The 144179-nt window shown below is 44.5% G+C and overlaps 4 protein-coding genes across 6 annotated transcripts; 1 reads left to right on the forward strand and 3 right to left on the reverse strand.

The window, feature by feature from the left end:
* Positions 1-17033: 17033 nt before the first annotated feature.
* On the reverse strand, positions 17034-88735 carry FNDC1 (fibronectin type III domain containing 1). Its single transcript, XM_042796086.1, has 20 exons — positions 88625-88735; positions 62118-62327; positions 60303-60401; positions 58420-58534; positions 56993-57180; positions 56225-56332; positions 52703-52891; positions 49530-51899; positions 47598-47713; positions 45723-45834; positions 44390-44770; positions 39639-39704; positions 37522-37683; positions 35318-35548; positions 33785-33893; positions 25273-25352; positions 23853-23882; positions 21442-21603; positions 20269-20391; positions 17034-18795 (listed from the first exon to the last, which is right to left on the reverse strand). The coding sequence occupies exons 1-20, from the start codon at positions 88713-88715 to the stop codon at positions 18680-18682; spliced, it is 5058 nt and encodes a 1685-aa protein (XP_042652020.1). The 5' UTR covers positions 88716-88735; the 3' UTR covers positions 17034-18679.
* A 4305-nt stretch (positions 88736-93040) lies between these two features.
* Positions 93041-117128, forward strand: LOC122153750 (protein NYNRIN-like). The gene is made up of 5 exons (XM_042796124.1): positions 93041-93051; positions 93975-93979; positions 107406-107412; positions 114422-116739; positions 117095-117128. The coding sequence occupies exons 4-5, from the start codon at positions 115478-115480 to the stop codon at positions 117126-117128; spliced, it is 1296 nt and encodes a 431-aa protein (XP_042652058.1). The 5' UTR covers positions 93041-93051; positions 93975-93979; positions 107406-107412; positions 114422-115477.
* A 2021-nt stretch (positions 117129-119149) lies between these two features.
* On the reverse strand, positions 119150-119900 carry SF3B5 (splicing factor 3b subunit 5). The gene has a single exon (XM_033011708.2). The coding sequence runs from the start codon at positions 119768-119770 to the stop codon at positions 119510-119512; it is 261 nt and encodes an 86-aa protein (XP_032867599.2). The 5' UTR covers positions 119771-119900; the 3' UTR covers positions 119150-119509.
* An 875-nt stretch (positions 119901-120775) lies between these two features.
* On the reverse strand, positions 120776-125607 carry LOC116965925. Of its 3 annotated transcripts, XM_033011697.2 has the most exons (3): positions 125321-125607; positions 124556-124644; positions 120776-123178 (listed from the first exon to the last, which is right to left on the reverse strand). In XM_033011697.2, the coding sequence occupies exon 3, from the start codon at positions 123060-123062 to the stop codon at positions 121338-121340; it is 1725 nt and encodes a 574-aa protein (XP_032867588.2). In that variant the 5' UTR covers positions 123063-123178; positions 124556-124644; positions 125321-125607; the 3' UTR covers positions 120776-121337. The 3 variants fall into 3 exon arrangements, with proteins under 3 accessions (XP_032867588.2, XP_032867589.2, XP_042652091.1); XM_033011698.2 differs by lacking the exon at positions 124556-124644; XM_042796157.1 differs by having other exon boundaries at positions 124556-125607.
* Positions 125608-144179: the final 18572 nt, after the last annotated feature.

The raw sequence follows: 144179 nt of genomic DNA on the forward strand, positions 1-144179 counted from the left end.
AGGCCATGGCTTCATCTGCACCATCAAGCAGTCCAGCACAGATGGGGCAGATCTGTGGAGTGGATCAGTGCTGGCAACCCACCTCACACTACTCAGTGTCCTGAGGTTTTCTTCAGCCCAGCTCCAGCCTGGACTGGGTGCCCATGAGGAGGTGGCACATGCTACAAGCACTCCCAGGGACCACTCTCACCCTGGTTTCACCTGAGAGGAGCCCAGTTTGAGCTCCATGAGGTCAATCTGCGGTACAAATCCTTGCAGGTTGTGCATGGGGAAAACAGATACTTCAGAAGCACGCTCCAGCTCCGAGTGCTGGTGTCAGCACAGCCCCAGGTAGCTGTAATGCAGGGACAGCAGAATAGCTCTCTGCCCCATGGGAGCAGACTGAACCATGCTGCCCCTAGCTACAGCAATGCCATTCAGGAAATGCCTGTGTGCCACCAGATGGGAAGTGAGCCTGCAAGGCCAGACACATCTGCTATTTAAAATATTAACTATAGGCAGCTCTGACTATCTTTCCCACAACCTGCATGCTGATGCAACCCATCCAGAGCACCTGGGGGTATAGAAATTAGTGTGTAGGAAGTGGTTAATGAGCAGTTAAACACTAAGCTGGCATTATAAAGGAGAGGGAGAAAGCTCCTTTCCAGTCACCTCTAACTGGTGCTAACAAGCTGGGCTAAAGTGCACCAGCTCAGCTTGCACTCAGGTGCTGACAGCTACCTGTTGGGATCTAACACCTGCCAGGCTGCCTGAGGTTCACCCAACCTGTAAAAACATAAATCACTTAATCTCTGGACTGAACTTGTGTCTTCATTTGAGCCTGGTCAGCAGCTAAATGCCACGCAGTTGCTTACAAACCCCCCACACACTTGGGAATGGGGAGGGAATCTGAGGGGCAAAGGGAGACTCAATGATTGAGATAAAAACAGTTCAATAACAGTAACAGAACAATACACTGACAGTATAAACAGTTAATGTCCAATGCATTTGCTCGCTACCTGCTGACCAAAACTTGCCTGCTCCCGGCCAGGCAATCCCAAACACAAGCACACCACAGCCACACTCCCCAGAAATGAGAGCCCCTCCCAGCCCACTCCTGCCTTTATATAGTGAGCACAGTGTCACGTGACATGGACTATCGGCCAATCGGGGCCCAGCCCTCCAGCTGTGCTCCCCCCGCCCCCGCACACAGGTGAGGGCACTGGGACCTGGGGAGCCCCTGGGGTCTCAGGGGGCTGCAGCTCCTCCCGCTGCCAGACCAACGGGAACAAAGAGGGAAAAAACTGAACCACCTCTGTGATTACTGACCCACCTCTAGCCCTATAAGGCCCGAACCAGGACGGTGACAAATGCAGTTAGCTACTGAGCTGCTCTGCAAGAGCTCAGTGCTGCCCACATACAGCACTGTCAGCTCTTAAGGGCAAATACGCCATCTCTGAGAGCAATTCTTTCAGTGCTTGGTGTTCTGCTTACTCTGTAACTTCTGAAATCGAGGTAGCAGAAGTGTACCAGAGGTATTCTATTTCTTGAGCCCAGCTTTTGCGAACTCGGAAGAAACCTTATGAGAGTAAAATGCTCCAACTCAAGAAAAGAACTGAAAACTCTAAATCTGTTGTTTAAAAAAAATGCTTGACTGATACAACTGTCTGTGGGGTGAGAACTACAATGTCATACTTGGTGATTTTGTGTTAGTTGCAATAATTAAAGAGCACACTCTAAGGCTAAGGGCTAGCTAAACTCTTCTCTCTTTCAAACCTCTCTTCTAAATTAAGTCAGTATCTCCCATGTGCTTGTTGTCTCCTTGTCCAGAAATAGATTCTCATCCATGACAAGAGTTCAAAATACTCATCTTGAATGACCCAAAACCTTTTCCTGGATCCATGAAGACGTAACTCTTGGGCTTAAGTGGGAAATATCTTGAATGCAAACCAAATATTTAATGATCTTACAAATGCCCGTAAGCCAATAAAACTATTGAAGTTGCTCATGCACGTAAGTGTTTGCAGAACCCCAAAAAGGATCTTTTTAGCAATGATCAGCAAAATCCCTAATGGCTAGGGGTCCAGTGCAGAGATTTGCATGTTTGTTATACTTATGTAAACCTTTTGGATTGGCGACACTTGGCTTCAAATACAAGGAGTAAGACAACGGAAAGAGTTGTAGCACTTCTACTATTAGTCAGACCCCCGAAGAGCAGAGAGCATCATAGGGAAGAAAAAACACTGGAAATGAAATTAACCAAAGTTTGCTGAAATGGCAATAAAAGCTTCTTGCAGATGGAAAGAATATGATACATTACCAGAAACGCCTAACCTTTCCAGGTCCATTCCAGTCAACTTTTCAGCGGATTTGTAACTTGAATCTTCTTTTTTTCTGAAATGCAACATGTAGCTACTCCAGGCCCCTGATCACAGTAATGTCACCGTCAGTGTCCTACTGGCTGGTGGCATCTGTCTTGCCAGGCCTCCAGGATGCTGTGGGCAGTTGACCTTAAGCCGATGCGGATGGTTCACAGGCAGTACCATGATCACAGGTGCAAAGTATGTGAAGAAGGAAGCAGATCTAAGCAGGCAACTCAGCTTGATGAAGGAATGAAAACATATTCCTTTGGCTCTCACTGATTTTGTAAAGCCAGCATTTCACCACATCTCTAATTTCCATATCAGTTTCACTTTTTGCAATAGTGGATACAGTTCCAGTATGACCAGGGACTCTGTACAGTCATGCATCTGAAGGCACGACCCGCTCGAAAGGGAGTGTGGGGGCCCCACAGGGCTTTTGAGGAAACCTAGAGGGGTGGTACAGGTCCCTTAAGCCCCAGTAAAGTCATGGCTAGTGTTGTGTGCATTAGTCATATGGGTGTAGAAAAATGGATGAGCAGTTAAAAGATTCAGGCTAAGAGCACTGTGGACTTTGATCTGGTGCTAGGTGGGAGGAGGTGCCTTCCCAGCAAGGTCTTAGTTGTATGACTGGGTTTTGGATTTAGCTGTGTGGATCAGAGAGATAGCAGTTTCCTCAACTTTCATCTCTTTAAGTTTTAATAGTTAGCAGCTTAAAATTTCATTGGGTTTTTTGGTTCAGTGTATTTTAGTTAATTTTTAAATGGGTTTCTGAATCCCTCTGTTGATTTCCTCCTCAGATCATGATGCTAAAATCTAGTTAGTCTGGTTCAAATTCTACCCTCAGGTCCACTGGGATAAAATTAGTGAATAATTTAAGTGTGAGCTAAGTCAGGAGTGTTCTCTCTGCCCTTTCTGTCCAAAGGCAGCAGAGAAGGCCAGCAGTTCCCTGGGCTGCATGATCAGGAGCACAGCCAGAAGATCAAGGGAAGTGACTGCTCCATCTACTCGGCATTCTGTAGACCACATCCAGAATATTGTGTCCATTTTTGGGTCCCCCAACACTAGGAAAACAGGGAAGAAATTTCAGCAGGGGGCCACCAGTATGCTCAGGGCTGAAGCACTTCCCTTGTGAAGAGAGGCTGAGGGATCTGGGCCTGCTCAGCCTGGAGAAGAGATGGTTTTGGTGGGACCTGACAGCAGCCCTTCATACCTGCGTGGAGGGCATCCTCCATCGAGGATGGAGCCAGGTTCTTCACTGTGGTGCACAGGGAGAGGATGAGAGACAATGTGCACAAGTTGAGATAAAGAGGTTCAGACTGGATATAAGGAGAAGCTTTTTCACCCTGAAGACAGTCTGGGAGGCAACCAGGTTACCCAGAGATGCTGTGCAGTTCAAAGCAAATTGAGGATAGAGTGTGTTCCATCAGTGAATTGACAGACTGACGGGCTGACAGACAGGCATATTGCTAAAGACTTGGACACAGGTAGAGTCCTTCACTCCTCATCTGTGCAGTGCCTGTACACTGAGGCAGTGCCCATCTCAGGTACATCAGCAAAAGCTTTATTAGCACTGCTTTTTTTATTACTGTTTTTTTTTTGGGGGGGGGAGTTCATTCTGAATTAGGTTGGATAATTAATTAATGATTATGAAAACCCAGCTGCTTCCACTGTTCCTATAATGAGCTAGGTAAATAAGCAAACACTGTTCAGCTCTGTGTCTACACCAATTTAATGTCTGTGCAACTTCACTTAAGCTTCAGTGGAAGGGGAAGGGAAGGTATCATGAGCCATTTGTGGCTGATCATGTGCCCCTAATTGACATATGGCACATACATACATCAGTGCTTTTGTTGCTGCTTTTGCAGATATTTCTCATCTGACACTTACGTGATACATGCCTTCACTCTCCATGGGAACAAAGTCTTCTGACACAGATCTGAGTGCAGAGTAACACAAACTTTGGGCCAGCAAATAGTCACAGGTAAATAAAATGTTGCATTCTGTTCACAAAAGGTTTTTTTCCCCTCTATTAATTTAATATAATAACATATCAGAAAATACTTTATAGACTAAGCTTTTAAAATTAACCTGATCCATATGATGCTGGGAAGCAGGGATAATATTGATCACTAGGGGAACAATGACAGCAGAGTCTTCTGATCTAATTTCTGAAGAAGGGCGTGGGTGACCAGGTTGGCCAGGGAACAGCTATGGCCTGTGATGCCATTCTTATTGTCCCCAGCCATCTGACTTCCCTCCATGCCCATGTCATTACATTACTGGATATAGTTAAGGGACCTGGCCTGCCGAAGTGCTTGGGCCTATTTGGATCTCATCAAGGAAAATGTTCCTCACTCCTGCTCTGACAGAAACTTCACATTTCAAAAGTTTTCAGATAGCTCAGCATTTCCTTATCAGAAGATGCTGAACTCAAATCATGTCTTTGGTAAACAGTGGATTCACAGTGAGACTGAACAGAGATGTGGGTGCTGGGGCTCTGCCGGTGGTCTCTGTGCTCCATGAAGCTCTGAAGGGCTTGTTCTAGTACCTCAAAGTGCCAAATGGGGTATTTAATGTGTGTCAATGTTTCAGTGCCATTCTAGTTTCTATATTGTTTTTATAAAGTGGAAAATGAGCTACAATTGTAGAAACTGCTTACTTCAAAAAACTTACCTGTGGCTTCCAGGAGGCAAGGGAGACCTGGAACTGGAATAGGATGTCTCAATCTCAAAGGGAAATGATTGGGCTTGAAAAGCATGGGGTTAGAGCTGCCCCATACCAGTCTGTGTTGTACCAGCAGTACAGAGCAGACACAAACTCATCCTGGTCACCCATGGTCTGGCTGCAACATGTAGGTACCCACATCAGAAATGTTCTGGCTCTGTTAGGTCTTCAGGCTTTCCACTCTTAGCCCTTTCTTCCACTTTATATATTTTAAAATAGTCTTTAAAATATGGGTGAAGGAACAGTGCTCTGGCAATGGCATTAGCAGGAGCTGTGTATTTTGGAATGCCTTCTCAGCACAGGCCAAACAGTGAAACCACTGAAACCCCAAACCAAGCTGATGACTTTTCATTTCTTGAGGGATTTCTCTCCCTGTCCCCAACATCCTGGAAATGGCAGGGCTTAGGAATGTAACATTTTTCTTTTAGTTTACGAGTTCCAGGGAATTTTGCAGTGGGTTTCAGAAAAAAATTGCTCTGACACTTCAGTGCTTTGAAAGCCTTATTGATAGGGGGAAGGGTGGAAAGAGCAAATATTGGCATATGAATGATGTGTGGATTACAGAAAGGGTACATATAAATTGGATTAAGTATTTTTTCTTATCTCCAACTCACTGTACTTTTGTCTTCTTTCCAGCTCAACAGAACTTTTAGCCAGCTCAGATGTTTCCTCAGAGAGCCATAAAAGCTCTACAGCCCAGAACAAGCCCCATAAAATAAGTAAAACCTCCCAGTGTGAAGTTCTGCCTCCCTTCTACTCAGCAATTAACTCTTCTTCCTCCCATTTACATACAAGTCATCTTCCCACACAGTGAATGCCAAGTTTTCTCCTACTCTTCTTTCACACCAACCTCAACAGAAGGGGAATGGATTTTTAACAATTCTGTCCTTGGGCTCTGCTGGGTTCTTCTCCAAGTCTCTCCTGGGACAGCTGCAGTCTACTACGGGCCTGTCTCAATTTTACTGGACATCGAAAGACACTCAAATCTCCTCGCTTTCATCCATTTCTCATATGGGAACGTGTCTTATCCATACCTCTATTTTTTCGTCTCTTTTACTACCATCTAGGCAACCAACTTGGAAAGAAACACTCTGGTTCCTGAAAGCAAAGTTCTGGTGAAGGTCTTGGTATTTGGAAGCTCTTTTGCCTTGCACCATAAGCATAAAGAGATAACAGTAAAACAAATCCCCATAGTCTCAGGTAACTCCCACATTTCCCTGTGACACAACCCCAGAACTGTCCCAGCTCGCATCCCTCCTTCTGTTGATGGCAGACCTGCAAAAGGTCTCTCTGAACACCTGCATTAGCCTTCTTAATTCATTTTTTGCCCCTTTTATTTTCTGGAGGATGAGAAATCACTTCTAACCACTGTTTCCTTCTCCTGCAGCTCTAGATTATAATTACTTACTGTCAGAGCCTGTTTGCTCAGAATCTGGAAATACAGTGCAGTTTGTTTTAAAGACCATTTGCAAGAGCAAAATATCAAATGTTGGGAATGGTGCCAACATTTATTATACAGAGTTCCCCCTGTAGCTGCTAGTTCTTATGAAGTATTCATCATACGACATTGCAAAAAGCATGTGGCTGACTGACTGTTTTCAGAAACAGCAGTCTCTTCTATAGCTGGCTTCCAGCCCCACTACAGCTGGCTAGCTTCTGCCAGTTTCACAGGGACAAACTGGATAAGCAAATACATGTGTCTGAATGCAGCCTATTTAAGCTCTGTATAAAAATCTGAAAGCTCTGGAAGACAAGTCTAAGCAAGCAAGACATGTTCAGCCATGGATGCACCATTCCTTGAGATGCTTTCTGGAGTTCAAGAGCGGGTTAAGCTGTCCATGTCAACACAGCATCCGCACAGAAAGGGAGCCAAATGTAAACCTGGCACTGCTCTGTTGGCTTCTCTGTGGTTATTTAAGATATTAAGATTGCCATTTCCTACCTAAGTGGAAGAATTGCAATTCATCTAGGGTTTGACTGTCTCTGTCAAACCACGTCTGCATGTTCTGGCATGTATTATTTCCCATTAGATCTACTCAGATCTTGGAGGAGAACCACTTCCCAGTTCAACATCATAAAACACAAAGCAACATAACAGTAGTCAAATAAACATTTCTTATAAAACAGGGATACACAGTGATAACATGCATGTAAAAAAAGCCGCATTTGCTGTGTGACTAGAACAGACTCCTAGAATCCGTCAGAAATGGGGGGAAATGGCAAACAAGCCCTTACACGGTACTGTTCACTCTTTCTAAAACATTGTTTTCTATAGTCACTTCCAACCTTAAAAGTACCGAGCCTCGCAGGTAAAGCACAACAGAGACATCTCTGCTGACACAACACGTAGGTATATTATCACAGCTGCTCTGCCCTCCTGGCAGCACACAGAGACAGAAAGTGCAGTGTGAGCCCAGGCACAAGCATTTAGTTTCTTGCATCTGTAAACAGTTAGTTCTCCAATTCAAACTCAAGATCACTAAATGTTCTTCTCCTGGGGCTGACAACTGAAGGGAAACCATAACTTGTCCCCAGTCCAGTACTGAGGCCACCAACTACTGCTAATTAATACCATTTTTTTTTTAGAGGAAACCTCAGCTTTCAGAAGGCAGATTTTGCATTTTCAATAAGTGAAAAGGTTTTCTGCTGCAATCTAGGGAAAGAGGTGGGGATTAATCAGCTGGTCTGGAGCCTCCAGCTCCAGCCTGTTTCCTTGTAGCTGTTAGCAGCTGGCTAACCCAAACCATGGGTATCGGAATGATGGAGGAACCTGTGATTCTGGCTGTTAGTTGAGGCCCTGAAAAAGGACTACAGACCCATGTGTGTGAAATGTGTGATCCTGTACAAAAGTGGCTTTTTACAAAGTTTTTCAGGCTCAGTGACAACAACAGAAACAAAAAGTGGTGGAAAAGCCACAAGATGGAAAACAAGGCCCCATGTTGAGGAGCTTTCCCTATAACTGGGCTTCCTAAACAATGCCCAAGTGTTCCAGGAGCAGTGAAACTCAAAGAAACCCATGGCCAGATTTTGACCCATGCTACGAGATCCCCAGGATATATGAGTCCAGCCCTGTGAAACCTCAGGAGTCAGTGAGGATCCCAGAGAGTGCCTTTTATAACTCTGTAATTGCATAATGCATCATTAAGACAAGGAAAATATTTGTCAGGGGATGGCTCCACTGACATTCTTGCAATCTGCTTTCCTGTTATTCCTTGTCAGGGTGAGATCCATGAGGACCAAAGCAGCCTTCATTTGGTGTACTGCTATTGAATGAAATGCCAGGTGTTGACTGTAGGAAGACCTCAGGTTTAGTTACATGCCGAGGACAAATATCATCGTAAAGGGATGAACGAGGGAGACATGGCATGTTTGCATTGGCTGACTATGGTTCAGCCTTCCTTTTTTGCAAAGGAAGCCAACGCCTGGGAATCTCAGAAGTTTGAAGGATCACAAGAAGTGCATCACATTTTGATCCCGCAGCTGAACTGACCCCAAGCTGTCTGGGGTCACTGGCAGTAGCGAGAGACATTGTGCAGCATCTTGAGGGTGCCATGGCAGGTGGATCTGTGAAAGATTTCCAAAAGTTTTCAGAATTTTCTAAGTTCTTTCAACTTTCACATGAGCTAAGTCACCCCCTCCTGCTGTTGACATTTAGCATATCTTTCTCTTGTCTAAGGAGGATATTTTTCCTCCTGCTATGGGGATTCTAAAGCAGGTCCAGTAACCTTGCAAAGTCTGCAGAAGAGCATTGCATTGCTTCAGCATGATAGCAAGCCCATGCCCTCACTCTAGCCTAGGACACAAACTCAGTCATAGGCAAAATGTGTAAGCATCGTAACTCTTCTAATACCTACTTAACCCACTTGTTAGAAACATTAGCATATTACTAAGCCTAAGAATTTGCTATATAGCACCATGTATTGTATATCCACTGTATACTGTATTCAGTGCCATACATTTTTCTCCTCAGATGCAACTTAAACCATCCTTATAAAGCTTTTTGTCTCTGTATCTTATATGATGGCTGTTTAAAGTAATCCTGTTTTCAGTACAGGTTAATCAAATGTGATGTATACAATATTACAATATACTCCAGATATACACAAGAATTTACTAGATATATGAATAGATGGCATTTCAGTTACTCTGAGCAACATGTTTTTTCTTGTTTCTGAATCTTTGGACTTTTAAATAAAAACAGTCCAAGCAGATTTCCTAGCTCACATGATACCAGAATAATTTTCAAAAGAAAATTTCAAAAGGAAGAAACCAAAGCAGACTCTTCTTTGGAACAAAATATCTTAAAACAGATTTCTAGCAGGAAAGCTGAAAATCCAGAAAAATAATATAACCTTAAAATGTAAAATGAGAGCTGCAGCATCAGTAAAGGCAACTGGGAAATGGCAGGTCAATTAGTTATAAGAAGTTCTGACCTAACGTAGACCATTTCTGTGCAAAAAGCAAGTGGGAAAATTGGGATTCACCAGCTTTCTCGCCAGAGGAAGATTCCCAACCACCTAGAAAGTCATGCTGTGTTTGTTGGAAAGATCAGTTTTGAGCCTTTACAGACTGAGGACTAGTAGAGCATCTGGCAGGAGCTGAGGGGCTGCATGTCCATGGGTGTGCTGTGCAGAAGCCCAGGCTGGTGCAGTACAGGAGACAATCTTATCAGTGTGTGGTTTTGAAAGGTAAACACTCAGAGGAGGACAGTACCAAAAAATTAACAGTAGTGGTAATATTAATGCATAGTGCTACTTGAAATTAATGGACGAGTCCTCAGGCTGGTTACTTACTTCTCTGTTAGGCAGGTTACACTGCCTAAAGCCAGTGTTGACAATACTATTCATTTTGTAAGTCTTGTTTCTTCTTATATTCAGGGAGAGGAAATGATAACATATTCACAGCTTGGAACTGTTTTCTCTTGTTTGTTCACCACTGATTAGCAGCATAAACTAAACATGACCTTGGCTGACTTGTATTTAGACACTCTCCTGTTTCAATAGAGAACACAAAAATAGGTAGCGTAACTGCTCTTTGCAACCTCTCATCCGTATGCTCGTGCCTTTAGGCAGATCTGCCTGTATGGATCACCATGTCACACAGTTTTGGGCTCTCACCCTACCCTTCCCCAAGGGATGGGACTCCTAACATCTGCCCAGGGAGGTGTGGCAGGATGAGGGGTGCAGCTCTGCAGATGCCCTCTTGTTGGAGAATGGCTCAGAGACAAGGGTCCTGTGCCTTTAGCCAGTAGATTGTAAGCCTGCATGCCTAAGTTGTGCCTTGTCATGTATTAAGAAAATCTTTGAACAAACGTTAGCGCAGGCTCTGCTCATACAAAAAGAAAAAGGGGGAATTGTTGGAGAATGGCTCAGAGACAAGGGTCCTGAGCCCACCGAGCAATTGTATGATCAGAGCCTGCTCTAGCTGCTGATGCTGAGCCTCACTAGGGTTTGCCTGCAGCTGCTCGCAGCTGCTGATACAGGAGGAATGTCAAGGACGCTTCAGCCCTGTGTACCGTGGTGTGTCAAAAACAGGCTAAGGGGAATTAGGAATAGTGGTCTGAGAAACCTAGTGTTATGATAACGGTGGTCTGAGAAACACTGTGTTACGGTACTGTCGTGTATCGAAAACAAGTAGCATGAGAAACTTAGTGTTATGAGAAGCTTGTGCTGTAAGCTAACTGCAAGTAGGTGGACCGTGCGAATACGACCTTTAGAGCTTAAGCCAATCAGCTAGTGACTAGTAGGCATAATAATTATCATTGTCTGTATAAATATATGTACTCTGGACCAATAAACACACACGTTGATTGATGCTCTATCTCCCACACTGAACCCATCTCGGCGTGTCGTTCGTCCGCGGCTCCGCACCCTCTCCCTTTCTCAGGGCTGTCTCAGCCAAAACGCAGGGAAGCCAGGACACTCCAAGGAGTCATTTGGAGCAGCCCCTTCCCTCCTCTCCACAGCTGATCTGTGAAAACCCACTTTCCAAGGCTGGGCAAAATGATCTTCACCACCCAGTGTGATATTCTGTGTAGTCTGGGAGAAGGAGGTGACTCACTAGTGCGTGAGTCCAGCCCATTATCTTGCCACAAGCAAGAGATGCGATGCCAGCACTCCTGCTTGGTAGGGACACCCATGGGCAGCATAAGGGCCCATACAGAAGTTTTGAAGCCTGCGCCAGGCAACACAGGGGCCAGCATGAAGACAGAGATGCTGGGTGAGCTGGAGGAGTGGAGAAGATTTCATCTCAGATCCTCTCCTGTCTTTTATTGCCTCCATTTCATTCCTACATGATGCTACTGACCGTAGGGAAGGAGGAAATGCTGCTGCTGGGTGTTTGGGGGGGACTTACAGAGTTGTGGTATTAACATCTCATCTTTTTTATTTTTATAAAAATGATGCATTGCAGTAGAGAAAGGGGTGGGCAAAGCAGGTTAAATATCTGCTAGAAGATATTGAGTGGAACAAGACAGATCAGGCCCGTGGGTGCCAGAGAGGAACACCAACTCTGAGTGCTCCACTGTGAAGCAATTTTGAACATACCTTAGACCATATGTTCAGGACAGAGTCAGTGCTTCACTCAGCTCCAAGAAAGACTCTCGAATTACAAAAGGGAGAAGGTCAATGAGGGGAAAAAACTAAGGTTAATGATAGACAATCAGTGAAAGCTTTTGGGGGTTTTATTAGCAGTTTAAATAAACACAGCTCATTTTTAGTGGATGAGGAGGACCTGTAGCTCACAGAACAAAGACCTTCAGAAGGATAGAAAGCAATTATGTGGGCAGAAACACTATTGCAATTACATTCAAGAAGAGTTTGAAAGCCTCTTGGAAATAGTCAGTAATGCTTCTACTGCAAGATAAACTGGTTCTTGCTGCCCACAGTACTCTGGGGAAAATCACAATACCTGCAATTTTAGCAAAAGTGCCTCCTGAGAAAGCACAGCAGGAGCACATTGTGTATTTTCACTTTGTTTCTACTTAAATCCTTCCAAATCTTTAGACATAACAGATAGCAAGTTTTGCCTTGTGAGGGATGGACTCCTTCTTAGAGAATCTCTCTACGATCTGGGAATGGACTTTCTTGCTCCTGAACCAGAACTGCTCTCATTAAAACAAATTTCTCGCTATGTGTGTGCAATGCTGAAAGCACATGCCATCTGCACTCCTGCCACTCAGTCCCTACTGTAGGTGCCTCCTGCAGTGCCTGGCCAAATAGCATCTCCTGCCATCTAGAGGCTTTTTCCATAAACATGAGGGTATCACCAACAATTACGTGTGACCCGAACCCCAGACGCAGCTGTGAGCTTGCACAGGTCACATTTGGAAAGCATGTACAGGACCTACTCACAGCAAGAAGCCAAGGTCAGAAATTCTTCATGGGAGTCTAACATATTACAGTCCTTTCCTCTCTTGCCCTCACAGCCTCCCTTATATCCTCACAAATGGTCACAATTTTACCGGGGAGCCAGCTTGCAACTTCCATTTAGTTAAAAAAAAAAAAAAAAAGGCTTTTTTTTTTTTTTTTTTTTTTTTTTAATTAAGGTGTTTTTTTCCAAAAAGGTGATCCTTCCCCTTTATTCAGTGTTGGTGAGGCCACACCTGGAGTACTCTGTGTTCAGTCCTGGGCTCTCCAGTACAAGAGAGGTATGGACGTAATGGAGAGAGTCCAGTGAAGGGTTATGAATATGATGAAGGGGCTGGAGCATCTCTGATATAAGGAAAGGCTGAGAGAGCTGGGACTTTTCAGCTTGGAGAAGACGAGGCTCAGTGGGATCTTATTCCTGATATGGGGAGTAAAGAAGATGGAGCCAGGGTCTTCTCAATGGTGTCCAGTGACAGGACAGAAGTCAATGGGCACAAACTGAAATACAGAAAACCCCACATAAAAATATTTTTGATTTGTATGTATTTTATAAATTTAATAAATTTTATAAAAATAGTTTTTATTTTGGGATGGTGGTTAAGCATTGGCCCAGGTTTCTGAAACTGTGGAGTTTCCATCCTCAAAGATACTTTAAACGTGAGAGGACACGGTCCTGTGTAACCTGCTGTAGCTGACCCTGCCTTCAGCAGAGGCAATTGGACTAGGCAATCCTCAGAGTCCCTTCCACATCAGCCATTATGTGAGCCTATGATTATTTTTGTTCAATAAATAAATCCACTGTGAAAATTTCCTGGAGCTTGTGCTTTGCTTCTGTGAAATTTTGGTTCTGGTTTTGTCTGGCTGCATGATGCGGTGTTTGATGTTATTCATAGACTTGTACACTTCTTCAGGTTGCAAGGAACCTTTGGAAGTCAAGTCCAATACACTGTTCAAAGCAAGGCCAACATCAAAGCTAGATTGGGTTACTCACAGCCCTCTCCAGGCCAGTTATGAGCACCTTCAGGGATGGAGTTTTCCCCACCTCTCTGGGTTGCTGTTCCTGTGCTTGATCACCCCTATGATAAAAACATTTTCCCAATACTTCCTTGGAATTTCCCATGTTGCAGTTTGTGTCCATTGCCCTTCATCCTTTCACTGTATGCCTCTCAGAAAATTGCGATTCCATCTTCTTTACAATCCCATTAGGCCATTGAAGATATCGATTAGATCCACCACTGCCAGTGAAGCCTTCCTTCCACAAAGCTGAACAAACCCAGCGCTCGGCCTCTCCTTGTACATCCTGTGCAACAGTCCCCTAACCACTGTGGTCACCCTCTCCTTGACCTACTCCAGTTTGCCTTGTACTGGAGGGCCAGTGGCACTCCACGTGCAGGCTCACCTGTGCTGAACAGAGAATTCTATCACTGATCCCACTGGCTGTGTCCTTTCTAACACAGCTCAGTCTGTGGCTGACCTTCATTGCTGCAAGTACGTTATTCCTTGGCGTGTGCCATGTGGATGTTCCACCAGCTCTTCTTCTGCTGGTCAAGTTGTGTTTGGAACTGGGTGACATAACTGGCACTGAGGAGCTACACAACTGGCACTGAAGAGTTATGACAACTGTTAGCACGCAAGGACCTGGCCCCCATGCTGTTGCCTTTGACACTTAACTTCCTGATGTTGACACCATGATTATCACAGTTGGCTACAATTCTGGCATTATTCTGCTCCGAGTGCTTATTCCCACCAGGGCTGTACTTTTCACTGATTGTTGTGGTGCAGCTGGCACAGTGATATGGCACAAGTCCTGTGGGAGTGCTTCCTGCTTTATGGGACACAGAAGCATGAAGGGAAAGGGAGCAGCAGTACAAGGCATGGCTTTGTTTTCAAATGTTACCAGCTAAGGGCCCTCAGGCAGACTGGCAGCTCTCCAGGGGTGGGATTTTTTAGACGTCCATGGATGCCAGCTTCGCCTTGGGAAGCAGAGCTGAACTACTGCTGCAGTGTTGATCTCATTCCCTTCTGCATTTACCTCATTCTCTTCTGCTGGAGGAAGGCAGCTCTTCGCATGAATAACATCCATCTGCCTGGTGAGAAAAAAGGACATGGGTTTTGGGGAGAGAAAACCGTGTAATTTTTTGTAGGGAGGAACCACCAGGAGCATTTTACATTGTTCAGTGGGTTGGGTTACCTCCTGCGAAGGCCTTCAATTATCTTTCCAAGCAACACCCAGTTCCTCCTTCATCACCGAAGAGCTCTTCTGTTTGCATCCCCGGTCCACATGCTGGGATTTGGCTGCCCCTGAAAGCCCTTGGCATTTCTCAGATGCTGGCAATTGTTCCTGCTGCCTTTGAGGCAGAAATCCCAATTCTCTCAAAAATATGGTACAGTGATCAGAGATTAGCATCTGGAACTGACCAGGGCCAGACAATACTTAGAGCAACTTCTTTGCCTGTCTTTTCCTCCCCACCCCTGCCCCCGTTGTGTTTTTCTCCTTTTCTTTTCCAGCTCTGTTCAACTCCCCACCAGGCAGGGCCTTGGCATCCCTCTGCCCTGGAGGAACTTGGACCAGAGGCAATGCAGTCACAAGCTGTGTGGATTTTCTCTCTGTGGAGATCCTCCCTCTCCTCCATCCCATTCCCTCAAGGATTGCTCTGACAAGAAAGCAGGGTTGGTGCAACACCCCTCAGAGCCTCTGAAGGAACATGGCATTCTCCAAGCTGACACCAAGGGTTTGGAGACCAGATGCAGATGTGGCTTTGCCAGCAAGGGGGTGTACATGGGAAGACAGCTGATGGAGGGAGGGACCCGTCCCTCTCCCATTAGCACCGTCTGGAACAATATTATGTCCCCTGGTACTCAGCACAGTCTCAAAGCTGTACAGCTATTCCGATGGAGACAGGGTTTACCTCCAAGTGGGCGTGCTGCTTCTCCTACAGTGGCACAGCAGGGCCAGTGTGTCACAGGGACAGTGGGAAAGCAGGGGAGGGAAAGGGGAGGGTGGCCCATTGGTCAGGGCACGGCCAGGGCCATGGAGAGAGGATCTGGATCAGAGGTGGCTTTCCTGATGGATTTAGTTGCCTCTTTAATCACACCACCTCCTAGATAAACGAAGAGCAAAAATAGTATAATCTCTTCAAGAAACTCCCTCTTATCACAATAATGTGTTACCCTGCGCATGGGATAAAGGATGCAAATGTGTCAATCAGATCACCTCACACAGCACAGAGGACTTACCCAGACCTCAAAGTGAGGGGAACAGGCTGCACACCATTGCGTTTCATGTGTTTCCCTGTTGTGTCCTACTGCTGACTCTGCCCTGGCTGACTTAGCATCAAAGAATTTTTACACTGGAGTGGAACAGTGCGTAGTGCCCTCCACCTCTGCCCCCAACACCCCCCAGATCCTCCCCAGCTGAGGCTGCAAAAAAATGATGGCCTCAGCTCTTCACCCATGATGACATCCCTGAATGGGACTCTCCCACCCTAAGAGTATTTCCAGCAGGGAATAAAGAAACCACATCTCTACAGTTCAACAAATCAAAACCCACCTGTGGTCTCCAAAGGTGAAAATGCAGAAAGAATTGGCTGTGGGGAGGAAATATCCATCTTTATGCAGTAGGCCAAACCATGACTGGTGAAATCAGGCCCTGCTCTTTAGAGTCAGTGGCACAAGTCCCACTCACATATGCTGATCACTAGGCTTTGGACCAAGGGATGACTTTGATTCAATAGAAGAAAAAAATAGTTTTTATTATTGGATGCCTTCTCTAGAATCATAAAAAGTCACTGAATAATTTAGGTTGGAATGGATCTCTGGAGTGCTCACATTCGATCTGTTGTTCACAAGGACTCTGAAGTCTGCAAAGCTGCTCCCTGGACAGTCATCCCAGCCTGTATTACCGCAAGGGGCTATTTCATCCCCCACGTGGGACTTCTCACTTTCCTTTGCTGAACTGCATGAGGTTCCTGACAGCTCATTTCTTCAGCACATAAAAGTCCCTCTGATGAGCAGCTCTGCCCTCCAGCACATCAACCACTCCCGAGCCCCAGCCCCAGCTTGCTGACGGTGCACTCCATCTGTGCACTCCATCCACACACTCCATCCCATTGTCCAGGACATTAGATAGCATTGGTCCCAGTACTGGACCCTAGGGGTGGCGCTTGCAACCAGCTGTCATTTGGACTGCACTATTTTTGATCACAACCCTTTGAGCCTCATGACACAGCTAATTTTAAGACCACCTTAAAGTCCAACTATCCAAGCCATATCCCACCAGTTTGGCTACAAGCACACAGTGGGAAACCATGCCAAGCGCCTTACAAAAGCCAAAGTCAATGACATCCACTTTTCTCCCCTTTTGCACAGAGCCAGTCATCTCAACAAAGAATGTGATCAGGTTGTTCAGCCATGATTTGCCCTTGGTAACTCCACACTAGCTGCTAACCACCTTTGAAAGAGAACAACACACTCACATACTTCCAGCCCCTTAGAAAAAGTTGAAAACTACTCCTCTGCTAAGGAAGACTTTTTGAAAACTAACGGTTTGTTGCTTTGTCAGATTACTTGACACAGATGAGCAGAAAGGATGAAATAGAAATGGAACCATGTATCATAGGTTTATTAGGGAAAAAAGTTATACTTCAAGACCATATATTTGGCACTGTACTGAAGCAAAAGTATGTGAGAACAATTAAAATGTTAAAACCCGAATCACCATGAAAAATAAAATGTTCTTTTAATCACTTTAGTTCCTTTTTTGTCCCCATACAATTTACAATAACTACAGGAAGCAACTGAAAAGGTATTAGACTTATACTACACGTAAGCTCGAATAAGAGTGAGAGATGGACCAGAGACCAGACCCATTCCCCAGGAATGCTGCTGCTCTCCCAGGTTGTCAGAATGGGGGAGTCTTACTAACATGAGCAAAGGCTGTTGAGATGTTACCATGAAACAGTAAGACCATGAAAATTACTAAGTAAACCATTAATGCTAGATTGCCCAGAAGAACTACTAAAATCCTACGTTATTGCAAGTATTTGCTTTCTGGTCTGGATGGAAGAGATTGTGGTAGTATTTTAAAGGAAGTGTATCCCAATTTGTTCCCAGGACGGATCAAAGTCAAATGAGTTTCCTGCTCGTTGACTCTTGTATTGGTAGCTTGGGCTTCTTTTTGGAGGTCAAATAAGTTAAAAGCAGTTTCTAATTTGCAAGTTACTCATCCCGTGCTTCTTCACAGTGAAGTGAAAGATACTGACAAGGAATAAATAACATACCAAGTAAGATGAGAATGGATTGAAGAAAAGTTGCACTAAAACTTTTAAATAGAAAAGGATAGAAAGTTTAACTGATGCTGATAAACTATTGAATGTGTGTTTTTGCTGGACCACACAGTGACACTCTAACATGGGTAGAGGGGTAGATTCCCATTGAATGTCCAGTCCAAAGGCTGCCAAGGAAGTGGGACACAGATCTTTGACCAGTAATTCAAATGTTAGATCAACAGTACTCACAAGAAGAATACAGCTCTTTCCTTGGTTAATATATTGTGCATAGCAATATCTCAAAGAATTAACAGCACCTTTTACATAAAAATTCCAAACATATTTATCTAGTGAACAAGAAAATCTCAGCATCACTAAGCAGTACTTCTGCAGATGTACAGTACTGTATTTATATAGATATAGATATACATATATCTCAGAGTGAATTTACACTGTGACCTGGTGATTAGTCCAACAGTGGGTGAACCCACAGGGTAAGTCTTCAGGAGAATATATTGCCTTTGGTGGGTGGCCAGTTACATGGCACAATTGCATAGGGAAGCCCCAGCGGGCAGCAAAGGGCAGTTTAGCATCCCATTAAGCAAGCACAGCATGCTTAGGTCATTCCTGCAAGATATAAGAAACTTCCAAATTTTCGTGGCTAATACAGTTCTAGTTTTCACAGGCTGCACACATTGCAACCGCCTCTCTGTGCCTTACAGACCCAGAGGAGGAAAGTAGGACACCAAACTTATATTCTGTCCCTGCTTCCAAACAGAAATCAAGCAGCACCACAGATTTAGGCTGGTAAAGGGGGGACTGTGTTTGACTTCATGAGGGTTTCTTGAGCAGCTGGTCTTCACGGGTTTGCCTCATTTCTTTTTTTTTTTTTTTTTTTTTTCCCCGAATAAGTTGCTCACAGTCCTCTGGTAGAAATAATTTGAAAAGCATGGTCTGCCTAAGACAGGAAAGCAGACTGCTACCATTTCCCTGGGATGGGCACACCGCACTCATACCAGCCCACATAGTAGTAGGGTGTTGTGTGTCCAATGCGTCCAAATGATACAGGCTCCTGGCGGTACTGGCGGTAATATCCTGTGGGGAATAAAATGCCCATTTGCATTTCAAAACAAAGACAGTAATTTAACAAAAGTAACAGACACAGTGAGAGTCAATTCCACATCCCAAATGAAAACTTAGAAGCTGTCTGGTAGGGAGTTCTGTCAAAAGGGTATTTGCTAGCCCTGGTATTTGGCCTAGATCTTTCTTGAATGATTTAACACTGGTCCTTTATATTTCTTGTCATTTTGACTGGGTTTACTGTTCAAAATCTCTTGAACTATTGTGTAATGCTGTGGTCTGCCAAAGAGCTTCTGCATTTCACTCAAAAAGGTGGCTACATTTCAGCTGTGTTTATGAAGTTTGTAAATCAGTTTAAATATATGAAGGACTCTGGGGTAAAAAATACCATCAGATTATATTATCTCATAGATCTTAACAGACTATCAACAAACATTGGCCTTTCACTAAACAAAAAGGTATCATTTCATTCAGTAAATATGGAGTTAAGCCCTTTCTCCCCCTCTTTCTTCATCTGCAGAAGGAATATGACTGCTTAAAGCATTAGGAGAGGTGCAGCATTCTTCTCCACATAGCTCGTGCACTGGAACATCTGAAACACTCATGTCTTGTGCCAATGATATAACTTCTGTGCGCTCCCTATCTCTGTCTCCTAGACCTAGTATACACATCTGGATTAAGCATCCCCCTTTTGAACTGAGAAATGTGGTACTTCCCCGTGGTATATAAATATCAGTGACTGTTTCAGTTTCTTCCTGGTAATGCCACCATCAAGAGAGTATCAACAAGTAATTTAACATGGAAACCATTAAAGCCAACTCAATAATTTATATCAATAGACTTATTGAAAATATTGGCTGACTTTCATGATTGGGTTCATTTTGTGAAGCAAGCTGTCACCCTCTCTGCTATGTGAGCTGAGCAGTTTACTTGGACAAACTCCTTCCAGGTGAGAATTTTCACTCAGAAGGAGATATCTACCAGGCCAAAATAAAAGTCTTGCAGACTGACCTTAAGTCACTAGACATATTCCTATGTGTTTTGCATTGAATGAACCAGTCAGACACCATTTGCAAAAGCTGTATTTGCAAAGATGTAGCTGGTCCTTTGTGGCATGTGGAAGAGTTTTTGCACCTAGATTCAGTATGGCAGGTCTTTTAATTAGGAGAGAGGTTTCATAGACCTATACTTTTTTTTTTTTTTTTTTCTGTTTTTGCACTTTGTTCCTCTAAATTATTTGCATTATATATACCTCTCTTTCTTTCTCTCTCTCTCTCTCAGCACCCACAAATCCTTCTGGGACTTTCATAACCTGTTCAGCTAGGCCTGAGTACAGCATCACCTCATCACTTACAGCATCAGGTGAACTCAGAATGCTGCTGGCAGCCGTGGACAAAGATCCCCATCCTGTGCTCCACTCCCTACCCCTGTATCCCATGGACGGGAAGACAGGCACCTGGCCAGCATCCCACTCACCCACTGACATACCTCGGATGGTGGGCAGGGCTTCAACATATGACTGAGGTCCTGTTCTTCCATCCAGGTGTGAATCCACAAACTGGCAGTGGTCCTCACCCCTTCCCCAGCTATCCCCGATGCTGTAGAAAGTGTCTGAAGGGTGATAAAGAGAGATTATCTGATTCAGCATTACTTTTGTTTGGGATGCAATTTATCACCAAGAAAACAGATGTGGGAGAACACAGAAGAAGTATTACAGAGACAAACACAATAATACCAATGAACAAACAGTGGCTGGAAAGAGGGAGAATGCTACCTTCACAGTATGGAAGGAGAAATTATGGACAAGAGAAATGGGTTACAGCTCAGTATGGAATAGTCCTCATTTTGCAAGTCCATGACCACTGTACCACAGGTGACAGGCGGAGGAAATTTCAACTGACCAGTCATTTCAGTATATCATGGGAAAGTAAAAAATGCTGTATATGTCAAAAGGTTCGATTTCAGTCTCGAATGAAAACTAAAAACTGTGGAGTTCTTTTTCTCTAACAGATGGGGTGGGTCCTGCCACCCTGTTTGTTTCTTATTGTGTATTCAAACGCCGCCTTCAAACTATACCAATGCACTGCAAAAAGAACAACACATTAGCATAATCTGAAAAGCCATTGAGGTAATCCCAGTACCCTAAATCAACAGTATGAAAATTTGTCTTCATTATCTCTCAGCAAATACACCTGTGTAAGAGCTACTGTTAACTCTTAGGAGTACTGCTCATCCAGTCCCTGTAATACCAGTCTTCCCTTCACTGTTCCCCACTTCAGTCTGCCCCGGGAGTCTCTAGGGGGGTGTATTGCTCTGTCTGACCACATGCCACCGGGTCTCACCCACCCATGGAGCAAGTGTGGGACTTCCCAGGGAGACACGTGGGGAGCAGCACTGTTTTCACAGTACAAAGCACATTGCCTGCTCAGGATACAAACACACGCAGGCTTTTCAAGGGAAACTTCCTCCTGTCCTCTGTTTAAAGAGCTCTGCTTGAAAGCTAACACCCAAGGCATGAGCGTAACGCAAAAGCAGGGCAGCTCAGCTAGCACAAGGACTCCCAGATAGCTGTCACACAGTTCTTTCACAGATGAGGGGAAGAAAGTGAGAAGATGGAGATGACAACTAATCATATATCAGGAAATTAATCTTGGTGCCTACCTTTCAGGTCATCACTGAGGTAAATCTTGTACCTTAAGGAGTTGCAAAGAACCACTCCTACAAACTTGCGGTACCAAGTTCGTTTCACATACTGCTTGCCACTGCAGTCTGAATAGGTGGGGTCATATTTAAAAGTGAATGGGATCCAGATAGGCTCACCACCTTGGAGAAAAACAAATTCAACATTAAGGACAGACTTCAGCTTTTCAGCCTGAGTTTTGCTAAGGTTAATAACCAATAATATGTTTTACAAGAGATGTTGCAGCTGATTAATGCATGACTTTTCTATATCCATAAATACTATTTCAAGAACAAATATAAAAAAAAAAAAGGAAGGGACCTGATTAAATCCCTTCTAGGCAGTAGACAATAATAGCTGTTAAAATGATTTTTAAAAATGTGATTTCATGTACTGAACCACAGTTTTAAGTAAACAGTCTCACTGTTTTTAGTACATCTTCTCTACTTGGTGATATTCAGGTTTTTTTCTCAACACAGCCTGTTCTTAGGTCTGACAGTGACACTGCCTAAATACAGCCACTTGCATTTTAACAGTAAGTAAAAAACTTGACCCTTTTGCTAAAGAACAGGCGTTAAGAATTCTGCAGTGAATAACAGCCTGTGATGTGAAGTAAAGTCTGTTCTTGCTATTTGGTTGAAAAGAACAAATCAGAAACATACTTCTTCTGTTTTGTTTTCTCACATTACATCAAAACAGGTAAGTTTCCAATAACAGACAAGCGAGTCCTTTCCTGGGGAATTCTGTCCAGAGCACTGCTGCAGAGGAGACTGCTTAATTGTACTGCAAAAGACTAGATATTCCTACTGGCTTACCTAAATGTTTGGTTTATACTAATGAAGACAATATAATTTCTTTTGAAATTTCTGTTGTAGTAATGTATATAGAATTACACAAAAAGCTTTCACTGTGATAACTGGTACTTTTCTCTCTAACTACAGCACAAAGCCCTGCTTTTACTGTGCTATTTTGAGGTGGTTTACAAATGAGATTGGAAGTTTTTTGTTAGTCATTCCTCCCCCCTCTCACTAGGCACATGGACCAAATCCTGCAAACACTTGCATGGGAGAAGCAATCACTGGTCAGCAATCCTCAAAACTCCACCAGTGTGGACACAAATGTAACTGGACTGGTTTTATGCAATTAGTCACACTGTGAAAGGATTGAAGGATTTGGGCCATAGATTTCTCTTCAGAATAAAATAATAAACTCTCTATTTCCTGAATGCAGTTTTATTGGTGTGTGTAGTCTGCTTTTGTACATCACTTTTGCCCGCCTCCAAAAATCCTGAAGGAAAAACTTAGCATGTCCTATAAGAGCTGCACAGGATGTTCAGAAGCTCTTCATTTCCACAGGTTCCCAGAGCTCTGCCACCTCTTTTTCGTCTATCTTATCTCCACTACTGCAGCCACACAAAAATATTTTCTTTGTCCAGTTGAAGCAGAAACTACAAATGCAAAAGCCATTACCTTCCAACACCTCCCTTCCATGAACAGACCCACAAAATAACTGCCAGCAAAAAACCTGAAGGTGACTGTGGACACGGGAAGGCCACTGCTCTCAGAGGCCTCCCACACTGACTGCCAGAGAAATAGTGTTCTCTGCAGTACCTGTGCATCATCAGAGACATCTGAGAGGACATGGGAAAAACAGAATAACCAGCATAATAAAACACAGAAGGAAGGGAGATACTGGACATTATTTTTATGAACGATGTAGTCAAAAAGCCCCAGAACCAACCATTTGAACACCTTAGGAAAGCTGATAGAACGTAATAAACATGAGGTCTTTTTTCCTGCACCTCTTCCAAGAGCATATGGTCCCTGGGGTTACTCTACCAATGTACATGTCAGCAAGGTTGGTCCCAGCACCAGGAAATCAGCTCTTCTGATTAGGGGCTGAACTGGCTTATTGCAAATTTAGAAATGCAAATCAAGCTCAACAGCTTCAGGGCATATCGTTCGGGTCAGTAACAAATTCTTGAACCTTTTAGTATTTATAAGGGCGTGATGATCGGTATAGATGAGCATAATGGCTAGAGGTAGGAAAACCTGACCCTGCTGCTCAGGTTGTGCTCAGGCAACTGAAGGACACAGATACGGAAGCAATATAGTTGTGTGCTCATTACTATCCAGTTAAAGCTGTTGTACCAGGCAAAAGATGGGTCAAAATCAAATGGTTATTCTAATATATCTTTACAAGATTTCTTTTCAAAGACCAGAATAAGGTGTCCCAAGACAGAAAATGTTTTGTGAATTAGCACAATTTACTACCTGTTCCTGCTCCAAACTGTAACTCAAACTGCATGTTAATATGATTCTAACACCTATACTGTAACTGTTTTGCACAGGTTTTAAGCATTTCGTGAAAGAAACAGCAAAATAAAACTTACCAGGTGGTCTGACAATGAGGAGGGGATTGTCTAGAAGAATGAAACAAATAAAAAAGATTAGTATTTTGTTCTGAACCTTGTTTTATAATATGAAACATACGGTATCACTCAAGAAAATGTCAGTTGCTGGGTAACTGCCTTTAGCTCCGTCATGAATGTGGGATTTACATGTCTTGTCAATTTGCAGAGCTAATGAGTGTTTGTTATTCCACTGTTTTTTTCAGTTGATGAAACTTGTCACAGGATTGTATATTTATTCTGATTTAGATTTAGCAACTGCTTTTGTACATGTGTTAGCTGGAAAACCACCTTTGGCCTATGACAAATGAAAGATCAGTCCTGCAAATAAAACTTTAAATTTCGTGGATTTAACTTGTTAAATAAAGCTCAGAAGGAAGCTGATTTTGGATGGGAAAATGAGGCATTTAGTATTCGAGGTGCAGCCTCACCAGTGCCGAGTGCAGGGGCACGATCGCTTCCCTCATCCTGCTGGCCTTGCTATTTCTGATACAAGCCACGATGCTGTTGGCCTTCTTGGACACCTGGTCACACTGTCATATTTGTCCAACGTTAAATATTATGCTTTGATTTATACTTCAGCTTCTGACTCCTTTTAAAAAAATCTGAATATGTTATGCAGGATGATTTACTTATCCTGCATTTTTGTCTTCCTTTTGTGAACACTTACTTCCATGGTTCTTAATGGAGCTTCTGAAGTGAGCATGACAGGGTGAAGTCAAATGAGCAAAGGCAGAGAGTACATAAACCCCATATCATCAAAAGGGCAAAATTTGCAAGAGGCAACAGAGCTTCCGCTCAAGACTGAAAAATTTGTCCTTTATTATTCAGAGGAGTTATTGGCCTCTGGCTCAATGGAAGAAGAAGAAGAAGAAATGGGTAAAAATAGCTCATTTAATGTAGTATTTTTAGAAGGGGGTGTTGCTCTTGAGTGTACTATTAGCCCTGTGAAAGAGCAGCATGCCTTGTCAAAAAAAGAACGGAGAACTTTGCCCATCTGATGGAACAATTGTTTCCTATATTTCTTCCAGAGACAACTGCTTCCAACTGTTCAGCTGTTCACAATTAGGAAGCTAATTTACTAAATGATTGGTCAATCTATCAAAGGCATTAAACTTCCCATTGCTTCTGTATTGTTGAACACTAGTAGTCTTTTGTATTTTAAATTTAACTTCCTGTTCCCCTGAAGATCACTTTAATGTCGCTTGTATTTGCATAGTGGCATTAGGAGTGCGTATTATTTTCCTAGCTTTATTGAAAACAAATAATTAACCTAAAAAAAATAACACAAAACAGCAAGTTCAGGATAATCGCCATTATTACTATGCTGGTTTCAGTCATTGCCCTGTCATACCTATTATTAGGAATTAAGTTTTGAGATTAAAATAAAAGCAAAGCATACCAGATTCTGTGATAAATGAGACTGAAGAGCTAACAGGTCCATAACCAAAGGGATTCTTTGCTTGGACTTTAAAATAATACCTGAAACAAAAAGAAAGGGAAACTAAGATTAAAACATTGATTCCACTGTAATGGCTAAATTATAAATAGTACTAACACGGAGTGAAAATCAAAGCAGAATTCCACTGAGTTCAGGTGTCCTTTGCATTAAACAGAGTTGGATACTGAGCCAGGGTAAGAGCTGGCTGTTACCGATTAATTTCTCCTTTTTGCAGTTGGCCCTGTGCATACTTTTGGATCATTTATTTACATCATCTCACTTCCAAAAACCACACACAGCTACATCCACTTTATCTAAAACAACCAGTAACAATAGACTAAAAGAAAAAGTTGGAAAGAAATTAAATTCTGATCTCAGGAACAGTTTTAAACCAGATTAACTCCTACAAAAGCAGTGGTGTAAACTGCAAACTAAAACTGGATCAGATTTATACGGGATCAGAAGCTAAGCTTTTGACCTTTCTGTAAAAATTCTAGCAGCATTAAGATCACAATACTTAACTAATATGAGAAAGCTTCATATATTGCCTTATTGATTGCCCCAAAGTATTTAAATCATATGCTTAACTCAAAGCACATGACTCTCCACTAGAACTCCGTTCTTTGCTTGATAGAAGCAAAATTATCCTCACCCTTACAGAATAATATGTGTAAGCACATTTTTAGTTCATTTCCAAATACAATGATTTTCAGTGGATGCCTACCCTGACATTTTTTCCCCCAATTAATGTCTTCTTTCCCTTTTATCTTTGTATTCAGTCCAGCAGAAACCAATTATAATGGAAGATTACTGTAAAAATTTCCAGCACAGCATTTTTAAAGTGCCTGAGTTTAGGTTTTCCTCTCTTGCCTGCTTGCTCAATTTCAATCTTGTAAATAAATTAATTAAAAGACTAAAAAAAAAAATACTGTGCCTCTGTAATATCCACATAACAATTGGATCTTTATTTAGCCTCTAATCCAAAAGCAGGCATCTCCAAAAGCTCCATCCATGACCCACTTAACAGCACAAGTGCTTACTTGTGGGGATGGTTACCACTGAGCACTGGATTACCTCCCACTGCAATGTCCCACCTGAGTGGCAGGCCTGATGCTCCTCAGCCAGTGAAAGTGAGCTTCCACCATGAAAAAATCAGACTGCTCTTGGTGGAAAATCCCTCCCCATCCTGCACAGAAACCTGCCAGTGCTTCTCTGCTTGTATAGCCCACACTGGGCTGAGACAGTGTGGTTCATAGCAAAGGTGGTCTGACGTGCCTGGAAGCTATTGCTACCTGGTACAGTTTATGCACCAAACGTGGACACCATCCACATTAAAAACTTCATTCCCCTTTCCTTCCTTCTGTCCACAAGAGAGGACAGAAGCCCTTGCAACACAGGCATGTAACGTGGTTTAATGCCACGTAAGGTGCTCATGCTTTACAGCCTACCAGGCAGCAGGAAAATTCAACACAATCCTATTGCAGGAACTTTGCTGGTTTTAGTCTGCCACTCAATTTCTACCATGTGCACTTTCCTGTACCATCAGATGCATCTGTTCCTCAAGGCAGCCACAGAGCAGGGCCTGGATGTCGCTCCTAAGAGGACCCACTCTGGCCTAAGCACACACTAAGCACGTATGAAACTATTCACAATGATAAACCAGAGGGGACCCAGCTGAACCAGCCCTTTGGTAAAGGTGAGTATCTTTTCTCATTAAAAGGAATTACTTTTTTTTATGCAAAGTGAACTGCTTTGCCTCAAAATCAATCTGATCTCTACAAAAAGGCTGAAAAGATGTGCAAATAACATCCACTTCTTCAGCAGAAGTGTGGCAGGTATGTGAACACTGGGTTTTGCTGTGAAGCGAGCCAGTTATCTCCAGGGTACGTGCCAGGGCGTCATCTTGTTCACTCTGTAAAAATTACAGGCGAGTCCCCTGGGTGAGATCTCTGTGGAAGCTAGAGGAATTGAAATATTCTGGGCTTCATCTGTGGCATGAGTTTTACCTCATACCTGTGCCAGACCTGGAGCATATGCATGGTCAGACCCTCTGCAGGACACGCTCCTGCCCCTGCATGGGGAATCTGTGTTCCACGGCTGACACCAGAAACCGACTCCACTCCTGCTTTCTGCAGCCACTTCTGCCTGTAATTAATGACTACACGATGCTCACAAATGACTCACAGCTTTCCTTCCAAAGACACACATACACTGTGGCAAAACCACACCATGTTAAATAGCAAAATTTAGCAAGGCTGTGCTTTTTGCTCGTTCCTAGCACAATCCTCTTTCTGGCAGAAATATTCTTCTGTGGTTTTAACTATTGACCTTGATTTCTTGACTGCAGCTTCTAAGTATTTAGCATGGCTGAAGAAAGAGGAGAGAGGAGGCAAAAAGCCTCCTGTGTGCTCTTCTACTTCTGACCACCTGAGCAGAGCACGGTAGCCTGAGCACTGCTTCAATGCCCTGAGTTGCCAAAGGCTCTCATGGGACACCTGCATCCATCCACACCTCCTTGACCCACCCGCACCTTCTCCACCCGGATCAAGACAAGGGCTGGTGGCACAAGGCTGATCATGGGGATGAGACACAGGACAGCGATTCCTCACGCTGGCTCCTGAAACACCACAACTCAGCTCCAAGCTGTACTGACTTAGCCCAGTGCTTGGTGTACTTCAGAAGAGCAGAAGAAAAATGTTCTCCAGCCCACATCTTTTCTGGAATGCTGCAAAGCATAGTGAATACAGCTGTATGGATGCCTGACCTCCCACTGCTTCCAAAGAGGTATAATTAGATACCACCTGTGCAACACATTGGCACCTTCTGAGCAACCCTTTCAGTCCACTTAATACGTACATATTAATGCCAGCTTCAAAACATTCCCAGGAGATACATAAGTGCGACAGTCCACATCCAAAATAGGAGAGAGCAGCCCAAGAACCTCATGCACCTATTTAAGTGGGGGAAATCATGCAGTTTTGTATCTAATGTGTAATACAGGAACTGCTTACTTATGCAATCAGGGCAACTGTGCATTCAGGTGTCCTGTTACATAAACAGAAGCCTGTCTGGCACACATCATTGTTCAAGTTGCCTGCCTGTCTGGAAAAAACAGCGATGAAGTTATGAGTACATTTGAGTTTGCTAAATTAGAAAATTAGTTCCTAAGCCTTTATATACACAAGAAGCCTCTAGTTGTGCCAGAAAGAGAGCCAGGTCTCATGACTTGCTGACCTGTGATTTAAACATAGACAGTGCTATGATTGCTGTATTAAGAATGTCAATAAAATAATGTAGTCAGGATATATTTCTTTCTCAGACATGACAAATAAAAAAGAAATTGCCAAAGCCTTTCTAGCTCCAGGCATCTGTCATTTTCATTAGTCAGAATCCTTCAGCTGATGAATTTGCCAGGAAATCTCAAATCGGTATAACTCAACTGTTCTTCATCACATAAATGCATGAACAAAATTTGTAATGTGTGAGTTGATTGTGCTTTGACTACACCTTGCTTAGGCAGAACTTCAATGAATTCTCACCAATAGGCATAAAAGAATCACAATTGCAACAGATGCAGTGCTGTTTCTTGTTCAATACAAACAAGAAAAAAGCTTTTCCTCCTAAGAATAAACCTCCTTTGAGATTTTATATACCACTTCTACCGACACGTCAAGAAAGGATGTAGTAAACTGTAACAGGGCAATGGATATCTAATATTTTTTATTCATTTAGCCTATATGATTAATCATATTGCCATACCTGTCACTTGGGGCACAATGATTTTAGGACTTAATTCAAGGTATCTCCCTTCTGTTGGTATTAAATAGCTGGCACTCACAGACACAAAGTGAGATAATCACTCAGCATGCTCATTAGGGAAGCAGCTTCTTTTTTTTTTTAAAAAAAAAAAAAAAATTAGTAAGCTGTAAAATCCTTTCTCCAGCCTCTCCGAAAGCATGCCTGGATGGACCCCCAGCCCCGCGCCCCGTCCAGGGGCAGGCCGAGGTGGCGGATGCCAGCCAGCCGCGGGGCGTTGCTGGTGTCGGGCCAGGAGCCACAGCACCGCGACTGCACGCCGGCCATGGGGATGGTGGGGTGGCCGGTGGTGGGCCTCCGTCAGCGCTGGGCGAGAGCCGGGGTGGGTGCGCAGAGGGAGCACGCGGAGCACGCCCCTCCTGCCCACGGCGGGGGGAACCGACACGCCTGACCCGGCGGCCGGGAGGGAGAGACACGCGCTGCCCGGGAAGGAAGGGGGGCGAGCTGATGTGACAGCACCCCACAGACCCACCACCCTTCAGGATCAGCGGATGAGGGGGAAAAGAGGCCGGGAGCGGGGTTGGGAAGGACAGGCAGGTTTCCTCCCACGAGCACATGAAGGGGGCAGCAGGGGCCGAAACCCTTCTCCTACAACTGCACCGTCCCTCCAGAAGAAGAACACATAAATCGGCTGCCTGCAGGTTCATAGGCTAGTGCAAAGTGTCTCCCTCCATCAAAAATGGCCTAGCACTACATCCGTCATAAATATTTATGGCAAATATTATAATAAGACAGTACAGCAGAGCTGGAAGAGGAGCTTCCTACACAGCTGGTGTGAGGTAGGTATGTGCCACAGAGGTCTACTGCTTGCACAGGACAAAGGTTTCATTGACATCTTACATCTTTTGAGCTGCTCTGGTGATACACAGCAGCCAGCTATTCTGCTTGTCGGACATACTGTGGCTTTGCTTTAATGGAGATACAGAAAGGAAATAGAAATTTCTGGTGCATCTGAACCCCTAGAGCCAGAAGTTCCAGGCTCTGTTTGCAGTTGTGAGTGCAGAGTAAATATCTGAGAGCCTCCTATGAAATGCTCTGTGCAACATTGGAATTGGTAGCAGGCACTGTGGGATCAAAAACCAAGTGGACAGGGAAGAAGATTTGATGAGATATATGGTGGTAAAGGACAGTGTTTTAAATCATGAGACTATCTAGCCACTCCCATCAGGCACTGACACAGCTTTCCTGCAAAAAGGCAGGAAAAAGCCTAACCATGCTCAAGAAGGAGACTGAAATGTTTATGACAAGGATTATAATGTTTGTGACTACAGGAGACTGGATTTTGTGGCTGAGCAGATGCTGTCCAGCACTTTGCATCTGTCTTCTGTGACAGCTGAGAATTAAAGTTAGGGAAGGGACGTTGTCAAGACTGTTGTTTTAAAGATTAATAAGATTTAAAGTAATTTTAGCCTTTACATTCACATGTCACAAGCAAACAGCTCCTGTGCCCATTGAAGCTGACCGGAGTTTTGCTAATGGAAAAAGTTCCACTTCTCAAATGGAGGTTAGACCAGGACTCAGAAGAAAACTTGTAACATGGGTTAAATGTAGACTTCTGTTCTGTTTGTCAAACCTAAACACCAGTGAGATGTTTCCCAGGATATATTGACAACTTCAAATCTTCTTTGGGGCTGACTCCTGCCAAGATACCAACCTATTTTTGATATGCTGTGCACGATGCAAGATTGCACCACCAACAGCCCCTCATGGGACACCCAGCAGTCAACAGCATCTGCATACAGTAAATCCGACTTAATCAGAGATTTCTCACAGAATGCATTAACAATGCAAACAGAAAATTTTTAGACTAACTTCAGATTTCACACCGTATTTTCTTAGTTAAGCATGGGTTCTTTTCCCAGTGGTTAGGGAGTTATTTTTAAGACAAAAAAAATATGCAATCAGTTCAGTCTGTGGATTTGGAGAATGTGAATGAGATTGGCCAATACACACAATTTCTTGTTGTAAAGAACTCTCCTTCTCCACCACAGACCCCACATGAAGCCTTTATTGCCTCCAAGAGCGTACAACAGAGGTCAATGGGTTATACTGTTCTTCAGTAAGATGCTGGGGAAACAATATGCTTAAAACAAACAGCACTTGATTGAACCTTCCCACTTTGAAACAGAACCTTAATATTTGACATGGGAGTTACTAGGTTCATGGAAGTGCATGAATCTATAACCTTGTTGTTCCTATAAAACTCCATTCAAATACAGCCAAATTGTGACCCTCTGAAACCTGATGTACGTCTCAGCAGATGTTTCAGAGGTCGGCAGCTAAAGGCCCACCAATTCCCCTGCACCGAGCGAGGTCAGGACAGTGGCTTCAGGGCTCCATGGGACCTTTCACTGCAACTGCTCTTTCTGGTGACCTGGAGCCCTTGAGATGTTGGGCACAAGTAGTAGAAAGCTACCACCGGCCTTCAGCACTGTCCTAGGGGCAGCACGAGAGGGAGACTTGACTGAAAGACGGTGAAGAGGTGAGGAGCTGCGGCTGGAAGGTGGAAATGGCGGAGAAGCAAGAGAGAGAGGAGCCCAGCTGGAGGAAGCTGGGGCATACAGGCAATTCCTCTGTGGCCTGTGTGGGGAATGGGGTGAGAGTGGAGTAAAAACTGGTGAAGGGGAAAATGTCTGGGGATGTACAGGAGTCTGGGATGTGGAGGCAGTAACTGGGACTAGCTGCAAGAGGAGAGAGGTTTGGGGAAAGGGTATCCTCAAGTCACAAGAACGTGGACGACAAAGGCAGGAGGGCCTGAACTCACTTCCCTCACTATCTAGGAACAGAGTTTAGGAGATCTCAGACCTCTTCTATCTTATTATAACAGGTAAAACTGGGCCCCATACCACCCTCCATACATACGATGTTTTATAACAAGGGCACTAACAGATGCAGAGCATACAATTGTGGTTTCTACTGTGCAAGCGAAATTGCTTTAACATGCCATGAACCACTCTAAAGGACTTGCACCGAGGACTAGAGTATTAATCTTCAGAATAGGTTGCCTTTTTTTATCTCTTGGATACATAAGAATAAGCCTCATGAAGCATGTTGCTGACAACACTGTAGACAGAACAGGAGAGGGTAAGATGGCCCAGAGTTTTTCCTGTAACATCTTATTTCTGGTTTTTTAACTCCTTGGGTGTCCTGTGTGTGCTTATCCTGCCTCTCCATACACCTTTTGCTTGCTAACTTCCCGTGTCTTTGATGCTGCAGGTGTCCTCTGGTGGACATGTCCCTGGTGGACCTGCCTAAGGAAACGCTGCTTAAGTCACTCCAGTGCTGGCTTCCCAAAGAGATGCCATGTCCTCAGAACTCTGTGGTTGTAGGGAAATCTCCAGGGAGGAGACTGGGGAGCAGCACACCCTTCTTACCACACACTGTGATTTCTTGGTTCTTAGAGTTTCAGGGCAAGCAGGAGCAGCTGCAGGTGTAAGGCATGAGTGAGTCTATGCCAAAGCCAGGGCTGTGAGGAGAAGCACTGTAATGTTGTCAGAAAAAATATGACTGGTCATATTTGAGACCCAAATGCTACACTGCACTGACTTATCATAATTTATTTATTTTATCTTACTTTGTTATTTGATCTATTAAGATTTTAGATGAAGGCCACGCTGAAACAGTTCTGTTTCCTAGGTTGAGGATCTCAACCAACTGCTTTTAACCTGCAGAACCTTCCCTTTGTCTATAAACCATCCTGGAAAGAAACGATACTTCAGGTGACACGGTTTCTCTCTTCTATGTTGTTGCCCTGGCATAAATCCTATGTGCCTGTCCTAGGAGTGGATGCTCTGATCTATAGCTTGTCATCAAGTGAGGCATGCTAGTCTAGCCCACAATCCCAGTGCATCTCCCATGTTACCAAATATGGGAGCAACACCTGCCACCAGTGTCTAAGAGACTGTAGTCATCAGCACATGAAGAACAATCATCTACCCCAGGGCAGCACCAAAAGTATTTCAGACTCAGAATTTGAGGGGAAAGTATGAGAGACACCAAGCATCTGTCAAAAGAGGTAATTTTAATGTAGTCCCTTCGTGGCCACTTACTTCCTACCCAGTTGTCATGCAAAGCATGCACTCTTGTTCTGCCATTTCAGTGAGATTTTTTGCAAGATAAAGACATAACACTCCTGCCAAACTGACTTCTGAGCAACTGCCATGGCCTTGTTATATACCACCAAGCCTCCTCTTCCAGCACAACTCATGTGAACAAACAGCAAAAACAGACCAGAGAGCGGCACCTCTCCCCACAAGCCCTTAGATATCAAAGCTTGGTCACACCAGTATGTGGGAATGGCAACATCTTATCACACCAAGGCTATACCTTACTACACTCTTCCCCCCCAAATTTGATTCAGTTATGCTTAAGACTATAAAATGCATTTTTAAAGTAAGATTCTCTCTGTTACTGATACGTGGTTTTATATACACAAACATATATGCATGTATACACAGTCATGTGCTCCAGGGTTAATATGGTAAAGATAACATGTAAGTAGCTCTGTGGCTTATAAAAGAATTTGCTGTCAAACAGAATGAGTAAAATCTAGATCAGATGTAAACATTTATACTAAGGCCATGAAAAACAATTGACAATTCTCAAAATTTGTTTTACTTCCCTAACAGAACTGAAAAAGAGTGGATCAAATCCCTACCGTGTGTTAGGCTTCAGGTTCTCAATTGGCAAATGAGTAGTCCCTGCAGTTCTGGTTGACCACTTATTCTTTAAAAAGTCATCATAGGATGCACTGTAAACCAGATAGCCTGTAAATGAGAAAGACAAATAGTTGTGAGGATTCTAAAGAAATGTTAAATAAATTATATCCCTAGGTGTCATGGTGGATTTTATGGGTCAAAAGGAGTAGAAGCATCTTTGACTATGAAAGTGATTTGATGCCTAACTCTCCTGGAAAATCTCAGGCTACAAGAATTTCCTGTCATTAGCTAATAAAGATGGAGCATTACATCAGAGGATGGTACCCAGGTGTGAATTCTGATTTAAAACACAGTGAAGGCAAAAAGATGACAGAGGCAACCCATTCACTGTTTTAAGTGATATAGTGACTATGCAGAAACTACTATAGTTAGAAATCACAGGGGGTTCTTTGGGAAAAAGCAAAAAAAAAAAAAAGTTATGAAAACTGCATTTGGTAAGGTACTGGATCAACAGCCCTGAAGAATGAAATGCTGTGGGACAGACACCACATAGCCTGTTCCAGTGTCACCTTCTCCTTCCACACCATTATCGCTACTTTGGCTCTACCACCTCCCACCCCTCTGCCATGGCTGTCAGGCACAGAGCTGGGTGAGACTACTTGAAAACTGGATGCTAGCACCAAAGCAATGGTGTTTTCCAATGCTTACTTCAGATCTTTTGGGTCCACTGATAAACAGGGGTTGATTAATCTCTAAAATATTTTGGTTATTTACTCTAGTGTTTTTCCAGCAACTTTTGAGATTCATTCTTGAAGTCAGTTGGGCTTCTCTCTAGTTATCAAAAGGTCTAAAGACATTAAAGAAGATCTAATTTAATACATTTGTTTAACATATTCCCCAACCCTGAACCTCGCTTATCAGATGGATATTTGAGCAAAATTTCAGTAAAACAAGGTAAGCATAGCCTGGGTGACAGACTCCACTGAAGATAATTGACTCTGATACATTCCTCTCCTACAAAAAAAAACAGATTAGAACACTGCCAAGCCAGAAGACCCTCTACAGGCAGACCACTCGTGTAGCCACGCTCACAGCCAGGCAGGATGCAGACCGGCTCCAGCCATGCTGTCACCTTTGGTCGGAGCGGACGGAAGCCCAGAGTGAAAGATGCTCCAAAGGCAGGCTTGGGAGCTACCTGCAGTTTTGCTGAGGACACTAACTGGGGGCAGAAATGCTCAGTTGAGCAAAGCGCTACCACAGCTAGCATCCAGGCGAGAGGCAGTGCCTTCAGAACCACTGGCACAAAATCAGTGCCAAAATCTTGAGATATATGGACCAACATGGGCTAGTCAGTCTGCCACTGAGGAATGACAGAGTGACCTTTCTCACTCCTCAGAAAGTAGCTCACCTCCCTTAGAAAACTGCAGAGAAGTGACAACTTCATGAACTGTTGGCTCAGTTTAAGGTAAAAATAGTCATTTAAGAAAATCTTCACCACTACCCCATCAAGAGGGCAACCCTCAGGAGAGTACCTGTTACCATGTCTCCTCGAGCAGGCTTGGCCCAGTCCACAATGACAAAGGAGTGACAGCCTTCAACTGCCACAACAGTGATGTTGTGAGGGGCTTTCAAGGGACGCAGATCTTTCTCTCTGAGGTCATTAGGGATGATTTCATCAAGGCTCTCCACTTGGAAGTGCTCCAGGGCCTCTGTCAAGGAGCAGGGGGCTGCTGGATCTTTATTGAGATAGGTCACATAAGGAGCTGGAAGAGACGGGGAAGGGTGGCATTTATTTAGCAGTTTGTAGGTACCATAGAGCAGCACACAGGCTGGCAATTTCCCAAAAAGAAGAGAGTCAAGTTTTGTGATGCATTTTAAAATTCCTCCCCTTCCAGCCCAGAGACTGCTCACTGCTGTCAACAAAGCATGGCTCGCACTCAGTTTGGTTGATGAGCAGGGGGAATGGGATGCCAGTATTCAGGTCTCCCCCCACACCCACAGCTGTAGCCAATTATGCAACGACAGAAGGATTGTCTTTGCCACATGAGGCGGTCTGACTGCAGGACCCTCCACACACTACCTCCAGCTGCTCTGGCAGGTGGGGTTGAAAATGTCACCCAAACTGTCTCCTTTTCCACACATGGGACCAGAACCCTGCCAGGGCCTTAGATCATCTAAGACTTTATGGGTCTAAGTGGCTGGTTCTTACACAAGCATGCAGAAGCTGGAGTGAAACAACAGAGGGAAGAAGAAGTGTAATTCCAAGGTGGAGTCCGGCCAGGTTAAAGTAAGGGATTATTGCTGTGGTCCCCTGGGTAGTAAGGAACCAGGAGTCATGAGTGCCTACCTTCCAGGCATGTGCTCCCAACCTGTAACTTCTATTTTTAAAAGCTTTATATTGACTGGAATTGCACTTCAGATCAGGAAAAGATTAAACCGTCTTTTTATTGCCTTAAAAGTCACTGTAACATTAAAAGTAAGGACTATAAAACTTGCTTTGGAAATGTTTATTCAGTTGCAATAATACAATTCATTGAAATGGTAATATTATTTCCCTAGAGCCTTGAAATGTTCATAAACCAGCATTTCTTGGTTTATCTTATTGGATTTCATGCCCTAAAGGGATTTTTTCCAGATCCTGCAATGAAGTTAATTTTAGCCTCTCCAGCTAAATGAATCAAGAAGCACTGTCAGTGAGAGAGATGAATAGAAACATCATGAAATTGTTTGGACAGGGAAACTGAAGATGCACTGGAAAAAGTATTGGCATATATAAAACCAAATCTTTTAGTCCAGCAGCATAGCTCTACTCTAAGCCATATGAAGTTTGTGGATATTGGAAGGCAAGGCAAGACGTGAGTCAAAGCTGACTCTCCATCCCCTGAACTCCCATCTGAAATGCCAGGGGAGCCAGCAGGTGACCTGACCTCAGTTCAAATGCCAGAGGTTTGTAAAGGGCTGTGGGGGTGTCACTAGTCTGGGGTAGAGGCTGGAATGCAGTGCCCTCTGGTCTGGCCCCCAGCTGCTTCTCTGACAAAGAAGCACAGAACACATACCCACACACTTGAATGGCTCACATACAGGAGCCAGCCTCATGGCTCCTGTCAAAGTATTGGGGGTTCCTTCACCAAGTTCCTTCTACAGAGCAAAGCTACAAACAGCAAAGTCAAATTCATCTCTATTGGTTTTACTTTTTGGAAAGTTCATCTTTAAAATACCATTCATTCCTTGACTTGGAAGCACACCTTTGACAGATATGCTTGTGCATGGTGGGTGAAATCACTGGGGTTGCATGGGTCAGTGGAAAATAATTTGGTCCCCCAAAGGAAGACTCATACCTACATGGAGACTTGCACTGATTGAGCTACTAGCATGAATTTAAAATGATGAAGTTGAGCTGAACTGAGCAGCAGAGTAGACACTCTTCTCTTTTACTGACCTCAGCTAAATCAAACACAATGCAGAATGTAGAGCAGGGCACTTACACTCTAAGAGTAGGAAGACGTTTGCACTGCGTCAACAAAAGAGGGGTGCATCTACACATGGACATGCAAGCATCGAAGCAATGAACAAAGTACAGCTGTTTGGATTTCCCAGGTGGCAGCCCTTACAAGGACCACACGCTAGTCTGTTGGAGGTATGTGCACAATGGTCTCAGCTTAAGGGCTGACCTTGCAAGAACAAGAATCCTTTGCAGCACAAGTAGTAAGCTACATAAACCAAAGGACATCCTTACCAGTGAACCGCTTCTTCCCAGCAATATCATATTCTGACACAGGACCGGTGCCAACAACACTAGTCTCCGGATAGACAACTTCTGATTCTGTCGTTGTAGAAGCAGTGGTGGTAGTGATGGTGGTGGTGGTTGGTGGCAAAGTGCTCTCAAAAAACTCATAGTCTTCAGAGGAAACATAAGATGAAAATATTAGCTTGCTTCATGTTATTTTGGCTTAACTGTGAGAGGGAAATATTTCTGTCACCAGCCACTGCCCCAAGGAGTGCCACACACCCTGCCCTAGCTGCCACACACTTCTAATGGGCCTCTAAGTCAGGGTTGGTCACACCTCAGCCTTGCAAGGGCTTCTACCAAACTGATGGGCAGCGAGTACAAAGCCTTTGCCTTAGAATACTAGCGTTGTTGCTAATTTAGACCTCAGTCACACAGGTAAAAAGGATGACAATGAACAAATGTCTTCATACAGAAATATCCTGAACACACTTCGTCTGCCACCTCCCCTCACAACCCCCAAGAGAAGACAGCACAGTAATTGAATCCCTGTCCACAGCCCTCAGATGCCAAAGGAAGGAGATAAAGGAGTGAAAAAATGTTTTTTTAAGAAAAGTCTGTGTTATTATTCTAAAATTCTAGAGCTGATTCATACTTCTCTTAAACCTTCCTGTAATTTAAGAGGTATGGCATCTTGTACTTACCATTCATGATCCCACTAGGGCCATGAAGGAAGGCAAACTGCCCCCATGGATCTCCTGGTATTCAGTCTTCCTTGATATTCAGTCCTATTAAACCCAGTGCTCTTTGAAAAGCTACTGTGCTATCACATTGACCCACAAAATGAAGGGAAAGAGGCATTTGGCATCTCTGCCGTGTCCTCATACAGGCTGTGGGACTCAGCTTGTGGGGTTTTTTTCTGCTTGAATTGCTAAAGCATTTGTTTTCTGCAGGTGACCTGCACCTAAGGGCAGGCCTGGCAAAACACCTGTGCGCTGAGGATATTCCTCTTTCATGGGGATGTAAGGAACATGGGATGTAGGACTTGTGCAAGTTTTAGTTCATCCTCTCCTCCTCACATTCTAAATAGTGACCTCAGTATGAAGTGATCAGAATAAAAAGCGACAAAGTCTGATATCTTCCTCTCAGCTGCTGCACTCTCTTTTTAAATGCTTTTCAGTTGTTGTTGGTTTGACTTGAGATCCCAGCACTGCATCCACAAAGAAAAAACTTTTTTTATTCTAAAGCCATAAATTCTACTAAAAAGCTTTGAGTTTAACAGGGTTCTGTACACATCTGCTTTGATATGTGGGGATAGGAGCAGGAATCTGAGGATCAAAAGGAGCAGAAAATCAGAAGTCACTGATGGCAGAAAGTGAATGCTAGTTCCAGTAATAGAGAATTTGCCTTTCCTACGAAAGCTTATAATTAAATGCTGGGACTTGAGGCTTCCTCTTCAGCTAAATTCTGTTTATCCTGGATTATAATATCAAAATGTCATGAATATAACTCTGCAAAAATCTTTCCATGTTCTCCTTTTATCTGATTTCAAATCTCTTTGATATAAATTCCACGTGAATTCAAAAGATTAATTATTTTACATGTAGGTGATCTCATTTGGTATGAGCATGTTTTATAGTCTAAATGCACACTACACATCAAAATAAAAAAGACAATAAAAAATATATTCACAGTGCTATAGAGTGCTGAAAACTCATTAAGGTATTTAAAGTTTCCAGGACTCAGATATTATTTGGATTTTCTATTTTAGAAGAGTTCATTGACTTTGACTGGGCTGGAGTTAGAAGTTACACCAGAGAAAGTAAATCTAGGATTGAAGTGGTGACTATATGACCCAGCTCCGAACATAATTTATTTTAACAATAGATTCCTGTTAGATTGCAGGACTGATACAAAGGGACTTTCATGTCCAGAAACTGTTGCCTTTGTACCCTTGCTCTTCACATGTGACACAGGACTCTGGAAAACTTCTCTACCTCACCACTGCCTGCTTAAGTTCCCATTTACCAACCTAACCCCTCAAACCCAATTCCAAAGAAAGAATACAGGAAAAAAACCAACCCCAAACATGCCACTTGCAATAGACTTTTACAGTTAAACAGTACCATCATCATATATCACATATGCCTCTGGAGTTGCTGTCACATCTGAATCCAGTCCTGAGAATGTATCTGTTGAAGGAGAAAGAAAAAAATGCTGTAAGAATTCAGTGGTCTCATCCCTACCCTCCTAGTCAAATACTTCTGGAACAAAGTTTAAAACTAAAATCTTTAGCCAGTTGATTCGCAAAGAAATAAGATAACTGCTTAGTTTCCAAATAACGCAGTGACAGCCTGCTCGGCATATTTAGAGTAACAGATGAGTAGCTAACTGCAGTAGCCAGGAGTTTTGCCGGGAGAAAATGGGTTCAGGGCTGCTACACAAAATTGAGAGTAATGCAGCTTCCAGGAGCTCTGCCCCAGGCCCCAGCAGCCAGGGAGCAAAGGCAGGCTGCCAGCAACCGCATAACACTCAGGTCATGATTTAACAATGCTTTACAGTCTCAGGAGCAGCAAATGTAAGAAATTTATATGCAAAAAAACAACCAAGCAATTAAAATAAACTGAAAACTTCAATATTTTTGTGAGGGAATAAAAATAAAACAACCCACAGAACCATGACATTTACAGACTGGGTCTATGCTGGCAAGTAATGCAGCCCAAAAGTAATGGATTTGTACAGTGAAGTAACTGGTGCTGGATTTTCCAGGGTTTTACTTTGCACTAGCTCTAGTCTGATCCTGTGAACTGAATGCCCATTACAGGCTGGGGCACCTACGTGTCATCTTGAAGGACTGCTTCTGCTTTAGTTTCATCCAACAGGAATTCAGTTTGGGCACACCAAGATTGCTCCATGATGCAAACAAAAGCATAGCAAGAAGAGATGACTGTGAGGTGCACATAAAAACCACTCTCCCAATCCACCCCAAAAACTAATGCAAGTGCACCCACAGACTTCCCAGATGCCTATCTCTACATATTTTCTCAATATCTCTGCCAATCATGTATCCAGCACCAGATACACCAGCCATCAAGTACCTCATCTTGTGAATCTTGGAGGCTTCCCTGCACACTCCGAGTTATGCATCTCTCCACATGTTATTCAGGGAAGCCAAAGAGTACACAGAGCTCAGATTAGCCATGAAAAGCAATGGAAACAAAGCAAAAGCATCGTGTGGGAACCCATGGCAGGTACAATCAGAAGACTTGAATGAAATGCTGGGGCTGAGGAGAGGCCAGTGTGTGAGCAAAGACAAGAGGAAAACAACTTTGACCTCAGGATACTACACAGAAACTGGTCATGTTCCTGTAACACTTGGTATGAAAGCAACAGTGTTATTTTGACTAAGCCAGTAGTACGGATAATGCAAAATTTCAACTGCCAGTGTCAAATAGTTCACAAATATCAACTGAATAATACATTTTCATTTTGCAGGGTTTTTTTTATTTAAAACCAACAATTGCTGTACAAGACTGATTTTTTTCTACTACAGTAAGTTTCTTTTAAATACACAGTAGTGACTTGAATGCCAAAATAAGCTTTGAATACACAGGAAATGGGTTAATTCTTGTCAGGCTTCCATATTGCAAAATCTGATATTTTCTCATGGTAGACTTCTGCAGCTGCTCCTCAAGAGATGATCCACTTGGAATCCACTTGACTTCTGTGAGAGTAGTGAATGACAAAGTAGATCTTTTGCTGAATTCTGCAGATGATCTCACCACAGTTGGCCAGCATCTACCAACATCTATAATGTATGCACTTACCTTCAACTACATCCAAGTAAACAAGAGGCTCAGATATTCAGAAATTTGAAGTCCTTCATGGGCAGATTTCAACTCATTCACATCTATTATCTAGTCAGCCTTTGGCCTATGTACAATCCAGCAAAAACAAATTTTCTATTTTTGTACTTGTTCAGTTTCTTCTACTTCACTGTCTGTGCTTCTTTAGCATTAGCTGTGGCAGGGCAACAACAGGGGTACTTCCCAAAAGACCTCTCCCCTTATAATTTTCTGTATGTACACCAGCTGCAGTTCTCCAGCTTGCTCTATCACCCTTCACTGAAGCTCTTCACTAAACCCTTCCTGTACCTAATGAGGCTAAGTTTTTCTACGACCACTTGCCATTGCCTTTTGGCATCTGTAAGGACAGCATACTGTGCAACCATCACTTGAGTTTATCATGCATAACACGTGGGGAAGACTCCACCATGCTTTTTTCCTTGTGAGTTCATGAAAAAAGTTTAGCTGATTTCACTGACAAATCACACTTGTGTGGCCAAACACTTTCTTGAAAGTTAAAGACTGCTGAACACAGTGAAATGTTGACAATAAATTCTGCTGGGTCAAGCAAAAATCCTGACAGAGCATAAGGAAATTTGCCAGATCTTAAGTAGAATGTTTGGAGGTAGGCTTTGGTGTTTGCAGGCCCTGGCTGTTTGTGAGTAAAGCACTTAGCAACAAATACCAAGCTCTGGCAGAAAAAGTATTTCATTAAATGCTCTAGAGTATTTTCCAGACTCAGATTAAAGGCAAAGACGACATAAAAGTATGATTTGGAAATGGTCAAGGGAAAACTGCATTAAATGTTTTGATAGTTCAAGTAGTTGTTGTTTATCCGTCTTGAAACAGACACTGCACTTGTTAAACAAAACCAGCCATCATTAAATAAATACCACAAAGATGCTTTCTTCTCAAGCAAGTTCCTTTGTGGAGCAGGCAGGTGGTTTTGCTGCATTTGGCAGATGTTGAAGCAAGTCACCAGGATGAAGAAAAAAAAAAAAAAGAGAGAAAATTAAGAAAATCCTAATAATTAGTCTTCAGATAAATTTTCATAATTGCCAGGTAGGAACTAATGTTGATCAAGCTACATAGCAGGTAAGAAGTAGAAATCCAGCACCATCTTGTCCTTTCAGTCTTCCATTGTGATGTATTTGCAGACATACTGTTGAAATGCCAGTTTAGGAGTGACTTAAGGGCCACTGAACACACAGCCTGTGTAAAAAACTAGTTTTCATTCATGCTTCTAACAAAGGATTCAGCAAGCCCATCTGGTAGAAGGCAAAAAACCCAAGCAAAATATTTTTAGATGTTCATAAAATCACATGAAAATTCCCCAGCCCACAACTCTGCTAAAAATAATACTGCAAAGCTTTTTGTTGTTCAGCTTCTGGAGCCTATGCTGAGATTAACCCTACTTTATAAACTCTTCCTGTTCTTATAATATGTATTCTCAAAAGTGGTCCCTCAGGTATCAAATAGCACAGGCCAAAGAGAGAAAACATTAGAGGATATAAGCAACATTTAAGGTAAGCAAAAGGAGCTGGTCAGAGTAGGAGGGATTCTACTGAAAATCACGGTTCCCTTTAGGCAACTTTGAAAATACCAGGGTGACCATATATAACAGTATTTGTAACACTTTTGCAAATACAATTAAATGAAAGCACCAAAGGGAAGCCGCAAAATCTTCAAAGGAATACTTAATGATGATGGTAATTTTTATATACATACGTTTGTTTGTGCAAGCACACTTCTATAAATACACACTGTCAAACATGGGGCTAGATATTAGCTAAATATTAACATATAAATCATTGTAATTCCACCTCTACAAGGCACTAATATCTCTGACTCATTACTTACCCAGGATAGCTGGTAAAGAAAATTTTCAGTCTTCTGCTTCTGAGATCCTTTCCAATGATGTCATCCTTAGACTCACTGTGAGTTGCTGAAGCCACATCTCTCCATATCTCTGCACTCTTCAAAGCTATAGTTCAACTTCCTATGCCATGGTTACATGACCTACTTGTAAATCTACTTTGGCTTCAGAGATACAGGTGGATAGGGAAAGATAAGGGGGTTTCATTACCCATTAAAACTGGCTACAGCAGCTGGCAGATGTCTGACTGCCAAGCTGTTGTTTAGGTTATGACCACGCTGCTACTGCCCATTTGTAGACTGAGTTGGGGATTACCTACTAATGGAAATGATAAGGACTGCCATGGTGCTCCCTGCTCTGCTTTTGAAAAATAAGCAAACTGTGCAACGTTCAGGTGATAAAAGGGTCAAATGTGGTAGGCATAGATTCAGTGCCCGAAAAGTCTAGTGTATTTATATTGGTTTATTTTGGATTTCAGCATGGCACCACATCCTAAGCTTCTATAACCGCAACAGGGAACTAATGGCATGCACTGACACTGTTTCATATTTTCAGATGAAAAAGAAATTAGTGTACAACTCTCTGCCTTATCTCTGAAGAGCCAGGGTTGTCTTTCCCCAGCTTCATCCGTGCTGTGCTACATTCCTGCTAGACAATCTCTATCTCCAAGGGCTGGCAAGAGAATAAGAATTTCATTTTGCAAAAGCTGGTTCCACCATGGCTCAAAAGAGAGACTTTTCAGAATTTACTGTGAGAAATTAACAGAAAATAGATAAAATGTATAGTGCCTTCAGGTCCTCCCCTGGCCTGAACTTGAGTGAGGAATTCCTTATACGCGAGTGCTTTCACCACAAAACTACTGCTTATACTAGTGCTCACGTGCATGAATATATGTGACAAGACTGGATCCAACACAAGGTTAGAATATTGCTGAAATCAACACATTTCCATGAAAAACTTGAGCTTTGGGGAAAGTTGACATTTTCCAATGAAAAACCTTTTAATGCCCAAACTCTTCTTCAGCTGCTCTCATCTCAGCTCTTACCTTATCACACGGACTAAAATCTTCAGAGGCAGATTCTTTCCTGCTTTACATTTGTGTAACTGCACTGTACAAATAGCACAAAGAAGTTCAAACAGCACAAAAGGAGGTTACCTTCTGCATTGCACTCTGGCAGGCCATCGAACCCCAACAGCAAGTTTCCCTCATCATCATACTGTCCATAGGTGCCTGGAGGACAGGTTGGGGGTGGTTTCTCAGTGGGTGGTTCAGTGGTGGTTGGTTCAGGAGTGGTGGTGGTAGTTGTAGCAACAGTTGTTGTAGTGGTTGTAGTAGTAGTTGTGGTAGTTGTTGGGGGTATTGTTGTTGTAGTAGTTGAGGGAGTGGTTGTTTTCTTAATCATTTCAAGACCAATCAGAGGTTTCCCTCCAAGGCTTATTATTGGTTTATCTTGTGCACTCGCTACAGGTTTACTAAATCTGCCATGTCCAAACAAAGGTAATCCATCAGGACTCACCATTGGGGCACCCTTTTCATCTAGGAGAGAAGAACAAAACCAAAAAAATATCACTATTAATCCATTTCAGGCTTACAGCATGGTATTTATCATCAGTAGATACCACAAGAGCACTGAGAATGTGATTACAGCCTCCTGTAACTCAGCTGACAGAGAAGAAGGTTGTTCTCTAGGAAAGAGCAATGGCTAAGGAAACTGGAAAATGGTTCAGAAGAACCTCAGATAAACCACAGTGGTATTCGCTTTTATCAGCTGTTTGATAAACACTTCTTGTGAAGACTGCAGGGAGGTCTCACTTCAGACTCAAAACGTGCAGACAGTGCCTGAATTTAATCTATGTCAGTCTCATAACTGTTGATGAAAGGTATGAATCCATATTCTGCTGCCTAATGTCAAATGTGCAAGGAAGAACTGGGATGAGCTGGTGAGATGCTGTCACTGCAGATAAACTTTTCTGCCAGATTCTGGTTCCTGCATATATTCATGGTAACCAGTTTAACAGCAGGCACTGAATTTGCATTCAGGAGATCCATGCAAGTGGACTGATATGCAAACAGCAGCATTTCTACAGATCACAAACAGGGTTTTTTACTATTTGTGGTCAGTTTCAGGAGAAAGAATAATCACATACTTATGGCTGGTACGGTGCTAGTGGTGGGGAAGAATTACTTCTATGTCATCAATCCTTACTCTGGCTCAGTTCTGCAGTCCTTTCTAATGGTGAAACAAGTGAGATGGATTTGGGTGATTCTTGCTGCCTCATACTCCAGAGCCCCACAGGATGCCCCAAAGCCTCCCCAGGTCCTGCAGTGTGCCGATTGCCTGATGAAGACCTGAGGTACAAGCAACTCCAAATGGCTTTCATAGGATCTGGGGATGACTGAAGCATTCAACAGCTCAAGAACTTGTACCATGTGCACAAAAACTGTACATCTGTACATTTTTTTCTTTAAGAAGGAAGCTGTCACTTACCAACAATTGTACGTCCATCCCCTCCTAATTTCACTCGGAGAGGGTTCCCTTGGGAATCTTGGAGGTATTTTCCTTCAACATTTAACACCAGTCCTCGGTCAAGATCTACAATCTAAAAGCAATAGAGGGACTCAAGTTTAGTTAACACAACAGTAGGTGAAATGAAATTTCACAGCAACAGAAATCCTGGGGAAATTCAGATGCTAAGTGTGATGTTCAAGAATAGCTACAAAACCCACAGACTTTTAAAAGTGAGTCACTAATTTTATAGTAATCACCAAAAAATCACTGCTGAAGAAAGCAAATCCCCAGGAGCTGGGCTCCAGAGTTGCACAACTACCATATTCATATTGTCTACTGGAACGTTCACATGCAAAGGAGCAATTCTCTTCATTTTCTTGGGCTGTGCAACTCTTAAGGTGTATTCCTGTAATACTGATTTGAGTATGACCCTGAGTCCGTTTGAAGATGGGATTTAAAAGCATGTCTACTAATCAAAGAAAAAGGAAAAAATAAACTAGTTAATTTAGATTGAAACAGCACTGAAAACAAAGTAGCTAAGACTTTAATTGGGGTAGGAGACTGAAGAAAAGCCTCTGTCTCATCAAACAATCTGTCTGAGAGCCTGGATGGAATTCAAGTTGTAACTGCAGTTAAAATCCAGTATTTGTTGCTATTTCAACCCAAAATAGCTAAATTGTATGCTGTTTTAACCTGAGGTAACAGACACTGAGCCACAGAACACAAAAATACAAAAGGTGCTGGAAGAAAACTAAGAAGAGGATGTGAGCAGCAGTTCCAGGTTGGCAAGACAAACTTACATTTGGTACTGGGGAAAAGACTTGTAGCAGGAGGGACAGTAGATCATGAGATCAGCCTCTGAAGCCCTCCAGGCTCCAGATGTTGACATAGATCTTCTTGCTTTACAAGGTGTTGTCCTGCTTGCAGCAATGCCCTCTTCTCGTGGGGTAGAGAGAGATGCCCCACAGCCTCCCCGTGACCTTTCTAGCCACTTCCTGGAGTCTATTTAAAGGGTACTGGGCTTGCTTTTCAAAATGCTTCCCTTGAACGTGACAAACCTGATGAACCTTTTTGTGTTCCTCTAGTGCAAATGTTAAGATTGAAATGGCCATAAAATACACGTCTTTATGTGTAATGCTGGGTGTGAGCAGCTCTACAGATGCCAGGGAGGCTGGTCACAGTCTGCTCCTGCTCAGCATCTGGACAAACATGTGGGAAACACCAGTTCCTTCCCTGTGTTGGTTGGTTAAGAACTCACTGAAAAGGATTTTAAAATACAAGGTCTAGGCCTGTGGGCACCTAGTGGGGATTTTCCTATCAATGGCATCTTCTGAAAATACCACTGGAAACGTGTCTGTAAAAATAGCAAAATGCTTAAAGATACCTATGTATGTACATTTAAAGCATTGTGATACTTATGGAGTAACTTTGCTTTTCAATATTCTTCTTCATGAGCTTCTCCCTGGAGTGTGAGTCTGGGAGAAGCGTTGCTGAGCATGTCTTTCACAGCAGCTATCCTGGGCAGTCCCCATTCACACTGCACAGCAGACAAACCCTGAGTCACTGGGGAGCATAAGTCCCACTGAGGAAAAAAATGTTTCACTAAATTTATGGGAGTAATGCTATAGTTGAAAATTCAAGCCATCAGGCTTTAAATCAGACATTTAAAATGTTCAAATATTGAAATGCAGAATTTGTCATTAGATTTCAGTGGAACACTGGAAACTACATCACTAAGTATAACCTCACTTTACAGCTTCATTGACTGAGGGCACTGTTCTTTCTTTTCTTAATGAAAATTTAAGTACAATAAATGGCCAAACCATCTTGAATTTGGAGAGAAGGTCACCCTACCCACTTTGTTCCTTGAGGGCCATTGATTACTCTCTGACCACTTGGTTTTCCATTATTACCAGGTATTATTTTTCCATTTCCATTTTTTGTTGTAAGATTAGGTCTCCCATTATAACCTGAAATAGAGAAGAAAACAGCATTCTGAAGAAAGCTGTGCAACCTCCAAACCACATTTTACAATGCAAAGAAATGCATTTTCTGACTGATCTGGACATAAATGAGTACAGAAAGAGCCCTCACCACACTTGGCAAACCAGGCATTTAATTACTGCTTGGAACAACTGTTGTGACACTGTCAGATCCCCACAGCTGACACAAGCATCTGAAATGGTTTCTTCTGAAGAGGTTAAACACTCATGTTTTGTTTCTGCCATGTTTATTTGGCCTCTTTATTCCTTCTTGTTTTTTTAAGAAAACAGGGCAACATTTCTAGATGGCACTACAGCCATTAAAACATTTGTGATCTTTGTAAACATTTGAGGAGTGAGGAGAGGGAAGAAACCATTATTAAACACAACAACTTGTTCAATCCTACCCTTATACAAAGCTGTAGTGATGAACTGAAAGGAGAGGGGATGAGAATGACCTCCTTTTTTTTTTTTTGATTTAACCTGTAGAAGAAAGGACTCTCCTCTAGCTTAAAAACACTGCTATACAGAGGTATGCTTAGCTCAAAAGTAGAGAAGCAGTAGCACTGAGCTGCAAACCCCCCAGCTCAGAAAGGGCAGCAATTTTCTCATCCTATCTCAGAAACTTGCCTCCAGAAAAAATATATATGAAAATATATACATATATTAACTGAAAAATATATATATACAAACATTAACTGAACACTCCTTGGCTATTAACTTCCCAATTGCATGGCTAGCAGCAAGCTGGTATACAACCTGCATAGAGAAATCTGTTATTCTTTCATGTCATGCACCTCATCCTCCATGGTATTATTTATGCTCCACTCCCATCTTAAAGCTCTGCAAGCTGGTGGACCTCTACAAAACACTGAGTCTGACTAAAGCATAGCAAATACAATAGCCCAGCTGCATGTGGTCCTCACCGTCTAACAGCGAGGCCACATTGAACAAAACATTGTTATCTACACATAGCATAGAAGGTATTTACTAAAGCACTCAGATCACTCAGTGCTATTTTGAATGTCCATGCACTGGAGGAAGAAACAATATATTTCTCAATATTTCTACCTAGCAAAGTCACTGAGACTGTCTGGGATTCTTAATAGGTGACAGGGGAAATCAATAGGTGACACACGTTGAGGTGTAGTGCACCCTCTGTTCCAGCACCCAGAGTCGGCAGATATTCTGCCAGAAAGCAAGCCTCTAACATTTGGGGTAAATCACATCTATAAAGGTATTAGAAGGCCTGATTGTGATGTGAGCAGTCCTGAACAGGAGCGTGTGACCCTGAGCTGTCACTTAGAAAAAAAAAAAGTGGATTAAAAATTAATTAAAGAAAACAGAATGCCAGGACATCATGAGGAGACATCTTGCTGCTGAGGAGTGGGCAAGATAGCATTATATAACCTACAAAAGCCTTTTACTACTCCATATCGTGAAGAGCAATATATCTGAGAGTTTGTCACATTCTGAGTACACAAGCGCTTTCAGTGAGCATTAAGTGAAGCCATTTCTCTATAAGGAACATAACCTTTTTTCCAGTTTAGCACCTGTCTCTGTCATCTCCTCTGTGGACCATCGGATCCTGTGCAGATCAGACCACAGGACCAAAGGTCTGAGGTACCACATTACACTGATTAGGCATTGCCTCAAGAACTGGGCTCCCTGAGAACCACCAGAATAAAAAGTAATATATTGTACTAAATAACTAAAGTTGCATTCTGATGGAGGACTTTTTAAATAACTGCTGATCTTAGGAAAAACACAGTTCAGTGAGATTAACACAACAAAGACAAGATACCTTGTCTATAAGGAGGTCTAATAAATTGCCGTTGGGAAGAGCTCCGTAGCCTGGAGTTCAATAGTCGTTGGCGAGGGGACAAAGTGGAAGAAGAAACTGTTGGAGAAACAGTGTGTGTGGTGGTAGATACAGAAGAACGTGGCCAGACAAAGCTTGGTTTAGATGGGGTATGCTTGTTAGAGGACTGAGTAATCTGTGATGCTGTGGCAGAACTTCCTGGTGATTCGGGAGAAGATATTTTTAATGTTGGAGTTTTTTCCATCTCATCCTCTTCAGAACTTACTTTGTGAGGTAGCAGACTGTCCATAGATTTCCTTTTATTGCTAGTAGTGTCATCATATGTATTTTTGTTACCTCTAGAAACAGAAGGGGACCATTTTGCTGCCAAAGATGTGGGTTTCTCTTCCACTTCTTTCTGATCATATTCACTGTAATAATCATCCTCTTCATCAGAAACTGACTGACGAGATTTAGATGAAGAGGAAGAAGGAACTTTTTGAGGAAGTTCAGCTTTGGACATTTTTGAGGGCAACAGGCCATATTTTTTCTCTGTTTGGGACTCTGTTCTTGTAGTGACCCTTGAGCGAGTAGGTAATGAAGGACGAACTTGTCTTGAAGAAGTGGATGACAACCTTGGATTATACTGGTTGTCTTTTGCTGTATCACTGGCAGAACTGGAGGATGGCTGAGTAAATTTTGGTCTGTGGGAAGGCACCTGAGAACCTGGCTGCTGTTGCTTTGATAGAGGTGAACTTGAGCTTCCCTGAGAGAAAGATGCAGGTAATCCCCTAGAAGAGGACACCTCTTTAGGAAACACAGAGTGGCTGCTTGCTCTGTCACTGCCTTCTCTTACATCCTCATCATCACCTTCCTGCAATTCTTCATTACTCTGGGATGAGATGTGAGATGGGAGGCGCCGGCCCCTTGAATGCAGTAAGGAAGGACTGGTTTGTGGCCTCTGTGGAGGCTCTGAGTGAGAGGTCTTCTCCAATGGAAGATGAGAGGAGGATGTCTTTTTACGCAAAGATACACTTGGTTTTGATCGAGCAAGCATTTCTGTTACCTCTTGGCTGTCCTGCTCTCCAGACTTACGTTGGGAAAGAGAAGACTGCAAAAGAGAATGCTTTTCTGGAGCAGCTGCTTGACTTTGTTGTTCTTCTGAATCAGAGCGGGGTGACTTTTCACTATGTGTATCTCTGAGGTGAGAACCAGAATCAACCTGAGGATTTCTTCTCTTGGAATAGATTGCTGAAGAAGACTGCCTGGAAGAGGGTAGAGAAGAAAATAAGGGGTTTGCATCTTGTGAATCCTTCCTATAGTTCTCATCAACATCCTTTCTGTCTGATTTAGCACTGGTGGAGGAGCGAGAGTGAGGTGAAGTGTGACTAGAAACAGCAGACTTTGATGAGACTGCCACCGCAGCTAATTTTGAATCCTTCCACGTTCGAGTACTGGAGCCTGAGGGAAGCCTTTTTTGCTGTGACCTAGAACTGGTCTGTCCTGCTCTGTCCTCTGCTTCCTCACTGTCAAACTCATTATGGCTATCACGAGCATGGGAATCTGCTGATTTGGAAGAGGGTTGATGTGAATGACCTAGAGAGCCAGACCTACTAGGATGGCTTGGGACAACTTCATGAGAGATAGCAGACTTCCGATTTGATAGCAAAGCCAGGCGGCTAGGCTCTGAAATTTTAGAAGTCACCTTCACCAGCACAGGGTCTGGCCTTCCTTCCACACTATCCACAAGATCGTTATTTTTGGCAGGCAAAGGATGAGAAGTGGTCTTAGAAGGCACATTAGTGTTGCTTTGCCTCAGCTGCTTTGTTTCATTATCTGTGTATTTGGGAACAGATGAGGCAGAAGAGTGTTGTGCTGACGATGGTAACGGTGCTGGTGGCTCATGTTTCTCTGTGCTCATCTGCTGTGACACCTCTGATGTATGGGTTCGAACAGAGGTCCTCCCTGAGGCAAGGACAGGATGGACTGGCCGACTAGGGGACAAGGGTCTAACATTCCTCCTCTGATCCTGGGCTTTTGGTGGTGTCGTTGGAGTTTCTTGGGAGGAATCGTGATCGTCTGTCACCTCAGTGGATTGGGGATCAGGTTCCAGCTCTCCTGTCTTTCTAGAAGGTAACTGAGATTTACTTAGGACCCCTCGAGTCAAGATTTTATTCTTATATTCAGAAAGAAGACTCTTCTTATCACCAACATTAGGTGAACGAACAGACGACTGCTTAGAAGAAAGCGATGGCTGGACTTTTGAAGAAATAGAAGTTTGAGAAGGAGATGATCCAGCATTCCCAGGTTTTTTAGCCTCTGAATTATCTTGAATATTTGTTTGTTGCTGAGCAACTGACTCCTCATGAGAAGCTGGGGGGAAAAAAAAGTGTTTATTCACAACAATAGAAGCAGCACAAAAAAACTGACTAAGCAAACAGATCAGCCAGGTAGCAAGAACAAAACAACTTATGAGAATATGAGACAATAATTATTTCTGTATTAACCAGCCTGTGGAGTCTGGCTAGGTATGTTTTGGTTTGTAGAAAGGTACCTATGTGGAATTATTGTAGTTTGGGTAAAACTTAGAGCAATTAAAATCAAATCTCTAAAAGCAGGGACTGCAACACCCTATCAGTGGAACCAAATCTTCAGCAGAGCTTAGTCATGTTGATGGCACAATGCTGCAATATCCCATCTGAGGCTGTGGCCCACATTTTTAGTTAAATCAGCAAATCTTCTGTCTCCACAATAGCATCTTCTTGGCAAGAAGCAAACACAAGGAGTAGTATCTCAGTAAGCCACTAAGTGACTTTCAAGAGCGGGAGTTGTCAGGAATAGTGCAATCAAAGACCCAAAGCATTGCATGCTCTTTCCTTTGCATAACAAGAGCACATAGTGTTTTTATGCAGGACATAGAGTATGGTATGCATATATGTAAGACATTAAAATGTCCATAAAATGTCCTTTTGCATGCTGCATAGTGACAAAAATTTATCTACAAGCACCTCTTTGGACAATATAATGATGAAAGAGCTAACAGAAACAGTATTAAAGAATTAAAATCCTGTGAGTTAGATGCAGTCCAGAGGAAGCTAAATCAGTAACAATTATCATAACTGGGACCAAGGCAAGAATGGGTGGACTACGCAATCAGTGTGTGACTTGGTGCTCACCTGCTGGGATGGCGACGCTGAAGGCTTTAGACTGAGGACCTGGTCCCCTCCTGTTTGCTGCACGAATTTTGAAAATATAGCGCTCCCCGGCCTGCAGACCATCTATTATGGCTGATGTTGTAGCTCCAGAATAGGTGATGGACTTTGCTCCAAATGGCTTGAGAGCCGGGGCGTATGAAAGAATGTATTCTGAAATGATTTGGCAGACGGTTGGAAGGAGGAAACTGAAAACAGTCCCGTTTCCAGCAGACAGACTGTATGGGTAGGATGAATTAGAACGTGCATTACTAAAATTAATACACTAGCAATGCACGCCGAGTCAACAGCTGGAGTATAAAGACATGAGAGAGAGATATATATACATAGATATGTAGGTAAGTGGAACATTTGTTCATCTTAACAGATAAAACCAAATCACATCAATGACCTAATGACTGAGACAGAATATGTTAGCTATGCCTTTGTAAAAATACATAAGCAACAGCGCTCATCAGCGTGAAGTGTCACCAAGAGGAGCCGGATGACAGCCGTACACACTTCCAGAGAAGGTGTGGGGGACATGAGAAAGTTACAGCAACAACTATTGCACGGTTTGGTGTGCTGCACCAGGAGACCTTTTTTTGTTTCTGCACACCAACTAATAAATGGAAAAAAATGAGTCCTCTGAAAAAAATAACTTCCCTGAATCAGAAATAACAGAGGAAACCTACAAAGAGAAAATGCTTTGGAGGCAGAAAACATGTATGGACGCTGCCAGGAAAATATGCACTGTCCAACTACTTGTGGAAATCTAGTCTGAAAGACTGTGCAAGTGTTAGGTAGTGCGGATTGCTACAATCAGAATACCTGTGTTATGGCTGATGAACCATGAGCAGACTTTAGACTTCTCAAGAGAAATTTTGAAATTATTGATTAACTATCAAGATATTTGCAGTCAACAACACATGATCCCAATAATATTATTCTAAAACATAACTTGCTCACCGTGGTGGACAACACACAATTGTGTTGCTGACTGTAGCTATGTCCACAGCAAATAAGAATGTTAAAAAATTTCCTTTCCCACAGAATTTACTTGGAAGAGCAACAAAACGGTATATTCATATAATTATCATTCAAGACATCAGTATTAAAATCAGGTGACATTGTTCATTACTACTAATAAATTTCTTACCCTACATTTCCAACAGAGCCTTGACACAGCTATAATTGCACTGTACTTTAAGACTCCAGTCACGCAAAAGCAGCTCTGCCAATTCACTGTGGTGAGACTCTACCAGCTCCAAAGGCCATATTCCTCAGTAGTGTTGGGGCCTGAGGGGCATCCCCATGAAAACACCAAAACACTTACTTAAATTTTGGAAACAATATTACTGCAGTCAAATATAAGTGTTTTCAGCTGAGTCTTTGCTTAGAGAGGTTTTAGCTGCAATCTACAGGCCAGCAGGTAAAATTCATGCCTGGATGACTCAGGTTCTTATTCAGAAGAAATACTTCTACCAGGAAATAACAGCACTGCATATTGCCAAATGGTAGCAGTAGCAGGACTGTCCAACAAATTTAAAATCTGACACACTGCACTTAACTATAGCCAGGGCCAAGCACCTCTGCAGAGAGATCAAAGCAAGGTCTTGTTGCCACTTAAGAAACTCACCCTGCTCTCATGTTTCAGTCTAGGATTACTGTGGTACCTGTACTCTGTATTAGCTTTCTGTACTGAGAGAAATTTCACCCCTATAGGAATAATTGTAGGCATGAAGAAAAGTCTTCCCATTAAACTCCCAAGGAGCGCAGGTAAGATTTCAGCCATGTCCAGGCTTCCTTTTCTTTTCAATCCTCTCTAAAAAGCACAGGTATCAGATCAAACCAGAGTTTTGAAAATAAATTCCAAGCACTGCCAATTTTCTCTCTCTACACAAAGTAACACAATAATACTTGAGGAGTCACAGTGCCATAACGGGAAAACTCTAGAACATAGTAACACTGTTAAAAACATGAAACATGATTATTTTTCTGAAAACAAGCCCGTATTCATCATGTTAAGAAATAAGCCATTCATAGGTCATCAAAATAGAGAAAAAATATCATCAATATTTTATATGCAAATGCATTTAATACTCAGTTGAAACAAAAAAATCAATGTATTAGAAGACATGGTAAGCTTTGGATTGCTTTAAGATACACAGGAGTTGCTTTCATTGCAGAGGCACTGGTGCGACTTCTGGTAACTCTCAAATGACTGCTGGAGGGCTTTTTCTCCCATTACTTTAATAAGTGGTATAAATATATAAAAGGACAGGGTTGAAAAACAAAAAGGCCAAAAGACAAAAATTTCTGATTACCATATTCTACAAAAACAACTCCAAAGTGCTAATTCAGTGATTTCATTTAGCCAGTTTAAATAAGATTGTTGTCATTTATATAGTTTAAAAGTAAGACCTCTCCTGTAATACTTCGTAAGAAAAACAATGACATATTAGACACATAGAAGCATTCAGCCCTCGAATATCAGGTATCTTTAAAATTATTGCCTTGGATGAATCATCTAAAGATCAGCAGACAAAAATGTACAAAGGGCTACAGACTGCTCAAAATTAGGAGCAGATTTGAAATTTCAGATAATGTCCCTGCATGACCCTACTTTAAGAAATAATAATTCTTGGACACAATTGCAGCTCCATTGAAGCAATTGGCAAGACTCCTACTGACTTCAAAGAGGAAGGAATTCCACCACTGCCCTGAAGAACACATAAAGTAGGTCTTGTATGCAGACACGGTACACTTCCCTGCAGGCCAAAGGGTTTTTTTAAAATTCTGAGATGCTACAGTGCTGATAAGACACCTTCGGAAACTTGTGTAACTTGAGAACACAATCGTGTCAACCACTGGAAAACGGGAGTGGCCAAAAAATCATCATGTTCATTTTCAGAGGGAGAAAGGGAAAAAAAAATCTCAGAAAGCCTTTTTTTTAAAAAAAAATCCTAGGCGAATAAATAGCCACTGTCAAATTAGCTTTGTGACCATGGACAATAACACTACAGTGCACAAGGCTTATGCGTGATAATCACCATTGATTATATCACTGTTGAAATCACTATTTGCACTTGCTCCTTAAACTGAGGCTTTCCTTCTAAGATAAACTAGAAATAAAACAGATCATAAACCCACTCACTTTCTTGGCAACTACCCAACTTCTTCTTCTTCACCTAACTGTTACAAATCCTTTGGGAAACTTCCTTCTTGAGCTCTGTGTCCACCTGCTTATTAATGGAAGAAGAGGTAAGCGTGCACGTGTGACACCCTGGGAAGCTCTGTGACATCCCAGGCACACAGTGATGATGGCTTCCCAGCAGCGGTGTGGAGACGCTGGGCTGGAAACAAGAAAATCATGCTTGGGTATAAGCCATTAACAAGTGAAAAAATCCTGGCACAGTCAGCGGTTCCAGTTTGCTGCAGAGCGGCAGTCTGGCTTCAAGAAGAGCAGCTCTTTGAGGGGGTTAAAAACCGACACTGATGGCTTACCTTTGACTTTTCCTTCAGTCTCTGGGAGAGCATCCCAGGATGCTGCTACAGAAGTTGGTTTCCCCTTTAGTGGCCAAACATCCAAATTTTCAGGTGCACTGGTAGGAGCTGTGAAACAGCCACATGCAGAAGCAGCAAGTAAAAACAGTTGACCTACACAGCATACACCTTTTGCTCCTTCTTCTCATGGCAGAAATTCCTATACAGCCATTTCAAAAATAAAAGTGAAGAGCACACAGGGCTCAGGTCCACGCGTGCCTGTATTCATCTCTGTATCAGACTCCTGTGGTGAAATTTTATTCCATACTTTTAGGAACAGGCTGTCTGCATGAGACTGCTGCTGTGGCTTAGCTGGAACGATGTGGTAATTTGGTTGTTATGCACCACTTCCCTGTACCAAAGGGGCCCCACAGCTTCTCTGTGGTGGAGGTAGGAATTAAATTTTCTGCCCACAGAGAGGGACAGCAGTCAGGCTGCTCCTCCCAAAGCAAGGGGCGCACCCAGTTGTGGGGGTCCGAGGTGCTGACCCACCCCCCAGAAATACCCAAACCATCTACCCTCGTTCTCGTCGTGCCACAAGAGCCGCCCTGGTGTGCTCTCCAGGGCACTGCTGCAGGAGCACAGGCAGGGGCACCCTAGGCTTTTCCCATGTTCCCAACCCTCTGCTGCCCCAGGCAACCAATTATCCTGGCTTTCCTTCAAGTCAGCCCTATTTCACAGCTCAAACCCTAAGACTTGTGTTACCCCAAGGACCTTTCGAACACATACCCGCCTCCGGGGTCCGTTGGTAAACAGACACGCTCCATTTGCCTTCCTTTTCTCCGTCCAAGATTTGGACAGCGAACTCATACATGGTGTCCGGCACCAGATTCTCCACCAGTGCCCGCCGGTTGGACACCTGCTTGTAATCCCACCTTGCCGATTCCCCCTTTTCCCGATAGCGAACACTGTATTGCCTGGGATCAGAAACACAAGAAGATAAAAATTCACATGTCAAAACCTAGCACTAGCAGAACTAGAGAGGCACAGGGCTGCCTCTCCCTCAGCTAGCCTGCTGGGGCTCACTAGGGAACCCACCAAAATACAAAACGGAGTACCACCATCAACAAGAGCTAGCAACTTTTAAGCAAACATACTGTGCCTTCCCCTAATGGAGTTTGATTGCTTTCACCCCAAGGGACGGACCACTCTTTCCAGCCTCTTACTCAAAACACTTCCTGCCCCGGGGGGAAGCCGCAGGGCTTTCCGAAACAAGCCAGGCATCCCAGGGGACTCCACGCCACCATCTCACCGCCCCAGGACGTGTCCGCATGGCCGGACAGCCGGGAGCCCCTCGCTCCCAGAGCAGCGCCGGCGCCTCGGTTCCCACGTGTCTGCCCAGATAACTGCTTCCACAATGAAACTGAGAATATCTAAATTTACCACTTCTCCTGCTGTGCCCCTCGGGGTGTTTTAGCGCCGGGTTGCACAGCCCTTCAGTGTTCCCAGGCTGAGCAACACAATCCAGCGCTTTCAGACCTTTGGCAGTTTCCAGCCTGTTTCTCTGTTTATTTTGGTCTCCATCTGCTGCGGCATGCTGCTGTGAACCAAGCTGTCCTGCTCATGGGAGCCCCTGACCTTCTCAGCCTCAGCTGTACTGGGTTTTTGGAGGGTCAGTGGACACAGGGGGCACTGACAGGCACCTTTCCCACTGCAGTGATGCTTCCTGCATCTGCTGTATGATTGTCTCAAAGCTGTAGCTCGTTCTGACAATCCAACTCAACACCTCACCTCTGTGGGCTGTGCCCTGTCCCCCACCCCTTCTTTCCCCATGGACGCGTGGGGATTTGCTGACTGCGGTGATATACCAGCATTTGAACAGGAAAATATCCCCATTTGGTGATGATGACATTTCAGCAGGGATCTAAACTCCAGTGGTCCAGCACTTTCGCAGACCTCTAAGTACTACAGACCAGGGCGCAGGGAGGCAAGGAGGGTACATCACCCCACATCCATCCACATCGGGTTTCTAACAACTTGTCTGAAGCATCCCCTACCAGCTGCTGTCATAGGGAAGGATATGCAAATTCCTATGCCCTAAGACAAATTATTCTCATAACAAATTGTGATTAAATACATGCAAAAGCAATCAGCAGTGCCTTGGCAGCAGTTCACCTTCAGTATGCATTCAGAAAAAAAACCACAGGGTTAACTACCTATTTGCTGCAACCTTCTGTTTTTCATATAGCGGGTCTGTCCAAGCAACAAGCACAGACTGAGAGGACATAACTCGAACAGTTATGTCTTGTGCCACCTCCACCTCTTCTTCCTCTGAAATGGCAAACCAGAATAGCATATCAGTAACAACACTGGAGTTCTCATAAAAACCAGTAACAGTCTTCAACTGATGGTATAATATGCACACAGCACAGATAAATAACAAATACAGCAGTAATGGAAAAACAAGTACATTGGTTACTGATGGTGCCCCATAGAAACAAAATTTCTTCTGTTAGTTGTCTGCTTACAAGACCAGAGTACCAATATGTTCTACAGTCCTTCAATATGCTATCAGTCCCCAAACTGTTACTTACAGCAACTGTCTTATTAACATACTGACATTCATCGTCTCTGACAAACTCACTGCTAGATCTGCCTGGAGACCAGAAACTTTGCCTTATGAAAAATGTTGAGATTTAAAATTTCGTTTCATTTTGAAGGGCGGTAAAATCAGGGACTGTAAAAAAATTCTTCACAAGGGAGAATTCCTGTATATTTTACATTTTTGAGTGCTTCAAACAGGTTGTTTGAATTCAGCTCTTCATTTTTTACAGTATATAAGGCAAAAATTAAAAAAAAAAAAAAAAAAGAAAATCATTGATGTGGACTGTTTTGACATATCAGAATATCTTTTGCGTTTTTCCAGTCTAGTCTACCTACTGCCTCTTGAAAGATTTATTACTCTTCCTATTAGTGTCACAGAGACTATTTCCAATTCTCCCAGAGGCACAGAATGCACAAGGCGCAACTTTCCAACCCAAGTTTAACAGAAGAGTAACACTGGAAAAATTGATGTCTCAGGAAAGGAAAGGGGCTAGTAAACTCTGGAGTATGATTTCATTCTCTAGGGACCTTTGTCATGTATGACTTAAGTCCAGGGAAAGATTGCCCTTCTCTTCAGTGGGTGGCATGTTACCCCTGAAATCCAGCACTGCCCACACAGAAGGCAGGCAGCAGGGAACCACATTTGATTTTTTCAAATCAGGTTTTTAATGCAGAGGGTTCTCAGACAATTCCAGGTTTTCCAAGCCGAACAGCTACTACACAAAAGTGGATGAGAGGATCCATCTACTACTCATAAGTTGTTTAGGAGACCTATTCACAAAGTTTTGCAATGAGAGCACCTCAACAGAGAAAGTGAGCATGAGAAGTGGATGCCATCACCTCCCCAGAAAAGGTGTGAGGTGGGATTTCTATATACCATGGTTCTCAGTTCTGACAAAGATACTCTTCATCACCATCAAAATATCCAAAACACTCTGCCATCCCCACGGCATTCTCATCACAATGTGAGGGGGTGAGAAAGTGGCGCTGCCATGGAGATGACTCAGAATCTTGTTCATCCTTTTTAACCTTGGCAGCAGTATGTAATGCCTTCTTTCCAAAAGAAAGTGCAAATTTTTGCAGACCAAGTTGAGGCTTCTGGAAATCAACCCTTCAGAAAAGGGGGAGGAAATCTGACAAGAAGATATATCGTTGTGGAGGTCCTGGCTTTGATTTAATCAAGTCTTCTCATGCAGTTATTGTAGTGCATAACATTTGCCAATAGCTAGGGAGGAGGAGATTAAAAAAAAACAAAACAAAACAAAACAAAAAACCCCAACAACAGAAACCCAACCAACAAACCATGTCACAGAGTTGTATCATTTTATTAATCCTGATTGAATTACAGAAGCAGAGGCACCAATCGAGCTCTTTAATGCACAGAGAAAAACTTAGCAGCTCAGGAACCAAAAGACTTGCAGTCTAAAAATCACAAAGCTATCTCATTGCATTCAAATTTCTCCATGAATTGAGAGCAGATGTGAAAGAAACATACCCGTGACTTTTCTTTTAGTTAAAGATGACCTATAGACAGGTTGGCTCCGTCCTTGGGAGCTCCTTGAGGGCAGTGAAACCACATGAACTGACTCAGAGGCTGTATATGAAGGGAAAAAAAAGAGACTTTCCTGTAACCTTTTTAATTGAAAACAAAGTCTTTTCTGGCAGAACTCTGTTTTATTCTTTTTTTGAGATACAAAAGGAGAAGCTTACTTGAAAGTTAATTTATTTAGAGTCACAGCATTTATGTCAGATGGTTCAATATGCATGCAGTAAGAACAGGGAAGCTGGTATTTTAGAAGCATGAAAGCAAATTATTAACATGAAAAGACCATTACAAGAGTCCTGTATTCTAGGATTGAGTTCTTCTCCTGATAATTTGATTAAATAGCATTTGTTCTCCCTCTTTAAAAAAACATAGTACAACAGTAATGAAAACAAATAGTAGATGCTCCAAACCATGTTACACAGTATTTCTCATCAAGATTAAGTTCATTACTGAGCTCCCACTAAGTCCATGACAAGATTTCCACTGACTTCTGTACTCCCCGGACAGGCTCTCAACCTGCAGAGCGATGGTATGTGCCGGGCATCAAACAAACAGCAGAGCATCTCCCACACATACGTATCTCAACCCTGTCACCTCAGCACAGACGCCAGTGTCCCCTCCGCGAGCGGTGCATAGAAAGATGAAAAAGTGAATACTAGAGAAGGGATGAGAAATAATGATGGGATTCCTGCTAGGAAAATGAGGAATAACTGAGAAAGGTGGCCAAGGAGTTCCCTCTCTTTGGAGGAAGAGAGATAAAGATGTGCGTTGAATACAAAACCCACAAAGCACAAAGGGGAAGTAGACATTTACATTGCACAGCCAGGAATTCCAGCAGCTACGTGTGATTTTGGAATCATCACCCATTTTTTAACCCAAGACTGGACTATCTATGGGATGGGCTTCCAGCCTACAGGAGAGATTTTGAGAGAAAGAAGCCTAACCTCGAGCAAACACACCCAAACAGCACAGGAGCAAAGTAAAACTCATGAGTGCAGACCTAGCACCCGCTTGGGCGAGAGGAGCTGGGGCAGCAGGACAGAGACAGGACAGCCACGACACAGGCAAGTGACACAAATAGCACAAAGGGAAATGCTTAGCCTCTTGGGAAATAAAACTATTGCAAACCCCATTGATACCGTTAGATGGGAAATCCTTTAAACCAAGGGCAGGTGACCTAGGGCACGAGTGCAAACCGTCACAGCACAGCAGAGCAGGGAGCACAGCAGAGGCCAACCTGACTGTCTCAGGAGCCCTCAATGACCTGGACCTCATGAAGTAACTGGAGAGAACATAGACACACGAGCGTAACACTCTAGTATGAAGCCCATTAAATAGTTTTAATGGTAAAGGTGGATACATTTAATTAAAGCACTGAATTTTTTCTCCACTGGCCTGAAATAACACAGGGACGTAAAGTGTAAGAGAACAAGAAAAAATGGACTTCAGAGCAGTCTCACCGCATCCAAGGAGAATCTGAGTTATGGCTCTTCTCCCCAGCCCTTGTCTCTGCTATTAATATGAGTAACATGCACATGGTGTCTTTTTAACACAGCGTCAAGTTCTGCTACACTTTCTACCCTGGTCACCCTATTGTTCTGTTAAGATCCTGTTACAGAATGCAATTATAGGAAGCATTTTTGTTTATAGGAAGAAGTCGTTTTGACGGCAACAACAACATGTGATCTGTGATCACCTAGTAGCCGCAGGGGTTTGCAAAAGTGTGCCAGCTTGGCTAAATGCTATCAAGGAAAACTGACTTACCTAGCCTTCTCGCTTCCTGGTTTTGTCGCTCTTGCAGCAGTGGAGCATAGCCCATCCTTCGGCTGCTCTCTCCGTACCCACGGAGGTAACCTTGGGATCTGCTGCGTGGACGCCCAAAGCCTGCTCCATAAGGTGGCTTCCACCGAAAAGATAACTTGCCATCTGGAGACTGTGCGCGCACTCTCAAAGGTCTGTTTGGCATGTCCTTCTCTTCAAAAAATAAGCAAACACACACACACAAACCCCATTACAGTTATTATGAAGCCCGTGACATGTATAGCTGCCCACATATGTCGGTTGCAAGCACATCAATTAAATAACGTCAGGATAAAGGGCATAATTTTAAAATTTTTTAATTTGGCTAGAAAACCCAACTGCAATAACAACAAGCTTTCCAGGCGGGATGTACAATACTCAATAGCATCTTTTCCCAGGCTCTCCAGACAGACTGGTGCAAGACACTGGAAGTGAAAACATATCGTAATACAAGGACTCCTGCCAGAAGCTGGGGATGTCTTGTAGCTTTCCTGTTTAATATTTTCTTTTTTTATTTTTAAAATCCCCTTTCCCTAGTTCAGGCACACCAGTACATTATTTTTTTGGCAAGTGCTAAAGATCATTTTAATGAAGCACAGAACATTTTCACTATTTTAAAACTTTCTTTTAGAAAACAATCCACATTAAAAGCAGGCTGTCTTCTCCTAAATCCATCACTAATGACTCTGCTCTCTGACATCTTTGCATTTAACAGGTCTGTTCTGCACATGCTCCAATTCTTGACCTCCCAAACTCCCATTATACGACCCCTTGAGCATCCAGCACTGTAACAGGTTCTTCATGCAAGTCATTTATTTTTATATTTGCTCACAAGTTGGCAGTGTTCTTTTAAGAAGTGACACTGATGAAAGGATTACTCAAGCAACCAATTTGGTTCCTCTGAACGGCATCTCCAGCTTTCGCAGCACTCTCCATTGCACATGACCTGCACCATGCTACTGCACAGGCTGCAAGCACAGCAGACAACAGGAAGAAAGGTGCTAGCAGCACCAGCCAGCTGAGATCTCCCACACCTGTAGTGATTTTTTGCCTCTTATCCTTTACATTTCACACTCAAAGCAGGTTCCTCTCAGTGTCTTCTAGCAAGTCCATCCCACCAAGCACAAGGTGGCATGAACCTGCCAGCACAGAGGTTACATGCTGTATTCAAACCCTCTCATTTACTGGCTGAGCCAATCATTGCAATCACAACAATGTCAAAAGAACAAGAGACTGGGGCACCAACAGCTGCCAGAGACCTGGACAGACAACAAAAGGCAATGCACCAAAGCACCCCATCAAAGCAATAGTGAGATCATCTTTCCAGCACCAGTTCAGGGGCTCATATTTATTCATGGCAGCACTTAAACATGTTACTTTAAGTATGTATTGATGTCTACATATCCCTATATACACCAAAAGAAGGTCCTTTTCCAATATTTCTGCTTAGTGACACTTAGTAACCAAACTGCTCACTGGTCTTGATCTGCTGACAAGGCTACATCTTCTTACACACTCCCAACAAAACATTCTTCTACTAAACTAGGATCATAGCAACTCTCAAAGCTGTCTGCAGAGCCTCTCTTGAAATCCCTGTGAGAAATGCAAGGTTTCAGTGCTGATGAGGTATATAATATATGCAGAGAACTGCACACTCCCAGGGAACTCTGCTTTTCTACTGAAACACTGGGCAGCAGCTCAGCATAGTAAACCCTGCCTTTCTAGTTTCCCTACAGAGAGACAGATCATTAGTTTAAACACATGGACTTCAGCAGCTTCTCTCTTCTGGCTGTTCCTCACCACACCAGAAAAATGAGGTGGCTATAAACCCAGATTAATCAGCCAATTAAGCTGGTTTTACAGACACTTTGTGTTGCCAGAGCAGTGTATACTGCTGTGATCCAGCTAGTGAATCTCGTCCTAAGTGTTTAACAAACAATAAATGCTTTTTGCTATACAATAAATCTTGTTGCTTTCACAAGACTCCCAGATCACTTTTCAAGGAAAGCTCAGTCACTCTATTAAAAAAAAATTCTTGCTCTCACACAGTTGCTTTTTCTTGCTCTCCTGTGCAGCTGCTCAACAGAGATTTCAAAAGCCCCTTAGTCACTGATCATGTAGGCACACAACCTTCACTCACATTGCCACCATGGATAACTGAAAGAGGGCAAAATTCAAGATGGAAGGGATCCCTCGAGGTCTCTTCTCAACCTCCAGCTCAAAGACAGACTATCTCCAACACTGTGTAAGGCCAGCCCTGGTTTTCCCTAGCTCAGTCTTCAAGATCTCCCAGGATGGAGATGGCATAGTCTCCCTGTGGACCTGCTCCAGTGTTGCACCAGCTGCCTAGGGTGAAAGCTTTTATCATAGAATCATTTAGGTTGGAAAAGACCTTTAAGATCATTGAGTCCAACCATTAACCTAATGCAGCCAAGTCCACCACTAAACCACGTCCCCAGGCACCACATCCACACATCTTTTAAATACCTCTGTGGAGCCCCCCTGGCACAACTTGAGGCCATTTCCGCTTGTTCAATCACTTGTTACTTGGGAGAAGAGACCAACACCCACCTCATTAGAAACTCAGGCTAAACAAGCCCAGTTCCCTAAACCGCTCCTCATAGGATTTGTGCTCTAGACCCTTCACCAGCTTTGTTGCCCTTCTTTGGTCACACTTCAGCACCTCAATGTCTTTCTTGTAGTGAGGGGCCCAAAACTGAACACAGGATTCAAGGTGCAGCCTCACCAGGGCATAGGGGGATGATCACTTCCCTAGTCCTGTTGACCACAGTTTCCAATACATTTTCCTAATGTCCAACCCAAACCTCCCAAACAGCAACTTGTAGCCTGCCACCACAAAGAAGTGGCTTCCTTGCAGCCCCCAATCAAGTAGAACTTGGCTGCTGCAGGATGTTGTCATGTCCTCCTGTTTGTCAGACTGGGCCAGCCCCGCTCCCGCAGCCTCTCCTTGTAGCCCACGTGCCATAAGTAGCCACTACCTACCCAGATCCCAGTATCTCTCCTGAGAAGCCCAGACCTGGCCAGAGGAAAGTAACACCTCCTCTCGACCAGCCACGCTCTCCTGGGTGCCTGCAGCTTGCCGTGCTGCGGTGCAAGCACACCATTTGGGTTTCCTCTCAGTGGCCCCATATGCCACGGAGCACCAAGAGCCCACTGGCCTGGGGTGGCCAGGACGGATGCTGCTACAGCCCATCAGCTTGGCTCTCCCAGTCAAAGCTGCAGCTTCCAACTGGAATTAAAATACAGTCATAAAGGACAACAGATACAAAAGGAACCAGCCCAGCCAGAGAGCCATATGGAAAAGTATTCAATCTAAAACAAATGTGGCTTTAGGCAAAGAGAAGTTTATCGACTGTAATGCTGAATGCAAGGGATCAGCTGAGATTTTAAAGTCAGGGCTTTCTAAGCCTTTGATTACTTTCCTCATGGTAGCACTACACTTTACTGCCCATTGTTCCCATTTCACTAGTTAGCTCCAGTTTCTATGTATCTTTCCTTGTCACAGTTTGACAGGCAGGAATCTGAAGGCATCCAGGATGGAGATATCAGAGAATGGTTTAAATGCCTTTGTTGGTAACTGCTGATCCACCCAAACCAGTATTTTTGTGTGAAGTCTGTGCCAGGCTTGACAAGAAAGGGATTTCTCATTAAAAACGAAGAGCAGCAGAAGGACCTTGACTACCCCACTATAGCCCACAGCCCGGGAGCCATCAGCCTGGTCTGGGATAAGGCTGAATGCCCTGACCCCAGCCACACAGAGGAAGAAAGTGAAGCTAGGCTCATGCCACCTTGCACGAGCACCTGCAGGGCTGCTGTCCTGCCGGGCTCAGCTGCGCTGCAGGACCAGCGCTCCCCAGCCAGGACATTTGCCACTCCTGAAGTCCCCCATGGGACAGCAAGTCACTGCCTCCTGCTGTCAAAGCCCCTGCACGTGACCACTCTCCTGCACTGGCCTCCCTCTCATCCTGGCTCCAGGAAATAGCCTGGATTTCCACGAGGAGGATAACCCTGGGACTGTGGAAGTTGAGTAACAAGAAAAGCTCACTGTGTCCGAAGGATCAGAGGTTGGTTCTGCTGGCCAGGCTCATTCATTTGCCAAAACGAAAAAAAAAAAAAAAAAAAAAAAAAAAAAGAACAAAGCCAATGTCCTAAACAAGCTGCATTTATCAGGGAAGGTGTGGAAGGAGGAAGAAAAAATTCCCATGCCCTTCACTGAACTCCCCAGGAACAATAGTCTCAAACAGCTCACAGCTAATGAAAAAAGAATTAGATGATGCTGTCACCACAGGTCAAGCACTATGAGGACACATCCCCCTTCCTGCATCACTGGGATCCCACTCACTGCACATCTAGGTGCTGGATGTGAACATGGAGATGGCAAGATCTGAAGCTGCTCAAGAGGCTACGTGGTAGATTTTTTTTCCTGTGCTGGGCTAAAGAATGCAGAACTTCTTGAAAAATCAAGGCATTATTTCAATCCTAGACCAAGGGAGACAAGAATAGGTCCAAGAAAAGGGGCAGGAAGAAGAGGAGTTGAAACGGGGGAGATCAAAGTCAGTTAAAGAACTACTTATAATAACATTAAAACTCACACGGAAGTAGGAACACACATGGAAATCTGATGCAGACAGGAAAGAAATGTAGTGCTGAAACTGAGAAAAAGCTAAGAGGGAAGTAGCATGGGTGGAAATGAAGGAAGGACTAGACAGAGTAGTAGCCACTGGATGCTGGGCTTCATCCACCTTCAACAGGACCTTGCACAAATCCTCCAGCCTCTTCCAAACAGATTGATGTGACAATAAAAATTGCCTCACTTAAGCACACATATCCACTAGGTATACAAGTATGCTGATCTCAGCAACAGTGGTGCAGAGATCTGTAAATAAAACTTCATCCTCCCAGAAAAGCCACATCAGATTATATCTGGGAGTTTGCACTCCCAATGATGCATGAAGTGGTAGATTTACCAACATGAAGACCAAGCACAAACCCCAATATCTTGCTCACTACCCAGCATAACACAGCCCCACATCGCAGGATGGATTGCGCTGCTGCTCACTCCCAGCATCAATACCACAGCCCCATCCTGGCCAGCTGAGTCCAACCCAGATAAACAGGCACCCAGGAATGGACCAGGACACTGGTCACTTTTAGGGCCTCTGATCAGCGGGGAACACTTCCACCGCTTCCCTGGGCTGCAGTCTGATCCAGCCAGGCATCTCTCCCTACTTTTTGCAATGGTCTAAGCTTGGGTAGGTTGCCTGAATTCTCAACAAAAGATGGCCCTAACATGACCCAAGACAAGATTTTGGATCAGCATGAAAGCTTCACAGCTGACAGCTACTACAGTGCCTGTGTTTTCTCCTATCAGAGACAGTAGATACGACCTTTATGAAAGCATACAGGGCTGCAGCTGTCTGTTCCCCATCTAACACCTACTCTGGCACACCAGGAACTCAACTGGATTTCAGCAAACTCTCGATGAGGTCCCAAATCAGTAGCAATGAAAAAGCTCAATCTTCAGATGCATTCACTCCAAACGCCTTTTTTCTAATAAATGTTGGGAACAGCTACCAAGTGCCTGACTGAACTGAAGGTTGATTCTTCCCCATCTCCCCACTATTTGCCCCTGTAAATATCACTAATGGTTTTTTTCACTTTTGGTTCCAAAACTGATTTAACAGTTTTCTGGACCTCCACTCTGGCCAAACTAAATGGTAAACATCTTCACATCTCATCTAAAGAGCTACCTGCAATTAAAATAAAATCAAATCCTTTTCTATGTTCTGGAAAACAAGAGAGTCACTCCCTTGTACTCTCTTCAGTGTAGAAGTCCAACATTACCTACAGCTGCAGGAATTTGTGTATAGTGTCTTGGCCCCAAAAATGCAGGGCTGATTAAAGCCTCAGTATTGACTTCTTGCAGTTGAAATGTCCACTAGTATTGCCAAAGTTTCTGTGAGTGTCAGGACTGTGGGAGAACATTTTACAAATGATGTAAACCCAGAGCATGAGATCTAAGCTGAGGGTAGAACATCCTCTAAACAACCACACGAGGAGGCAGCTTGCACTTGCCAAATCACACAGATTCTTCAGAGGGCCTCCTCAATTATCTAGCAAATGAAAAACACAAAATAGCTTCAGAAGAAAAGGGAAGTACTGACCCCTAGTAATCAATCTATAACCAGAGGGAAAAATATCCCAAGCAACTCAAGCCTATCATGATATATGTGCAAAAAGTACTTGAAATACGAGGTCACAAAAAATCAGGTACTTTGATTTACCACCACTAGTCTAGGTACAAAATGTTTCATTTTGCTTTCCCTAGTCAGCAAAAACTTTCCTACATTTTCCTTCTATGTGCCATTACTTTAGGACTGGAAAACTGGACCTACAAAATGTGTTCTGCTCCAGAGAAGACACATATTTGGCACAGTCAGTAGACAATATTCATATAGTCTATAAATATCTACCAACCTCTCTTTTCAATTCAGGCAAAAGTTTGGGAAACTAATCACAGTGACCCAGCCATAGGCAAAGTAACAGCTTGAAGAAGGAAGTTGTAGCTGCTTAGAGATAACAAACTCATGAGAAAGTGATCAACTCTCTTCATTAGAAAAGGCAAAAATTGCCAGCTGGCAAATGAAATCCTGTCATGGGCACCCTGACCAAAAATCACCATACTCCACACTGCAACAGCAAACTGGTGGGGGGTTTTGTTTATTTTGTTTGGGTTTTGGGTGTGTGGGGTTTTGTTTGTTGTTAGTTAGTTTGTTTGTTTGTTTGTTTGTTTTTTCCTTGGAGGGGGAGGGGGGTGCTTGTTTTTTTATTATTATTTTTATTTTAAAAATTAAGTTCTATGCATCACATGAGACTGACTGACTCTGTACCCTGGATTTGACACTACTGCTGCTTTACCAGACAAAACAGTATGGAAGATTAAATAAAATGTTCCAAACTGCTCACTTCATTTACCCTCCTCAAAGAGTAGATCCCTGTCTTAAGAAGTCCTTAACTGCTCCCAAAGCACAAACAATTGTCCTCCGAGGTAATAACCTTGCACCACTGCCAAACTGCAAGAGTAATGCAGTTTCAGAGCTGAGCAACTCAGTTTGCAAACACCCTGCAGCATCCCTCACAAATCCCACCACCAGGGCTACACATGCACCACAGACAGCTCCCGTTCCTAGATCTCTCAGTTATTTCTTTGTGATATAACACTCCTGTATACCATGCACTCCCATAAGTGTCTGAGCCCAACCATCATGAAGATATCAGCTGTACTTGAGCAAAAAATGACAGTGAATAAGTGAACAGAAAAAAAGAGGCACTACATCTTGATTCTTCATCTGGAAACTCTAAATTTAATTCCATTTGTGAGGTAAGGCTGTTTGTAAAACATCCACATTCCTAAAACGTACTGTGTCAGCCTCTGCTAAATGCAACTGCTCGGGTGGTGATGCTCACATTCACAGCACATGTGGCAAAACACATCCTAGGGCACCCCTAAAATTGCCCTAGTTGGGCAACTTGTGAAACCAAGACAGGCTTCTGTCCCGGGGTGCAGAAAGACTGAGGGACACGAGCCCCACAGCAGACACCAGGGAAGCCAGGGGGGAAAAGCCCCACGTTCAGGTGGTCGTGTTCACGTATGAAGTGCTGTATCATGTCCAACTCTTTGCTAGGAAAAATGGTTTATTGTTTTCAAAAATACTGTGCCACATGATCATCCATCCCTTCTTCGTGCCCGCAATGGGTGTTGTTTTCCACACGGTGCTCTACTATCTTCCAGCAGGTAAATTACTTTGTGCATTGGCTTTAAGAGTTGGGACAATTCCAATACACTGTTTTATTTTCTCACCTGATTTGAAGTAGATTACAAATCAGAGTGTATTTAAAAAAGGAGAAAGCAGAGCTTTACTAGCAGAGCCAGGTGTCTAAAGCCCCACTGTCCTTTGTGCAACTCAAGGCATTCAATCCAGTTGTTATTCATGAACAGGAGAAGAAAAATTGCGGTGTACCATAACTGAGAGGCACAAGAGAAAGAGAAGATCCCACCTTTCTCATACAGCAACCCACACAGGGGCAGCTGCTTTGCTCCTTGCCTTTGCACACTCTCACTGTTACCTATCTCCATACAGCTATCACAAAGCCACATCAGCAGAAAAGTAAGAAAAAAGAGGACAGACAAAATACCACAGGAAGATACTTGTTTTCCACCCAAAAATTAACGCATCATGTCATTTTGGCAAAGTATTACTAGATTTTTATTTTTTTTTTCAGTTGACAGTTTGATCTAAGCCCTGTTGAGAAAATGGGAGCAATTCCACCAGTTTCAGTAAAGGCTGGATCGGGGCCACCCTGAGAAGAGTTCACTCTGCAAAGATATTTCCTGCAGTCGGTGAGCCAGCTCAAACAGTGCTGATGTGGCCCTCTGAACCAAGACGTGCTGACTGCTCTAACTCCAGAAGACTCTAGGATCAATGATTTACTTCAGACCTGCCATGGAATCAACCACAGCACTAGGTCTAAGTGGGGATCTTTGTAGCTTTGCAGCAGTTAACACGTGTAAAAGCACAAGTATACGATCAGAGAAAGTAGGACTGAAATGGGAGAACAAATCCAGACTCAGGCTTACCAGGTTGGTAGGTCCCCTAGCATTTTAAAATGTACTGTCAACCTTGTCCCTATGTGGACTGATCAACTTTTTTAATGCCACTGATTTATACACTCAGCATCACATCTCCTCCTGGAAATAAGCCAATCAGTTAAAGTAGTGGAGGCAGGTGACACATAAATCCTTTGTTTCTTGTAGAAAAAAAAATAATCGTTCAGCACATTTCCACACACTTCTGCTTGGCGCAGAAAGCGGAGACTGGAACACTTCAGTTCCTGCAAAAGCACAATGGAAAGTGTGCCATAATTCACCAAGCCTGGCCAGGAGTTTTGGGCAGATGACCAGTATCTAACGGTAATGTCTGATTTAAGCAAAGCGATTCATTATACATCTGTAGAGGAGTTACCTGGCATCCGAAGGGCATTATTTAAATTGACAGCATCAACAGCAGTTTCCAGTGTTCCCTTTGAAGAGCCCTCTGAATGCTAAGTACAGTAGGACTAGGGAATTTTCCAAACTCAACAATGTATTTCTACATGATTAATAAATGTATTATGACTTAAGAACAACCGACAGTGAGTTACTGAAGGCTTCATGTTCTCCCTCTGACATCCATGCACAGGTTTCATTCTGCACCAGCATCCTTTGAAGGGAGCCCATTAAGCCTGCGCAACCCTCCTCTCTCTCACACGCTGCCTTTGGACACCTCCCATCTGGGCTTCTCCAGTGACCAAACCACCACGGTGGTAAAAACCTCCAGCAGCTCCAAAGGGTCTGTGCGAGAACACTGCAGCCATGGCCCTGGTCTGCAAGTGTCCATCCAGGGTGTCATCCAACAACTGCCTCTTCACTGAGTTGGAAAAAAGGTGGTACTGGAGTGACAAGACCTTTGGAGGCTCCTTGTGGGGACAGAGCAGGCAAAAACAGCTGGCAAAGGTGTGGGGATGCCCTGACCATGGCCAACCTCACCACCGGGCTGAGCTGGGGGAGGATTAAGAAGCACTTCTGCTATACGGGCAGGAGGGAAAAGGGGTTGCAAATAGTTTATTTCAAAATACTTACCATCACAGATCCCTTTCTCACAACTCGACCCTGGATCATTACCTCCACTTATCCCTTGCATGGCAGGGCAATCATGTTCAAAGTCTAAACTGGTCTGTGTCCTCCTCTGCAAGCTTCATGTCTCCATTGTCAAACACATGCCCTAAACTGAGATGTTTTCCTAATGGTTCAACATCTGTAAGCTTGAAGGATAAAGCAGAAGACCTGTGAGTGGTAGGGCTCTGTGAGATGCCACAGCATCTGTACAGACAACAACTTCATCCCTGCCTTTCTTGATGCATCCAAAATGGTAGCTGTACATAGTTTCAATATGATAGTATCTACCAGCAAAAATCATTCCAAATACAGTTTCAGACCATGAAAAAGAGCCTGGTATCTGGTCCATAAATCATAACAATTTAACTTCTACCCTCAACTGACTTTTTACTTAACTAACCAACCATATGGACAGGCTTCCATGAGTTCTGCTTCAGAAACAGTGCTGGGCTGTTCCCCTCAATGCCAGCACAGGACTCAATGTTCCCACCTCCTCTGGGACAGACTTCAGCACTGCCTTGGGGACAAGACTGCAACTTTAACTTGGATTTTCCTGAATTTCTATTGTTTAAGGCTTTCTAACACTAACATTTGTGAAAAAATAAAATATGCATATAATGATAAAGACATTCTAGTAATATGCATGTGCTTGCACGCTTAACATTTCCCTATAGTTATGTATACATGGATGTAAACCACAGATATATGATTTACAGGTAAAATTTAGAACAGACAACACACATTGGAAAAACTAAAAAAAAGACACCACAAAGAAGTAAACATCAAATGGAAGGGGCTAAGGAGGGACTGGACCTCTGTGGTACTCCAGGTTTGACACAAAGCTCCCTGGCTTCAGTTGGAACCTCATCTTTATCATGCGGGTCACTGGAAATTTGGTTTGCAAGAAGGGGGACTCACTGACTTAACAGAGAAACAAGTTTATAGCAAAAGTAACCTATTTCTTTCACACCATCCATATGACAAATAGGAATAGCGTGAGCTATAAAGCCTTCGATCCCAACAGATTCCTCCACACACATCCCTTCAGTCCCTTGTCCTCAGGAAGGCGGGAATATCAGTGCTTCTCCCCCGCGATGCACCTGAGGTTTCCCAGTGGTGACACTGCACTGCCCCACAGGACTCCAGGCTGTCTCAGCTGGCAGCTCCCATGGCTCTCAGACCCTTCCTAGTGGGGAAGAAATTCACATTCCTTGGCTTCAGTGGATATTCAATTGCAGAAATAGCACAAATATCAATTTACAATATCTTAAGCCCTGTATCTGAGGTAAATCAGAGCCTAAGGGCACTTTAAGTGGAGCGGCCAGAATTTAATCTGACAGCAACCACAAACATGACAAAAGCACAGGATAAAGTTAGCTGAGCTTGTTTTCCTCTAGATAATCCTTGCATAGGCTGTTCTCGAGCCTTGGTCAGAAGTTCAGTAACAGGAAGGAAACCTGCCTGAGAAAATCAGAATGTGAAGCCACATTGAGCAACTCATGCCGCGGCAAGACATTGCCTGGAACAGAATGCACCTCTTCAAAGCTTCTGTCTTTCCATGCTGTGTTCATGACTGTAGTTTCCACATTATTTTCACCTCCTTTTTGTTCTTGTTTTCATATTTGCATTCTTTATTTACTCAAAAGTGAGGTAAACTCTTTTTTTCCAACAGTCTGAAATGAAGCATACAGTACCTCAAAACCATGTCAGGAAAGTAAAGAGTAAATACAACATTGCCACAAAGCTAACAGACTACAGTTTTGGTTTGTGTCTTCTTTAAAATCAACATCATGTGACTCAGACTTTTTTATGCATATTTTGCTGTCAAATCAGGGATTGAAAATACACTATCTATTGAAGAGGTGACTACCACAGAAGAGAAATTCGCCACATGGTGCTGAGCACTTGGAAGCCACATCTCTGCTGGGACATCCCTGACTTCCACCTGCATGCACGCACCATCCTTACACACTCCTCACGGCTGCCTCTACAAAGCCTGGGGCCTTTAACTGCATTGGCCCTGGACAGTTTAACTGATGTTAAAGCAGCCTGTTGGCATCACAAGAAGTAACACTTTCCTCAGTGGAGAGAAAGTTGGCTTTAAGCCCACTTCACATTGCCCTCTCAGAGTGCAGGAGAAGAAGGTAGGAGAAAAAATGATCCCCCGAGAGATTCCTAAGGCAGCGGGATCCCCCTGAGAGACTCCACAGCTCCTCAGGGTAGACCCAAGGGCACACACACACGACTGTGTCTGCCTGCATGGGCAGGATCCATCTGTCATCAGTGCCCAGAGCAAACCCGTGGGTTTTAGCAGGTCCTTCCACTGCAAGCTCCTGAAGAGCAGGGATCCCCCTTGCTCTCCCCTGCCCCAGTCTGCTGTTTGTCCCCCAAACAGTTCAAAGGCTGTCAGGGGTTTAGGGCTACTGGAAGAGCCCCTTGAAGCCCAGGCAGGATTTTGGCTGCACGACCCATGATGAGCAGCAATGCTCTCATTATCCTCTAACAACTTGGCAATTTTGACCACAACAACAGCAGAAGGCGACATAAAGATAACACAAAGCTTGCACCAGGATGGATATTATCTCTCTTGTAAAATATACTCACTCCCACACTGAGAACTGCCACTTCTGAGCCACAGTATCTACATGTGTCTCTGTGAGAAAGAATTGACCTCGGGTACAAATGCACATGGTAAAATCCACCATGGCAGTAGGAAGAAATGACATCTGCTAGCATTGCTCCATTTGTCTGAAATCTCTGATGGTTTCATGGAAACATGGAATAAGACAAAAAATGTGTCCAGACTGACTTAATCTCAGTGGCTTTCTCATATTTTGTGAGGCTGACACCCAGGGAAAGCTTTCTTTAGGGATTTCCACACAAGGGAACATATGCAGATCTTTAAGTTGAAGAATGAGGCTAGTACTTCACCTACAGCTGATGCCCACACAGGTATGGCTAGATGGGAAAGGTGACCCAGCTGTGCAGGATCACAAGCCCATGGATGCCTTCCTCTCAAGCACAGAGCTTGCACGATGCCACTCTGCCCAGTCTGGACATGCGACCTGTGTCTGGGAGTCACTGCATTGCAGCCTACCCACATTCCCACATTTATTCTGACCCCTGCATGGATGGCTTGCAGGTGAGCCAGCCTGTTACCCTCTAGGTGGGCCTCAAATGGTGCCCACAGGCAAGGTAGTAAAAAAAGAGTATTGTTTCTAGGCTGTCATGCATCCCCTCCACCACTGCTCCCCTCCCCACATCCCAGTGGCTTGAGCTAGCTTTGAAGTGGATTTAGTGGGTTGGCAGGGGCACAAGTCAGAGCCAGAGCATGCAGTCCTGTGAGCCAACCTCTGTCCCGCTCCCTGCAGCTTTGGCCATAGGCCTCCAGGGAGGAAAACACACCTATTAAAACTGCACTGCTCATTAGGAGGCTAACTAAACCGTGGTGGCATCTTTACGCTGTGCACCTGGATTACTTCTTATGAACCTGAATCTTCACTCCATTGCTCTGTTTTCTCGTTAGTGCAATCTCGTTAAAATCAATGGCACGTTACAAAGGCAGTCAAGTGAAGAATGAGGCACTGCTCATTCAAAGGCTGAAGAAAAGATTTTGCGTAATTACCCTGATGGGAGATACGGACTAGGCTCATGGAAAGTCACCACATGCAACACAGTTCTCTTTCTGCACCAGCTTTCACTCCAACTTCATCAAGCAGTGGTTGCCCACATCCATAAAGCATAAAGCTTTATATGATTTGTTCCTATTATTCACTTTATACGTGAATTGTACTTTTAATTAAACACCCCTATTCAAACACCTAATTTCCTTCCAAACCTCACTCAATTCTTGGCTGCTGGAACATTTTATGGCAGATTCTCAAAGAAGGAGACAAATGCTAACCTCCTCTGTATCAGTTTGGGGTGTTGGGTTGTGGGGGGCAACTGACAACTCCCAGCCACCTCCACCTTTCCCCAGTCTACAGTCTCTGAAAAACCCATTTATCTTGGGCACTGTAACACCCACCAAATGGATTACATCAGTCATTTGTGGAAATAGTGAGAAGTGTTAACCAAGCCACAGCTAGCCAAAAACTCATGTCTTCAACTGTTCTTTATATACCTGGGATTTTGAAAATCCCAGAAAACTGTAATTTTCACACACAGAAAAAAAAAGAAAAAGAGGGTCAATGAGACATTTCTGAAGCAAAGATTAACTTTGGATCCAAGGTGTTGGCAATCTGGAAAGTGTGGCTCTGCTTCTGGTTCATTCCTTTATGCATATCACAGACTTCACCAAATCATCCTCCTTAAGAGCTCTGGATAATTTGCACATGGCAGGGTTGGTTTACACCTCTCTCCAAAAACACCTCAATATATCTAAACCTGCTCCCTTACCCTGTAAAGTAGCATGGATTTTTTAATCTACTGGAGATTCGCATGTTTATGTAAAGTCTTTCCATTCCATTTCTAGTTGAAGTGCACGTTCAACTTTCCACTTGAAACTGCCAAAAATGCCTCAGACTTGCCAAATCAGAGGGTAGGAATTCAAGCTTCATCATGCATTGAAGGGGAAAAAAAAGTTAAAACTCTCCATTTTTATTTCACATTGCAAACCTTTCATAAATCAGAAAAGTTTGAGAGTTTCCCAAGGTACAGGTTTGCTAAGAACAAAACACTGGCTCAACATTAGTCTCTGCTCTTTCATAAACAGCTCTCAGAGATTAAGTTTTTTTCACAGGGATTGGAAAAATTACATGCTAAAATAACACTGTCTTTGCTTCTTCCTCCTCACAAAAAATGAAACTAAAAAACACTAAGACACTATTTATCTACCTGTAATATAAAACTGCTCACAATTCATGTCTTGAAATAACACCAACCCTGATTTTTCTAAATAACTTTATTACACATTATTTATTATAAAAGTTTTTTCAAGATGTACATATGCAGCTTTGTACCCTGGAAAGAGAAGCTGGCAGCACACACTCCAAGTGTCCCAAAATGCAAAACTGAAAGATATTACATGAAACGCATGTCAGTGAAATGGCCAAAATAGTATTATTGCTATTCTTAGAAGCTCTGCACTAGGTTGGGCTCAGATAAGAAATGGATAAGCACAGATCTTCATTACTGATAAATTACCTTCTTATTTCATATAATTTTCAAAAAGCAAAGCTCTGCAGTCGTATTCAAAGCAACATCTTCATGCAAAGCCCTGGGCCGTGTTACATGTTACTCTACAACTAGTCCTATCCTAGATGAGCAGACACATCTGAGGCAAATGGCAGCAGCCACTTGAAATCACCACATCAGTTTACACATCATGGTTTTTCAACTACTAGCTGGGATGGTCGGCAAAGATTTTACCCAATTGATACTCTTGAAAAGCAACTGAACATACTGAAAAATGCACACACAGCTCTTCAGGTTTGTAAAAGAGAATCCATGCCATCTTCCTTGGTTTAGCCCAGGGATATCTAGAACTGAAAATTCAAATATCTACAAAGCAAGTGATGTTTTGGCCTCCAATGCTGAGGTGCAAAACTTGTGGCTTCTACCCACACAGCACAGACCATCCCTGACCAGTGAGACACACAGCAAGAGGGACACCTGGGGTAGAAAATCAACCCAAGCCAACAAAGCCTCTGCAAAAATCAGGAGAGCAAGTCTCAGAAAGGACCATGGTAGACTTCCAGAGTCTTTAAAACACCACAGCTAGCAGCATACTGGAGCCATGCATTACCAATGTGCATGGACTCCTACTTTGCGTTTTTCACGTATTGTTGTTTGAACAACTGAAGTGGGAGGTTTGGAAGGAGGGGTGGAATGAAAGGGTGTACTGATACAATATGTTCTCTGACTGCTGCTAGGTGACCCTCTGACACTGAGCTGGCACTGGTGCAGTTCAGAGGAATGAAGCTTTCAAATACCAAAACACCCATTCGGCACTGCCCACTTTGCTTGTGAGCTCCGAACATCCTGTCACCAACACTGGCCAGTCCCTATAATGAGCTCCTGCTGAAAGTCAACCCCTTACGTCTGTGACAGTAACATCTTCTACTGTCACAGGGCTTTGACTAGACCTGCATGGCATGCAAGGAGATGTTACTCAACGGTTATGGGCAGCCTGGATCTGCATGTTCTGCATGGCCAACAGTGGAGAAGCAGCCCTGCAGTGACAGCAGAGACAAAGCCCTAGCTCAGATCCCTCAAACCAAGGCTGGCCCCTACTAGCAAGGCAAAGAAATTTGCACTGCTTTACAAGTAGCTTAAGCAACTCGCTACCGTCTTCTGGGTTGGCCATCTGCTACCATTCAGTAGCACAAACATTTCGTTAAAGTAGCAAAGCTTCCTGAAACACAGTGATTTCCTTCCATACAAAGGGGCCCCAAATTACTCAAAAGCTCCTGAAAACATTTCAAAGTTTCACTACTTGCCTTCTCGTTTTTTACAGGGACTGCTTGTAACCATAACAAAAGGGGTGGGATTTTTTTAAATATATATTTATATAGCACAAGCAGCTTAAAATCTATTTTTTTGCAAGAGGCCCCTCTTGCTGAAAAAGCCAAATGGCTCCTTTCTCATTGCCAAAAATCTTGCAAACCCTATGGCTAATTTTATGGAGGCTCTTATGTTTGGACTCATAGGGTCTGTTTCTGCCACCCTTACTGCAATTATTAGCAGCTTGTTCTTCAAGGCTCTGGTCTCAAGAAAAAACTTGCTTCTCCCCAAGGAAAGCAACAGGTAGAATGGTGGGAACATGCTAAAAATAATCCCCTCTCTCTTCAAGCACACCACCTTCTTTCAGAAACATCCATACTAACTCATCAGCTACTCTGGTGCTTACGCCCACCAGACCCTGTGGTCCATCAGTTATCTGAGGTCTCACTTCAGTTTTCTCTACTGGGTTGACATCCTTCCTCTCTCCCTACTGATGCTAGAAAAAAAAAAAAAAAAAAAAAAAAACCAAAAAACAACAACTTGTTTTCTCTTTTATTTCCTTGTCCCTCCTCTCTGCCAACACATACATGCATGGTTCCTTCTCTCCATTCCCAGCAGGGAAACCATCCTCTCCCAGACAAGCTCCCACTGCACCGCTGGGCAGGCACAGCCGTGCCCACAACAGCCCTCCTGCACAGCTATGACTATCCTGGGCTAGTGCAAAGTGGCTTGTCACCACCACAAGGAAAGACTTAAGCCAATACAAATCCACTTCTCTTTTAACTTAACTAAAGTGGTGGTCTGAAATCTATTTCCACCCCTTCAAGGTTTCACACTCATTCCCATTCCCATGTCACATCATCAGCCACAGGTTTCCAGCCCGACCTGCACAGCGTGGTACCAAACACAACCAGAACCCCACAATGTCTCATATCACTCACCATCCCTCCCCAAGGGTAATTTAAACAGCTGCTTCTGCAGAGGGAAGTGAGTGTGTTTGCAGAGGTTTCTGGCCCTCAGCAACCAGCACGTCCAAGGAGCTGCTGGGTGGGCATCTGAGGAGCATGTGTGGTCTGAGACATCTCGTGGCAATAAACAGGTATTACCCTGCACTCCGTAACTGAAACCCAGCGGCTCTCACCCTAACTGGGATGGGCTTTCACAAAGACACACAGGGTGTCCGCTGAGCAGTCGGTCCCCTGACACCGATTTAAGCACACACTCATCTTCTCGGAGGAGCAGCTTGACATACAGTAGCCATTAAGAGTGAAGAACAGGAACTCAGCACCCTGGCACAGCAATCATCACATTGCAAACAAAGAAGTACATTACTATACACATCTAACAAGAAAATTGAGCTTGCTAATATTGCTGTTTAAAGTTCTGACTTTCTAGGTTTTCAATACCGCTGCTGTGCCATCACAGAAGAGCTCATTTTGCTGTTGGCTTTGTTTCTTTGAGAAGACAGGAATTTCTGCGTCTGCCAGCACCAGACACTTAAAGGGATGGATGCCATTCAGGACCTTCTTGGTGGGTCATGATGGTAGGAAAAGATATTCAGGTCTTTACAGCCATGCACTCTGAGTGCAGCTCCTCCCCTCTCCTCTGTGCACACACAGCTTCGGACCTGAGACTCAGGAGCAGGGCTCCAGCATCACCAAAGCTGCCCTAAGATCCTACAACATAGCAAGTATCTGGACTGATAGTAAATCGTCTCACTTGCAAAACAAATGAGTTAAGGAATGCAGAAGTCAATAAAAAGCAGGAATTAAAAATCTCTTTCTAAACAGTCCCAAGTGGACTCTGAAGTTTACCGACTGCAATAAATGGAAAGCTGAGATACTCTACATTTGCTCCAAGCCTGTGCTTGCAGTTTCTTTCACAAGAGAAACATGACCTGATCACCAAACTGAATCTGTTCTCAAGCACCTCTCTGTGGTGCAGCCAGATTAACACCCTCAGATTGGAGAGGCAGACACCAAGCCACATCAATTTGCATGTTGAATACAGCAAAATAATACGCATATGCTGCCTTCAGCTGTGTCCAGTGATTTCATGGAGTACCACACACAGAGCAGATAAGCATGTGTGTGAGCGTATCACAGATCACAGCCCAATACACCTTAGGCAAGAGAGAGTCGACAGCACGGACAACATCACAACCCATGTCCTGAGTCGTGGAGGGGAACCTGAGTCCACGCACCCCTCTCCACCTCAGGGGACAGTCAGCTCACTGCTTTGCAGGGATGCTCTGTGCAATGGCAGTACAAAACCAACAGTCTCTTACTGAGGTTTGATAAAACCCTGCTGAAATACTACTGAGCATCTCACAAAAGATTTCAGTCATTTCTTATGGTTTGGAAAGTTTCAAATAGAAGATAATAGTGGTTGGGCAGTTCTCTGGCACCACAGCACGGAAAAAGCATTCAACACATTTTTAAAACAGGGCCAGTGGAGCCCGGGAAAGGTGAGGTGTCACTTTGAAAGTTTGGCTGAGACCTATGAATGAAATCAGGTCCTGTGATCCCCAGCCCACCTCCCCAGTAATAAGATCTCAGACACTTATCAAATGCATATATTAAAAATACATGCAACCTGAAATCAGGCTGAAGTCTCAGTTCAGCTGAGACAGACGGAGCTTTTCCATCACTGCCATTTGCTCTTAAACTGTTTATAATGCATTTACTTTGGGAGGCCAGAAACATCAAACTGACAGCAGAGGGAGGGGAGAGGCTGAGGCGAAGCCCGGCCGGCGCAGACGGTCAGGCTGCGAACACGTAACCCAGAGCACCCACTCCTGCAAAGCGCGGCAAGCCTTCTGCCAAGTCCCCCGACTGCCGCCGGCTTCCCGCTGCTACAGCTTCTCCACGCGTGAGCTGCGGGGCCACCTGCAAAGCACCCGAGGCGAAAGGCCACACAATTATATCACCCAGCTCGGCGTGGCTTCAAAAGGTGATGAAAGGGAAAGACATTCAGACTATGTGAAAGTGCAGATCAACTGTTCGTGCAGGGCCAAATTCGGACACTGTTAGGTATTTCAGCGGGACTGCCACGTGAAGCAAGACACCAGCCAGCAGGAATAACAGTATTTAAACCCAGACCTCCGTCTCTCTGGCCGCAGCCTGCGTGCTGCGATGCTCTGGCCCACGGACCTCAGCAGCACAGGCAAAACCGAATGCTGCCTTCCCGAGGCTGAAAACGCCAAGCCCAGCTACTTCTGCTGCAGGAGAGCAGGGACCAGAGGGCAAAGCCCCAGGGCTCGCTGCCTCCAACGCTGCCGGAGGGGTGGCAGGGGTGGGCACAGTGGGCTGCTCCCACGCGGCCCTCCCTCGGCAGCGGGAGCGTGCAGGGGCTCTGTGAGGGCTGGCAGGGCTCGGGCTGGGCGTCGTGAGCATGGTTTGCCAGTCACATCTGCTGCTTTCTGTTGCAGGAGTTTTAAGGTAAACTCAGTAGCCGTTGCCCGTTACCAACTTAAACCCCTTCCTGCTGCATACGCCCTTCCAAGGATGCCACTCTGAGAGGAGGAATAAAGCATTTCATTACAGAGTACCACAACAAATTATGTTGACTATTAAATTTCTCTTATTTTTGTCATCTTGTGAGAGACAAGGAAAAACTGACATTGTGCACTTTCTCCCCCAAAAAAAGTTTCAGCCAAAATATTGCAGCCAACTGTACAGTAAACATGATGACAAATAACCACTTGAAGAGCTGCCTCTTATTTTGCAGCAGATGTATATAATAAGAATGACCGACTCCTCCAGTGGAAAAATAATCAGTTTAATGCCAGAAGAATACAACAGTCGGAAAGATTTGCTGGAACCAGGACTGTTGTGAGATGCCCAGGAGGACTTGATGACTGGGTAATAGTGAAATAGCTGTGCTGGAACAATGAAATATGAACACACTCCACAGTCCTCAAAGGGTAATTTGCTCCATTTACTGAAGAGTTGATTTGATGATCAAGTTACTCACTGAAGAAGGGTGATTTAAAACGCACACTTCTCTAGATCGTTTTCTAATACATACGTAGTTAAATTTGGATGTATACTCCAGGTTTTCTTCCAGGGCGAGAAGAAGCTTGGACCGCCTTCCTTACAACAGGATTTCAGTATTTCATCTGATGTAACTAACAGTGTTCCCTTTGTTTAGGAAAATCTCTCTGTTTAGAGCACAGAATTTCTACATTACTTGGGTCTTCCTTCTGCCTTTCCTTGTTTCTCCACTCCTTGGGGCTATTTGCTTTAAGTATAGACCAACTCTGCCAAATGCAAGCACCCGCACCAAGATGGAGCCACACACAGAAACCGATTTCAGAGGTGCTGAAGCGTGGTCAGCTCTTACTGCAGCACGGGGCCGTGGCACAGCCAGGGTAACACACCCCGACCTGGCACACGGGAAGAGCTCCCGTGTCCCACGGCACAGATGTCATTTATGGAGAGCTAACAGCGGGGCTGGAGTTACGAGTCGCTGAGAGTGAGGGTCAGTGGCTGCTGCTCAGGAAACGTACGCTATAACCTACACAGATTTTAACCATCCTGAAAATGCTGTGAACGGTACAAAACACGCTGAAGCTTGAACATATATTTGCAGAAACTCTGAGGGGTGGAGGAGGAGAGAAGACCTTACACTGCATCCCAGAGAGTAGTCCCAGGGGACTGGGGAGAAGGAATTGGCAACTGCAGAGCTATGTGTGTCAGAAACCCAGAAGCCACGTGACTTAGGAAGGCAGGGCATGGGACGAGGGGTCTGGAGAGACGTGGGTACCAGGATCCCCTCCAGGGCAAAGGAGGCAGAGGGAGCTCAGCAGCCTGCACAGGTCTTGCTGGGGACCAGAGGCACATGAGCTGTCAGCACAACCTCCCATCTCCCCGGGCAAGACAAGACCTGCAATGGAGGAGCCATCGTGTAAACACTGTTTGATGTTGCTCTTGTTAACTCTGCTACCAGTATAGTAGTTAAGCACTCAACCGTGTGGTCCAATGTAGAAAAAGCTCCTTTTCATTACAAGCTTGTCTAAAGTTTAAAGAGGAACCAGGGAAACCTGACACTTTCCAGGTGCTTGTACATCCCCAAAGGAAATTAATCCAACCAAGGAGGTGTTTCAGGCAAACACTGCTGGTGCCTGCAAGTAAGAATATATGCGAGAGCTGGGAGCAGAGCACCAGGAGTCCATCAAGACAGGTACAGAGTCAGTGCAAAATCCCTTCACTGGTCTAAATGCCTCTTTGGTAAGAGGCAGGCAGTGGAGATGCAGACTAAACCATACCGTCCCTCCAAATCCCTAGACATCAAGGGTGTGGAGGAAAGCTTAGAAAGACACAGAGAACAGACAGCAAAGCAAAAGATCTCAGCAGTTCTTGTTTTTTAAATCTCATGCTTTTTAAGCCACTGTCTTGATCTTGGCAGTGCTTATTTTGGCACTGCATTTTGTGAACATTCAACACAGACTGTAGGTTTTGCAGCCAACAGCACAGCAGAATAAGAGGCAGTATAACAAACACGTATAAGAAAATGTAAACATGATTTCAGAGGCTTTATATTGGGTCACACATAGCAAAGGATCTTCCAGATGACCTCCCATTTCTTGAAGAGACCCATCACTCCTCTGTGGCCCTGAAAATGTAAGCCATACCACTCCTCAGAGGCTGTGGTGTCAGTGCAAACACAGCCAAAACTCAACTTCTCAGCCCACGTGGAAGCAAAATACTTGGGCTCCTCATGAGCCAGAGGGAAGGGATCTCCCCTGTTTCATGATCTGCTGCTCCGCTCTGGATTCCACTGCCTCACAACCCAGCGGTTCTTCCCTCTCTCCTGTGCTGGGCAGGGGCGCAGGCTGCAGAGGTGAAGCCATCTCTCATCTTGGGGAATAACGAAAACACAGTTCCAAGCACATAAAATTTCAACTGCCCTCAAAGGAACAAAAGCAATCCTGTAGAGCAACACACTAGTGAAACCGTTGCTGCTTTACAGGGCTGTGAAACAGAAAAGACAAGCGGCGACTTGAGGGGGGAGAAAAGCACAACAGGGAGTGCTGGTGCCCGCCGGAGGGACCAGTGCAGCGTCTGCAGTGCTGGGACTGCCTGCCCAAGGCCCTGCGAGAGCGCAGCACGCCTCCAGCTTCGGGAAGAGAACAGCAGCACGGAGCTTGGCGAGAGGAAGGCTCATCAATGCCTGTGTCGTTCCCTCTGGAGAAGTGAGCACTTCACCTGCTTAGTGCATCAGCGGTCTGCGGGAGGCATAGCTAAAGGTCCACGCTCCCTCCATCACCCCCCCACCCCCCCCGACAGAAATCACACACACAACAAGTGGTTAATGTTCCTGTGATAACATTTTGCACCTAGTTACGAACTATTTGCCTGGGCAGGTGAGGGGGGAGTTAAGGAATACTAATTTATGAAGACAGATAACTCAAGATAAGCAGATCTTGACATTTCAAAACTAGGAAAAAAAAAAAAAAAAGAGAGAAAAAAGGGTACCAGTTTGGCTGCAGATTTTTGCATATTTGGGATTGTGCTCAGGCTGCTATGCACAGGCTTACTCTGGAGGTCTTTGGTCAGGAAAAGGTTCTGGTATTGGTTATACCTGAGCTGCAGCAGTATAAATTTAAGAGACCAAATGCCTGATGCCAGCACATCCCAGTGCCACCTTTGCCACGCTCCTGAGCACTTCCTCAGTGATGGAGAGAGCTGGGTGACACAGCTGCCACCTGGAGAAACCATGGGTTCTAGGCACGCACCAGAAGCTGAGCCTGGTGAAAATGCTGCTTTGCTTCACTGATCTGAAGGCAACGGACCACCCACAGACAGCCAGACGCAGCTTGGAGCACACATGAAGTCCAGCCTCAGTGATTTTGAGACTCAAAAGCCACATTTACCATTTCAGTGTCCTGCATGAGAAATATCAATGCCACTTGAGCACTAAATGTGTCTGAGGAGGGAGCTGTATTTTTGGGTCATATGACTGCTCACTCTATACATTGGATCATACAGATGAGATCCTATTCCCTCTGCAGCCAGAGAGAAAGTATGCCACGTCTTTGTTTTGCTGCCTGATCTAGTCAGCCCCCTTCTATTTTCTTTGTGTATAGATCAGCTTCTGAAAGCATCTTCTCAGCCACATGTCCAGCCAACCTCAGTCCACGTGCTGTCTGAAGAGCTGGAATTACAGACTTGGACAGCAGAAGGGCTTTCATACCTCTGACACACCCAGGGGCTGGTACAGAGCTATACAGTTAAGACCATTACAGCTTTGTCCTAAATAACTGAGAAGATACATTCCTTAGAGCTAGATGAAATGGAAAATTCCCTTGGAGACCCTTCTGCTTTCTCTATGTCACACGGTCTAGACAAGGAGGGAAAAGGAGAGTTAGTGCTGCTGTCAGAAAGGCTCTTCCTCTGAGCACAGCCTCTTCTTAATATTCCTCCCAATCTTCTCCCACTAGCCACAGGTGGTGCTTGAATAGTGTTTGTATAAAAGCAACCGAGGAGGGTTTCTACAGGAGGACTGATTTCTGCTGCCAGTATCCATCCTTCCACACGTGGGATCTGGCAGCCCGCAACAAAAACCTCTCTTCACTATACACAAATGAGATCTGCCCCCTAAGCTGGCTCCAACACAACACCCTTCTCTTATGCTTCCCTGGCCTGAGAGACTAGCCACAGCAGTCCTGGGCACAGGCCCCACACTGTCTTTCCATTTTGATAAACAGAAGCACAGACAATGGCAGCACCAGCCCAATGCCAGACCCTCACTGGGGAAAAATCTTTTATTTCTTCCACAGACAAAAAATGAAGGGCTCTCTCGCTTCCTTTGTCGGAGGCCCTCCACTGAGCCAAGGCGGCCTCCTTGTCTCCCAGACACAGCACTCAGGCAAAGGCTCTGAAGTGCAGAGTGAGTTTGGGGCAGGTCACCTATTCAGGGCATGTGCTGGAAAGGTGAGGAAAGGAGGACGGGAAGGGACCACTGCAAACACAGCTGAAAGATGAGAAAGCACGGCCAAGGGCAGCAAAGGCACTCAGCAATGGCTTTTACCCCCTGAGAAAGGACTCCAGCGCCCACCAGCCCTCCTGCCTGAGACTGCACTTGTTTAGGGCACAGCTGGGGCTTAGTGGCTTATAAACTGCTCTCTAGGCTGAAGAAGGAAAGTGGTGCCCACTCAGCGTGGCCGGCACACCACCAGGGACGAGGAGCACACGTGCAGCCCACAGCCAGTCCTGCGCAGCCGCTCTGGGGTTAACAGCGCAGTGTTCCCACTCCAGCAGGTTTTGGTGTGCTCCAGAGGTCCGTAGCCGGGAAGCACGCAGAGCTCTGCGCAGCACTATGCCAAAACATTTGGGTTTGTTCAGAAATTGGCTTGGTTTTCCAGCACATTGCTGTGGGACTGCAAATGAAGAAAAACTGTATGGATGTTACATCCCAAATTTTCAGTGAAGTTTCAGACTCCCCTCGACTCGCTTTAGACATTAGACAGTCATAGAAGCAGGCGCGTGCCTGTGTTCAACAGCTAACACTGTTCCTCGGAGGCAATGACATTTCCCACGGATGTTGCCCACGCTATCAGCACACAGACTCCCCTGCTCCTTTCCCTCCTTTTCCTGTCGCTTGCCAGCAGGCAGCCCCAGGGACAGCAGATCCAGTTCCCCCCCTCCACTTCCTACTGCCACAGAGCAGTGCTACTACAAATCCACTTCCAGAAGGGTGATCCCAGGCTTAAGCCTGAACGGGCACAGCACGTCACGGAAAGAGAGGCAGCAGTGGATGCATGGGCACCTGCCAGCAAAGCTGCTCTGTGCTCAGCCTCCTATAAATGTGCTCTGCCCCAACCTGGCGACGGTGCACCTGTGAGCCACGCACCTTCAGCAGCCCATGCAGAGAGGGCTGCACGGGGTCTGTAAGCCCGGCTCAAAGATCTTTTCCATGTTCCAGCTTAAGCAGATCTTTCCAGTTTGTTTTGCTGGATGATAAAAGTCACCAGGAACCACGGGTGACATTTGGTCCTGGGCTCTCGTGCCCAGCCCAGAGCTGCCGGGGAGTGAGATGCTGTCATCTGTGGCTGGCTCCTCGGCAACTACAGCACCAGGCTGCAGATGGGATAGCCATACATCCAGAACCAGAGAGCAGATGTCCCTGTACCACCCTGGCCACTGGAAACCCCAGCAGTTAAAATCTGGTGCTGAAATGCCTCCACGTATCCCTCCCCCACTGCCTCTATCCACGCTCTGGTGCCAAGACCTTGTGGGCACAAGCCGAGACAGATTTGGGGCTCAGTGTTGCCTGCGGTGCAAACAGTGCCTCCGGGGGGCTGCAGTTAACGTACACTGCTTCCACGCGGGAAAGGACGGGGACGACCTGCCACCGCACCCCACAACCCCACCTCCAGAGCGGTTTAAACCAGAGGCTGAGAGCCCAAGGAATCCTGACTGCAGCCCCAGCATCGCCCAGGCTGATCCAGGCTTCGATCCACAGGGCTCTGGTAGTGGGAATGAAGAAAACGAGGGATCTCGCCCGACTTTCCAGAGAGATGCTCAGCGCGGGGGCTGCCCGGTGTCAGCGCCGTTCTCCGCCCGAGCGGGGCTTGTCAGCCGAGCCCAGGCGGGACAAACGGTCCAGCACCCGGTGCCAGCGGGAATGAGGCATCCAGGGGCTGGAGGCAGGAGGGACGCTGCCCCCCCCCGTCCCTCTCAGCCCACATTTGGCCGGGAGCGCCCTTGCAGGCTGCAGCCCCGCCGTCCCAAGCGCAGCCGAACCCCGATGGGCTGACCTGCGGAGGGTCCCGGTCTCCCCCAGACCCTCGGTGGCGGAGTGTCCCCCCCCCCCTCCCCGCTCGGGTCTCCCTCCCCTGCCTGCGGGAGGGCAGCGCTGCGGCGGCCGGGCCGCCCGCCCCGGCACCGGCACCGGCGGAGGGACCGGCACCGGCACAAACACGGGGCGGCAGCAGGTGCCTTTGCCGCGGCGCCGGGGCGCGGGAGGCGGCCCGGCTCGCGTGGGGCGTCCCCCCGCGATGCCGCCCCACGGCGCCTGTCCCCGGGCCGGGCGGGGGCAGGGTGCGTCGCCGCCCCGCATCCCCGCACCATCGCATCCCGCATCCTCGCCCCGACGCCCCAAAGCACCCGGCCGCCCGCCCGCTCCCGCAGCGTCCCGAAACAGCCCCCGCTCCCCCCCCCCCCCCCCCCCCCCCACCCCAACCCTCCGGCGGCACACCTGCCCACGGCGCGCCCCACGGAGGCGAGCAGGGCACGGCAGGCGACACGCGTGGGCAGAGCGGAGGCGCCCGCGGCGGCTTGCCTACCTGGGGCGGCGGCGGGCAGCAGCGCGGCGAGGAGCAGCAGGGCGGCCCAGGGCCGCGGCGGGGCGCGGGGGGGCGCGGCGGGCCCCGCCATGGGGCCGGGGGGAGCGGGCAGCGGGGCGGCGGGAGCGGCGGGGCGCGGAGCTGCCGCCCGCCCGGCGTCCGTCTCCGCGGGGGCTGCCCCGCTGCTTCCTGCGCGCCCCGCCGTCTCCTCCTCCCGGGCTGCCGGGACACTGCAGCGGGGCGGCCCCACGGAGGCGGGCGCCGGCCCCCCGCCCACCCGCGGAACCCCGGCCCCCGCCGCCCGCCCCGGCCCTCGGTCCCGGCAGCGTCCCCTGCGCTCACCTGGTTCCTCCAGACAACCTCCCCCCCGCGGGGGGTTGGGCGGATCGTGAGCTCTGAGCCTGTCCCTCGGCACCCAGGGGAGTTTCTGCCGGCCCACGCGTGTGACCCACGCACCGTGCTCCCTCTTGGCTCGTCCCCGGTGGCGCTGCGCCCTCCCCGCCGAGGTGGGTGTTCAGCCCCGGGCGGGCGCAGGCGGGCACGGCTTGCCCACCGCCTTTCTCCTCTGCGTGGGTTGGGTGCCCGTCCTCCCCACGCGCGCCCGAGCCCCTGCCCCAGCAATCGAGAAGTTGCATGAGGCTGGGCTCAGGCCTGGCTGTATGTGTCGGCGTGGACACGGCGTCCTGCCCCAGCCTCTCCCCGGGGAGCACAGTGGCACGATGGCCCTGCTTTCGGTGGGTTTGACCGCCTTTCCCCCAGCCCACGGGCGCTGCACCCACACAGCTGCCTGGCAGCAGCACGGAGCTGTAACTATCGCTTCTCCTGCGGCGGGGCGGGGGGGGGGGCCCGGGGGTACCCCCCCACCACCACCTTGCAGCTGGAATAGGAATGGCTGCACAGGACTTGCACACTGTCTTTCCTTCTTCATGTCATCTTTCGTTCTTTCTGTACTCCTGCCTCACATCTGGTCGGGGGGGTTGTTTCAGTCCAGTCTTGGACGTTTCAGTCAGATTTTTCTGGTCCCCTCCATCCCCCCCCCCCATCTACATTTTGCTGCACTGCTGAAGAAGACCCATACTTTCACAACAATCAATAACGGGTTCTCTGCTGCAGAAACTAAGCCAAGAAAAAAAAAAAAAAAAGGAGAGGGGAGGGGGAATTAAGGTTCTTGCCTGCGATGGAAGGAGAGGTCAGATACAAGAGTTTCTGCAGGTACTGTGAAAAAGAAGCATCACATTTCCTGGAAAACAAAACAAAACCACACCAAAAAATAAAAATAAAAACAAACAAACAAACAAACAAACAAACAAACAAACAAAAAAAAAAAAAAAAAAAAACAAACAAAAAAAAACAACCAAAACCAAAACCCAGACCAAAGAAACAAAAGTACAGTTCAAAGAAAGGCAAGTAACACAAGTAACATGGCAGACTTGGCACAGAAATCTGTCAGGTACCAGCTCCACACGTGCTTCTGCCCAGACACCCGTCCTGGCATGCTGCTGCACAGCCCTGTGGCTGAGCGCATGGGGGTCCGGCACAGAGCCAGCCCCCAAATCACAGGCTACACCTCTGCTGCTGGATGTAGTGGCTCCCGGGACTCCGGCTGCTCCCACAGCCCCCCCTGCCCACGGGAACACACCGGCAGTGTCTGCTGCGTGGTCTCCTTTGGGCCCCAGGTGTTACCCCTGTGCATTTTTGTCAGCTTATGGTGTCCGAAATGGGGGGAAGATGGTACTAACAGGTGAGCTGGATGGGATTTTCATAGCAAAATGCCATGGGCTGCATACCCTGGTGGTGTTACAGTGGGGATGGTGTTGGAGGGTTCTGTGGGGCACAGGGAGCCAAACCTGGTGCCTGCTCATCCATACTGGGTATGGGGCAGCTCCCTGCAGATCTGCACCTGGGTTTTGTTTCAGAACAAGGTGATCGGTCAGGAGCCTGGGAGCAGGTGGAGAGTTAAGCAGCCACATGCAAGATGGGGACCATACCCCAGAACTGAAGAGAGGAGCCAAATTACACGATGGCATAGGTACACTGTGACAAGAAAAGGGACCCAGTCCCAGCCCTTTGCTGTGGGAGTCTCCAGAAAACTGTCTTTCACCACTCCTGGAATTGTTCCCCCCAGAACCTGACTGCTACAGCTCTGGAGGGGATTTTAAAAACAAAGCAGCACATTAAAAAGAAGGAGTCTCTAGATGACAAGGTTTAAGACAGCTCAAGGCAAGGCACATCCATAATATCACACATTCAACGTATTGCTGCCTGTTGCAGCCTGTTGGCCCTGCAGTGAAACAAGCAGCATTGGTAACCTTCTCCTCTTCTTATTTTTCACCGTTCCCCTCACTTCCCCGAATGCTACCCCTGCTGCTTGAGCATCACTGTCTCGTTATCCTGCTTTGGCTGCAATCCTCCCCTTCATGAGGGCCCTCCTCAAGGATGGGTCTGCAGTGCTGTAGGAGCAGCCATGTGGTGGGGTGTTGAGCTTAGCTAGCCTGGTGCATTAAATGTCACCTGCGCCTTGAGTGTAAATTTGAAAGGCCTTTTCTGGATTATGGGACTGACTTGAAGATTGACTAGTTAACAACATATTCAATTCTCACCTGGGGCAGCAGCTGTTCCTGAGATAAGGCGAACTCCACTTGGAAGACATGGCAGCTGGGGGAAAAAAAACCACCCAAACTGAGAGAACTGAATATTTGGGTCAAAAGTTTTAGTAAATAAACCTGGGTAAAGATCTACTAGAGTCTGGATCTCAACATCACAGAAATCCAAATCCTGCCTAAAATCTGTAGCAAGAGCCTTTCTGCATGAGGAAGGCACTGTCGGACATGGTGCCACATGGGAATTGCAGTGGATGTAGATCCCGGACAACGTGGGGGTGCCAGTACTCCCTGACAGGGACATCTGAGCTTGTCCTCAGGAGCACATGGTACCAGCCAAGGCAGGAGGCACAGCCTCAGCATGTCCCTCCAGCACCCACATTCCCCCCCAGTCCCCAGCTGGTCATGCGTGGCAGAGGCAATGTAGGGGACCCTCCACGGGAGCTGACATTGCTCATCAGGCTCGAGCACCACTTGGTGCTTTTTAAGTAATAGCTCTGAAAGGGGCAAACCACAGCACTTTTCAGCTGGAGGGAAAATGGTGTATGGATGTATTGGAAAGGGTGAATCTTTGCAGAGGTCACAAGTCTGGAAGGGTTTATGTTTTCCTCAGTTGTTTCTTCACTGCTCACCCAGTGCAAGTGCATCCAGGGGAGGCAGAGGACTGAATATGCAGGAGTGCAGCCACCTGCCTGGATGAAACTACCCACTCTGCACACCTGTACGTGCTGTGCAGCCTTAGACATTTTTCTTTTAAAAGGCAGAATTCCATCTAGAATGTGAAAAACTCAGGAATCATCCAAGATGCCATGTTTCTATGAGTATGGACTTGTTCCTATGGTAATGTGGAATTTGGTTTGGTTTTTTTTTTTTTTTTTTTTGCAGGAAAGGAATTTTCTATAATTAGCCCAGCTGACATTAATGTCACATCTAAGACTAAATTATAGCCCAAACCAAGACTAGAGGTATTTGGGATTGCTGATACTTTCTCTCTCATTTATGCAAATGTTTCTCTTTTAAGCCACACAAGGCCAGACAAATAATCACTGTACGCTGGTGAATCCCTGAACAGAGAAGGTGAAGCACACCAGCAGCTTGCCTTCTGGATTTCTAAAAAACTCATTGGAGCAGGTCCTCAGCTGGCATGACCTAGCAGAGCTTCTTCCCTCATCTCCTTTCATCCTCTTTTGAGCTCTGCTAATTATACCAGCTAATGAAACAGCTTTTTTAAATTTGGCAAATAAACTTATTCACTCTTGACTTCTAGAATGTTTGTCATTAATGCAAAGGAAAGACAGCTGAAGCCTCTGGAGTAGAAATTGTAATCCCACCAGTTTGTAGAGGCAGGTTTATAAATAGAAGAGACAGAAGAATTTTAGTAAGCCAGATTGCCCAGGTATTCATAGACAACCTCAAGTGTTCTCTACAGAGAGTTTTTCTCTGCGATCCGGAGTGCTGGCTGCAGGTCACTTGAACGTAGGCAAGCAGGATTCAGCCCTGGCATCAGTACAGGTGTGGATGTGGCAGCGTGGGCTCGGCTACAGGCACAGTTCAGCACCCAGCAAGTAGAGCCACATCTGCTGTGACAGGTGTCTAAGAGAGCTAGCTTCCACACAGACTGCAGTCACAGCTTCGGATCCAAGTGAAAACATAGCAGCCTTTCACTAAATTCCAGTGAGATTTGCTTTACGCATGCACAAGAAGGTAGGAATGCTGCATTAAATGCTGCTAAGGGAGTTTCTGACCACTTATTCTAATGGTGATCATAGCTCGGCACAGCTTTGTTTAAATTATTTGACACCCTTGTCCTGTAAACATTTGGCATCTGTTTAACATTAAACCTGCACAAAGTGCAAGGATTATTTATATGCATAAGCCTAAACATCTATTTTACGTCAAGATGAACAGAAACCATTTTAAGCTTGTTAATCATGTAATGCTTTTGGGCGAAGTGTACAATTCAGTTGAAGGCCACTTACAGAGAGAAAAGAAGCTGAGAGCCAGGAAATGTCTTCCAGCCATGTAAAACTCCTGTGAGCACCTGGTAACCACCCCTCTTCCTTGCAGGTTGCCCTGTTCCAGCGTGAGCATATGCACAGGTTGGTAAAAGCACAGATAGCTGCCTCACATAAAATAAATGCTCATTTTTTTAAAAGAAGACAAGGTAGAATATGTGCTTGTAATGGGCAAATCACTAGTAGTCAATAACTTATTTGCTGAATTTTGCCTATTTGGGTGATCACTTCTCTACAAACAGTTTCTTTACTGCATTTGTTAATTATTTCTGTTTAGGTGGGAAGACGAAGCAAGCCCTGAAGCTTGTCAAACCTGGGTACTGTTGACTGCCTAAAGCACACAGGCCCCAGAGGTGTGGGACCACTGCCAGTGTGATGCCTCGACATCAGTGTTCACACCCTGGGAACTGTCAGGAGAAAGACTAACTGACATAAACTTTGATGATGGGCACCATAAGAGAAGCAACACTCACTGACTAGGTTCAAGAGCATTTCAACTGCTAAAGCTCACGCTCTTACCATGGTTTCTTCCAAATTAAACATGATCGTGGCTGCTGCCAGGACAGGAGAAAATGCCTTATCCCTCTGCACTGAGCCCCCCACAAAGGAAGATCAGTGAGGTGGAAAGGCACGTAGAGTTTCAAAGCTCCAGTTCCATGTGGCTCTTGTGTGTCCACATTGCAGCTGTTGGTAATGTCGAGACATGGCACTGGAAGAAGCCTCAAGTGGAGACAGCAGTTGTGTCTCTACACAAAATCCTGACCTATGCCACTTTGCCAAAATAAATGGATTTTTGTCACAGCTCCAAGGGGTAGAGGGCATCTGTGTTGCATGGATGGGTCCTGCAGCACAGCCTGGTTATATGATGAAGAGTTTAGGACTTCTATACCCCCATTTTCACCCTTCTCCCCTTAACTCCTACAGCAGGAGCTACAGCACTCTGCCAGAAGTTAGGAGTGTTGAGGACACAGGAGGAGCTGCCCTTACTCCCTGCTCCTCTTTGCCTGGTGACACCACGGCCAGCAGCTCAAAGCAGTGATTGCAGGGAAGCTCCTGTGCTGCTGGCCCAGAGACGGTGACAGGAATTGGGACAGGGACAGGGAGCTCTGGTCCTGCGTGGAAAGGGCTCTTGCCAGGCTCTGCACTTGCGAGGATTGTGAGATGATTAGGCGAGCTTTGTGAAGACAAGAACCTCAGAGGATTCATATCCCAACTCTAATAAATGTCTGCTGGACCCATGTAAACTCTGCCGATTTAGAGATTTGTCCAAGCTCATTTTCCCTAATGCTTCCCCTGCTCCCACACCAGAGAACAAGCGACAGCCTGTTCCCGATAGGCACCTTCAAGAAACACGTTCCTAGAAACCCAGGAGTGAGAAGGCAACTTTATTTCTTACACCAGTAGAGCATATTCCTTCTCTGAGGTCCTTTGGTTAAAAGAACAGGCTATTGTTAAGTCTCTATTTGGCAAGAAAAAAACTAAAATTGATCAATGGCTTGGGGTTGCTTTTTCCTTAATGACTGCGACTGCTTTGCTTTCACAGTGTTTTTTTAGGGATATTGTTTACTCCAGCTTCAGCCCTGCTCAGAACACTTGGAATTCAAATAAACTGCATTGCATTGCATTTTCTGGCAGGCACCCAGTGCAATGAATTTCAAACTAGTGTTTGATTTTGTCAGCTACAAGGCAGAGAGTCATCTCACTAGTCAAGATTAATTCTTCCAGTTGCTACACAGCATGACCCCATGAATCTGCTGCCAGTCACATCACTGAGGTCACGTTATCCCTTGTAACAGTACCCCAAAAACATGGTAAAGTGCAGATGGTGATCTGCAGAGTTAGGAGACTTTGAACCTGTGGTATTTAATACCTGGAATTAACGGTGGGTGTATCTACTGACATTTGGAAGAAAGAGAAAAGATTTTCAACCTTTAGGGTGATTTATAAAGACTTAAAATATTTGGAGTTATTTGTGGTTGCAGATCTTAAACAGATAATTGAAAAAGTGTTGATCAGACATGACTTTTCATTAATGAGACGGGAAGAACAAATGAACTTTTCTTAGGTCAAGAGATCTTCCCAAAAATATTATTTCCCCGCCCCCTCAAAAAAAAAAAGATTGATGTTATATATATTTTCAAGTCAAGGTTTCCCAATGAGCTTTACAACATGCTACATGAATGAACATGAAGACAAAATATCACTCAGACCTATTACTCTGACCCACGCACAGCACGGGCTACTTAACACCAGCTTTAAAGGGGGATCCTGGCCAAGGCCTCCTCCCTCCCACTCATTTTGCATACAAGAATTAGCCAGAGCCCCCCTGGTTCCTCACATGCTTCAAGCAAGTCTCCTGCAGCACTGAGATGTTTGCGCTTCCCTTTCCTCCTCAGAAAGAGCCCTCCTGCCAAGCAGCCCAATTGCCTAAATCTTCATGTCAGCCTGGAGACTGGAAACAATACTGCTATTGCACAAGCCAGTCCCCAAAACATTGAAGGGTTGTGCCTGATTTCTTCATGAATGGTCTTCCTGTCACCAGGGCCATGAGGAAGGACAGATCCCCACCCCAAGCCCTGGCTGCCATCTTAAAAGAGCCGGGTATTTCTGCTGCAGTGCTCAGCAGCAGGCGCTGCTGATATTTAGCTCTTACAACTCATCACCTGAAGAAGGGTTCCCTGAACATGCAGTCACCATCTCCATTGAAGCCGCGGGCTCAGACAGATGGCCCCAAAGTGGCACGGTGTTGCCTGGCTGATCTCATGGGGGGCAGCTTGGAGGTCAGCGTTCCCCCCCAGGCACAGCTGCGGCTGCTGGATGGGGCTGGAGGATGCTGACAACACGCTGCGGCTCTGCCCACAACCCGGGAACAAGGGGGTTGCTTCGGTGAACATGAGACCCCAAGCTGCAAGGGGCACAGCTCTTCTGCTGCTGCTGCCTTAGGAGAAAGATTTTTCTGGTGCACGATGGCTCCACATACTTGAAGCACAGCATAGGGCCACCCTGGCAAAGTTCTTCTGTGGTATTTACGTTATTCAGGGTGTTTTATCCTGCAGCTTTGCACTGAAGAAATTCTTTCTCTGCTTCAGGGACAAAGTGCTTTTATTTGAGACACCTGGCCTGGGACTGTGAATTATGCACTGTCAAGATCCGGGTGCCCCAAAGGGAGCTGGAGCTCAGCGTGGCAGAGAGGAGCCAGCAGTGGCTTGAGTGCACTCTGGCTGCAGGAGGCATCTCTGGGTTCCAGGGACCTGTGCTTCCCTTCCTTTCTGTTAGGAATTGCAGGCAACCTGGAGTCCAAGTAGCATTTTCAAAAGGTCTCCAATTGCACTCACCTTCCTGTCCTCCCCTGCATTGTTGCTTTGTTCTCCCTCAGTTTTCCTTCACCTTGCCACATTTCCTCCCTTTTTACCTTTAATTCCTCATCCTCAGATAGCATCTCACCATTTCTCCAACCTTACAGTCCTCTAGCTTCCTCCTTTTCTCTCCCCCACCTTTCTTAGCAACCAGGTCTAGTCCTCTATTCAGGGAGAGGGAAGTGGAGGGAAGCTGCTGGGCTTTTCTTCTCATTATTACTAAATCCAGCACCTCCCTGCTCTTACATTTTCATCATCACCACTTCAACCAACTCTTCTTCCTGCCCCAGCCTGGCATTGCTGTCCCATGATAGCTCTTTGGTGACCTCCCTTGGACTCTGACTCTCCCTTACATCTTTACCTTCCAAGCACACTCTCACCAACTCTCACCTCCATGCTGATGCCCGTTTAATACCTGGCATCTTTGCTCTTTTCCCTTGATTTGCCCTGCAGCTGTGGTCTGTTTCAAACTTGCTGAAATGGATCTCACCTTTGCTGTGGACTGCTGCCTCCTTGGTCTGCTTGACTGTGATGATGGTATCTGATTTAGTCCTGCTCTCTGCATCTGACAGGTCAATACCAGCTTCCACAAAGTCCTCTCAGTCCTTTTCCTGTATATCATCTTTCACTTGCTCCCATCCTCTGTATACGACAGTTTCTGTGTCTCAGTTTTCTTCATCTTCTGCTGTCTCTCTAAAATCTGTCGGGTCACTTCACAGCCCTCCTCCTTTCCAGTTTTGTCTGCTCTTGCACCCACTCCCTTCAGCGTACTACTCTCTAAACCATTTTCTTAACTCCCTGGTTTTGCTGTCTTGCTTCCTAGCACCCACTGGATCCACCTCATCAAATACTAGCTTCTCTTTTCACCTTTCAGACCTTCCCTAGGTAATCATCCTTCAGCCTTTGACATTGCCTTGGTTTCCCCCATATAGACATGACAAATTGCTGAGAAGGGCTGGGCTCTGCTCAAGCCTCATCTCCTTAACGAGGCACTCAGCTCTCTAATTTACGACCCTGTCTAAGCAATATGACTCCTCTTCCTCCCATTCTTCCTTCCTCTAGCCCCAGCTTGGAAAATAGAGATGTACGATGGCCTGTCCACATCAAGCCACTCAGAAAAATTTCCTGGAACTCATGAAAATTGTGAAGTGAAACTGGCTTAATAGCATCAACCGAGTCATCTTCACTTTTAATGAAAACATCCATGCAGTTAGATGGAGATGAGATTTAACTAATTCTCTTCACATTTATACTTCCTAGATTGCTTCCACAGGCACCCACCTTTGGAAATCTCTCATCACATCATGGTCGTTTCTCAGCAGTCGCCAGTGCTTGACTGTTGTACGTTTTTTCTTTTTCTGTCTGTGGGCACTTCTTTTCAGGGTGCACCTCTTTTCTCTTGCTGTATAACATCCAGAAGAACAAGACCTCAACCTCCATTGGGCTCTGGCAGCACCAGAATTAATAAGTTCTGTAGCTGCTGCGCCTCAGAGTCAGGGCTGCACTGGGTGGCAGTGCCCCATCCAAACCGTACTCCAGGGGGAACTGGCATCAATTTTCTGGCAGAAGAAGAGGCTGCCTGAAGGGAAATGGCTGCTGCAAGTAAGATGCAGAACTCAGTGTTTCCTCATACTTGGGATACTTGGCACAGAGGTTATGAAAATAAAGGACAATCAACTCTTTTCTAGGGAAGTGGGTACAAAGATAATTTTGATGTAAATTCTTTTCAGAAACCAATTTCCCCCCATGAGAATGCTGGCATTTAAATGCATTTCAAAAGCTAAGAAAAATGCTTAATTTGTTCTCCACTGCCAGACAGGAACACTGCATTTCAGATTTGTCTCCAGAACTTCCTGAGCAAGTGGGTTTGCCATGTTAACATCACTCTTAGTTGTGGTTAACTCCTGCTGAGTGCCAATACTGCTATGAGTCTGTTGATTGTTTTCCATGATGCAAAAGAGAGTAGTGTTTTGGATATACAGTGGGATTTACCTTCACTGTTAATAAACCACGCACTAATTAAAATTGAGATAAGACTGTTGTTTTGAAATAAAATATACAGAAAGTTATTTCTCATTTCTTCTTTATGAAACGATACTGAGGCACTCATTCTGGATCAATATGTTAACTTTTTGGCCACCCCTCTTTGGTTTTTCTGTCTTGAGCAAATGGTTGATGAATGGTACAAAACTGAAAGAACTGGATCTTCACTAATCACTAATTTTGCCAGCACCCAGATGGCTAACCAAAGGAATTTGTTACATTCAACACTGAATTGATTTCCAATGGGTCCATTAGAGCGAAACAATTTTCAAAGTGTCTCTAAATTGAGGGGGGTAGGAAGTTAGCACAGGAGCTAAGAAAACTGCCCACTGGAAGAGCTCAAAGTCTCTAAGAGGGCTATCAAACTTAGAGGTATCACCCCTAGTTCAATGAATCCCTCAGCTGGAAATCACTGCTGTTTGGACAAGTACTATAGGGAACAACCACTGTACATTTGCTCTATTCTTATCCTCTTTCCTAGGCTTCAGCCTTTGGCCATTGCCAAAGACAGGACACCAATCTAGGTGAAACTTCTGTGTGACCCAAACTAGACATTTCTGTGGCTGTGATGTGAATTGCCACTATGGAGAGCAGCTGCTCTGGTCACCCAATTTCAGTAGACGGTTCACACACAGGGGATGTGTCAGTGCCTCATCTCACCCACATCCTCCAGGAAAAGGATCTAAATGAAATTGCACTGAAGATATCTCAACCCAAACTGCATCTTTCTGGCCCATAAAAGAGGTCCATGAACAAGGGCTGCTCCGAGACAAACACCCCCTGCATTGTGCAGGGGAGGCAGGTATCCTCCCTCCCAAACTGCAGCTGAGGAAAGCTGTGGGATGTGCTATGGTTTTAGCCAAGTACTGTTAAGTATGAAGTCTTAGTCCTGAGCACATCCATAAAGCAGCTAGCCAAATCTAGCCAGCTTCCAGCTATCTAACTAAACATTACTTACCATGACCTGGAGTGGTCTTAAGCAACACCATGTATCTAAGCAGAAAGCACTGAGAAAGCTCCTTCTGGTGCAGCCTGTTGCTGGGCAGCATCTTAGTAACACGGCAGATACCCTTACCCACCCCTGTTGCTCTGTCATGGCCTCACAGGGAATTAATTCATCGGGGTCCAATATCTGAGACGCTTGTCCCTGAGGCGCGGTGGGGTTTGGGCCCACGCGATCCAAATGGCTTCCTGCTACTGCAGCGTAACGGTTGCAGTTGGTGAGTTGACACCTTGGTACCGAAGCACTCTCCGCTGCAAAGCAGCAGCGGTTTGGGTGCTGGAGAGAGCTTTTTTGGGAGCTAGTGTGAGACCAAGATTGCCGAGAGGCCCACGGCGCGCCCTGTCGCGACCCACCACGCAGGAATGGAGCTGACCCGATCCCGGCCCGCAGGGACAGCGCTCAGTGCATCCTGGCACGGGGGCAGGAGCGTGAGGGGAACGCTCCTCTCTCTCCCATTAATCAGTTTCCCATAAATCTGAAGAAAGTCAGTAGCATCTCCATGGCCACAATGATTCTCACTCTTGGTACAAGGATTCTGGGCTTTGATGTATCTTAGGTGATGATATTTTGGCTTAATTAGATTGTGCTGGGATCAGACAGGCTGGGACCATTTAAGACTCCCGAGTTTGAGGTTTTATGGCCTGAGGAGCTTTCACAATGATCCAGGAAGATTTCCTCTGCAAAACAAAGAGGAAAGAAGACACATTCCAAGCTCTCGAATCCAAACGACTGTAAAAATTATCTTCCAAGTGTAGTTCACTTACAAGACATTAAGCCCCACCTTCTGGTGAATGGCTAAATTGCTAGAAGTGGCAACATTAGGTCAAATGAAAACGGTGAAAAGTTTTCAAGACAATAGTATTCAAGTAGAAAAATGCCTTAACTATACTTGAAATATTTTAGGACAATGCGCTGCTTTTCATCTAAATAAAGTGTCAACAAAATGGTTTTAAAGAGCATCGTAGTGTTTTATTTCAGGGGAGATTTGTATGTTGGATTCCATTTTCTTCATTTGGTATAAACTGTCACACTATAAAATAAACTTTACGTATCAACTATCCATAACCAAAACAGTTTGGAATACCTTGTTGCAAAAACCTTACAGTATTTTGTTTTTTTTTCATATCAGTGATGTGAACAAAAACACATGCTGAAATGTTAAAGTTTCTCTGAGGACAAGGGGATGCTTGCCAGGCAACACCCCAGAGCCCTGAAATTTTGTATTGCTCGGGGACAATCACTTCTCTTTTCTGCTTACTGGAATAGGTGCAGAGACCAGCAGATATTGCTGATGTGGGGTAGCCCAACCCGTAGGCAAAGCCTGGGTCACCGATTTCCTCCCTTAGATGCCGTTCAGCAAAGACGTAGGTAATTGAAGTGTGGAGGCCAAACCAGGTGAGATACGGGCAGCAGGATGAAGTGCTCAAACAGGCAGCTGAACATCTCAACCTGGACCATCAGCCTGGGCGTCTTCTCTCTCGTGCTTCACTCCACACCTCCTCCTGCCACCTGGCCCAGCCCAGGCTGCTGTACCTCGACCAGTTTACACCCATCCTCTTCACCAGCCATAGCTTTCCCTTCCCAGGGTGTGCTGCAGCTAGGAGGTACTAGAAGGCCACTGGGGTGAACCCTCCTGCACCCCGCTCGTGTAAGAAGGTAAGGGCACAGGGGAGAGGGCACGCTGCTGCTCAGCACAGCCTCCCCTTGCCACTTCTCTCACCCAAAACTGGCTTGGAGGCCTGTACAGGGCTGTTATTAGGGCATGGAGCTGGAAACACCAGTGAGCTAGCTTTATTCCATGGATCTCAGAAGGGGGTTGTGTACATGTACAGGGAAGAAAGGTGAGAACAGAGGGAAAGAGTGGGAACTGTGAGTGGGGCAACCCTCTTTTCAGGCAGCAGGTGGTGCAGATCGAGGAGAGATGGGTGGCTACAGGCTTGCTGGCTGCATGAGGGGATGTGCCAACTCCCTGCAGCAGGGAAGTGGTATCAGTGGTGGTGAGTAGCCAGGTATGGAGGGGGAAAAAGGAGGCTTACTTCACATGGAGATCACAGAGATTTCTTTGACATGTGTCAGGATCAATAAGATTAAAAAAGGAGGATTAAGAGCAGGAAAGTGATGAGGAAGAGAAGAAGGAGCAGAAGAAAGAAGAGTGAGCTGAAGGAGCAGAAAAGAAGTAAGAGGATGAGGATGAGGATGAAGGGGAAGGAGAGGGGGCAGCAGAGAGGGTGAAGGGAAAGGGAAAGAAAAGGAGGAGAGAAAAGAAGGAAGAAAAGCAGGAGAAAGCTCTTTTATTGCTGTCCTTAAGTGGAACATAAAGTGACAAACTGGTTTCCACAAGAGAAGATGGGTGTCCTAATGCACTCAGGTATTACCTTGGCAGAACCAGCTAAAGACTTGTTACAACACATTCTATTTTGTCAGGGCCATAGCACTGACACCTCCTACACTCAGCCACATTGTCAGCTTTCCATTAACAGCACAGTGCCTGAATTCAGCCATGGTATGTTCATGGACAGCTTGGCAGTGGAGGGATGGAGGATGTTGGTCCCTGGAGAGACAAAAATGGGAGCAGGGTAGGAGGGAGAGAGGGAGTGGGGTGATAGTCTTGTGCCACTCATCCAGGATGCAGCAGAAGCCAGAAGATGCGCGGGGATGAACAGCTCAGGAGATGCCTGGGGTCTGGCCCAGACCCCACTTCTAGCAGGGCTGTGGGTCCCCTCTGTGGGCACGTCCAGCCCCTCTGTGTGGGGCCTGTCACCCTGCTCCTGCAGTGGGGACGGGGGCTTCTAGCTGCCATGGTTTCAGAACTCACTGAGTAATGCCACTGCAATTGGTGGCAGCCCAGCTCATCACACCTCTGTGCATTAAATCCTGCCCCACTGGTAAATGAGTTCCTGATCAACTGGGTTGTATGAAGCAGTGACTGTGTGACTGAAGAAAAACACAGAGATAACATTGCTAAACCAATAACTCAAAGCCCATCTAACCAACTACCCAAATAACTTAATCTTGCTATAAATCACAGGGTCCTCCTTCGGGCACACATGGCAACAAAGGAGAAATCACAATGGTGAGTAGCCTTCCTAGTAGGTAGAACAATCTCTTGATGTTAAATCAAATAGTTTGAAAAGCAGGGTAAAAATAGGACAAGAGCTGCTGCTGCTTCAGAGTGCTCCAGCTCTTCTCTTGTCTGTGGTGCAGACTCCTGTCCTTTTTGTTTCTGGCATGTACTTGTTTCTGGCACATCTGACAAGTGGTTGCAATGTTCTTACGAGAAGGTAAAGGGCTTCTTTGTAGGGTCTTCACATCCACAGCACATCTCCACAATGTGAAATGATAAACAAAACAGCATCCTTGGGAAGTGTTTTCATAAGCTACAACTTCATAGTGTCTAGAAGATAGATTTTCTAGGTGAATCAGTTTTCATTTGGTTTGAAAGTGAAAGATGGATATCTGGAGTGTGCCAAGATGATACTTGGAAGGACTAGCACTTAAAAATACATTATCCAACTGCTGGTCCAGTCTGTGTGTAATACACATGTATGTACACATGGAGTGTCAGCTCATCATGAGATTTTTTTACCACGGCTGCTCCTAAAAGCCCTGAGGCTCTTTGTTCCTATGCCACGAGAGGGAAACTAATAAAACCTAGACAGTTTTAAAGAGCAAATTGGATGTGTTTTTTGGAAGGTAGGAGAAGAGCTGGATCCAGCTACCCCATGGGACACTGGGGCTGGACCATGCAACCTGTCCCCATTACACCGTACGGACTGGTGTCTGCACTGCCTGGTGCCCAGGGCTAAAAAGGGCCTTGTGTTCATCGATCCTCTCCTTCCCTTAGTGCTCCCTCTCCCTGCCCCAGAAAATCCATGCTGAGGTAAAAGAATTTCCTTCCAGTTAATCAGCTTCAGTCATTTCCGCACTGATACCTTTGCACTGATTCCCAGAAACAGGCCAGCTTTCCATGCTGCACCCCTCCTACCAGCCGTGCGTGGGGAAGGAGGTGATCCCGTAAAACTGCACTTCCCATGTTGGAGAAGCTGGAAGATGTGGGCAAGCAAGTCAGGGTGCTGTGGGGAGCTGAAGCATGCTCCTGCAATCCAGGAAATTACACAGCCCCACAGGTCCCGCTTACACGCAAGCAGATGCTGCATGATGCTGTAGATACCAAGCCTGGTATTGAGTACGAACTGCGTTTCCAGGGGCTTGACTGCTGGATTTGGGATGATCTCCAGGGGCACCACAAGCACAAAAAGTGGTTAGAGGTGTACACTGTTCATCCAGTTAAGTCCCCCAAAAGAAGCCAGCCTTTGCATCCTGGCGTGGGCATTCATGGCTGGGAAAGCTCCTGGCCTTCATCCCCTTGCAGCCACACTCCTCACCGGTGAGGCGAGAGAGGCAGGTCCCCGCGGGAAGCAGCACATCAGCTGGTGACTACTGGCCACAGTGCACCACACCAGAGCCTGACTTTGCAGAGGGGGTGTAAGTTTACCACCACCTGGACCCTGGCACCACTGAAAAGCTGCTCAGAGTTACTGCTCCTTGTCTAGACTTCTTTTAAAAACTCCATGGATGGCATTTCACTGTTTAGCCACAGCGACTGTAGGGGAGAATTCAGTTCTGGAAGGTCTCCAGCCCGGGTCTGTGATTCTCATGCATGTGTATCTCAAAATGTGTATATAGAGAATTAATCTGGAGCTTCAGTCTTCCCCAAATTATTCCTCTGAGCAGCTGACACAAGCCAGTTGTTCACTGACAGCCCAAAATAGAGGAATTATTCATAGGCTAATGGGCTTTGACAAAGCAAGATTGTTTTTTTCTCTTCAAACATCATTAAAAGAAGGAAACTGAGGCATCAGCAACAGGAAGAATTGTTGCATGGCTAGAATGTGAAGCAGCAGCAAAATAGTGCTATTGCTGTGGGTGGTGTGTCACAGTATAACCAGCTGCTTATGGGGGGAAAATGGGATGGAAAGGACAGACAGAAGACTGAGTAAGGGGGAGGCAGTGATCTGCACGGAGACTACACCAAGTCCAACAGTCAAGCACTGACCTTTTGCTCAAAGACCCGCTGACATCAGGGGTATAGTGATTAAAAGTGATACATGAAGGAGGTTACAAATGGACCTGGAATTCATTAGTTCTCCAGTCTGGGTGAAAATAGTGGCACTTTGGCTCTGCTCCCTGGGAATTCAGCTGCTATGCTGTCTCATTTACTGCAGTAGCAGCAGTCCCTTTTCCTTAAGCCCCCTGTGCACTAACACGGACAGGACACAACTATCTCTGATGAAACCCTGGCAGGTAAAAAAAAAAAAAACCAAAAACCAAACCTGCAAAGAGTTGCAGAATTACATGAGGATAGTCTCCAAACCAAGCACAGAACTGGAGAAAACCCAGTTACTCCTTCATTTCACCCTGTGCACCCCGTAGCAGCTCAGTGAGATGCAAGTCAGACAGGGCTCGACAGGCAGGGAAAGGAACAAGTCACCAAAGGCTGTAGCTGCCCTCTGAGGTGAGAGTCCCTTCCTGATGACTAGAAAGATTTTCAGGGTTTTACAGACCACTGGCTTTCAGGTGCCTCAGGTGAGTGCCTGCAGCTCGGCGGGGTAAGCAAAAGGCTAGCAGGACATGTGGGTGCAGCAGAGGTGTGTGTGCCCTCGGAAACGCCCCGTGGCACCCCTGCCCCATCCTGTAGAGACAAAAGCAACCCACAGGTCCACCTTGCCTGACAAACAACAAAATCAGCACATTCTGGTTGTGACTGAAGGCTACTGCTTTCCTAATAAAAACTCTTTATATGACCCACCAAACACCCCCAAAAATAACCAGGTGAAGCTGTGACATACATGAAGGGAAGTATTATTTTGTGGATGTGTAACCCTGGTTCCCTTAAACCGTCTCACCTGCCCACTGGGGAGAAATGGGAGATGCCTGTAAGCAAGGATTGCCCGGCTGTCTTAGCTACCACCCGCTATGTCTTTGGGACCCATCTACAGGGCTCTGGTAAATTCTCTGCAACCCTTTGCTCCCTGGTCTACTGAAGCACTCTTACCCTTCAGCAGGAGAGACTTACTACTGCGGGTGGTTTCCTACGTGGCTCATACCACAGACATGTGAGTTATGGCAAGGGAAATCAGGGTTTGAATTTGCAGCACACTGTAGTTAATTACTTTGTGGCAGCTGCCTAAGGGAGTTTCTTCTGTCTTGTTTTGGTTTTCTGTTTTTTGTTTTGGTTTGGTTTTGTTTTTTTTTTTTTTTTCCTGCAGTGGCCCAGTGATGCAAGGAAAGTGTCTCCAAAGAAAAAGGCAGAAGACCTTTAACTGACATTAAAGGCAGAAGACTTTAATTGGCATTAAAGTAAGGATGTGCAATGGGCACTAGCTACAGAGCAGCTGATGTGTCCTTACAGTTAATTTACCACAAGTAACTTGTTCCTGAGTCCTTATCTTCAGTTGAAGATATCTTTATTGCAGGAAAAGAGCATTCCCACAGAGAGACGGCCAGGAACAGGCATTTTACTTTGCATTCACACCCTGCCTTATTTAATTTGTGTAGACAAGGCCTGAAGTTCTCTGCTCAGCTTTCCCAAGAAAAATGCTCTGTTCCTCGTTCATGGCATTAGTTTTTCTGGTAGTTTCCTTGGAGAAGTGTGTGGGGGAGAGAAGCTTCCAGCAAAAGGCTTATAGCTAACTGCCATAAGGGCAGCATGAGGGATGGAATCTCTTCCTCTAAGAATTATTAAGCACTGTAATCCTTCAACCCTACTGCCCATCTCCTCCTCATTTCCTCATAAAGATACATCATGTCCAAAAGGTAGTCCCTTTACACAGTCCTCATACATTGCTGATTCCAGCCCACTTTTTCTCTGTTAGTGCTGGCAGTCTCACTGGTGGGGTGCATGTGTTGGGGAGCAATGCTTCAACTCGCTTTCAGAGTTTTAAGTCTGGCTTTTCATTGTCTCATCTGCACCATGCTTCATATCTGAGAATGAAACAGCAGCTTGGAGTGATACCCTTGGCAGGATGAGGCCCAAGTTCTGGAGCTCTCAGCCACAAGATTTTGGTATTAAGTTCATGCAGCTGGAAAGAGACATCCCTGGCCCTTATTCTATCAGCTTTCCTAGGGGACCCTTTTTCACTGGGTCCCACATTTATATTTCTTCTGAATAGATTGCAGGCCCTTTGGAGGCTTCTCCCTTGCTTGCTTGCAAAGCACCTAGCAGGGTACAAGATTTCATCAGGAGACAAGAAGTCAACTAAAGGCCTGATCCAGAGAGATGCCGAGCACTTGAAGCTCTCTCTGTGATTCAATGGGAAGCTCCAGCTAAGATGGCAAAAGCTGGATAAGATCCAGGTCTGAATGACTAATAGACTGAATATCCAAGTGCCCTGCTCAGGTTGGTAAGCCCTAGCCTGCAAGTGTGCAAAGCCTTATAGGGCCAGTCTGTGGTCCTGCACTGCCCCAAGTCTTGGCTTTCCATCAAGACAGTCATTCTACACTGCTGTTGAGATCCCACAGGCCTAGCTGCTTTTCTGTGGCTTGCTTGATGAGCATATGGATCATCTCCTTCCCTTAAAGCCTCATCATAAACAAGCAGTCAAAATACTGGGAATAAAATCACAAAGCAGAGTGTTGGGGGAGCTGTCTGCCAAAGCACTCGCTCACTCTAGCTTCCCAGGGTCATCCCAGGACAGCTGCAGTTAGCTCTGCAGTGCAACAAGTTAAATTGCTCACAGATTTGTCTGCAAATAGCTGCCTCAGAACTGATGTCTTAGAAGGAAAACATTGTAACAAGCAATGAAAAGCAGCATATAGCTCTTTAAACAACACTTGTATGAAGGCCTGTGGCAGCTCCTTAGCAAAGAGCCAAAGCTCTGGTGTGGGCACAAGCCACTTTCCCATCCCGTGGATGAGTCTGTCACACCCTCAGGACAGCCCATGGAGACCCTGCCCAGTGAAGTCTGACCCAGGGATGCCTCGCAGAGCCCAGCGCCATGCTTTGAAAGGTGTCCCAAAGGCACTGTCGAGCAGTTGTAGGGGGAAGCAGTGACCTTAACTGTTCTTGTTACGATAATCTCTTAAACCAGCACTCACAGTGGTCTAATAATGCCAAAGGCATCCTCAGCCTTTTAATATATGAAGTACTGAATCTGCATGCGTGTCACTCAAGGTGTCCAAGTGGGAAGTGATTAATACTGGTAGTACCCTGTCAGCAGTAAACAGAAAACACAAGCATTTACTGTTCCCCATTCATCATCATCGTACATTTGTTTTTTCAATATTTATTTATACCAAATAGGACACAGAATATGAATGCTGCAAAGTTCAGAAAAGCATGTCCCAGCCTCAGCTCAGCCCAGGGCTAACCATCAGCCTTATCTGCAATCACAAGTGTGTCAGGAAATCATGCAATCATGATAAGATAGCAGAAAAATGCTTAGTTCGGTTTTCATCAGAATGTTGCTTTACAGACGTAGCAGAAAGACGAAAGGAATACTAAAGAAACATGGTTCCCCCTAGTTCTCCGAGGGTTTGCTACTCCATAGATTGAATAAAGAGCTTTCAGACACTTACTAATGTGAAGACTAATTTTGCAAAATCAAAAGGCAAGGAGAAACGGGTGCTACATATACTTACATCCTTGATCTTTTTTTAACTTGTTTTATGATTTTCATGCTATGGTTGCTCTTCAAAATGGAGATCAGAGAAGTAACAGCTGAAGGCCTGAATCTTTTACATGCAATGCTCTCTTGGCAGTGATACAGATGAAGGACAAATAAAGGACAGCTTGTCCTTCAACACAGTGCATGAAAGTCTAGGGACTTTACCAGTTAAAAAGTAATACTGTCACATGCCCTGCACTGGAAAGACATGAGAGAGATCAATCTAGTCAGAGCACCTCCATGACCTTAGCAACTGCTTTGATTCTTTCTAGAGCAAAACAAAGTACTTTTTAGTTTGCTCAGCTTGAAAGGTACTGACTACAACACTTTGATAGATCAGATTTTTCCCCACTCACATTAGAATCATAGAATAGTTTTGGAAGGGACCTTTAAAGATCACCTAGTCCAACCCCCCTGCAATGAGCAGGGACATCTTCAACGAGATCAGGTTGCTCAGGGCTCTGTCCAACTGACCTTGAATGCTTCCAGGGAGGGGGCATTCTGTAGAATACTGCACTGTATTATATTCATAGGGCTTTTTCAAATCAAGTCTGATTAAAACTAACAAAAAAGAATATAGAAGAAGAATGGCAAATAGACAAAGAATAAGGGAACATTAATGGAATTTTCAAACAAGAATGTCAAACTTACTGAAACGTAACATGGTGTAATCTGTTTTAAATGCACTTAAGTTCTTTTGGGCAATAAAGATAGCCTCAGGGTCGTGGAAAGCATGCATTTTTAGTAAGACACAAGAGCACAGATTTATGAATGTATTATAATAATAGTACTAAAACAAAATATTGCATGGTTAACTTTTAATGACCTAGAAACGGCTAAAAAAGTTGTAAATGCACATTTAAGTCTCCTTTATATACTATGAAAACAAATAGGTCTTCTGGCTTTTTTTTTTTTTTTTTTTCATTTTGCTTTAGAAAATCTATGGAATTAGTGGTGCAACAGCACATAACCAACAAAGCTCTGACAAGGATTTGGAAACCTGTGATGCTTAAAATGGCTCAGCTTTAAAAAGGAATTATCTGATGTGCTGAAGTAAAATCCTGATGCTAAAACAGACTAAGAATGTCATCATCCATCAGTGTTTAATATATGCAAATGATCCTAAAAACAATGGAGTTCTATGCTGAAAATGACTGAAGTGAAAGTGGTCCAAGTCTTACAGTTTGCAGAAAATAACTCAGTACTTCAACTATTTCACTGTGAAATGTTAACTAATGTACTGCCATCATTCTGATAAACCAGGGAAAAAAAATGAAAGATATTCAGAACTGTAGAGTTATGGTATTATGCTAGGGCTCCCAAACTGCTCCATTCACCCATGGTGAATAAAAGGTATATGTTCTGAACCTTAGAACTATTCCATTGGAATAAGCTAAGCATTTCTGCCTATTGGAAAGTTTTAGCAATATTTTAAGTATCCATCTTTTTTTTCAAAGGAACTTTGAAAGATAGCATGCAACTCTATTAGTTATCTGTGCCTTCAGTTGAAGAGTAGCATCATTTGCTGCCCTCTGGTGTAGAAAAAAAAAAATCACTTATAATGAAAAGTAACTGGAATAGAGAAATTGAGTAAACTGCCAAGATTTCTTAATTTATAAAATAATTAATAACCTCACACTTATGCTAGCTGGTGTAAAAGACTCACAGAATCATAGAATGGAATCATAGGATGGTTTGGGTTGGAAGGGACCTTAAAGATCACCTAGTTCCATCCCCCCTGCCATGGGCAGGGACCCCTTCCCCCAGCCCAGGGGGCTCCCAGCCCCATCCAGCCTGGCCTGGAACCCTTCCAGGGAGGGGGCAGCCACAGCTGCTCTGGGCACCCTGGGCCAGTGCCTCACCTCCCTCACAGGGAAGAATTTCTTCCTTACATCTAATTTAAATCTTCCCTCTTTCAGTTTAAAACCACTAACCCTCATCCTATCACCACACCCCCCAACAGAGTCCCTCCCCACCTTTCCTGTCCCCCCTTTTAAGCACTGGAAGGCTGCTATAAGGTCTCCCCGGAGCCTTCTCTTCTCCAGGCTGAACACCCCCAACCCTCTCAGCCTGTCCTCACAGGGGAGGTGCTCCAGCCCCCTTATCAGCTTCGTGGCCTCCTCCAGGGTCCCAAACTGGACACAGCGCTGCAGGTCGGGTCTCACAAGAGTGGAGGGGGAGAACCCCCTCCCTCGACCTGCTGGCCACACTTCCCTTAATGCAGCCCAGGACACGGTTGGCTTTCTGGGCTGTGAGAGCACATTGCTGGCTCATAGTCAGTTTTCCATCTGCTAATACTCCCAGGTCCTTCTCCTCAGGGCTGCTCTCAGTCCACCCATTGCCCAGCCTGTATTTGTGCTTGGGATTGTCCCGACCCCTGTGCAGGACCTTGCACTTGGCCTTCTTGAACTCCATGAGTTTTGCACAGGCCCACCTCTCAAGCCCGCCCAGGTCCCTCTGGGTGCCATCCCTTCCCTCCAGCATGTCAGCTGCACCACACAGCTCGGTGTCCTCACTGAACTTGCCGAGGGGGCACTCAATCCCACTGTCCATGTTGCCAGCAAAGATGTTAAACAGTGCTGGTCCCAACACCGACCCCTGAGGAACATCACCCATCACTGCTCTCCACTCAGACATCGAGCCACTGACCGCAACTCTTTAGAGTGTGACCATCCAGCCAATTCCTTATGCACCAAGTGGTCCATCCATCAAATCCATGTCTCTCCAATTCAGAGACAAAGATGTCATGCAGGACAGTGTCAAATGCTTTGCACAGGTCCAGGTAGATTACATCAGTTGCTCTTCCCTTATCCATCACCCATATTACCATGAGAATGGTAAAAAACATAATTAAAAATGACAGAGGTAATGCACTTCTATGGTAGTATTTTCTGCATTAAGTATAACCCATTTATAAGTGCAATAAACCATATCGGCATGAAGCTTTATGCTTTTTCTGTGAGAGTCAAGCTTGGTTCTTATTCTCTTGAATCATGTGTAATTAAGGCACCAGAAGCAAACCTTTCTCCTTCCACTTCCTCTCCTCAAAGTTCTCACTGTATTCATAAATCTTACATAACATTGTTTCAGCATTCCATTTTTAGTTTAACAGTCATTAAATACTATATATAGTATCTATTAGACTTTTTAATTAGAAGTGCACTCATCACCTAACTGACCTGTCCCTGAAGGCTGTTTGGCCTTTGTAACGAAGAGCTGGCCTGCAAGGGGTCATTAATCTTTACTTGTCATCTATTTGTTGCTCACATTTTAAAATGTATTGAATGAATACTGGTAATATCCATGGATAGAGCTAATTGTTAGCAGTTTATACTCCAAAGAAATCATGCTTGAAATGGTTTTTTAAGATGTAATTTATGCAGAAGCACATTAAGTTGCATAGTTTGTTTTTCCTTCCATGTAACATATTCAAGACTTGTCCTCACAAAACATTGCAAGTTCCTTTTCCAACCCATTACAAAAGCATCTGTATCTTCACTCCAGTTCTTCCAGTTCCCAAGTCCCAGCCCTGAGGCTCAGGCTCTTTAGCCATCAGTGAATTAAGCACGGGGGAGGGGGGGGGATGTCGGTGGGTTGCACAAAAGACCTTATGGGACCACTCATGGGGCAGACAAAAGTAATTGATGCTTTTGTTCTTTCTTCTCTCTGAACAGAGTAGCAAAGGTGTATGTAAGGCAAGAGAAACAGGAAGAACAGCTTTCCCCATGGGACTCTCCCAGACCACCCTTTTCCACTAAGCACGGTGCCTACTGATGTAGGGAAAAGGCAAGTTTCTAAGATTTGGTCATAGGACAAACTTTTAGTAAGAGCAACGGGAAACTTGATGTAGATTGAAATTTTGGTCAATTTTTGCAAGACTGCACCGCATGCCTACTAGTAACTAGCCTGAACTTAAGCTAAGGAAAATATTTCAGCTACATTCTTCAGTATACATTGCCTGCACCAGCTTGAATGAAAACTTAAAACCAGGAGCTTTCTTCAAGTCTCCCTCATTTAGTGGAAAATGCAGTAGTTCCCCATGAAACTTAGAGGTAAAATTTATTTAGGACTACTTCACCGGTGCCCTCATCTTCACATGTGCAACAAAATTGGAAAAGTGCTTCGATTTCTTCAGAAAATGGATGTACTGACTTGAACGTGGCCTGAGGAGCTTGTACACTTTTACTTATTTTATTACAGTATTATGAATAGTGGTGGATTTATAAGACTCAATAAAGAGTGTGAGAATTGTATCGCTCAAAAGTATTGAGATCACCAATTAAAGAAAACAGTCATTGGTAAGTGTTGGGAAAATGTTGCAATGCAGTGCTGCTGCACAAGCTGTTCTATCAGCTCTGTCCCCTGTATAGCCCCAGCCCAGGGCTGCAAGCACAGTCAACTGAATAGAGCATCAATAAAATGTTGTAACAAAGGTAATGGTGGGCCTGACAGTTCAAAGGATGTTGATGTATGAGAAACTGGCCCTTAGCTACCGAAGCAATGGGAGATCTATCATTGTGACTACTAAGAACTGAGACGTACAGAACTTGAGGTAATCTCCCTTGAAGACTAAAAGAAAGAAGAAACAAACAACGAAGTGGTCGGACTCCAGAACAAGATGTGAAACCCACTGTCAAGATAATAATGACTGATAAAGTATAATTCTGTGTATTCTGGATTAGGTAATGCTTTGTAGGTGCATAAATACATGTATGCGAACTCATGTAAGCTGTCACTCTCTGCGGAGGTGACCCAACGCTGCTGGACCTGAATAAAATCCTAGAGTAACCCACGACGGAGTTCGAGTCTCCTTTAACAGTTTTGGCACCCCAGATGGGACTCTAGGCTGTGACGGGGAGGACGAATAAAAGAGGATCCCGATATTACATCCTACAAACTGCCGGCTACAGAAAGGTGAGTTCAAGTCTCCCCTTGTCTGTGTTTGTGGGTTGGAATAGGAAAGGATCACTCTGAAATACCCCTCACAAAGAAAATTGCAGAATGGGAGGATATCCTTCAGTACCTAAAGGATCCCCCTTGGCAGAATTATTAGCAAATTGGAATAAACTTTCTGGGACAGCAGGGTTGAGTAAAAGTAAAATTATAGTGTTATGTCAAGATGACTGGCCATTTTTAACCAGAATTAGAGGGGCAGGTCCCCAAGAAGTATGGCCACCTGAAGGTACCTTCGATGAAACTAGGTTGAAATGTTTGAGATTGATATTAGAAGATAGAAATCCGCAGCAGATGAATTATTTATTTTTATGGCTGGAATGGGCCGATTTGAGAAATCGTATGGCTCTAAAGAAACCTATGAAAAGAGAAGAATTAATTGCCTTCCTTGATGATCATCAGGGAAAGAATCAGAACCAGAGTTCCCATCCACAATCAGAAGGGAAATCTGTTGTAGGACAATATCCTATGGTAGTGGAATTTCATTCCAATCCTAGAGTAGGCCCCAACTCAGGACCTGAAGTTCCTCCAGTTATTGCAGTTTCCACACACCAACCCTGGAAACCTGGTGATTTAATGTTGTGGCAAGAAAAAATGCCGAGGTTAAGGGACAATGCTGAAAAATGCGCTAAGTTTTTTTTTTTTTTTTTTCTTCTTTTTCTGACAGTAGCTTGTCATATTCAGAAGAGACATGAATCAGGTTTTCAGTGACTTCAGTGACCTCCTGCTGCAGTTCGTCAGTTGTTTCCTTCAATGCCTCTTACGCTTCTAAGAGTTGATATTATTTCTCTGAAATACTTTCTTTCAGCTCCACATTAGTCTCCTGATGTTGTCTGAGAGAGCAATGAGCACATTTCAACTCCTCCTGCATCTCTGAATTCTTGCTAATTGTCTCCTGTATGGTTTCTCTTAACTGCTCTCTCTCATTTTGGAGATTCTCTAGTTGTATTGTAAGATTACCATCTCCACTTTCTGTCAGAGTGCTTGCTTCCTAACATTCAGGCAATTTTGGAATAAAATTGCTTCTCTCCAGTTTTTCAGATTCTCTTTGACATTCATTGGCCTTTACTTCCTCCATTTCATGCCATTTCCTTTTTGCCTGGCTCAGCTCTTCTCTCAGAAGAAATATTTCTTGCTCAGTAGATTCTTCTTGAATCTGAGGGATCTTGTTTGTTAGGCTGTCCTCCAGAATCTCTGACCGCCTCTGAACCTTTAACAAAAGTTCTTCCCTTTCTTCAGCCTTGATCTTCTCATTGCTCAGAAGTTCTTGTTGACACTTCAATTCCTTCTCAGTTTCGAGAATCATCTGCACAAGGACTGCTGCTCAATGGATACCACCCGATCCCCTTGTCTCCACTGCTGTGAAAATATGCCTTATCAACACTCTCCTGCAGGTTCATCTCCAGTTTGCTCTTCTCTGCTTGAAGTCAATCTAGTAAAGATGTGGGACTTCTGAAATCTGCAGCCCCCGTAAAAATTAAGACTAAAGGTGGTATACCCCCAGCAGTTAAGCAGTATCCTATCGTAGCAGAAGCTATTCCTAGTATCACTAAACAAATACAGAATTTTTTGGATAAGGGCATTTTAAGACCTACTGTTAGTCCTTTTAATACTCCCATTTTACCTGTAAATAAAAATCGAAAGGATGAGGATGGAAATCCTGAGTATCGGTTTGTTCAGGATTTACGAGCTGTAAATGAATATGTAGAACCCCCACATCCAGTAGTTCCCGATCCTTCTACTATCCTTACAAAAATACCAATTTGGGCGAAATACTATACTGTTTTGGATTTGACCGGAGCTTTCTTTACAATACCAATTGACCCTGACAGCCAGAGTTTATTTGCCTTTACATGGGAAGGTCGCCAGTATACCTGGACCAGACTTCCTCAAGGATTTACTGCTTCACCAACTTTGTTCTCTCAAATATTAAAGAGAGACTTACAAGATCTGGAACTACCGGCTGGGTCAGAATTGATACAATATGTGGATGATTTGTTAATTGCAAGTAAAGATTATGACAGTTGTGTAAAAGATACTAAATATGTATGTCTTAGATTATATGAGAAAGGACATAAAGCATCTCTCTCCAAATTGCAGTTTTGTGAGCCTGAGGTAAAATATTTAGGGTTTATACTAGCCGAAGGTACTAGGAAATTAGATCCAGATAGGGTACAGGCAATTCAGGAAATCGCTAGACCTTTGACTAAGAAACAAATGAGAGCCTTTCTTGGACAAGCTGGATATTGTAGACCGTGGATACTGGGTTTTTCAGAGATTGCAAAACCTTTGGTAGAGACTACTAAAGATGTGAGCCCAGAACCCATACCATGGACGAAAGAATTGGAAACAGCTTTTATGTCCATGAAGACTGCCTTGGTAAATGCTCCAGCTCTTGGGTTACCAGATTACAAAAAACCTTTTAAATTATATGTAACAGAGAACAGAGGAATTGCAAAGGGAGTATTAATTCAGAAGCATGGACCCTACGAACGTCCTGTAGCATACTATTCTGTTACCTTGGACCCAGTTATCAGAGGATCTCCATACTGTCTGCGATCTATTGCCGCAGCTGCTGAGCTGGTGGAAAAGGCAAGGAATATTGTGCTAGGCCATTATCTCATAGTTGCTGTTTCCCATGAGGTTGAACTTCTACTAACCAAATATGCAGAAAAAGCACTCTCTGCACAAAGGACACACAGATATGAAATGATCCTTTTGCTAACGGAGAATGTCAAACTTGAGAGATCAAAGACTCTTAACCCTGCTACCTTACTCCCAGTGACTGAACCTGAAAGATCACACGACTGTGTAGCTGTCTTGAAAACCATAAGCAAGACTAGAGAAGATTTGAGGGACACTCCGGTGGAACACCCTGATTTGAATCTCTTTACTGACGGATCTTCCTTTTATCTTCACGGTAAGAGATTTACGGGCTTTGCAATAGCTACTGAAAAGTTTGTTCTCATTGCTGAACCCTTGCCACCGACATTAGGAGCTCAAGCTGCAGAATTGATAGCACTAACCAAAGCAGCATTGTATGCTAAGAATAAACGAGTTAATATTTACACTGACTCGAAGTATGCCTATGGCATTTGTCATGCAGTCGGTGCATTGTGGAAAGAAAGAGGCTTTCTAACATCTGCAGGTAAAACCATTGCACATGGGTCTTTGATTAATGACTTGTTGTTGGCAATACAAGAGCCAAAGGAAGTTGCGGTAATTTATATACCTGCTCATACGAAGCGCACTGATCAGCTTGCGACAGGTAATTTTCTTGCAGATGCCGCAGCACGAGCCGCCGCTACTAAAAATTACCCCACGACTGAAGTTGTGGTTGCTAATTTCTTTTCTATCCCAAACCCTGATACCCTTTATCGCGATGTCCCGACCACCGAAATGGAAGAATGGAAGAAGACGCAAGCCGTGCAAGATAAAGGGACCTGGACCCTGGATGGTAAACCTCTATTGCCCAGAAGGTATGTACTGCCGCTTGCCCGTTGGTACCATGAGAAGGGGCATGGAGGTCCCGAAGCAGTAGCCTCAAAGGTAACGCAGCTATGGGCAGCACCAGGAATCTTTTCAGCAGCTAAGAAACTGACTGAAGGATGTTCTTCGTGTAAGAGATATGGAGATATAAGGCCAAAAGTAACGCCAGGGAAGAGGCCGCCAGCAGTCTGTCCTTTTCAGAAACTTCAGATTGACTTTGCGGAAATGCCAGCCGCTCTCGGATATAAATATTTGCTGGTAATAGTAGATCAACTCTCTGGGTGGGTAGAAGCTTTCCCGACCCGGAAGAATGATTCAAAAATAGTTGTAAAAATCTTGCTTAAGGAAATCATTCCTCGATATGGCGTACCTGAGGTGATAGACTCTGACCGTGGACCGCATTTTACAGCATCTATTTTATTACAAGTTTATGTAACCCTAGACATCAAAGGACAGTTTCATACTCCGTATCACCCACCTTCATCAGGGCAAGTAGAAAGAATGAATAGAACAATTAAGGAGAAGTTAGCGAAAGTATGCAGTGAAACTGGATTAAAGTGGCCAGAGGCATTAAATTTAGTTTTATGGGATCTTAGAACTACTCCAAAGCAGCCGTTAGGAATTAGCCCAGCAGAGGTCCTATTTGGACGAATTTTAGCTGTACCTGGTTCGTATATTTCAGCAAAAACTGCACTACTGGATGGAGATGAGAATGTCACTCAATATTTATTATATTTACAAGATTCCTTTCAGAAAATTAGAAAATATGCATATTGGTACCAAGGTGTGACACCAGAAGTACAGGTTCATGATTATAAAGTGGGAGATGAAGTGTTGGTAAAAACATTTAAACGAAAGAATAAGATGTTGCCAAAATAGGAAGTAAGCCATATGATGCAAGTTGTGCAACGAGACAATGTATCCTGGGATGTTAGTGATTTATGGCAATGGGCTACTTCTTGGATTCCTGATTTTCCAACTTTAATCAAGAAGATTCTAATGGTAGTCGTTTTAGTCATAATCATTTTGATCATGGTAATGTTTGTATGTCAGTGTTGTGTCTCGTGTTTATCTCGTATTCCCACCAGACCCTATTGTATCCGATAGGATAGTGAGTATCCTAAAAGAAAAGGGGGGACTGTTGGGAAAATGTTGCAATGCAGTGCTGCTGCACAAGCTGTTCTATCAGCTCTGTCCCCTGTATAGCCCCAGCCCAGGGCTGCAAGCACAGTCAACTGAATAGAGCATCAATAAAATGTTGTAACAAAGGTAATGGTGGGCCTGACAGTTCAAAGGATGTTGATGTATGAGAAACTGGCCCTTAGCTACCGAAGCAATGGGAGATCTATCATTGTGACTACTAAGAACTGAGACGTACAGAACTTGAGGTAATCTCCCTTGAAGACTAAAAGAAAGAAGAAACAAACAACGAAGTGGTCGGACTCCAGAACAAGATGTGAAACCCACTGTCAAGATAATAATGACTGATAAAGTATAATTCTGTGTATTCTGGATTAGGTAATGCTTTGTAGGTGCATAAATACATGTATGCGAACTCATGTAAGCTGTCACTCTCTGCGGAGGTGACCCAACGCTGCTGGACCTGAATAAAATCCTAGAGTAACCCACGACGGAGTTCGAGTCTCCTTTAACAGTAAGCTTGCACACAGTCCTAATAGGACAAGAAAACACTGAACTTTCCTCTCTAATGCAAAAAACAAAACAAAGAATCCCACCCCCATTTACAATGCTCCATGACAGAAACATGGGCACCACATTTCTCCAAGCATCTTAACTTTACTCTGAGGTCTTCCCAGTCATTATAACTCAGAATTTATTATGACAAGTGACTAGAAAGCCTATTTTAAGTGAGAAATCAAAACCAACTTCAGTTCAGTTTGCAGTCTCATCTAAGACTGTGTCACCTCAAGGCATTTTACTTCAAAGTAGTAGTGAACCTATGAACCTATTCCATATTAAGTGTCTACCACCACACTAGTACACGTTTAGGATAATGTAGTAAAAAAAAAAAAAAAAATCTACACTAGATGACAGGAAAGCATTAGTGAAAAAAACACTAAGTAGCTAAGTTGGATCAGACAGTATCAAGGTTTTGGAAAACACAAGGTACAAAAAGAGGAATACGAGGCAGTAAAACAGTATTTAAAGCCTTACACTGTACCACAAATCATCCCACACAATAAATGCTAACAACAAATCAAACCCTTTGAATGTCAACATGCTTACTCTCTCTCCTCAGAACAGTTTTGGTAAGCAAGCACCAATCAGCCCAGCTGGCAAAATGTTATCTGTAAAGTATGCACCTCGGATGGCTGCATCGAAACGCTTAATACCGAGTAATCAGCACTCCTTAAAGAACAAAGAGCTCGTACGAGCAGATTGCCAAACAAAGCATTAGAAATGCCCAGCATGTTTTATTCTTCTTCCATTTTAAAAAATCCAAACGATCGTACTGTTACGAGAACCGAAACTGTCCAGAAACCGGCATTTTACAAAATTTCTCCCCGGCAGAGTCCTTCGGAGGAGCAACACAGGAAAGCGGGCGGACCACGAGGAACGAGGGCCGCCGCCACCCGCGCTCCCCAGGGCAGCTCCCCGGCCCTTCTCGCCGTGCCGAGCTGGGGCCCAACCGGCCGGCGGGCAGCCCCGGCGGAAGCCAACCGGGCCGCCGCCGCTCGCCCCGGCCAGTCCGCCTCCACGGCGCCCCGCCCCGGGGCGGCGGCGGGGACCCGGGGAGAACTAGGACTCGTCGGGCTTGTCGGCGGGCGGCCCGCAGGGCTGCAGCATCTTCTCCATGAGGTTGAAGCGGACGCGCGCCTTGCTCTCGTTCTCGGCGATGGCGAAGTAGTTGAGCAAGTCGAAGTGGCCCATGTAGGAGCAGTAGGAGTCCCGGTGCTGGTTCACCAGCCACTCCCACTTGGTGGTGTCGGCGTGGCCCGTCCCGATGTACTTGGACTGCAGGTGCTCCAGCTGGCTGTGGATGGTGTAGCGGTCCGTCATGGCGGCTGCGGGCAGGCGCTGCGCGAAATGGCGAGCGGAAGTGACGCGACCTCCCGCCAAGGACCTTCTTCCGAGGGGAGCGCAGCAACTGTCTTACCCACCCGATCCCTGGGCCGGCACCAGTTATTCTCAGCTCCGCGGGACGCTGTGAACGGAAATTTAAAAAAAAAAAAAAAAAAAAAAAAAAAAAAAAAAAAAAAAAAAAAAAAAACAAAAAAACACGCGGACGCAGGCAGGTGTTTTCCTGCCGCGGTGCACGGTGGGAGCACGCCCGCTGGCGGGACACGGCGCGCATGCGCCCCCGACAGGGCATGACGGGAGTTGTAGTCCCGCGGCGGGCCGTGAGCAGTCGGAGCCTAGGGCTGCCGCCCTGGCACGACTAAATACTAATGGGATCTGTGATAAAATATTTTACTACTAGTTTAATTACGTTAATCGCCTAAACCAGGAGTAAGCCAAATGACGGTTACAACTCCAGGCCAGCATCTGTAACACATTGTTCTTTTAAAGCATGTGCTTGAGTATTAGCAGCTGGTTCAGGGTATCCTGTTCTCAAGACAGGAACGAGGCTGAGCTTCAAGTTAAGCCTGGTGCTTAACTCTGCCTCAAGCCCCGAGTTAATTTGTAAAGCAAAGATATGTTTTGATATTGTAGCTACTGCTTAATTAACTTGAGAATCAGAGGGGCATGCACTATCGAACCTGGTTACAAAAAACCCAGATAATGGGTCATGGGGAACAACATCACAAGGTCTCCATTTGCCAGACTTCAGAAAACAAGAAAGCAAAACCCTGAGGCTCATGCTTCAGGTCACAGCCTACCTCAGCTCCTGACCCTGTATAAACTGCATTCCAGTTTTGCTTCCTGAACAAGTGGTGTGGGAAATCTGGCTCTGAAGGAAGAAAAAAAGCTACTAGAATGTCCTGATTCAATGACATGTCCAGGGGGAGGTTTCAATATGATCTTAACAGCGAGATTAAGACACAAATGAGGTCATATGCCGTAAACCCAAAACAGCTTTTATTATCAAAAGTGAAAAATAGAGGCGATAGAATGGAACAAAAAGGCAGAAATCAAGCAAGCAGTCGGGATAGAGTTGCAAGAATAGTCACCACCATGGCTCCACGGCGTCCCGTGGGTCCTCAGTTTGCAGTTCTTCATTGGTGGGTGCACACCGCGGCTCGCTTCCACGGTCTTTTCACAGATCACAGTTCGGCACATGCGCCTACGTCTCATATGCTGTTCATGCGCTTTCGGCTTCGTCTATCACAGGGCCTACGCGTTATTTCGCGTTATTATTATATATGAAGTGGTACGTTATTTCAAGGGCTGCACGTCTCCGCAATCCTGCACGTGCATACACGCGACTATCGTGTGACACGGCAGGATGTTTTTCATAAGCTGGATGCCTCCGTGACCTTGCAGCCGTCCTTGTAGGCAGGCAATCTTTGAGTCAAATAGTTCACAGTTCAGTCTCTTACACCACCCTGTGGCTCAAAGATTGTTTCAGGACCCACGGTGGCTCTGAGAGAAGACGGTTGTCTAGAAAAGGCCAGAAAAGAGCATTTCATACAATTCGTACTGCTGATGGCATGGATCGGTGTACAGCACGGATTTGTTTAACACCTTCAGGTGAAACAGTAGGTACAAATTCCATGTTAGTTACAACACGTTGAATCAGTTGTGTAAAACACAGGAGAATACATGGTAAAAACGTTAACATTGCAAAACCACATAACAAATAAAATAGAACTCGCTTAACCCATGGGCCACCAGGGAGCCAGGAAAATATGTCAACATCCCAGCCTTTCCCTGTCTGGACAGGGACATGGGCCAGCTTCCGTATCCCTGCAGTAATTTGCTTAACAATTTTACCACTGTCATCGATTCTTAAACAACAGTTAGAGTCATTTAGCTTACCACAAACACCCCCTTCTTCAGCTCGCAGGTAATCGAGAACCATACGATGCTGGAATATCGCTGCTCGCATTTGTGTGGCTTGGTCTGCCAACAGATCAAGGGCACGGGCTGTCCCATTAGTAATGATCTCTAAGGCAGCTTGTAACCGGATAATGCAATTTAAATTATAGATGGGTTCTCGAGCACTGCGAACCCACTCATTCAGGTTCCAGGTGGCAGGCCCATAATGTTGTATAATACGTTGAGGGGTCCACTCATCTTTGCCCCAAGATTGGCCATTTCCACCCACTACAGAGGTATCAATGGACCGCCGATATCGATTAAGATCATTGTACACCTTAACACCCAATCCGTCACCTTCATCCTCCGGGAGCAAGAAAAACAAGGGGCGGATTACCCCCACATAACACACTCCGGTCCAATTTGCTGGTAACAGTTTGTAGGCATGTTGGCCACACACCCAGTAGTGACCCTTTAAGGCTCGGGTACCATTTTCAAACAAACCGGTGGGTGTCCATGGAATTTGGAAGTAAGTTGAATTGTTGACTCCTAGAGGATGGTTTGACGGGCCGTTCATCAACAGCCTATCTACGGTTTTTGTGACCTCCTCTGTGGAGCCCCAACAGAGGGGAAGCCCATCTGGCAATGTGATCAAGTTTCCCTGACAGTCTTTATTATCATATGACCACCAAATCTGGGTCCCGTCAGGGAGTTGAGAATATGTCTTATCAGTAAATTTACATTCCCAGGCGCCAAAACCGTGGTGCCAAGAGCAGGCAACATTGAGGTGGTTATTAGTCTGATTAGTGGAAGACCAGAAATTGGAAAACTGTTTCCTGTGCCCTGTTTGATTTACCCAGGCCCAGCCCAACCAACGAGGCACAAAAGATTCATCGTGGGAGTCAAGCAATGTACAATATTCCTGTGGCCCTGGTAATGGTGACTCATTCCTGGGTTGGGAGCAATTGATAGGCTTACAGCCATCAGTGAGGCAATGGTTTCCATATGTATAGGTCCACACGCATCTACTATTTCCCACAAATATACCACCCTCCTGTGTCCGGTTCAGACAGTATTTGCCCTGAGCTGGGTATCGCACTGGCCAGGGTGATGGCACACTTTCCTCCCAATAAGTATCGTTTTCGACCTCACTGTAATTGCTCACCAGCCATTCAGGAGAAATAGGGACAGCAGTCCATGGCCAGCTTTCTAAACCTAAGGGTCCACCACATACCCAACAATTAGTAAGATTAAAAGTATTGGCTACTTGTTGGCCTAAAACAACAAATTCGTTTTGCCAAGACAAGTCAAAAAGGGGAGTGCAGAAGCTTCCCCAGATACTAAAGGCAACGACAATGGTTGACCAAAACATGTCTGCTGTGGTATACCACACATCCTATAAATATTAACAAAGTGCAATCACCAACAAAACCACAAAGGCAATCAACAGCTTCACATGTTCTTCCAGGCAAGCTTCAGGGTCTTCACCTGAAAGAGAAAAGCAAGCAGACTCGGTTCGTTTTAAGGAACCGGAAGCAAACTGTTGTTAGAAGAATAGAACAATCCACCTCATACTGATCTTATGTTCTTTTCCATTAGTATCTTTTAATAGTCGAAATCTGGTCCTCAGCCCCTACCAAAAATTATGACCGAGACTTATTTTGGCCCTACAACAAAACCACCCCAGTCATTTTCACTGAGCTGTCTGATGTATACCCAGCCTTTGCCCGCCCCCGCCCCCCCCCTCACTGTCAGAGGGAGAAGGATCTAGTGTCTTGCAAGATTTCAAGGGACATCTTCCTCCAATAATTCGATTAGAGGAGGTGCACCAGGGGTGACATCTTTAAACCCCATCTCCTTATTGGTCGGTTTATCTGGCCATCCTATCACCACCTTTTCTAACTCATCTGTTGGCAACCCATCCATTAAATCACTTGGGATCCCCTTTTGCCAACCCTTTGTCCTCAGGCTATTGGAATGGCCTTCCTTCCCTCCCTCCCTCTGCGTGGTTCAGAGAGGGCTGTTCTTTGATCGCCCTCAGGGTATGGATCCATTTTTACTTCCACTCTCTCAAGCCCTTGGAGTCTCTTTTAGTGGCCCGAAGGTTAATGGGACCATAGTTGCACCCATAATTCATCAATTCCTGGGCCATTTCTCCCCAAGTCCACATTTTCCTATCCAGGATGAGTCCTAAAGCAGCCACAACTCTTTTGACCTGGGCATCACCTGTATTTTTCCTTGTATTTGTATACCAATCAGCTTTAAAGGATCCCCTTATAAGGGGGAGGTCATTCGTTTAGGGTCTGTTGGCATCATCACTGGGGACTCCCATGTAGGCTCCAACCTTTGATCATACATCATCTGCAAACAAGCTGCCTTCTGCACACTTCCCACCAACTGATCAACAGTCCCTATAATTGCAAGGGGATCCTCCCTTTCCAATTGGTTTAACCCCCCCGCCCAATAAGCTGCCCGTTGGGTTAAAGACCAAGGGGCTTGATATTTCCCAGTAGTTAAAAATACTCCCAGTCCCCCGTAACCCTCCGCCTCCTTTTCACACAACAAAATCTGAACCCCCCTGGATAACAGACACCCCACTCATATGCCGTCTCTGATTCCCTAGGGCCTCAGCCAAAGTCCTTTTTCAATTTTCCCAATTCGCTGGTGGTATAGGGGCCCTCCTTGGTTGTAATTTGGAGGGACTGGTCCTGCTCATCATCCTAAATATACTCTGTCTTGACCAAAGGTTGCAATGAGGGTGGTTCTAATTTTTCTATTCTCTCTTTTGCTGCCTGCAAATCATCAAAAGGATAGCCTTACCCCCGCCCCAACCGCTATTTGGAGGGATTTCCTCGTGGGCAGTACCTGGAAGGAACTGATATTTAAGAGCAGTCTGCCGATGTTTCAACTGGCTTTCTCCTTCGAATTGTTGCTTTTAAGTCTGCCGCTTGTCCCTGAAGGGACAGAATGAGGTTTTGGTGGGGTTCAGTAGGTTGGGATTCCACAACGCGGCCACTCTCCTTAGCCCCTACAGCAGCGGCCAAACTGGCACCATGACGGGTACAAACAACCGATTTTCCCTCTCCTGATTTTACTTTCACATCCTTCTGCAAGGCACGCATTCGATCAACCACACACTGCAAATTATACCGATGTCCCTGAGCCCAGCCTGCCCCGGGCACAAAAGGCCTGGCGTTACCGTTTTCTAAAAAAAAAATCAAGCAGAACTTGTTTCCCCAAAGGGGCAGTTTTACTGTCACCCATCATATACAAAGCAGGGAAGCGGCCGTCTCAGGAAGGCAGCACGTCAGTCTTTAAACATGACACAAGCCCGCACCCCTTACGTTCCCGAGAGGTCTCACGTATTTGGGCAACAACACGGCACTCTCGTCTCGAGGGATCCTCTCCGTGACGCCAACTAAACGTTCCGATCTAATGATCACATGTCCGGGGGGGGGGGGGGGGGGGGGAGGTTTCGATACGATCCCAAGAACGAGATTAAGAGACAAACGAGGTCAAATGCCGTACACCCGACACAGATTTTATTATCACAAGTGAAAAACGGGATAGGACGGAACGAAAGGGCGGAAATCACGCAAGCAGTCGGGAGAGAGTCGCAAGGATAGTCACCGCCATGGCTCCGCGGCGTCCCCTGGGCCTCGCGCGGCGTCCCGCGGGCGTCGCGCGCCGCTCCCTCCGCCCGTCGCTCCCGGCCGCCGAAGGCGCGCCCCGCCGCGCGCGCCGCCGTCTCTTTCTCGCGCGCGGGGCCGGCACATGCGTGCTCGCCTCGCACGCGGCCCGCGCGCCGTCGGGTTCGCCCGTCACGCGACTTCCGCGTGACCGGCGGCGGGCGCCAGGGCGTTATCGCCGGGGGATGCGGCTTCAGGGAACGGCGGTTGTTGCCGTGACAACGGCACGTACTTCCCCGTTCCTCCCCCCCCCCCTCCGCCCCGCCCCCGCATTCCTGCACATGCGCAGACGCGACTGTCGTGGGACGGGGAGGGCTGTTTCCCGCCGTGGCTTGCTGACTTCGTCTGTCAGGCCGTCAGGCCGTCCGTCCGTCTGTCTGTGGGGGGCGGTTTTGCACACTTCCGTTTCGGACACCGAGAAACAGCCGGCAGCTGCCTAACAGCAGCCCAACGCTCCTTTTCGCTGGCCCTTCGCTTGGTTAGAGGGCGACGCAGCACTGCCTGTGGTAGCTCTCGTACAAATCCATGTAGAAAAAGGCTAAAGAAGTGCACAGCGTTTGCAGGCCCTCCCAAAATAAGTAGTTTTTGTAAAGGTACTTGTGCTTCGTGCTGCTGAGGAAGAGTACTGTTGGTCCCAGCCCTGTTCCTTTCTAAGGCACAGAGCTCCAGGCAGGTTTTGTAACTGAGCAAGGTCAGGGATTCAAGCCAAAATTAAGTATTACTGCTGAAAAATACTTTTTGACAGTGCAGGTAGTTTTTATGTGGATGTTAAACTCACAAGCAGCTATAAAAGCCACAGAAATTATCCATTGCATTGCCTGTCTTTGCTCAAAGTGGAGCTTGAGATTAATTATACCATCTGCCAAACAAGTAGACTTCTCAAACTCTATTTAAGGGTTTATATGCTACTAAGTTTAAAATGCATGAAATGATTAATGCTTTCATATACTAGTGGTTTTCATTACTTGTTTTAAATTAGAAAAGATGTTGCCAGAAATTGTCCAATAGGACACTGAGGTATTCCTTCCTGCCCTTCTAAATGCCCTGTAGTCAGAAGATGTCCACAGAAATGTTTTGTGAAAACCTGGATGGTTCTAAGCTCCTCATTTAAAAGCAAGCATCTTATAAAACCAAGGCCACAGAAGCAACATCAAAACAATGTCCTGAAGTGTCCTTACCCATTAGTGCAAAGAACTAAATGACAACTATAATTTTTTATTATTTCTATGAGGATCTGTTGAGTCATTACGATCAAGACTTAGCAGGAAGCAGTTTACACAGCTGGATACAGCAATTGCATTCTGTTATTGCTTCCGGAGGGACCAAGAAAGAAGAAATAAACACACACAACTCCTCGGGAGTTTCTGTATGTGCTGGTATATAGGAAGACGAAGACATGGGAAAGGTTTAATTTCCTTTTAAAATTGTGTCTTTATAAAGAGTGGGATGGTATGAGGGACACTAACTTTTGATAGATTACCAGTGCCAACACAATGGCATGTAGGGCTGATCTCAGAGCTGTTTTGAAGTTACCATCTTAGAAAAATCTAAATCAGGAGATATATCGATTAAAATATTCAGTCAGTCTTCGGAACAGAAAAGATGCCCAGAAGCTTATCCAACTCTTGCAGTTGTTGCAGGATTTTCTAGAAGTAATTACTGCATTAAACCAAATAAGTGTTACGGGTTCTACTTCAATAAAACACCCTGAAAGGGAAGTGTAAACCTGAAACTTTCAGCAAGCTTGAGAGTGGGTCAGATTAAAACATTGCATTCAGGCATACAGAACTCTGGGAAAATATGTACCAAAACTTCACTTCATATTGTCTTTGATCAAAAACTCCTCTGAGAGTACCAGACAAGCTTACCAATACCAGGAAGAAAACATGGATAGTAAAATTACCAGCTAACAGGCAAGTAACAAATATTTACAACTAATCACATAACTTGAAGATTCACTTCAAAAATACAAAATTTCAGCTGCAAGTTTTGAAGAATTATATTCACTTATATTCACTGTATCATAGTTTCTTGTTCCACACAAAAATAAAATCTGTTGTTGGGCGTTGTTTTTCTTGTTAGGCCCATGCAAAATGGGTGCTGGCTCTTGAGCACTTCAGCTTTAGGAATACAGTGTGACAGGGCAGATGGAGAGGATGTATGTAAGTATACATATGTGCACAGGTACAGTTCTATATAGAGAGAATTGTTACTCAGTGGTAATAAGCTTCTACGACTAGGATTCCTGAATAATTTAGCATTTTAGGATATTTCAAGGTTTTTGTACTGAGTACCATTAAGTATAATTATCAGAATGTTTTATCTTTGTCTTGGTCTCTGAAGTCATGTTGATAAATAATTAGTGTCTGAAACAACTGATGCATGCTTATGGAAATCATGACCTATTTGGAGATTAAAGCCGTTATCACTTCAAGCCAAGTTGCAAATGGCTGAGACACGGGGAGCATGCCATGAACCGCAGTGGCCACTGGATGTCAGGGTTGGACCTGCATAAATTATTCTTCCATAAAACGGGAGTAGTTGGTCGCTTCTCCGAAATGTAGAGAAAAGGGGTAGAGGAGGCTGCTGGACCAACAAAGACAGAGTGACTGTGGCTGTGCACTGCAAGATATAACCGAGTTTTTAAATTTCCTATTGACTCTTTGGGTAGAAGAATGAAGATGTAAATACTCCACAAAAAAGGGGATGCAACGATTTTAATAGATAAATCCAAGACACACCCAGAAAGATGATAAATTGGAGAGGTGTGCCATACTTTTTTTCAGAAATTCCTGTGATCTTCACTGTATTGATTTATACCACAAATACAATTTCAGAGGGAAAAAAAGTTTGAGATTGCATTAGCCTGGAAAGAATAGTGCTAGAAGTTAAATAATTATAAGAAATTGATGTCTTTATGTGGGACGTTACCTTTTTTTTGTTAAAAGTATGTATTTCTCTCGTGAAAAATATGTTGTTTCTGCTGTAACAGGGTTCTTACATTATTCATATCATTATTTTTAGAGGTCACATTACCACTTAGCAATTTTAGGCCACAAAAAATATCTTTCTTTAATTGTATGGTCTTTTTTTTTTTTTTCCTCAGATTTCCTATGTCATCACGTGCACTGCGAAAGCCTTTTTTGTAATGTATGCAGTTTCTCAAATGCTGTTGTAGCCTACCAACATTAACAGCCTCTGGAAGCCTTTGTTTTGGCCTTGTGACAGGTGGAAGATCTTTTTACCACTCTTCTCAGACATCCTGTGAAAAACTTTTTTCATAAGCAAGTCTCTTTCTCCACCTTGTTTTGCATAAGCTCCTCTAATTTCTTTTCCTTGCTGTCAGAATTGTGATTCTGCTCCAATGTAAGAATATTCCTTCACACTACAACCACCTGCAGTACTTGGGACTGCTTCTGAGATGGAGGAAGTGCAATCCCTGAAAGCATGGTTAAGTTTTAAACTTTCTTCCACCACTGGAAACTCTGTTTTGATATTGCTTTAATTTTACAGTGTGTAAATACTCAAACATCTGAAAGCTGTGAGGTCGATTCTTTTTCAAATCTGTCAGATAAGAAAAGCGTGGAATAAAAAATAGGAAAAGAAACAATACTGGACATCATACCATTGAAAGCATACACTTCAAGATGCTGTGTATCAATGTTCCTACCTGGAAAAGGGAATTGTATTATGTGAAACCAGACTACAACAGGAGAAATTCACTGCTGAAAAATTATCTTGGCCTGAGGTTCAGAGCAGGCATCATTTAGTATTGGGCAGTGCCATGCTTAGGCTTTGATACAGTATGGTGTAGCGAGACCTGGGGCAGGAGGTTGTTGTACTGAGTGATTTGCAGCTTGTGGGAAATAAAATGTTGGATTGAAAATCACCTCTTTTTAATGTCAGTTTCAACGTTTTAAGGATATTTTTGTTTCATCATATGCCGCCAGAGTTATGCACTAAGCTTTACTAAAACTCCCTAAAGCATTTCTCAAATAATGTGTTCTGTAGTACGCTACTGTTGCATGATGGCAGAGTGAAAACGTAAAGGTCCTGAACAGGTTAACTGACCCTTCTCCATCAAACCGAGCAGATCTGTGACCTGCACTAGTGGTCCCTTGCCCAGGTGCAGCTTATGGAGCACAAACATTCAGTCTAGAAGCTTCACACTCCATTGTTTGCTTGTAAGCGTTACCATGATGTACTACTTCTTCTTCTGTATACTGTTTGAGTAACAGCTGTGTGCCCTAGGTGTGCAGCACAATTTAATTAGCTTCATTGAGATGCCATTGAGAATTGCCTAGCGTGGTGGAGGAGCACTCTGAAAGCAGAGCCACAGTAGGGGTCACTCGCACTGCGCTTACAGGGGAGACTCTGAAATAGTGTGGTGATCTGAGAAATGTGGTTCAGAGGGAGAAGATGGAGCACCTCTGCCAAGAGCACAGCAGAGGTCTGGGAGAGGCAGCTCACACTTGCTGTTTAGAGGGAAGTTCTCTATTCCAAAGCCATCACGTTGAAAATAAAAGCCCCTCCACTACTGTGATTAGTATCTGCTTCAGGCTAAAAACAGCTAATAATAGTCTGCTAGGTGAATTGAAATTGTTTGTGTCCATATACATTTTTGTAATGGGAAACATTTGTTCTTGTCATGTATTTTGAAGTAAAATTAAGTAATAATATTAAATGCAGCAAAACTAGGGAAAGACTACAGGACTATCCAAGAGGCAGCTGTATTCTGCCCACACTTTTCTTTGGATGTTTTTCCTTCACTGACCCCAGATAAACTGTCACAGCTAATACAGCATTAATTGTGTTCACTAAGGTGTGTGAAAGTAGCAGTGATGAAAGATATATCCTTAAATAGGCCCTAGAGAAGATCTCAGAAATTACATGAGCTTAAATTAGAAGAAATTGATTTGACCATTGAGTAGCTCTGTATATCTGTCTTCTTTCTCTGTGCAAGGAAGAGTAAGGACAGAGGAGGTGACTTTCCTTTTTTTTAAATCTGACTCTTGAAGCTGCTTAATGCAGCTGTTTCTTTTTTTATCTGCCACATAAGTGTCATGTTTTAAAAATACAGATTTCTTCAGAATGGTACTTAAAAATGTTCTGTACAAGGAAGCCTATCTGTAACCTGCATTTTCTCTCCTCCAGCTTCCCCCCTCCACACATATGCACAAGTATTCATCATTTTACTTCCCGCTCTGCAGTAATTGTGGAGGACATTGGTGTCATCATCCTTATCTTGAGAAAAATCTATCGTCTGTTAACGCACAGCGAGTCAATTCATAAAAGTAAAAAATAATAGAAGAGGTATGGAGCAACTGATGTCAGGGAGTCATCAACTCGTCTGTGTGGTATGTGTTGTACTAATTCATGTTATGAAATTTCAGGCTGTGGATTGCTCGTGGGGCAGACAGCAAAGGAGGGAGGGGTCAGCAATGGATATTTAGGAAATTAGCATTGTTACAGAAGGGAGAATATTACTTCCTCCCATGCATCTCTAGGAAAAGGCAGACCAGTAACTGCCAGTTAACCACTTGTTTCTCAACTGAGTTGGGAACTTCCTCATTGAAATAAGAAGTGTACATAAGCCTCTTGCATTTACTGTAAAAGTAAAGCTTTCACTAATAAGGCTATGCAACGTATCTCACTTTCAATTTTATCAAAGTATTGTTTATTACATTTAAGGCAGATAGAATATAATTTTTCACAACACCAAGCACCGTAGAGGAATGTATATGTTCAAAGTACAGCTCTTAATAACTCAAGATAAATGTCTTGTTCCTTGCTGGTTTCATTCTTAGCAATGTCTTGTTTGTCACAAGCTGAAAATTGTGTAATTCACCAGATCCTCAAACCAAAAAAGTAAATCCAGAGTGTAGAGACTTGGCAAGGATTAAGCCACTGGAAGCAATGTATTTATAGTCCAGATTGGGCAATGTTAGTAATGTGTGGTGACAGCCATCCCACCGATGAATTTTGGCATGTGATTTGACAGCTTGAAATAGAATTGCTGATTTTGGAAAGCAAACGTATGCAAAGAGTACAGCAGAAAGATGTTCTGGTTTAGACTGTAATATTTCTCCCCACCTCCTCAGCACCATGCAGACTGAGAAACCTTGAACTGGACAAAAGCCAGAAACTGCTGGACAAAGTGTTGTCAAACCCAGGCACTCAGGCATCACCTCAACCTCAAAGTTTTTAAGTAAGCTTTTAAAATGGTGTTTTGTTTTGTTTTGTTTTTTTTCTATTGTTTTTAAGTAGCATACATTCTTTGCTTGCTTTTTTTTTCTTTTGAGATTCCGTATTTCACTCACTTTGTATTTGCTTTTCTCCATAAATGTTTGAATGTATTTATTTGTATGATGTTTGAAGGTACTTAGTTGTAGAAAATTAAAGCTGAAATGTTGGCGTGCTGAAATGGTTGCAGGGACAGAGGCTTTAAGAAAAGCACCAGTCATTGTGAAAACTGTTGGCGCCCGAGTTGTGATCTAGAGCCGTGACAGGATGTGCATAGATCGTGTAGAAGACGGCTGATACGTCTGTCAGAATAGCTGTTGTGTACAACAGACAATTTGATATTCACATACAGCTGTGTATTGAAACCCATTTTTGACGTTTTGGAAAAGCTGTTAGCATGAAATGAAAACATTTGCAAACTATAACTGTCTGCTTCGTTTTCCCTAGCTTTTTAAGCCTCGTGTAACTTAACGATGAGCTCCTCTTGGCCAAGGCACTCTCCTACAGTGTTTGTACTGCAGTTCACCCAGTGGGGCCTCTTTCGTGGCCTCACGATGGGATTATTACCATACTGACTAACGTGGCTGTTGGCGAGGTTCGCCCCTGGGCGTGGGCATAAAGACACCTGGTTTTGAACAGGACTAGTGGGATATATTTCTGGCAGAGGGAAGTGCAGTCTACCCAGTGGGTTCTTCACTTTCAGCTCCAAATGCAGCCTAGAGGTTCTGTCAGTAAGTGTTAAGGGTTAGGTATTTCCAGTGCTAAGACCATTGGCAAGTCATTCATACTTGGCACCTCAAAAGGATCAAGCCTGAAGGGTAAGGAAAGATAATTGTTGGTTCCAGATGTGCCAGCAAAAAAAGTCGGCGTTCCAGGAACAGGCTAGGGCAGAGATTCCCATGGCAGCGTGCGCGTGAGTCTGTGACTGCCTGTAACTGGCATGACACCTCCAACCTTGTCACACTCTAGAATGTAGGAAATTATTTGCAACACTTGAAAGAAAAGTCAAATACAATTAAAGAAAATCATTCTCAACTACAATTGCAATTACAGCAAGTTGCCGGATGATTTTTATAAGGAAGCGATGAACACACAACGGTAGCAACAGAAAATGCTATCCGAAAGAAAATCTAATCTCTTTTAGTTAAAGGACCATGAACACTGATCAGTGTAATCTCATGGCAGCTTTTCTCTCCCACCTTTAATTAGTTCCTTGTGTGAAGATGAGCTGAAGATTATTGTCCTTTAAAATGTATTTACTCCATCTCAGATAGGTAACTGCACACAGAATAAAAGCTTTACAATCTTTTCCGTACTGTGGCTGCTTGCTGAATTTATCACTGTGAAAAGGGCTGCTCTGACTGACTCAGCTGCAGAACTGATTTGTCTTGTCAGCGGAGAAGAGACTTGTGTAGGTGCTGAGTCACAAACTTGCTTGCATAATTGGAAGGGTAAAACAAGCTTGTCAAGTGACTCGATTTGCAATTTGATACTTATCTCATTCCCAAATGTACATGCACCTGTATTTTGGGATAGCAGGGATAGTTAATTACAGTTTGAATCATTCCAGTGGTACCCATGGAATGTCTCCTCCTGAAATGCCATGTGTTCAATTCTCTCTCCCATAACCCTGTGGTCTGGTCTTTCCTTTCACACAGGGGGGAAAAAAAAAAAAAAATCTGTTTTCCTTCACTACTAAAAACAGTCACCTTTATTATCCTAACAGATCCTTAAATGGAACTTAAGTCAAAAACGCCAGCATCACTGCTTTTCACCTTTTTTAAGGGACTATTATTACCCTAATTAAAAGATTTAGCAATTAACTGTTTTCAGTGGTATGTTAGATTTATGAAAGAAGGTGGATCTTCTGTGTATGTGTAGAATTTCAAAACAGTGGCATAGAAATCATCAGCCAGAATCTTCCTGCAGATGTAGGTATATTGTTTTGACTGCTGTTAGTGGGAGAAAAATATGGCCTTTTAGCTCAGAAGATCTGATGCTCAAGAGGAATTAGAGAAAACTTTGCATTGAGAGAAGGTAGTTCATCTAATGCTCTGTCAGCCAAAGAAACAGAAGCGTGTAATGGTGCTTTAAGAAAAAGCTAGCCATAAATCTAGGGGAAAAATAGTGTTGAGGGTAGTCATCTGCTCTACGGATTTCATTGTTACTTTTATAAAGTATATTAGGAAGTGCAATAGTCTTTCTTCTGAGAACTGTATCGTATCCTACAAGCAGTAACTATTGATGGCTGTACTAAGAAAGGAAATCGCTGATCGAATAGACGAGGAGGTTGACATGAGTGGTGATGAAATCCCTTGCCAGAAGCCCCACGCTGAACTGGTGGCAGAGCAGCCTCCTTGCTGGTGCAGCACTGTGCCCGTCGCCCAGCTCTCCCTCAAGATTTTTCACTGACTCAGCTCAGCACATCACCTCTAGGTGAGACGTGTTTATGACCGTAATGGTTTGCTTTGGGTAAATTAGCCCTTTGGAAAATTTTATCGTCAGTTAAGTTTCTGTTTCCTCCTACGTTCTTGAGCAGAGTCTGAACAGAGCCCACACTCACGCTGACACATTTCTCGCCCTTCTCACACTGTACACCATGGAGCTCCTCTGAGAGATGCACTTCAACTCGTAAGCAGAGATAGTCATATGTTTAACTCCAAGTTCTACCCTTTTTATTGCAAATCTGAAAATTTTCACTTTCTTACCCAAACCAAAATGAAACTGTTTGACCAGGATGAGCTGGGGCGGTGGGGGCAGAGTGGTGTGTGCATCTGAATACACTTTTAAAGTACTTCTACCAATATGCTTCATACAAACAACAACTTGTACACTGGTTATGAAAATATGTTTTCAGCTGCTTGAGTGCTTGAATGCAACCTCCATCTCAGAAATCCCGCAGCTATTGGTTATTAGGGAGCTGTCTCAAGATAAAGGTCACCTTCAACTTACTGCTTGTGTTTTTCTCCTGATTGTTGTTAATGGCCTGTGAAAGAAACACAGCTTGGGCTTACACAGACCCTTGGTAGTATTTTTTTTCTAAGAAAGGTACTCTAATGAAGGTACTTTAGTCCAAAACGTGTCTTACAGATGTGTGGTGGTACTGGGGTTGGATTGCTATGCCTGTATCTGGGTGTGAACCCCTACTTCCCCAAGGTCAGGGGCATCAGAATTGGGATTTTTGGATCACCTCATTAGGAAGTTGGGACAATCACAAGTCTGGTTAGTCTGGTTGTGATTTGCTGTTGTGTAAGTACCTGGATTCTGGGGGCTAGTTTGGGCTTTTCTCTAGGATCTGGGAAGCATTTCATCAACAATACATGTCGTAAGTGCCAAAGCCAGAGTATTTGTATAATTAACTTCATTTTGCTTTCTGGTTCTTGTCTTAAGGACATTGGCTAGAGGGCACACATGGTCTTTTCACTCACCTGGACACATGATCATTATGTTTTGATTCTCCTCTATACCAGTATCAGAACAGCCCACTGTCTTTCCTCCATCTCACGCTTCCCGTGTTTTTTAATGTTGGGCCTGCCTCACTTTATGCCACGGTCAAACTTCCATTGACTTAATTGAAAGCAGAATTTGGCAATTAATATTAACTGGCATAGACTTCTTACTAAGTGGCACACAATATCTCCTATGCTGACTGTATAGTATTCACACCTAAGAAATTATTTAAGGGAGAGAAGTAAAAAGATGTCTGTATAGAGGCATAAGAAGTAGGAGAAACAAAATATCTGTAAGAAAAAGGCAGAGACATGAAAAGACATGTAATCTTTTCATGAAAGGAAAGGACTAGCATTCAGGGGATTTGGATGCAACTTCTAGTTAGATCAAGGCTTCCTGTACACCTGTAGGCATTCTGACACTTTCTGTGATTTCTTTCCCATCTATAATATATGGGTAGCAATATACATAGCAGTATTTTTAAAGTAATTGCTTGCAAATTGGTTTAGAGAGCCTGAAGTGGAACATAGTTTATAAATGCTATGCAATATTATTATTTTTGTCACATAATTGAAAACCTAGCTTAGCCCATCGACTTGAATTAATTGTCACCAAAGCCACATGTATGGCAGGGTTTCTAACATTACTTGGAAAATTACCTTGCAAATGAAGTGTTGTCCTTCAACAACTGTCATGTCTATCTCCTTTCGTCTTCAGGGAATCAGACTGAAAATTTCCATGCAGTACAGGTTTGAAGGCTGATGGGCATATTACTGGGTGTGTAAGGGAATTTGGAGGGTGCTTCTTTGCATGTAATCAGTCTGTCTCATGACTTGTAATATACTGCAAGCACTTGTTAAACTGTTAAACTGCCTGCTGAAATTCTTTGACCAAGGCACAAACAGCCTGGACACACCTCAGCACCTACTAATCCAGTATCAGTTTGGCAGTGCACACTGTAAGGCCACCAGCTCATGCCAGGCGAGCATGTTCTATGTCTTGCACTGACAGACAGTCTAGGTAGATTGCTCTACCCAAACTGAACGAAGACAGAGTTGTTTTCAAAGCAAGCTGCAAATGGTTGAACTGCAGATATGTATCATTGCAGGCAGCAAATCTCTGGCAAATAAACTCATTAGATTACTAACTAAGATTAAAATGAAATGTAGGTGTGTTGCAGTGAGAATGTTGACTGATGAAGAGCTGGCTTTGCTGTAGCAGCTACTGAGCCTATCTGAGGCACTGTTCATGCAGTAACAGGCACTAGGTGGTGAGTCTGGCTGCTCTTGCACTGTGGGATGTGGGATTTAAGGGCTTCCTGTTATATAGAGGCATCTTTCAGCGCCAAGATCTGGCCTCTACAGCTGTTGATTTTGGACCACATTAAAATCACAGATTAGGAGAGACACCTCCAGTTGATATTTTGTCCAATCTCATGCTTAAAGCAGAGTCAATGCTGATTTCTCACCAGGTATGTCTGGGCTTTGTCCAGCTGGGTCTTGAAAATCTCCAAGAACAGAAACTCCACAACTTGTCCAGGCAATCTCCTGTTCCAATGCTTCATTGCCCTCACAGTGGGGAGTCATCCTTTGCATCCTGTTGGAGCCTACTCTATCTCAATTTCTCATTTTCCTGTCATACACTTGGGTTGTATCAGTAACATCCTCTTCAGTACTTCAAGGCTGCTGTTAGGTCCCCTAAATCTTTTCTTCTCTGGGCTAAGCAAGCCTGGTTCCTTCAGCATCTTCTCACAGGTCACACATCCAACCCTCTGACCATCTTGGTGACTCTGCTGTACTTACTCAAGTTCATCTATATCCTCAATCTGGGAATCCCCACACTGTTGGCTTTCTTACTAAAGGAAGGGAAAGGGAGAAAGAACTCTTCCTATACCTATAATGTACTTTGTGGATCATGTAGCTCTACAAAAATAGGGAGGGTTATTTATCAACTTGCGCTTTACCAAGAGTAAGCAAAGTGTAAGCAGAGAGAACATTACTAAGGTTTCCAAACCTCATGTCCATACATTATCACTGACCAGATTAGCCCCACAAATTTGCTGTGATTTTGAATTGCAAGAGTAATTATGATCTTCTCTGTGACTGATAAGGGGCTAAATCCTATGTGGAGAATCCAGTCAGAAGGAGACAGAGGAAGAGACCCATATAGGTAATGGAGTAACCTTAAGAGAACTGTATATTCCATGGCTGGTGATGGAAATATAGGGAATCTGTCATCTCAGTGCTTCTTTTGGCCTGCCATATTTGCTGTAGGGTTTAAAGGAGGCGACTGCACAGTATCAGTTGAGCAGGTGACCTGACCCCCCTTGAGGAATGAAGGGTGATAAAAAGTCTCTAGAAAGGATTATCTTAGATGTAATTAATTTTACTGTCACTAAAGCTGCAAATATGGCAAGATTTCAAACATCACTTGGAAAATCTTCTTGCCATGTCATATAAAATAAATATTTTTCATCACAAACTGATGTGTCTATGTCCTGTCATCTTCAGGTAGTAAGCATATGAAATTTGATATGTAGGTATTCAGTGTGTTATTTGGAATGGAATTGTACTAGAGGTCCGCTTTTCTAGATGTATTCTGGCTACTGATTATTGGTGAACTTTAAACAGATTTGCTGTTGGATATTTCAGGAGATTAATTTCCTTCATCTGTTGTTGAATTACTTGGTTAAGTTATACTTGATTTTAAATCCACACCAAATTGGTATTTACAGAAATTGTATATGCTGTAGAGTTAATATTAAATGTGAACAGTATTTTAAATTATTATTTATGTAGAATCTTCTCTTCCATAATTATATGTTAGTTGGAGTTCCTTTTATTTATCATGATGTGAAAAATTATTTTGTAAGACAGAAACTATGTTTAACATCCTTCCTGCCAATATGTATGTAGCAATGCCGTTACGGGCTGCAAGGTTTGCAGTAAAACCAATGGTTCAAAGTCATGTAGTGTAAGGGTGTGTAACATTGTTTTCTGTGCTTGTTCCCCATCTGTGTAGTATTTCTCTCAGGGGGCTGTTTGCTAACCTTGGCCAAGAAGCAAGGCTTATTTTGTTAGGCGTGATACAAATATATATTAGATGACTTATCTTTCCAGAAACAATTTTCTTTCAGTAAAAAGATTTGTGAATTCAGTTCTTAGGATTAAAAGTACAGCTACCTGATTTACCTTACAGTATTTTTTAATATGATAATAATAATGGATTTTCTGTAATATCTCAAAATCTCACTATGTCATTGAAACTCCTTATTAGCTTAATAAGAAGTATACACTTTCAACCTTTGGCTTGAATTTTGGAGAACTGACTTACCCCATCTGAAGCTGTAGTCTTATGCTTTAGTGTATTTAAATATTTTGTATTTTTATAAATATTTAAGTACACCATAACACATTTTAATAAAATTTAGAAAATTAGGCTAAAATAAGGTTCAAGAAGTTATCTAATCCATTCCTCACCTCAATTTAAAATCAGCCGTACCTGAATTATTCCTGGCAGATATTTATCCATCTTAAAGAGGCACAGCCAGGATAGGTTGCGTTGCTGAAGCTGAAAGTACAAGGAAGAAATAAGAACTGAATATGTATGCACAGTGCAGTCCTCCTTATCTGCCATAGTAACACACAACCTACACAGAGTTGCTACTTGTAAAGTGTGTGTGCGTATATATATATATATATATATATATATATATATATAAAACACATTTTTCAGACCAAATAATTCTCTAGGTTGTTAAAGCAGAATAGAGGCTGTGTGTCCTGGTTTTGGTTCATCCGTTGGGACTTCCCCCTCGGTTTGCTCACTTGGCTGTGAACTGAGAGTCTGATGCTTTCAAAGATCCAGAAGTTAAGACGTGTGCGTAACAGTGCCAGTGCCCAGCTCCATCCTGGTGGATGCACAGTCAATTACTTGGAAGTTCGTAGTAGTTGCTTCATATGAAGATGATGGGACTGTACCCGTTGGCCGCTGCAGAGCCTCCCTCTCCCGCCGCTGCCTGCGAGCGCAGAGCCGGCCGGGCTGGAGCGGCTCCAGCGGACTCGGTCAGCTTTGATCTTTCTGTAACCAACCACCGAGGCAGCTGCATCCATCGAATATTGGTAGCTTCATAAGAGCAGTGCAGGTATGAAACTGCCCTTCTGCCTTACTCGCTTTCATGTGTGGATGTTTCATGGACGGAGGTACTCCCTGGCCGGGGTAAATGACGGGAGACCTGCGGGTCCCATGGCGTTACTGTACAGCTGCTATTCAGTGCCCCTAGTGCTTTCTGCCTTTGCATTTCTTACCTACAAGACTTGAAGTGTGGCCAGTAACAGCTGCCTCCCAGAATCCTGGAATACTTGCCACAGTCAACAGACAGGTTTCAAGGATAAAATATAAGCCTTCACTTTTCTCAGATAAGTTTTGTGAGTTGTTTGATAAATACCTGTCTATTTTGACATGTGCCATCAACTCTTAGCTTTTTCTTGTTAAAACACTGCCCTGTAGAATGCAAACATTAACAGTGCCTTTGTTTCATTCCATGGAAATCTCTCATGCTTTTACTGTATCACGTACAACTTGCTGGTATGCAATCTGCCTTGCCATTCACGGGGGACTCTAGGCAGCAGTAGGTCATGACTGGGCTGTGAAATGTGTTGCTCCCTGTCTGCGTATTCCCAGCTAAATGATCGCACATGATACTTCCCTCACCTTCAGCTAACCAAAAAACTCCTTTTTTTTTTTTTTTTTTTCTCCTTAGATCTGTAACACATCACTACCATGCTACCCTCAGGTAGATCTACTGCAAAGCATTTAGATCTAGCCACAAAGCCACCCGAAAGGTTCCCACTTGTGCAGCATGCCTTCGGAGACAGGTAGCCTGCATGGTGCAGAAACACACCGTGCACTTTGTGCAGGCTCCCCGCTCCCTTCTGGATTAATACTGTTACATTGCTTGTTGAAAATCACTGGAAGCATGAATAAGATGATCCATCAATGTGGCTGTGTAAAATAGATAGAATAAGATAGAATTGTTCTATTTCATGGAAACTTGGTGGGTTTTAGAAAACAACACCTTTTCTCTGAATGACTAATGATTTGAAAAGGATGCTCCAGAAATCTATGGAAATGTTCTCGTTTTCCAGTGGGTCTCTTTGTGAAGGTCTGTTTATTCTTTACCACACCCTTCTCAGCCTTCTAAGACTTTTAACCCCTGGATGTTCTTGCCCCCAGGGTAGTTCTCCCTTCACACCTGGTATACATACAGCCTGGCCGTTTTCTGCTCAGAGAGTAGTGACAAGAGAAAACCGGGGCACGTAGGTTTTGGCAGCATGAGCTTGTCCCTCAAATCTGCTGTTACTGAGACTATACCCAAATCTGAGAGCCTACTATGTGTTTTCCTTGCCTGGCTTTTTGATCCCTCTCAACTGTCATAAAGATGTCCTTGTCTCTGCTCTGCCAGGTTACAAAGCACTCCCACAGTGCAGAAGGGCTTAATCTGTGGGCATGCAAAGTTACAGAAGAGAAACCTCACTCCGGTCTGATAACAGGAGTTAGAATACACATCTTTACTGAAGTATAAAAATGGAGTTAGATAATACTTTTCATTAGGCCAGATGATGTGACAGGATCCTTGTCACGTTGTACATGTGGGCTACACTCTTGCATTCAAAAGCTGTGAAAGCAGCAGAGAAATCCAGTGGCTTACTCAATAATTAGCCAAGCCTTCAGCTCCCAGAAATCAATATTGTTCCATCGGCTCCAGTTAACTATGCTTGTTTATGCCCATTATGTGAAAATATTTTGAATTTGTTCATTTATTGGTTACTAGCTTAATAAAACACACTGGCACTTGCCGTCATCTCCTGAGTCAACAGAAGTCCCAGGACTATTTCCCATCCATCCAATTTGGCATTTAATACAACTATAACTAGATTTGCAAGTCTTTAAGAACTCATATATGGGTAATGAACCTTCAAAGCTGCGCGTGGGTGCCAAATTGTGGTTCATAAGGAATTCAGGGGCATTACACCCAGGGCTGGCTTCTCGTGCCTGTTGGGCATAATTGGAGAAGAATGTTAAATCCTTTCCTAAATAAACAAGAGAGATGGCCCTTGCACAGGCATCCTCTGACTCTGTAGCAATTACATCTGTACAGCTTTCAGCACTCCATCCTTTTCTAACAGCTTTCTTCCTTCTTAATGAATGAGAGAAATGGAAAGTGAAAAGAAAAACATCTGCAGGAGTCAATACATAGAGCACCATGTTATTCCCTGTAAATCCAATTGACTCCATGGGCTTCAGGAAAGGATTAAGGTGGATTTAGCTAGCTGTGGAGACACTTGGTTTCTGAACTCTTTTCAGCAGTCTGTCCCTCATGCAACCAAGGACGATCTCTTTACATCAGCAATGTCTAGTGACGAAGCTGTTCCATATTGTCAGTAGCTTTTGTCAGAAGCTACAAGGAAATATGGAAGACTCAGAGCAGGAGCATTTGATGGACATTACTCAAGGTGGAAGTACTGCAGCTGAAGACTCAGTTTCCCTGGTAAATTAACAGTGAAAAAATTTCCTAGCATCAGTCTCTCAGTGTCTCCCTCCACTAACCTTGGCAATTGATAAAACATTTAATTTCAGGAGCACTTGATGATCCATGAGATTGAAAAGAAAAAAGTTAATATAAAGTTATTTGTCCAGGACCATGAAACAGTAATTTAATTGGATCAGTGTGTGCTAGATTACATTAGACCTGATTCTAGCTTAAAAGAGGCTCGTTTGTACTGCACATCCAGAAAAGCGTACGTGAATTTTATGTGTCTGAGAGCTGGCTCTGTGCTATGAAACTGGACTGATAACAATTTGCTCTATTTTTAGCTAAAAGTTTCAGAAGTGTCAGTTATTATGGACTGGTGATTCAAGTAGAACTCCATACTTGAAATTAATACAGGTGTTATGGATGTAAACTGTTCTCTTTGCTTTGGTAAACTCAAGACAAACAGAGGGGTATGTCATGGTTTGAGCTGTGAAGGCAACTGAGCAGCACGCAGCCGCTCACTCTCCCCCCCCCCCCAACGCTGACAAGGAGAAAATAAACCAGGCTGGGGATTTGAGATAGGACAGGGAGGAGCAAAAGGCAGACTTGTTAGGGGTAGAAAAAAAGGGAAAAATTATTACAGGCACCAACAACAACAGCAACACTTAACAGACCATTATGACATCTTGAAAACACCTCCCCTCACCCTTCCCTTCTTCCAGGGCTCAGCTCTGCTCCCGATATCTCTACCTTCTCCCCCAGCAGCGCAGGGGCAGGGAATGGGGGGTGCAGTCAGCGCTGCCACTTCTTCCATCTTTGGTGGGGGAGCTTCTGGAACTTCTTTCCCCTGCTCCAGCATGGTCCCCCTCTCACAGGAGACAGTCCTCCACAACTTTTCTCCAACTGGATTCCCTCCCACAGGCTGCAGCCCTTCCCAAGCTGCTCCAGCGTGGGACACCCCCACATGCTGCAATCCTCCCAGCGCTGAACTACAACAGCAGGGGCTGCTTCTTCCCACAGGGTCCCTGCTGCCTTTGGGCGCAGCCACCTTAGTTGTTCATATGAGGCCCCTCACAGGCCATAAATCAGTGTCTGCTCCACCGTAGATCTTCATGGGTGGCGGGGGGGGGCTGCCCTGCCATCTCACCACAGGATACAGGGGGGTCTCTGCTCCGGCACACCTCCCCCCTCCTTTCTTCCTCCGTTCCTCCACTGACCTTGGTGTTCACGCAGCTGCAGCAACTCCTCCTCACCAGTCCCCCTGCTCATCACCACGTCCCTTCTTAAATACGTTATGGCAGAGGCGCAGCTGATTGGCTCAGCCTTGGTGCAGAGGTGGGGCTGATTTGGAGCTGGGGGAACTTCGAGAAGCTTCTCCCAGGGGGACGCCCCTATAGCCCCCTCCCCTGATACCAAAAACCCCGCAATTCACTCAGGACAGGGTATTTCTATATAGTAGATTAGCGCGGGGAATTGGAAGTGTAAGTATCAGTGGCCTGGTGAAACTGTTCTTCCACAAAATTCGGATCTTCAGGACTCTCAGATGCCCTGAGATGTCAGTAAGTGGTCACAAAGAGAAATTTGCATCCACATTAAGTTCTAATTTACTGGGCTTTGTAAGAAGCTGTATCAGGCTATTCCATGATTATCCTGGTAGGCAACTTGGTGAGAAGCATCGGGCACTAGAGCAGAGTGACAAGGGCTCTCCCTGGCACAGACCATCCTTCTGCTCTGTGGATTTTCCTTCAACTACTAGACATCCTCAAGGTATTTTAATGTACATGAGACTCCACAATGTTTATATATTACTTTTCACTACACATTTATGAGCACTGAAAGTAATTACACCTTTCCTGCTTCTAGAGGTGAGGAAACTGGAAGCAAAATGTGGCTCATCCAAAGCCATCACTCAAGATCCAGGTCAGGATTAGAAGCCTTTAGGGAGAAAAAAAGCAGCTCTTCAGAGAAAACAAGAACTAAAAGGGAGGCTTCCTGCCTCCGGATGTATTGACTATTATGTTGCCTGAACTTCTTTAAAAAAAATTATTGGCATCAGTGATCCTTACACTAATGAATTCAGCCTTTACCTGTGTAAACAGAGTAGTTCACTGCTAAATTACAATTTTTCAATAAATGTCTCTCATATAATGAGAGATAGTACAAAGTGAGAAAAAATTATGTTGTTACTTTTGTAGCTTTGTATGTAAGGCTGCTCAGGACTCAGGAGGATAAAATGACAAGACTGAAAATTCTAAATCTCTTTTATGGGCAAATCACTTTTCTCTGTCTAATAATTTTCATTATCAATCTGTACTGTTCATGTTATTTCAAAAGGGACTGAAATGAGCACAACAATCCAAAACAAGTGTCTTTCATATGTATGATGACACAACAATCTTTTCATATGACTTACCTGGTTTTGTTTCTCATTACACTGTGCAAATGGGCATCCTTTGTAGGATCTAGCAATGTAATATGCTCGAGCACTTCAGAGTCCTTGTTTGTCAATGGTGAATTTTTTTTAGTACCTATTCATATAGCTTAATTAGCTAGCTGTCTCTGACAGTTTTCA

This window comes from Tyto alba, unplaced genomic scaffold, assembly GCF_018691265.1.
Source record: "Tyto alba isolate M040663 unplaced genomic scaffold, T.alba_DEE_v4.0 Super-Scaffold_22, whole genome shotgun sequence".
Classification (NCBI taxonomy): domain Eukaryota; kingdom Metazoa; phylum Chordata; class Aves; order Strigiformes; family Tytonidae; genus Tyto; species Tyto alba.

Bases quoted from the DNA above. Each gene is read 5' to 3' on its own strand.
- FNDC1 (XM_042796086.1), bottom strand. From the start codon at position 88,715: ATGGCGGGGCCCGCCGCGCCCCCCCGCGCCCCGCCGCGGCCCTGGGCC. The intron at 51,900-52,702 runs GTGAGCACCAAG...TTTTCCCCCCAG, and splicing joins CAGCGTCGCCATCCCAGCAG to CTTCTCATGAGGAGTCAGTT. The intron at 35,549-37,521 runs GTAAGGATGTCC...CGTCTCTTCCAG, and splicing joins TGGGAAGAAGCGGTTCACTG to CTCCTTATGTGACCTATCTC.
- LOC122153750 (XM_042796124.1), top strand. From the start codon at position 115,478: ATGAGAGCCTTTCTTGGACAAGCTGGATATTGTAGACCGTGGATACTG. The intron at 116,740-117,094 runs GTATGTACTGCC...ATCTTGCTTAAG, and splicing joins AAACCTCTATTGCCCAGAAG to GAAATCATTCCTCGATATGG.
- SF3B5 (XM_033011708.2), bottom strand. From the start codon at position 119,770: ATGACGGACCGCTACACCATCCACAGCCAGCTGGAGCACCTGCAGTCC.
- LOC116965925 (XM_033011698.2), bottom strand. From the start codon at position 123,062: ATGTTTTGGTCAACCATTGTCGTTGCCTTTAGTATCTGGGGAAGCTTC.